The sequence below is a fragment of the Oncorhynchus clarkii genome, chromosome 8 (genome assembly GCF_045791955.1).
Source record: "Oncorhynchus clarkii lewisi isolate Uvic-CL-2024 chromosome 8, UVic_Ocla_1.0, whole genome shotgun sequence".
NCBI lineage: Eukaryota > Metazoa > Chordata > Actinopteri > Salmoniformes > Salmonidae > Oncorhynchus > Oncorhynchus clarkii.
Window position 1 is genome coordinate 7857544 of NC_092154.1, and position 144179 is coordinate 8001722.

Here is a 144179-nt window from a genome sequence, read left to right on the forward strand (position 1 = left end):
TACAAAATATTGTGCAGTAATGTAATGCTTCACTGAATCAGTCTGAAACTTTACACACATACTGCTGCTATCTGGTTGCCAGAATTACACCTAAACTCCTATCTGATTGTATGACCTTTCTCTTGCATTTCAAAGATGAAATAACATTTTGTTTTCGAAAACATGTTTGTATTATCTTTAACCAGATCTAATGTGTTATATTCTCCTAATTTCGACATTTTTCACAAACTTCAAAGTGTTTCCTTTCAAATGATATCAAGAAAATGCATATCCTTGTTTCATTTCCTGAGCTACAGGCAGTTAGATTTGGGTATGTCATTTTAGGCGGAAATTGAAGAGTTTTAACCAACAATGCAGTTCAAGACATAAAGTTCAGAAAATATTTACTAAATAAAGAATTTAAAAAAAATAAAAAGTAACACAATAAAATAACAATAACAAGGCTCTTTACAGGGTGTACCGGTACAGAGTCAGTGTGGAGGCTCTTTACAGGGTGTATCGGTACTGAGTCAGTGTGCAGGGGTACAGGTTAGTCGAGGCCATTTACACATGTAGGTAGGGGAAAAGTGACTATAGATAGATAATAGACAGCCAGTAGCAGAGCAGTATAAAAAACAAAGGGAATAGTCAGGGTTTCAGTCTATGTGACAGATGGTCATTGTTTCATCATCAGGTGTCCGACAGTGGAGGCTGCTGATTGGAGGACGGCTCATAATGATGTCTGGAATTGAGTCAATTGGAATGTTATCAATGGGGATGTTAAAAACACGTGATTGATGCCATTCCATTGATTCCGTTTCAGACATTACTATGAGCCGTCCTCCAATCAGCAGCCTCCACTGGTATCAGATACACACTGGTCGTTGTTGATTAGGTGAAAGACTCCTTCTACTGTAATATCAGCCATTATTTTCCATTTAATATGTACAATTCTCTCAAAATACAGAAACGTCCTTCTTTCCTCAATCTTGGTTCTCATGTGACCCCCACTGAGAGGTCAATAACACACTTCCTGGTGTTCTAGTTCAACCTTCCTGTCTTGAAAAATGACAGCTAAGCATGTTTATATCTGAATATAGAATGATACATTTCAATTCTGGGATGTGATTGGCTGGGAGATCCCAGATTGGGCGTGTCCTTGTCTGGGAATCAGGTGGGGGTGATGTTCTCACACTGGGGGATAAAGGGGTGTGTGTGTGTGTGTGTGTGTGTGTGTGTGTGTGTGTGTGTGTGTGTGTGTGAGAGAGAGAGAGAGAGAGAGAGAGAGAGAGAGATAAACTTGGGACACACGTTAGCTAAGTGGCACAGTAGCAAGTAAGGACATGATGCCACCACGACCGAAACAACCGACATCCTAGAGATTACACACACACACACCCCCCCCTCCTCCTCCTCCTCCTCCTCCTCATAAAGGCATGTTATGACATGTTGTGACTGACTGATTGAGTGAACATTACTCAATACAACATCATATTCCTCTGATTGATTCATGTCTTACCATCTCCGTCTCTGCATTGTTGTCATCTGTGATTAGTGAGGTGACGAAATCCACACAGCCTTCTTACCTTTACATCTGAGTCATTCAGCAGACGCTCTTTATCCCAGAGCTTAACACAGACTTACAGAATAATGAGATCTCGATTGTCTCTCACTAGACGATCAGCAGGCAGGCAAATTCAAATACAACACAGAACATCCGAATAGACGAGCTGCCTTCTCACTCTCGTGCGGGTAACTCTTGACAGAAGAACAGATGATTTGCGGTTTTCGTTTAGCTAGTGAAGTGTAGTGAGGTGTGTACTGGAGGCAGAGAAGTCAGGAAACTGATTTACAACGGTGTCGTTTAATATCCATAAACCACCGTCAACAGAACAATACAATAAATGGGTCAAACAAAACTTGGTAAATACCAGCAAACCGTGCATAAGCACAACAATAAACAATTACCGACAAGGACATGAGAGGGTTAAATACACAACATGTAATTGATGGGATTGGAGCCAGGTGTGATGGAAGACCATTGGAAAATGAAAAGTGGATCAGGGAAGGCTAGAAGGTCGGTGACTTCGACCTCCGAACGCCGCCCGAACAAGGAGTGGAACCGACTTCGGCGGAAGTTGTGACAGTACCCCCCCTGACCTCGGGGACAACCCGGGGGGCGAGGTGAAGAGCGATCCGGACGAAGACGGTGGAACTCATGCAGCATTGAAGGGTCCAACACGTCCTCGATCGGAACCCAGCACCTCTCCTCCGGACCGTACCCCTCCCACTCCACGAGATACTGAAGGCCCCTCGCCCGACGCCTCGAATCCAGTATAGAGCGAACGAGGTACACCAGGGCCCCCCCTATGTCTAGAGGGGGCTGAGGGACCTCCCGCACCTCAGACTCCTGGAGCGGACCAACCACCACCGGCCTGAGGAGAGACACATGGAACGAGGGGTTAATACGGTAATCGGGGGGAAGCTGTAACCTGTAACACACCTCGTTCAGTCTCCTCAGGAATTTAAATGGCCCCACAAACCGCGGGCCCAGCCTCCGGCAGGGCAGGCGGAGGGGCAGGTTCCGGGTCAAGAGCAGAGAGAGACAGCACCAGAGAGAGAGACAGGAGTGGTGACAGAGACAGGAGCAGAGAGAGACAGGAGTGGTGACAGAGACAGGAGCAGAGAGAGACAGGAGTGGTAACAGAGACAGGAGCAGAGAGAGACAGGAGCAGAGAGAGAGACAGCAGCAGAGAGAGAGGCAGGAATGGTGAGAGATGCTGAAGGCCCAATAGACTGTGACGGCAGTCACTTGACCTTGTCAATGAACCAGGGACTTCCATAACAGTCTCAATTAACCAGGGACTTCCATGACAGTCTCAATAAACCAGGGACTTCCATAACAGTGTCAATGAACCAGGGACTTCCATAACAGTCTCAATGAACCAGGGACTTCCATAACAGTCTCAATGAACCAGGGACTTCCATAACAGTCTCAATGAACCAGGGACTTCCATAACAGTGTCAATGAACCAGGGACTTCCATAACAGTCTCAATGAACCAGGGACTTCCATAACAGTCTCAATGAACCAGGGACTTCCATAACAGTCTCAATGAACCAGGGACTTCCATAACAGTCTCAATGAACCAGGGACTTCCATAACAGTCTCAATGAACCAGGGACTTCCATAACAGTCTCAATGAACCAGGGACTTCCATAACAGTCTCAATGAACCAGGGACACCCACCTGGTGTCCCTGGTCTAAATCAGTCCCTGATTAGAGGGGAATCACCCACCTGGTGTCCCTGGTCTAAACCAGTCCCTGATTAGAGGGGAATCACCCACCTGGTGTCCCTGGTCTAAATCAGTCCCTGATTAGAGAGGAATCACCCACCTGGTGTCCCAGGTCTAAATCAGTCCCTGATTAGAGGGGAACGATGATAAAATGTAGTGGAACTGGCTTCGTGGTTCAGAGTTGAGTTTGAAGGCTCGATATAATGCACTACATTTACCCAGAGCCTTTTAGGGAACACGATGTAATGTGGGATGTAGGCAAAAGACAGACACAATGTAATTTGGGGTGTAGGCAAAAGACAGACAGAATGTAATTTGGGGTGTAGGCAAAAGACAGACACAATGTAATTTGGGGTGTAGGCAAAAGACAGACACAATGTAATTTGGGGTGTAGGCAAAAGACAGACAGAATGTAATTTGGGGTGTAGGCAAAAGACAGACAGGATGTCGACACTGATAACATCCTATGATGTAACAGAATGCAGTGATCTGACCAGGCACTTTACATGAGACAGTAGTTGTTCACCAGAGCGACTTGGAAGGTTTGCTTGGCTCTCAATCACTCCTCCACACATGTCGTACCTGCACAGGTAGCTTGTCCTAATAATGTAAACAATGCCTGGGGAAGAGAGAGTTCCTCAGGAGGTCTGTATAACACACAAACACACTTCTATACTTCAGCTATGCTAGCATTAGCATTAACCTCTCACCATAGATACTAATGGAGAATGAGGCTATCTCTATGGCCCGTTGTTGCTGTACACTGCTCTCTCTCCAGCTCACCAGACTGGCTGAGCAGGTTGAGTAATGTCATCCATTCACAGCCGGCAGAACAGAGATTTGCCGAAGTACCCCTGCCCGTCTGACAGGATTAGCTCACAGAGACAAGAGGGAGGGAGGGAGGGAGTGAGGGAGGGAGAGCAGGTTATTTGAGTAAGGTTGCATTTCAACGTAATTTACATTACAATTCAGGCAGTTCCACTGACAATAGACAAATGGTTCCTAGCTGTACATGGTTTAAACGGTTGTAGTGAGCACATAGACCTCCCCTCCTCTGCTGTACATGGTTTAAAACGGTTGTAGTGAGCACATAGACCTCCCCTCCTCTGCTGTACATGGTTTAAAACGGTTGTAGTGAGCACATAGACCTCCCCTCCTCTGCTGTACATGGTTTAAAACGGTTGTAGTGAGCACATAGACCTCCCCTCCTCTGCTGTACATGGTTTAAAACGGTTGTAGTGAGCACATAGACCTCCCCTCCTCTGCTGTACATGGTTTAAAATGGTTGTAGTGAGCACATAGACCTCCCCTCCTCTGCTGTACATGGTTTAAAATGGTTGTAGTGAGCACATAGACCTCCCCTCCTCTGCTGTACATGGTTTAAAACAGTTGTAGTGAGCACCTCCCCTCCCTTACTGTAGCCCACCACAATAACATCCTGTCATACACGTCTTAATGAATGGTAGACTTTAGACATCAGACATTGTGGGAAGAGCAGACTGAGTCTGGGAGGTTTAAACAGAGAGCCCTGGGTAACTATGTCGACATCCGTATTGACTAACACTGAGACATGGATGAAAAGGAGGCCCAACAGGCTTTCTTGTCCTTCCCAGTGAAGGGAACCTATCTCTGGGTAAACATAGGCCAAATCCCTCTATCAACTCATGAATCACCCAGGACTGAAACAACCCTGGTTTAAAACCCAATACAGTGGTGTTAATACAATGGCTATTGCACTGCTCAAGTAAACTAAGCTATAGGTGTTGGGGGGGGGGGGGGGGGGGGGTTGCTGTGGCTCATAAATAAACAGAAGGCCTAAACATACTCTCTGAATGTTTTTTTGTAGATCTACTAAGACTCATCTGTCAGTCTCTGGCAGAGCATTGCCAGTGTGACACACAAGGGTTTGAACACAGGTCTCTCAATTAAATTCAATTAAATTCAATTTAATTTAATTCAATTCAATTTAAAGGGCTTTATTGGCATGGGGAAACATGTGTTAACATTGCCAAAGCAAGTGAGGTAGATAATATACAAAAGTGAAATAAACAATAAAAAATTAAAATCTCTCTCTGTGTACCACAAGACCTGCTGAGCTAAACGCCTCGTATTGTAGCTGCAGAGCTGCATTGTCTGTATGTAAACGTCCCGTCTGGGAACAACGGTGTCATCACAGTCACACGTTAATATTTTTTATTTCAAACATCACGTCTCCTCTACAGTTTCTGTAGGCAATGTTGATACACCAGACTACAGTGGAGGTTCAGTGATCTGGTATGAACACGCTCTGGTTCTGGCGTTCGTCATCGATGGGTCGTGTCGTGAATGTGTCATAGCACACAATTATTACCACACCACCCTCTGTGGAACCTGGGATTCTATCATTCAGAGGTAGAGAGAGAAAGAGAGAGAGAGAGAGAGAGAGAGAGAGAGAGAGAGAGAGATAGAGAGAGAGAGACAGAGAGAGAGAGAGAGAGAGAGAGAGAGAGAGAGAGAGAGAGAAAGAGAAAGAGAAAGATAGAGAGAGAAGAGAGAGAAGAGAGAGTGGATGAGAGAGAGAGAGAGAGAGAGAGAGAGAGAGAGAGAGAGAGAGAGAGAGAGAGAGAGACAGAGGTGAGTGTTGGACAGATGGGGTGCAGGCAGACAGTCACTGAGTCTGAGGTGCTAGAGGACCTCCTGAAACTTGACCCCAAAAAAACAACTTTCTTCTTTAAGGTTGCTGCCCCTATAATCACCAAGCCTATCTCTGACCTTTTTAACCTGTCTCTACTCTCTGGGGAGGTTTCCATTGCTTGGAAGGCAGCCACGGTTTGTCCTTGTTTTAAAGGGGAGATCAAGCTGATCCTAACTGTTATAGGCCTATTTCTATTTTGCCCTGTTTATCAAAAGTGTTGGAAAAACTTGTCAATAATCAACTGACTGGCTTTCTTAATGTGTATAGTATTCTCTCTGGTTTCCGCTCAGGTTATGGATGTGTCACTGCAACCTTAAAGGTCCTCAATGACGTCACCATTGCCCTTGATTCTAAGCCATGTTGTGCTGCTATTTTTATTGACATGGCCAAAGCTTTTGATAAGGTAGACCTTTCCATTCTTGTGGGCCGGTTAAGGAGTATTGGTGTCTCTGAGGGGTCTTTGGCCTGGTTAGCTAACTACCTCTCTCAAAGAGTGCAGTGTATAAAGTCAGAACATCTGCTGTCTCAGCCACTGCCTGTCACCAAGGGAGTACCCCAAGGCTCGATCCTAGGCCCCACGCTCTTCTAAATTTACATCAACAACATAGCTGAGGCAGTAGGAAGCTCTCTCATCAATTTATATGCAGATGATACAGTCTTATACTTATACCACTGCCCGGATTTTGTGTTAAATGTTCAACCACAAAGCTTTCTTAATGTCCAACAAGCTTTCTCTGCCCTTAACCTTGTTCTGAACACCTCCAAAACAAAGGTTATGTGGTTTGGTAAGAAGAATGCCCCTCCTCCCACAGGTGTGATTATTACCTCTGAGGGTTTAGAGCTTGAGGTAGTCACCTCATACAAGTACTTGGGAGTATGGCTAGACAGTGCACTGTCCTTCTCTCAGCACATATCAAAGCTGCAGGCAAATTTTAATATAGACTTGGTTTCCTCTATCGTAATCGCTCCTCTTTCACCCCAGCTGTCAAACTAACCCTGACTCAGATGACCATCCTATCCATGCTAGATTACGGAGACATAATTTATAGATCGGCAGGTAAGGGTGCTCTCGATCGGCTAGATGTTCTTTACCATTCGGCCATCAGATTTGCCACCAATGCTCCTTATAGGACACATCACTGCACTCTATACTCCTCTGTAAACTGGTCATCTCTGTATACCCGTCGAAAGACCCACTGGTTGATGCTTATTTATAACACCCTCTTAGGCCTCACTCCCCCCTATCTGAGATATCTACTGCAGTCCTCATCCTCCACATACAACACTTGTTCTGCCAGTCACATTCTGTTAAAGGTCCCCAAAGCACACACATCCCTGGGTCGCTCCTCTTTTTAGTTTGCTGCAGCTAGCGACTGGAACGAGCTGCAACAAACACTCAAACTGGACAGTTTTATCTCAATTTCTTAATTCAAAGACTCAATCATGGACACTTTTACTGACAGTTGTGGCTGCTTTGTGTGATGTATTGTTGTCTCTACCTTCTTGCCCTTTGTGCTGTTGTCTGTGTCCAATAATGTTTGTACCATGTTGTGTTGCTACCATGTTGTGTTGTCATGTTGTGTTGTCATGTTGTGTTGCTACCATGCTGTGTTGTCATGTTGTGTTGCTACCATGCTGTGTTGTCATGTTGTGTTGCTACCATGCTGTGTTGTCATGTGTTGCTGTCTTGCTGTGTTGTTGTCTTTAGGTCTCTCTTTATGTAGTGTTGTGGTATCTCTCTTTATGTAGTGTTGTGTTGTCTCTCTTTATGTAGTGTTGTGGTGTCTCTCTTTATGTAGTGTTGTGTTGTCTCTCTTTATGTAGTGTTGTGTTGTCTCTCTTTATGTAGTGTTGTGGTGTCTCTCTTTATGTAGTGTTGTGGTGTCTCTCTTTATGTAGTGTTGTGGTGTCTCTCTTAATGTAGTGTTGTGTTGTCTCTCTTTATGTAGTGTTGGGTTGTCTCTCTTTATGTAGTGTTGTGGTGTCTCTCTTTATGTAGTGTTGTGTTGTCTCCCTTGTCGTGATGTGTGTTTTGTCCTAGATTTATATGTTATTTAAAAAATAAAATAAATTAATCCCAGCCCCCGTCCGTCCCCGCAGGAGATCTTTTGCCTTTTTGGTAGGTCGTCATTGTAAATAAGAATGTGTTCTTAACTGACTTGTTAAATAAATTATACAGAAAAAAAAGAAGAAAATAAAGAGAGAAAAAGACAGATAAGAAGAGAGTCAGAGGGAGAGAGACTTGTTTATATCACACTCTAACTAAACAAAACATTATGTCACAGGTTTCTGTGTGACTGTGACCTTATTCCTGCTCCTTGTAAAGTGACAGCAGAGCGGATACAAGAGCTCCCACCCTGTTCATACCCTGTTAGCGCTGTTCATACCCTGTTCATACCCTGTCACCGCTGCTCATACCCTGTTCATACCCTGTTAGCGCTGTTCATACCCTGTTCATACCCTCCACTGTTCATACCCTGTCACCACTGTTCATACCCTGTTCATACCCTGTTAGCGCTGTTCATACCCTGTCACCACTGTTCATACCCTGTTCATACCCTGTTAGCGCTGTTCATACCCTGTTCATACCCTCCACCGTTCATACCCTCCACTGTTAATACCCTGTCACCACTGCGTTGCAACTCTGTCTAACTCAAAGCCTGCAAATGTCACAGAAAGGGGATGCCCATAGATTGTGACATGGGTGTGTAGTGGGGGGGACTCCCCATCCCAGTGGGGTACTAAGCCTACCGAGTCCCACTCCACTCCAACCCTGGGGCATTCACAGTTCCAGCCCACCACATACAGTTGAAGTCGGAAGTTTACATACACCTCAGCCAAATGGATTTAAACTCTGTTTTTCACAATTCCTGACATTTATTCCCAGTAAAAATTCCCTGTTTTAGGTCAATTAGGATCACCACTTCATTTTAAGAATGTGAAATGTCAGAATAATAGTAGAGAGAGTGACTTTATTTCAGCTTGTATTTCTTTCATCACATTCCCAGTGGGTCAGAAGTTTACATACACTCAATTAGTATTTGGTAGCATTGCCTTTAAATTGTTTAACTTGGGTCAAATGTTTCAGGTAGCCTTCCACAAGCTTTCCACAAAAGTTCGGGTGAATTTTGGCCCATTCCTCTTGAAAGAGCTGGTGTAACTGAGTCAGGTTTGTAGGCCTCCTTGCTCCTTTTCAGTTCTACCCACACATTATCGATAGGATTGAGGTCAGGGCTTTGTGATGGCCACTCCAATACCTTGACTTTGCTGTCCTTAAGCCATTTTGCCACAACTTTGGAAGTATGCTTAGGGTCATTGTCCATTTGGAAGACCCATTTGCGACCAAGAATTTGGCTTCCTGACTGATGTCTTGAGATGTTGCTTCAATATATCCACATAATTTTCCTGCCTCATGATGCCATCTATTTTGTGAAGTGCACCAGTCCCTCCTGCAGCAAAGCACCCCCACCCACAACATGCTTGCAAGCCTCCCCCTTTTCCCTCCAAACAAAACGATGGTCATTATGACCAAACAGTTCTATTTTTGTTTCATCAGACCAGGGGACATTTCTCCAAAAAAGTATGATCTTTGTCCACATGTGCAGTTTCAAACTGTAGTCTGCCTTTTTATGGCGGTTTTAGAGCAGTGGCTTCTTCCTTGCTGAGTGTCCTTTCAGGTTATGTCGATATCGGACTCGTTTTACTGTGGATATAGATACTTTTGTACCTGTTTCCTCCACCATCTTCACAAGGTCCTTTGCTGTTGTTCTGGGATTGATTTGCACTTTTTACACCAAAGTACGTTCATCTCTAGGAGACAGAACGCGTCTCCTTCCTGAGCAGTATGACGGCTGCGTGGTCCCATGGTGTTTATATTCTTGCGTACTATTGTTTGTATAGATGAATGTGGTACCTTCAGGTTTTTGGAAATTGCTCCCAATGATGAACCAGACTTGTGGAGGTCTACAATTATTTTCTGAGGTCTTGGCTGATTTATTTTGAATTTCCCATGATGTCAAACAAAGAGGCAGTGAGTTTGAAGGTAGGCCTTGAAATACATCCACAGGTTCACCTCCAATTGACTCAAATGATGTCAATTAGCCTATCATAAGCTTCTAAAGCCATGACATAATTGTCTGGACTTTTCCAAGCTGTTTAAAGGCACAGTCAACTTAGTGTATGTAAACTTCTGACCCAATGGAATTGTGATATAGTGCATTATAAGTGAAATAATCTGTCTGTAAACAATTGTTGGAAAAAATTACCTGTGTCATGCACAAACTAGATGCACAAACTTGCCAAAACTATAGTTTGTTAACAAGAACTTTGTGGAGTGGGTTGAAAAACAAGTTTTAATGACTCTAACCTAAGTGGACGTAAACTTTCGACTTCAACTGTACCCACTTATCAGCCTGCCAAGTCAGAGCGGTAATGAAGGGACACAGATAGTAACTCCTATGGAAGAATGCCAAAACCCTTCAGGCATTTCTTATCTGACAGCTGTGGATTCACAAACTGTCGATTTGATACAGTTATACACCTTGAGAGGAGAAGGAGGATTGGACGTGACACCACAGATGCTCTTCAGATGCTCTACGGTGAAAGTTGAGATGTCACTATCACTCTGAACAGCTCCTAAACAAGCCTTTCATAATGTGTATTATTGGGTCACAGCGTGGATACCTTCATGTGACATCATTGCGTCATTTGAACCTAGTTTTTCAAGGCTGTCAGAGCCGAGCAGAAAGCTGTTCGTTGACGAGTCGCTGTGTGTGAGTTGACGAGTCGCTGTGTGTGAGTTGACGAGTTGCTGTGTGTGAGTTGACGAGTCGCTGTGTGTGAGTGTGTGAGTTGACGAGTCGCTGCGTGTAAGTGTGTGAGTTGACGAGTCGCTGCGTGTAAATGTGTGAGTTGACGAGTCGCTGCGTGTAAGTGTGTGAGTTGACGAGTCGCTGCGTGTAAGTGTGTGAGTTGACGAGTCGCTGCGTGTAAGTGTGTGAGTTGACGAGTCGCTGCGTGTAAGTGTGTGAGTTGACGAGTCGCTGCGTGTAAGTGTGTGAGTTGACGAGTCGCTGCGTGTAAGTGTGTGAGTTGACGAGTCGCTGCGTGTAAGTGTGTGAGTTGACGAGTCGCTGCGTGTAAGTGTGTGAGTTGACGAGTCGCTGCGTGTAAGTGTGTGAGTTGACGAGTCGCTGTGTGTAAGTGTGTGAGTTGACGAGTCGCTGTGTGTGAGTGTGTGAGTTGACGAAGCAGCTTGTCGAGCTTAGACGATGCTGTGTGGTGGTGTGTTAAGCTGCTGAGAGGAGGTTGGGTGGTGTGTTACGCTGCTGAGAGGAGGTTGGGTGGTGGTGTGTTACGCTGCTGAGAGGAGGTTGGATGGTGGTGTGTTACGCTGCTGAGAGGAGGTTGGGTGGTGGTGTGTTACGCTGCTGAGAGGAGGTTGGGTGGTGGTGTGTTACGCTGCTGAGAGGAGGTTGGGTGGTGGTGTGTTACGCTGCTGAGAGGAGGTTGGGTGGTGGTGTGTTACGCTGCTGAGAGGAGGTTGGGTGGTGGTGTGTTACGCTGCTGAGAGGAGGTTGGGTGGTGTGTTACGCTGCTGAGAGGAGGTTGGGTGGTGTGTTACCCTGCTGAGAGGAGGGGAGAGGAGAGGTGGGGAGAGGAGAGGTGGGGAGAGGAGAGGTGGGGAGCAGTCAGGAACCAGAGGCCAGGGCCAGAGGGGAAAACCTGGGAGTGACCAACCAACACCTCAGGCCCTCTGGACAGACACTGTAAACTACAGACACCTTCTGGTTGTAAATCAGGACCAGCCCCTCTACCAGTTAGGGCTGGTAGAGGGACTGGGAGGGCTGGGAGAGGGACTGGGAGGGCTGGGAGAGTGACTGGGAGGGCTGAGAGAGGGACTGGGAGGGCTGAGAGAAGGACTGGGAGGGCTGAGAGAGGGACTGGGAGGGCTGGGAGAGGGACTGGGAGGGCTGGGAGAGGGACTGGGAGGGCTGAGAGGGGGACTGGGAGGGCTGAGAGGGGGACTGGGAGGGCTGAGAGAGGGACTGGGCCTTTCCCCATCAGGGGGTTAGGGCTGGGAGAGGGACTGGGCCTTTCCCAAGCAGGGGGTTAGGGCTGGGAGAGGGGCTGGGAGGGCTGAGAGAGGGACTGGGAGGGCTGAGAGAGGGACTGGGAGGGCTGGGAGAGGGACTGGGAGGGCTGGGAGAGGGACTGGGAGGGCTGGGAGAGGGACTTGGAGGGCTGAGAGAGGGACTGGGAGGGCTGAGAGAGGGACTGGGAGGGCTGAGGAACTGGGCCTTTCCCAAGCAGGGGGTTAGGGCTGAGAGAGGGGCTGAGAGGGCAGAGGAGAGGGACTGGGCCTTTCCCAAGCGAGGGGTTGGCAGAGGGGCTAGGAGGGCAGATGAGAGGGGCTGGGCCTTTCCCAAGCAGGGGGTCAGGGCTGGGAGGGCAGAGGAGAGGGGCTGGGGGGCCTGGTAGAGGGAGTGGGTCTTTCCCAAGCAGGGGGTAGATCAGACCTGAACTGATATAAACTCACACGCTTCTGCTTGTTTTGACGCCCCTAGAGCAGGGCTGGAGCACAAGGGTGAAAGGGAGGGAAAGGGTTCACAGGCCTGGAGCAGTGGGGGATCACAGGGGAAGGAAGAGGGAAGTAGAGGGGGTCAGGGTTCACAGGCCTGGAGCAGTCGGGGATCACAGGGGAAGGAACAGGGAAGTAGAGGGGGTCAGGGTTCACAGGCCTGGAGCAGTCGGGGAACAGAGGGGAAGGAACAGGGAAGTAGAGGGGGTCAGGGTTCACAGGCCTGGAGCAGTCAGGGAACACAGGGGAAGGAAAAGGGAAGTAGAGGGGGTCAGGGTTCACAGGCCTGGAGCAGTCGGGGAACACAGGGGAAGGAAAAGGGAAGTAGAGGGGGTCAGGATTCACAGGCCTGGAGCAGTCGGGGAACACAGGGGAAGGAAAAGGGAAGTAGAGGGGGTCAGGATTCACAGGCCTGGAGCAGTCGGGGAACACAGGGGAAGGAAAAGGGAAGTAGAGGGGGTCAGGGTTCACAGGCCTGGAGCAGTCGGGGAACACAGGGGAAGGAAAAGGGAAGTAGAGGGGGTCAGGGTTCACAGGCCTGGAGCAGTCGGGGAACACAGGGGAAGGAAAAGGGAAGTAGAGGGGGTCAGGGTTCACAGGCCTGAAACAGTCGGGGAACACAGGGGAAGGAAAAGGGAAGTAGAGGGGGTCAGGGTTCACAGGCCTGGAGCAGTCAGGGAACACAGGGGAAGGAAAAGGGAAGTAGAGGGGGTCAGGGTTCACAGGCCTGGAGCAGTCGGGGAACACAAGGGAAGGAAAAGGGAAGTAGAGGGGGTCAGGGTTCACAGGCCTGGAGCAGTCGGGGAACACAGGGGAAGGAAAAGGGAAGTAGAGGGGGTCAGGGTTCACAGGCCTGGAGCAGTCGGGGAACACAGGGGAAGGAAAAGGGAAGTAGAGGGGGTCAGGGTTCACAGGCCTGGAGCAGTCGGGGAACACAGGGGAAGGAAAAGGGAAGTAGAGGGGGTCAGGGTTCACAGGCCTGTGGGGCTTCAGATGGTCTCCGAGATGGAGGGGAAAATAGAGAATGGTGGAGCTGCCTAGGGAAGGGAAAGCCCTGTTGAGAAAGTGAATGAGGTTTGTGAACTTTGAACTACAGGCTAATTGGTGTTCTGGTATCAGGTCTATTCCTGCTCTGATGAGCTACAGGGGGGTTTTATGGTTCATTTCAGTTCTGTTTGGAGAAATTCCCTTAAAAACTACAGGTATATTGCCAAACAATATTATCCGGAGAAGCAGAAATAGAGCTCTGATTAAAAAAAAACACTTCAATGAGGAGATGGACCTGATTAACCACCTCAGAGGCTTTAATGAAGAGACAGACCTGATTAACCACCTCAGAGGCTTTAATGAAGAGACAGACCTGATTAACCACCTCAGAGGCTTTTATGAAAGCAAACAGAACAGATAGGAGAGAGCGAGCGAGAAAGGAGAGACCATTTTAAAGAGTGGTCAGCCTGAGATACGGAGGAGAGGTGTGAGGAAGAAAAGCATTCTCAGTCACACAACTGACACTGAAAACATTAAATGGCACAGAGCTGTTCTACAGTCTGCTGTCTCTCTACAGTCTGCTGCCTCTCTACAGCCTGCTGCCTCTCTACAGCCTGCTGCCTCTCTACATACAGCCTGCTGCCTCTCTACAGTCTGATGCCTCTCTACAGCCTGCTGCCTCTCTATAGCCTGCTGCCTATCTGCTGCCTCTCTACAGCCTGCTGCCTATCTGCTGCCTCTCTACAGCCTGCTGTCTCTCTGCTGCTTCTCTACAGCCTGCTGCCTCTCTACAGCCTCTCTGCTGCCTCTCTACAGTCTGCTGCCTCTCTGCTGCCTCTAGTGGTTAGAGACAGGTACCCTAGTGGTTAGAGCAGGTAGCCTAGTGGTTAGAGACAGGTAGCCTAGTGGTTAGAGCAGGTAGCCTAGTGGTTAGAGACAGGTACCCTAGTGGTTAGAGACAGGTAGCCTAGTGGTTAGAGCAGGTAGCCTAGTGGTTAGAGACAGGTACCCTAGTGGTAAGAGACAGGTAGCCTAGTGGTTAGAGCAGGTAGCCAAGTGGTTAGAGGCAGGTAGCCTAGTGGTTAGAGACAGGTACCCTAGTGGTTAGAGACAGGTAGCCTAGTGGTTAGAGACAGGTAGCCTAGTGGTTAGAGACAGGTAGCCTAGTGGTTAGAGCAGGTAGCCTAGTGGTTAGAGACAGGTACCCTAGTGGTTAGAGACAGGTACCCTAGTGGTTAGAGCAGGTAGCCTAGTGGTTAGAGCAGGTAGCCGATTGGTTAGAGCAGGTAGCCTAGTGGTTAGAGCAGGTAGCCTAGTGGTTAGAGCAGGTAGCCTAGTGGTTAGAGCAGGTAGCCTAGTGGTTAGTGGAGGAAGCGTAGTGGTTAGAGCAGGTAGCCTAGTGGTTAGAGCAGGTAGCCTAGTGGTTAGAGCAGGTAGCCTAGTGGTTAGAGACAGGTAGCCTAGTAGTTAGAGCAAGTAGCCTAGTGGTTAGAGCAGGTAGCCTAGTGGTTAGAGCAGGTAGCCTAGTGGTTAGAGCAGGTAGCCTAGTGGTTAGAGCAGGTAGCGTAGTGGTTAGAGCAGGTAGCCTAGTGGTTAGAGCAGGTAGCCTAGTGGTTAGAGACAGGTAGCCTAGTGGTTAGAGCAGGTAGCCTAGTGGTTAGAGCAGGTAGCCTAGTGGTTAGAGCAGGTAGCGTAGTGGTTAGAGCAGGTAGCCTAGTGGTTAGAGACAGGTAGACTAGTGGTTAGAGCATGTAGCGTAGTGGTTAGAGCAGGTAGCCTAGTGGTTAGAGCAGGTAGCCTAGTGGTTAGAGCAGGTAGCTTAGTGGTTAGAGCAGGTAGCCTAGTGGTTAGAGGCAGGTAGCCTAGTGGTTAGAGCAGGTAGCCCAGTGGTTGGAGCAGGTAGCCTAGTAGTTAGAGCATTGGGCCAGTAACCAAAAGGTTGCTGGATCGAATCCCTGAGCTGACAAGGTAAAAATCTGTCGTTCTGCTCCTGAGCAAGGCAGTTAACCCACTGTTCCCCGGGCGCTGAAGACGTGGATGTCGACGATGGCAGCCCCCCCCCCCCCCCAGTCTGCTTGTCTACAGTCAGTATCAGTCTGCTGCTTGTCTACAGTCAGTATCAGTCTGCTTGTCTACAGTCAGTATCAGTCTGCTGCTTGTCTACAGTCAGTATCAGTCTGCTTGTCTACAGTCAGTATCAGACAGTCTGCTGCTTGTCAGTCAGTATCAGTCTGCTGCTTGTCTACAGTCAGTATCAGTCTGCTGCTTGTCTACAGTCAGTATCAGTCTGCTGCTTGTCTACAGTCAGTATCAGACAGTCTGCTGCTTGTCTACAGTCAGTATCAGACAGTCTGCTGCTTGTCTACAGTCAGTATCAGACAGTCTGCTGCTTGTCTACAGTCAGTATCAGTCTGCTGCTTGTCTACAGTCAGTATCAGTCTGCTGCTTGTCTACAGTCAGTATCAGACATTCTGCTGCTTGTAAATATAAAGTAGGCCCACATCTAAAGTAGTACCACTATATAGGGAATAGGGCCCTGGTCTATAGTAGTGCCACTATATAGGGAATAGGGCTCTGGTCTATAGTAGTGCACTATATAGGGAATAGGGCTCTGGTCTATAGTAGTGCACTATATAGGGAATAGGGTGCTATTTGGGACACTGTTATGATAGGTGCATTTGTGTTGCTTTGTCCCAATATATTCAGTTATAAATAGATGGGAAGTAGGCAGCCATCCATGAGAACAATTTTATCTTGGCCTAGATTAAATTACAAAAATTAGATTTAATTACAAAGGCTAGATTAATTTAGAAAGGACATATTCAATTACAAAGGCTAGATTAAATTGCGTGACAATAGGTAGGTAAAGAAATAAAACAACAGTAAAAAGACAGACTATATACAGTAGTGAGGCTATAAAAGTAGCGAGGCTACATACAGTAGTGAGGCTATAAAAGTAGCGAGGCTACATACCTGTTAGTCAGGCTGATTGAGGTAGTATGTACATGTACATGTGGTTAAAGTGACTATGCATATATGATGAACAGAGAGTAGCAGTAGCGTAAAGAGGGGTTGGTTGGTGGGAGGCGGTACACAATGCAAATAGCCCAGTTAGCCAATGTGTGGGAGCACTGGTTGGTCGGCCCAATTGAGGTAATATGTACATGAATGTATAGTTAAAGTGACTACGCATACATGATAAACAGAGAGTAGCAGCAGCGTTAAAGAGGGGTTGGGGGGGGCAGACAATGCAAATAGTCTGGGTAGCCATTTGATTAGATGTTCAGGAGTCTTATGGCTTGGGGGTAAAAACTGTTGAGAAGACTCCTAGACTTGGCACTCCGGTACCGCTTGCCATGCGGTAGTAGAGAGAACAGTCTATGACTGGGGTGGCTGGGGTCTTTGACAATTTTTAGGGCCTTCCTCTGACACCGCCTGGTGTAAAGTTCCTGGATGGCAGGCAGCTTAGCCCCAGTGATGTACTGAGCCATACACACTACCATCTGAAGTGCCTTGTGGTCAGAGGCCGAGCAATTGCCGTACCAGGCAGTGATGCGACCGGTCAGGATGCTCTCGATGTTGCAGCTGTAGAACCTTTTAAGGATCTGAGGACCCATGACAAATCTTTTTAGTTTCCTGAGGGGGAATAGGCTTTGTCGTGCCCTCTTCACAACTGTCATGGTGTGTTTGGACCATTCTAGTTTGTTGTTGGTGTGGACACCGAGGAACTTGAAGCTCTCAACCTGCTCCACTACAGCCCCGTCGATGAGAATGGTGGCGTGCTCGGTCCTCCTTTTCCTGTAGTCCACAATCATCTCCTTTGTCTTGGTTACGTTGAGGGATAGGTTGTTATTCTGGCACCACCCGGCCAGGTCTCTGACCTCCTCCCTATAGGCCGTCTCGTCGTTGCCGGTGATCAGGCCTACCACTGTTGTGTCGTCTGCAAACTAAATGATGGTGTTGGAGTCATTGCCTAAAATTGCTAGATTCAATTAGAAAATCTAGATTCAATTAGAAAATCTAGATTCAATTACAAAGGCTAGATTCAATGACAAAATCTAGATTAAATGACAAAGGCTATATTCAATTACTAAATCTAGATTAAATTAGTATGAAAACAGGCATGCGTATAGTAGACACAAACACACCTCAACAAATTCTATCAACGATCTAGGTAATCATTCACTCGGTTAATTGAGCGTTCCAACCTCTCTGACCCTCTTTAAATCCTTATCAGTTTCTGTGGTGTTAAACACCAACAGTAGGTTAACATATCTACAGCTAACAGCCATAGAGATGCTAATGGTGCTGCTGTGTCATGTCAATGAAGTAGGTAGGGTTTTGGCTATAGAGCAGAGACAGAGGGCATACGTCTTATGAAACCTTTTAGTGCGTCCCAAATGGGACCCTATTCCCTACGTGGTGACATTTGGGACGCGCCCCAGTGAATACCCTGTGGGAGATAAGCGAAGTACTGCACTATGCAAACTAACACACTTACACATATTGTGTAATGAATTTTTTTTTAAGTGCTGCACTGACTGACCCACTAGTGTCCATCTGGATCAGCTGGGTTCAGATCTTATCCTTTTGTGTTGTCCTTTTCTAAACCATCTGCATACTGTGGCTGTAGGCCCAGGTTCCCACTATGTGGCCATCTGGATCAGCTGGGTTCAGATCTTATCCTTTTGTGTTGTCCTTTTCTAAACCATCTGCATACTGTGGCTGTAGGCCCAGGTTCCCACTATGTGGCCATCTGGATCAGCTGGGTTCAGATCTTATCCTTTTGTGTTGTCCTTTTCTAAACCATCTGCATACTGTGGCTGTAGGCCCAGGTTCCCACTATGTGGCCATCTGGTTCAGCTGGGTTCAGATCTTATCCTTTTGTGTTGTCCTTTTCTAAACCATCTGCATACTGTGGCTGTAGGCCCAGGTTCCCACTATGTGGCCATCTGGATCAGCTGGGTTCAGATCTTATCCTTTTGTGTTGTCCTTTTCTAAACCATCTGCATACTGTGGCTGTAGGCCCAGGTTCCCACTATGTGGCCATCTGGATCAGCTGGGTTCAGATCTTATCCTTTTGTGTTGTCCTTTTCTAAACCATCTGCATACTGTGGCTGTAGGCCCAGGTTCCCACTATGTGGCCATCTGGATCAGCTGGGTTCAGATCTTATCCTTTTGTGTTGTCCTTTTCTAAACCATCTGCATACTGTGGCTGTAGGCCCAGGTTCCCACTATGTGGCCATCTGGATCAGCTGGGTTCAGATCTTATCCTTTTGTGTTGTCCTTTTCTAAACCATCTGCATACTGTGGCTGTAGGCCCAGGTTCCCACTATGTGGCCATCTGGATCAGCTGGGTTCAGATCTTATCCTTTTGTGTTGTCCTTTTCTAAACCATCTGCATACTGTGGCTGTAGGCCCAGGTTCCCACTATGTGGCCATCTGGATCAGCTGGGTTCAGATCTTATCCTTTTGTGTTCTCCTTTTCTAAACCATCTGCATACTGTGGCTGTAGGCCCAGGTTCCCACTATGTGGCCATCTGGATCAGCTGGGTTCAGATCTTATCCTTTTGTGTTGTCCTTTTCTAAACCATCTGCATACTGTGGCTGTAGGCCTAGGTTCCCACTATGTGGCCATCTGGATCAGCTGGGTTCAGATCTTATCCTTTTGTGTTGTCCTTTTCTAAACCATCTGCATACTGTGGCTGTAGGCCCAGGTTCCCACTATGTGGCCATCTGGATCAGCTGGGTTCAGATCTTATCCTTTTGTGTTGTCCTTTTCTAAACCATCTGCATACTGTGGCTGTAGGCCCAGGTTCCCACTATGTGGCCATCTGGATCAGCTGGGTTCAGATCTTATCCTTTTGTGTTGTCCTTTTCTAAACCATCTGCATACTGTGGCTGTAGGCCCAGGTTCCCACTATGTGGCCATCTGGATCAGCTGGGTTCAGATCTTATCCTTTTGTGTTGTCCTTTTCTAAACCATCTGCATACTGTGGCTGTAGGCCCAGGTTCCCACTATGTGGCCATCTGGATCAGCTGGGTTCAGATCTTATCCTTTTGTGTTGTCCTTTTCTAAACCATCTGCATACTGTGGCTGTAGGCCCAGGTTCCCACTATGTGGCCATCTGGATCAGCTGGGTTCAGATCTTATCCTTTTGTGTTGTCCTTTTCTAAACCATCTGCATACTGTGGCTGTAGGCCCAGGTTCCCACTATGTGGCCATCTGGATCAGCTGGGTTCAGATCTTATCCTTTTGTGTTGTCCTTTTCTAAACCATCTGCATACTGTGGCTGTAGGCCCAGGTTCCCACTATGTGGCCATCTGGATCAGCTGGGTTCAGATCTTATCCTTTTGTGTTGTCCTTTTCTAAACCATCTGCATACTGTGGCTGTAGGCCCAGGTTCCCACTATGTGGCCATCTGGATCAGCTGGGTTCAGATCTTATCCTTTTGTGTTGTCCTTTTCTAAACCATCTGCATACTGTGGCTGTAGGCCCAGGTTCCCACTATGTGGCCATCTGGATCAGCTGGGTTCAGATCTTATCCTTTTGTGTTGTCCTTTTCTAAACCATCTGCATACTGTGGCTGTAGGCCCAGGTTCCCACTATGTGGCCATCTGGATCAGCTGGGTTCAGATCTTATCCTTTTGTGTTGTCCTTTTCTAAACCATCTGCATACTGTGGCTGTAGGCCCAGGTTCCCACTATGTGGCCATCTGGATCAGCTGGGTTCAGATCTTATCCTTTTGTGTTGTCCTTTTCTAAACCATCTGCATACTGTGGCTGTAGGCCCAGGTTCCCACTATGTGGCCATCTGGATCAGCTGGGTTCAGATCTTATCCTTTTGTGTTGTCCTTTTCTAAACCATCTGCATACTGTGGCTGTAGGCCCAGGTTCCCACTATGTGGCCATCTGGATCAGCTGGGTTCAGATCTTATCCTTTTGTGTTGTCCTTTTCTAAACCATCTGCATACTGTGGCTGTAGGCCCAGGTTCCCACTATGTGGCCATCTGGATCAGCTGGGTTCAGATCTTATCCTTTTGTGTTGTCCTTTTCTAAACCATCTGCATACTGTGGCTGTAGGCCCAGGTTCCCACTATGTGGCCATCTGGATCAGCTGGGTTCAGATCTTATCCTTTTGTGTTGTCCTTTTCTAAACCATCTGCATACTGTGGCTGTAGGCCCAGGTTCCCACTATGTGGCCATCTGGATCAGCTGGGTTCAGATCTTATCCTTTTGTGTTGTCCTTTTCTAAACCATCTGCATACTGTGGCTGTAGGCCCAGGTTCCCACTATGTGGCCATCTGGATCAGCTGGGTTCAGATCTTATCCTTTTGTGTTGTCCTTTTCTAAACCATCTGCATACTGTGGCTGTAGGCCCAGGTTCCCACTATGTGGCCATCTGGATCAGCTGGGTTCAGATCTTATCCTTTTGTGTTGTCCTTTTCTAAACCATCTGCATACTGTGGCTGTAGGCCCAGGTTCCCACTATGTGGCCATCTGGATCAGCTGGGTTCAGATCTTATCCTTTTGTGTTGTCCTTTTCTAAACCATCTGCATACTGTGGCTGTAGGCCCAGGTTCCCACTATGTGGCCATCTGGATCAGCTGGGTTCAGATCTTATCCTTTTGTGTTGTCCTTTTCTAAACCATCTGCATACTGTGGCTGTAGGCCCAGGTTCCCACTATGTGGCCATCTGGATCAGCTGGGTTCAGATCTTATCCTTTTGTGTTGTCCTTTTCTAAACCATCTGCATACTGTGGCTGTAGGCCCAGGTTCCCACTAGTGTCCATCTGGATCAGCTGGGTTCAGATCTTATCCTTTTGTGTTGTCCTTTTCTAAACCATCTGCATACTGTGGCTGTAGGCCCAGGTTCCCACTATGTGGCCATCTGGATCAGCTGGGTTCAGATCTTATCCTTTTGTGTTGTCCTTTTCTAAACCATCTGCATACTGTGGCTGTAGGCCCAGGTTCCCACTATGTGGCCATCTGGATCAGCTGGGTTCAGATCTTATCCTTTTGTGTTGTCCTTTTCTAAACCATCTGCATACTGTGGCTGTAGGCCCAGGTTCCCACTATATGGCCATCTGGATCAGCTGGGTTCAGATCTTATCCTTTTGTGTTGTCCTTTTCTAAACCATCTGCATACTGTGGCTGTAGGCCCAGGTTCCCACTATGTGGCCATCTGGATCAGCTGGGTTCAGATCTTATCCTTTTGTGTTGTCCTTTTCTAAACCATCTGCATACTGTGGCTGTAGGCCCAGGTTCCCACTATGTGGCCATCTGGATCAGCTGGGTTCAGATCTTATCCTTTTGTGTTGTCCTTTTCTAAACCATCTGCATACTGTGGCTGTAGGCCCAGGTTCCCACTATGTGGCCATCTGGATCAGCTGGGTTCAGATCTTATCCTTTTGTGTTGTCCTTTTCTAAACCATCTGCATACTGTGGCTGTAGGCCCAGGTTCCCACTATGTGGCCATCTGGATCAGCTGGGTTCAGATCTTATCCTTTTGTGTTGTCCTTTTCTAAACCATCTGCATACTGTGGCTGTAGGCCCAGGTTCCCACTATGTGGCCATCTGGATCAGCTGGGTTCAGATCTTATCCTTTTGTGTTGTCCTTTTCTAAACCATCTGCATACTGTGGCTGTAGGCCCAGGTTCCCACTATGTGGCCATCTGGATCAGCTGGGTTCAGATCTTATCCTTTTGTGTTGTCCTTTTCTAAACCATCTGCATACTGTGGCTGTAGGCCCAGGTTCCCACTATGTGGCCATCTGGATCAGCTGGGTTCAGATCTTATCCTTTTGTGTTGTCCTTTTCTAAACCATCTGCATACTGTGGCTGTAGGCCCAGGTTCCCACTATGTGGCCATCTGGATCAGCTGGGTTCAGATCTTATCCTTTTGTGTTCTCCTTTTCTAAACCATCTGCATACTGTGGCTGTAGGCCCAGGTTCCCACTATGTGGCCATCTGGATCAGCTGGGTTCAGATCTTATCCTTTTGTGTTGTCCTTTTCTAAACCATCTGCATACTGTGGCTGTAGGCCCAGGTTCCCACTATGTGGCCATCTGGATCAGCTGGGTTCAGATCTTATCCTTTTGTGTTGTCCTTTTCTAAACCATCTGCATACTGTGGCTGTAGGCCCAGGTTCCCACTAGTTTCCATCTGCATACTGTGGCTGTAGGCCCAGGTTCCCACTAGTTTCCATCTGCATACTGTGGCTGTAGGCCCAGGTTCCCACTAGTTTCCATCTGCATACTGTGGCTGTAGGCCCAGGTTCCCACTAGTTTCCATCTGCATACTGTGGCTGTAGGCCCAGGTTCCCACTATGTGGCCAAGAAAAAAATAGAATGCAATTCAAAAAGAGCCTTTCAGTCCTAATTTAAAGATTAGTGTTAGGCATAACGTAAGTGTTAGGCATAAGGTAAGTGTTAGGCATAACGTAAGTGTTAGGCATAAGGTAAGTGTTAGGCATAAGGTAAGCAATTTGATTCAGGTTAGGGTTAAATTTAAAATCTGATTTTAAGAATTAAAGTGTAGAACTTTGCATCTTGGTCAAATAATAATAATTTTTATATTTTATCTTTATTTAACTAGGCAAGTCAGTTAAGAACAAATTCTTATTTTCCTACAGTCATCGGCCTGTGTGTGAGGTGGAAGTGGTTCTGTTTGAGTCAAAGGTGGTAGGTCCTGTCCTCTAATGGCGATGGAAAGAATAGCAGCTAGTGATGGTAACAATTTATTACACGATAATAAACACCATTAACTCTTCAAATAGAATATATACAATATATATATATTTTTTTAAAGCATAAATTAAAAACTATTTCTAAATAGATTGTTTCAATAATAAATCCTTACAATTATTAAGTAAGGACATGGTTACAGGAAACACTTTGTTCAGATAGATTGATAATTAAAATAAAATAAATGGAGACAGGTATCTAAGGCATCTGAGTAAATAATAACATTAGGTAGCTCTTAAGTAAGGACCTACATTCATAAACTATTCTCTAACGAGACTCGTATTTTAGTTGGATGACCGACCTAAAAGGTTTCTTCTATTACTGAAAACCTGGCGTGTGTTTTAAAAGTATCTCAAAATATTCCGTCAGGTGTATCGTCATCATGTTTCTGTCCATTGAGAATTGATAACAGAACCGTAATAAATATTATAAACATGTTGCATGACTTGGTATGCAGTGATGTCAGTGACAGGGCTTTACCCAGGTGGTTTACCAAATTACCAGGATGACGTCATCACCATCAGCGGAATGACATGCACTTCCTTTAATGTCATCACCATCAGCACTTTGCTAGAATCTCCTGGCTGCTCTTTATACACTTTGACAAGGCAGCTCAGTCTTGTCTTTGACTCTCTGAAAGACGTTGTTGACTGCCCTGCCCTTGGAAATCATCAACCTTTAAGATAAGTTATAGCAGGATCCACCTAGCTTCTCCTGAACGAGACGCAAATCCATGACTTTAGTGATGATCAAATCAACTGTAGACACGTAGATTGGCAGCAAAACAAATAGCTCAGTATTGTCTTTGATTTTCCTCACCATGTGAATAGCTTCATGAATTACTATGTCTTTGATTTTCCTCACCATGTGAATAGCTTCATTAATTACTATGTCTTTGATTTTCCTCGCCATGTGAATAGCTTCATTAATTACTCTGTCTTTGATTTTCCTCACCATGTGAATAGCTTCATGAATTACTATGTATTTGATTTTCCTCACCATGTGAATAGCTTCATTAATTTACTATGTCTTTGATTTTCCTCACCATGTGAATAGCTTCATTAATTACTATGTCTTTGATTTTCCTCACCATGTGAATAGCTTCATTATTTACTATGTCTTTGATTTTCCTCACCATGTGAATAGCTTCATTAATTACTATGTCTTTGATTTTCCTCACCATGTGAATAGCTTCATTAATTACTATGTCTTTGATTTTCCTCACCATGTGAATAGCTTCATGAATTACTATGTCTTTGATTTTCCTCACCATGTGAATAGCTTCATTAATTTACTATGTCTTTGATTTTCCTCACCATGTGAATAGCTTCATTAATTTACTATGTCTTTGATCTTCCTCACCATGTGAATAGCTTCATTAATTACTATGTCTTTAAACTTCCTCACCATGTGAATAGCTTCATTAATTACTATGTCTTTGATTTTCCTCACCATGTGAATAGCTTCATGAATTACTATGTCTTTGATTTTCCTCACCATGTGAATAGCTTCATGAATTACTATGTCTTTGATTTTCCTCACCATGTGAATAGCTTCATGAATTACTGTCTTTGATTTTCCTCACCATGTGAATAGCTTCATTAATTTACTATGTCTTTGATCTTCCTCACCATGTGAATAGCTTCATTAATTACTATGTCTTTGATTTTCCTCACCCTGTGAACAGTGTTAGGGTTGCGTCAATCGAATCTGGTATCAGGATAAGTATGACACGGAGTCACCCATTGTATGCTATGTATTTTTTATTAGCTAAGCAATAAGTGGTAAATGCAATTTCAGTATATACGGGCTCTCTGTCACACCTCGCAGGGCAAACAGAGAACTGACTTGTTCCTGACAAAGATATTATAATATACTCTTGACAGAATTAGTTCCTGCTTCCGAGCCGGCCTGTCAGAGTAGAGACTGGGCGTGGTTTAAACTCACTCAGCCTATCGTTGATTGTTGGCGCCCGAGCTGGTCCCAGCCTCCTTGGCGCTTCAGCGGTCAGTCGTTGTTGTTGTGTAGAATATCTATGCGCTCACACACTCAATACAGTTATCACACACCTGGCTCCTGTTATCTAACAAAAGACTGTTTGTTCTCCCAACACTACGTTCTGAATGTGCCCCCCCACAACTCATTGAACAGTTCCTGTCTTCATGTTATTCTGTATTTTTCCATCACGAGAAAAGCCTTAACAATGTCTCAAGTCAGCTATGTTGCATAACACATATACCCACACAAGCCAACAGCAAATCATATTCCATCACATATGATATGGTAAGGGCTACTACAGTATATAACACAGAACTTCACAATAGCTTCATTTTAATTTACTATGTCTTTGATCTTGCCCATCTCTATGAAGTCTGTAGGACTCCGTGCAGGAGGCGTGGCTAGAAGACACCTGGTCACCCAGGGAACCAACGATGAGTCTCACATGGTCCACCTTCACAAAGTGGATGTGAACCATCATACCGACCAGGAAGATGATTATGACACTGGAGAGAACGACTGTGTTCTGGAATGAAGTAGAGAAATTGATGGTGAACTAATTGAACTGTACAAGGTCACACCAGTAAGAGACATTTAGGCATATTTAACATATAGCATGTATCATATAATTTCTACGCATACGTCCGAGTCACCTAGTTTAGTGGTCACCAACTGTGGCTCTGGAGAGCTACTGGTGTTGTGGGCTTTTGTTCTATCCCAGCACTGACACACCCGATTCAACTACACAACATCGGATGCAGTTGGTTGAAACAGATTGTTAGTGTCGGGCAAGAACAAAAGCCTGCACTCCCAGGAGATCTCCAAGAGCAGAGGTATCGAGGAGGAGTCCCAAATGGCCCTATTCCATTTACGGTGTAGTACTTTTTGGTCCAAAGTAGTACACTGTACAGGGAATATGGTGGCATTTGGGACTGACACCGCCCTAGTGTCCTTACCTCAGTAAATCAGAATATGTGTAGGCAGATAGACAGACAGCGCAAGTGTACGCCATCATTCTGCCTATGGAGACTTTAGCGGAGCTGACTGTGAACTCCCTGCTAAAAAACCCGAGTGACTTTGACACTCCAGAGAGATCAATTACGGCTGGAGCGATATCTGGACATTTCCAAACTACTGTAGGCTAGCTGTAACGTCTTCAGATAGCAGTGAGATAACATTACTAGCTAGCTAACAATATGGAGACAGAAAAATATATATATATTTTAAAACGAACATATTGTATGGATCCGGAATGGCATGCACTTCCTTTAACTAAGTATTGATTATTGGACAAAATCGATTTGAAAACCTCTTTGACTTACCTAGCCAGCTAACAAACTACAAACATTGAGTTGCATAGTGAGTTGAGTTGCATAGTGGGGAATGTAGTCATGTTAATGATACATTAAAGCGATTCAAAGCAACAACTCTACTGGTATTACTACATTTCCCAGAATGCTATGCGCGGTGTAACTTTTAACCTCTGGATCAAAACAAGCCGATCAGCTGATGAAACTGGGAACAACATCGAATGAAATCTAGCTGTCGGGCAGCGAAATTATCTTAACAAATGTATACATAATAACGGTGTCATTGTGCTGAATTAAGTTGCACTGGATGCCATGTTTTCTATTAAAATATTATAGCGTTTTTCCTCTGTAGAAGCAACGGTTTAGGTTACGGGAACAGCCGTCGTCCATTTTTTTGTTTTTCGACGAAGGATTTTGTTGATGGTTTTAGTGGTTGAGAAATTTGGTCGTTTGAGTTGATGTGGAGTAACTGAAAAATACGCGAGTGTCATCTTTTGTTATAAAGCGGATTTGTTGATGTTTTTACACTGTCACCGTTGCCTATTTCTGCTGTCAAATTGGCTTAGCCAACAACAACAACAACTAACCGTACAGTAGGCTAATTAGCAGTAGCAAGATAATTACAATGTTATTGCTGATTGACAGCTAACGATTACTTGCATGTGGGGCTTGTAGGATAGCTGCATGTCTGGACATGTATGTAGGAAGTCGTTGTTGTGATTGTTTTGCTGACAGACAGGCACTTTGGTGACATATGGCTTTGTCAAAGTGACCTCTCACAGTTCATATTAAATGTCCATCTGCTAAGTGTTTTGGTGAGTATAGAAGAGACACCTCTACCAGAAAAAACAACCACATAATACGCTAGAGAATAATACATTTAAATCTTTAACACTGTAGCATATAGTCATAAACATATTTCCAAGCAGTTTGGTTTCGCAGTGCAGTTGTAGACTCATTGGGTACAGGTTATCGACAGAAAGGTGCACTTGTTAGCAGTAGCATACTGAAGCGATCATTATGAGTGGTCAAGGTCCGTCGGTAGATAAAGGGATGAACACCATCCTGGTGTGTCAGGAGAGCTACGCCTGCGGTGGCTCAGACGAGGCCGCCTTTGAATGCGACGAGTGCGGCAGCCTGCAGTGCGTCCGCTGCGAGCTAGAGCTCCATCGTCAGGAACGCATGAGGAACCATGACCGTGTCCGCATCGCACCGGGACACGTTCCATTTTGTGACTCTTGTAAGGGCGACAGCAGCGGGTGTGGGGTGAACGGAGGCAGGCTGAGGGCGGTGGTGCGCTGCCAGGGCTGTAAAATCAACCTGTGTCTGGATTGCCAGAAGCGGACCCATAGCGGGGTAAACAAGAGGAAGCACCCCGTGACCCCCTACCCTCCTCCCGGTCAAGTCCAGGATAGTAACCTGGAGGCTGGGGATGGAGGGGAGATGGAGGCCCTCAAGGCAAAACTAGAGAAGGTTTGCAGCTTCTTACTGGTGGATGCGAAGGAGGAGATGCAGGTGAGTGATATCCTTATGACCTGGGGTACATCTCAAATGGCTTCCAATTCCCTAAATAGGGCACTACTTTTGACCAGAACCCACTATAGATTAGTGTTCCATTTGGAATGTAGACATATTATGATCCAGGTATTGAAACAACACCCATAGAAACCACATATCCGTAGCCACGAACCCCTAGGGACGTTTTAGATCTGAAAGCCAGTCTGTATGAGCCAGTCTACAATGGACAGGCTTCCTGTACGGAAGGCCACGGAGAAATCGACCCGGACTGCAGGCAGTCTAAGCAAATACAGGTTAACAATACCTAGACTGCATCCCAAATAGCACCATATTGCCTATAAAGTGCAGTACTTTTTGATCAGAGACCTATGATAGATAGTGCACTACTTTTGACAATATGTCTACGGGTCAAAAGTAGGTCACTAAATGAGAAATACGCTGTGCTCTATTACCTCGGTTGATGATTAAACTAGCTCACCTCAGGCTCTGTTGTCTTTCCCCTGTAGTTGAAGGATGAGGAAGACTTTGTGAGCCGGCTGGACTGTAGACCTGAGGAACTCCTCAAGGTCGTGTCTATCTTCGGGAACACAGGGGAGGGGAAGTCCCACACACTGAACCATACCTTCTTCCTGGGGCGGGAGGTGTTCCAGACGTCCCCCACTCAGGAGTCATGCACCGTGGGGGTCTGGGCTGCCATGGACCCCATCCACAGAGTGGTGGTGATCGACACAGAGGGACTGCTGGGGGCAGGTGAGGAGGAGAGAGGGGCAATGACACGAATGTTGCTAAATGTCAGCAGCTGTGACATTTTTATTTACGCAATTGACACCGATTTAATCTGTTATCATATCAAATAAAGATAACGGTGGGAGCAATAACAAGTCAGGAGGCATCTACTAACACGTCCTCTTCCTCTCTATTGGCCACCCAGGATCCAATCAGGGCCAGCGCACCCGGCTGCTCCTCAAAGTCCTAGCCGTCTCCGACCTCATCATCTACCGTACCCACGCCGACCGTCTCCACGACGACCTGTTCAAGTTCCTAGGCGACGCGTCGGACGCCTATCTGAAGCACTTCACCAGGGAGCTGAAGGCCACTACGGCCCGGTGTGGTCTGGACGTCCCTCTGTCCACTCTGGGACCAGCTGTTATTATCTTCCATGAGACCGTCCACACCAAGCTACTGGGCTCAGGTACAGGGTTGGCATTGCCAGGCTTATCAAGCTGTTAAGGTACTATTGGATGAAAACCTAACACGTGGATCTTGTGGAAACAGTTCAGTATAACCTATTAGAATGTTCACCCACTTACATGGGACCATCCACACCCAAACTAACTGAGATCAGGTAGGTGGTTCTGGTTGGCATTTATAGCCTGTCTGCCAGGCTGTTTGTGCTATCGTGCCAACTCAAATCAAATCAAATCAAATTTTATTTGTCACATACACATGGTTAGCAGATGTTAATGCGAGTGTAGCGAAATGCTTGTGCTTCTAGTTCCGACAATGCAGTAATAACAAGTAATCTAACTAACAAAACTACTGTCTTGTACACAGTGTAAGGGGATAAAGAATATGTACATAAGGATATATGAATGAGTGATGGTACAGAGCAGCATAGGCAAGATACAGTAGATGGTATCGAGTACAGTATGTACAAATGAGATGAGTATGTAAACAAAGTGGCATAGTTTAAAGTGGCTAGTGATACATGTATTACATAAGGATACAGTCGATGATATAGAGTACAGTATATACGTATGCATATGAGATGAATAATGTAGGGTAAGTAACATTATATAAGGTAGCATTGTTTAAAGTGGCTAGTGATATATTTACATCATTTCCCATCAATTCCCATTATTAAAGTGGCTGGAGTTGAGTCAGTGTCAGTGTGTTGGCAGCAGCCACTCAGTGTTAGTGGTGGCTGTTTAACAGTCTGATGGCCTTGAGATAGAAGCTGTTTTTCAGTCTCTCGGTCCCAGCTTTGATGCACCTGTACTGACCTCGCCTTCTGGATGATAGCGGGGTGAACAGGCAGTGGCTCGGGTGGTTGATGTCCTTGATGATCTTTATGGCCTTCCTGTGACATCGGGTGGTGTAGGTGTCCTGGAGGGCAGGTAGTTTGCCCCCGGTGATGCGTTGTGCAGACCTCACTACCCTCTGGAGAGCCTTACGGTTGAGGGCGGTGCAGTTGCCATACCAGGCGGTGATACAGCCCGCCAGGATGCTCTCGATTGTGCATCTGTAGAAGTTTGTGAGTGCTTTTGGTGACAAGCCGAATTTCTTCAGCCTCCTGAGGTTGAAGAGGCGCTGCTGCGCCTTCTTCACGATGCTGTCTGTGTGAGTGGACCAATTCAGTTTGTCTGTGATGTGTATGCCGAGGAACTTAAAACTTGCTACCCTCTCCACTACTGTTCCATCGATGTGGATAGGGGGGTGTTCCCTCTGCTGTTTCCTGAAGTCCACAATCATCTCCTTAGTTTTGTTGACGTTGAGTGTGAGGTTATTTTCCTGACACCACACTCCGAGGGCCCTCACCTCCTCCCTGTAGGCTGTCTCGTCGTTGTTGGTAATCAAGCCTACCACTGTTGTGTCGTCCGCAAACTTGATGATTGAGTTGGAGGCGTGCGTGGCCACGCAGTCGTGGGTGAACAGGGAGTACAGGAGAGGGCTCAGAACGCACCCTTGTGGGGCCCCAGTGTTGAGGATCAGCGGGGAGGAGATGTTGTTGCTTACCCTCACCACCTGGGGGCGGCCCGTCAGGAAGTCCAGTACCCAGTTGCACAGGGCGGGGTCGAGACCCAGGGTCTCGAGCTTGATGACGAGCTTGGAGGGTACTATGGTGTTGAATGCCGAGCTGTAGTCGATGAACAGCATTCTCACATAGGTATTCCTCTTGTCCAGATGGGTTAGGGCAGTGTGCAGTGTGGTTGAGATTGCATCGTCTGTGGACCTATTTGGGCAGTAAGCAAATTGGAGTGGGTCTAGGGTGTCAGGTAGGGTGGAGGTGATATGGTCCTTGACTAGTCTCTCAAAGCACTTCATGATGACGGATGTGAGTGCTACGGGGCGGTAGTCGTTTAGCTCAGTTACCTTAGCTTTCTTGGGAACCGGAACAATGGTGGCCCTCTTGAAGCATGTGGGAACAGCAGACTGGTATAGGGATTGATTGAATATGTCCGTAAACACACCGGCCAGCTGGTCTGCGCATGCTCTGAGGGCGCGGCTGGGGATGCCGTCTGGGCCTGCAGCCTTGCGAGGGTTAACACGTTTAAATGTCTTACTCACCTCGGCTGCAGTGAAGGAGAGACCGCATGTTTTCGTTGCAGGCCGTGTCAGTGGCACTGTATTGTCCTCAAAGCGGGCAAAAAAGTTATTTAGTCTGCCTGGGAGCAAGACATCCTGGTCCGTGACTGGGCTGGATTTCTTCCTGTAGTCCGTGATTGACTGTAGACCCTGCCACATGCCTCTTGTGTCTGAGCCGTTGAATTGAGATTCTACTTTGTCTCTGTACTGGCGCTTAGCTTGTTTGATAGCCTTGCGGAGGGAATAGCTGCACTGTTTGTATTCGGTCATGTTACCAGACACCTTGCCCTGATTAAAAGCAGTGGTTCGCGCTTTCAGTTTCACACGAATGCTGCCATCAATCCACGGTTTCTGGTTAGGGAATGTTTTAATCGTTGCTATGGGAACGACATCTTCAACGCACGTTCTAATGAACTCGCACACCGAATCAGCGTATTCGTCAATGTTGTTATCTGACGCAATACGAAACATCTCCCAGTCCACGTGATGGAAGCAGTCTTGGAGTGTGGAGTCAGCTTGGTCGGACCAGCGTTGGACAGACCTCAGCGTGGGAGCCTCTTGTTTTAGTTTCTGTCTGTAGGCAGGGATCAACAAAATGGAGTCGTGGTCAGCTTTTCCGAAAGGGGGGCGGGGCAGGGCCTTATATGCGTCGCGGAAGTTAGAGTAACAATGATCCAAGGTCTTTCCTCCCCTGGTTGCGCAATCAATATGCTGATAAAATTTGGGGAGTCTTGTTTTCAGATTAGCCTTGTTAAAATCCCCAGCTACAATGAATGCAGCCTCCGGATAAATCGTTTCCAGTTTGCAGAGAGTTAAATAAAGTTCGTTCAGAGCCATCGATGTGTCTGCTTGGGGGGGGGGATATATACGGCTGTGATTATAATCGAAGAGAATTCTCTTGGTAGATAATGCGGTCTACATTTGATTGTGAGGAATTCTAAATCAGGTGAACAGAAGGATTTGAGTTCCTGTATGTTTCTTTCATCACACCATGTCACGTTGGCCATGAGGCATACGCCCCCGCCCCTCTTCTTACCAGAAAGATGTTTGTTTCTGTCAGCGCGATGAGTGGAGAAACCCGTTGGCTGCACCGCTTCGGATAGAGTCTCTCCAGTGAGCCATGTTTCAGTGAAGCAAAGGACGTTACAGTCTCTGATGTCCCTCTGGAATGCTACCCTTGCTCGGATTTCATCAACCTTGTTGTCAAGAGACTGGACATTGGCAAGAAGAATGCTAGGGAGTGGTGCGCGCTGTGCCCGTCTCCGGAGTCTGACCAGAAGACCGCCTCGTTTCCCTCTCTTTCGGAGACGTTTTTTTGGGTCGCTGCATAGGATCCACTCCGTTGTCCTGTTTGTAAGGCAGAACACAGGGTCCGTGTCGCGAAAAACATATTCTTGGTCGTACTGATGGTGAGTTGACGCTGATCTTATATTCAGTAGTTCTTCTCGACTGTATGTAATGAAACCTAAGATGACCTGGGGTACTAATGTAAGAAATAACACGTAAAAAAACAAAAAACTGCATAGTTTCCTAGGAACGCGAAGCGAGGCGGCCATCTCTGTCGGCGCCGGAAGTCAGACAACTCATTGTCAATCATTTTCATGCCAATGATTGTAATGGAGTTGTCCAGAGCACAAACAGATCTGGGACCAGGCTATAGAAGGAGACAACAGATCTGGGACCAGGCTATAGAAGGAGACAACAGATATGGGACCAGGCTATAGAAGGAGACAACAGATCTGGTACCAGGCTATAGAAGGAGACAACAGATCTGAGACCAGGCTATAGAAGGAGACAACAGATCTGGGACCAGGCTATAGAAGGAGACAACAGATCTGGGACCAGGCTATAGAAGGAGACAACAGATCTGGGACCAGGCTACAGAAGGAGACAACAGATCTGGGACCAGGCTATAGAAGGAGACAACAGTTCTGGGACCAGGCTATAGAAGGAGACAACAGATCTGGGACCAGGCTATAGAAGGAGACAACATATCTGGGACCAGGCTATAGAAGGAGACAACAGATCTGGGACCAGGCTATAGAAGGAGACAACAGATCTGGGACCAGGCTATAGAAGGAGACAACAGATCTGGGACCAGGCTATAGAAGGAGACAACAGATCTGGGACCAGGCTATAGAAGGAGACAACAGATCTGGGACCAGGCTATAGAAGGAGACAACAGATCTGGGACCAGGCTATAGAAGGAGACAACAGATCTGGGACCAGGCTATAGAAGGAGACAACAGATCTGGGACCAGGCTATAGAAGGAGACAACAGTTCTGGGACCAGGCTATAGAAGGAGACAACAGATCTGGGACCAGGCTATAGACGGAGACAACAGATCTGGGACCAGGCTATAGAAGGAGACAACTGATCTGGGACCAGGCTATAGATGGAGACAACAGATCTGGGACCAGGCTATATCAGTTATTGGGTAAAGTTAGAATGGACGAGCCATCTGTAGAGAGATAAAATGCTGGGATCAGGTGTAGGTATCCCTGCATTTGGTTAGTTTTTACAATTGATTAAAAATGTTTTTATTGATTTGAATGCGTTACGTGGCTTTAAAGATATCCGGTCCTCTGGAACTGGCTTTTTATACTGAATAAAAATATCAACGTACAATTTTCTAAGATTTTACTGAGTTACAGTTCATATAAGGAATTCAGTCAATGGAAATAACTTGATTAGGCCTTAATCTATGGATTTCACATGAGTAGGAATACAGATATGCATATGTTGGTCACAGATACCTTAAAGAAAAGGTAGGGGTGTGGATCAGAAGACCAGTCAGTATCTGGTGTGACCACCATTTTGCCTCATGCATAGCGACACATCTCCTGCGCATTGAGTTGATCAGGCTGTTGATTGTGGCCTGTGGAATGTTGTCCCACTCCTCTTCAATGGCTGTGCGAAGTTGCTGGATATTGGCGGCAGCGTAGAGAGTTAGGAGTTTGTTGTTCCATCGGTCAGAACCTAAACATTAGGTGAGGCTGTCCTTCAGCCCCTACGGTCCTGGCCTGGTGAGACTGTTTTCAGCCCCTACGGTCCTGGCCTGGTGAGACTGTCTTCAGCCCCTACGGTCCTGGCCTGGTGAGACTGTCTTCAGCCCCTACGGTCCTGGCCTGGTGAGACTGTCTTCAGCCCCTACGGCTCTGGCCTGGTGAGACTGTCTTCAGCCCCTACGGTCCTGGCCTGGTGAGACTGTCTTCAGCCCCTACGGCCCTGGCCTGGTGAGACTGTCTTCAGCCCCTACGGTCCTGGCCTGGTGAGACTGTCTTCAGCCCCTACGGTCCTGGCCTGGTGAGACTGTCTTCAGCCCCTACGGTCCTGGCTTGGTGAGGCTGTCTTCAGCCCCTACGGTCCTGGCCTGGTGAGACTGTCTTCAGCCCCTACGGTCCTGGCCTGGTGAGACTGTCTTCAGCCCCTACGGTCCTGGCCTGGTGAGACTGTCTTCAGCCCCTACGGTCCTGGCCTGGTGAGACTGTCTTCAGCCCCTACGGTCCTGGCCTGCTGAGACAGCCTTCAGCCCTACGGTCCTGGCTTGGTGAGACTGTCTTCAGCCCCTACGGTCCTGGCTTGGTGAGGCTGTCTTCAGCCCCTATGGTCCTGACCTGGTGAGACTGTCTTCAGCCCCTACGGTCCTGGCCTGGTGAGACTGTCTTCAGCCCCTACGGTCCTGGCCTGGTGAGACTGTCTTCAGCCCCTACGGCCCTGGCCTGGTGAGACTGTCTTCAGCCCCTACGGTCCTGGCCTGGTGAGACTGTCTTCAGCCCCTACGGTCCTGGCCTGGTGAGACTGTCTTCAGCCCCTACGGTCCTGGCCTGGTGAGACTGTCTTCAGCCCCTACGGTCCTGGCCTGGTGAGACTGTCTTCAGCCCCTACGGTCCTGGCCTGGTGAGACAGCCTTCAGCCCTATGGTCCTGGCTTGGTGAGGCTGTCTTCAGCCCCTACGGTCCTGGCTTGGTGAGGCTGTCTTCAGCCCCTACGGTCCTGGCCTGGTGAGACTGTCTTCAGCCCCTACGGTCCTGGCCTGGTGAGACTGTCTTCAGCCCCTACGGTCCTGGCCTGGTGAGACTGTCTTCAGCCCCTACGGTCCTGGCCTGGTGAGACTGTCTTCAGCCCCTACGGTCCTGGCCTGGTGAGACTGTCTTCAGCCCCTACGGTCCTGGCCTGGTGAGACAGCCTTCAGCCCTACGGTCCTGGCTTGGTGAGACTGTCTTCAGCCCCTACGGTCCTGGCTTGGTGAGGCTGTCTTCAGCCCCTACGGTCCTGGCTTGGTGAGACTGTCTTCAGCCCCTACGGTCCTGGCCTGGTGAGACTGTCTTCAGCCCCTACGGTCCTGGCTTGGTGAGACTGTCTTCAGCCCCTACGGTCCTGGCCTGGTGAGACTGTCTTCAGCCCCTACGGTCTTGGCCTGGTGAGACTGTTTTCAACCGCTACGGTCCTGGCCTGGTGAGACAGCCTTCAGCCCCTCCGGTCCTGGCCTGGTGAGGCTGTCTTCAGTCCCAATGGTCCTGGCCTGGTGAGACTGTCTTCAGCCCCTACGGTCCTGGCCTGGTGAGACAGCCTTCAGCCCCTACGGTCTTGGCCTGGTGAGACTGTTTTCAGCCCCTACGGTCCTGGCCTGGTGAGACTGTCTTCAGCCCCTACCGTCCTGGCCTGTTGAGACTGTTTTCAGCCCCTACGGTCCTGGCCTGGTGAGACTGTTTTCAGCCCCTACGGTCCTGGCCTGGTGAGACTGTCTTCAGCCCCTACGGTCTTGGCCTGGTGAGACAGCCTTCAGCCCCTACCGTCCTGGCCTGGTGAGACTGTTTTCAGCCCCTACGGTCCTGGCCTGGTGAGACTGTTTTCAGCCTCCCGGAGGATCTGAGGCCCTCAGAAACTGTAAAGATTTTTAAAGAAAGATCTTAAGACACCTTTTTAGCCTTTTACTGAGTATAGATAATATAGAATGAGTTTAAAAAAAAAACTATCTATACTATTATCTATTTTATTGTTGTTTTACTATTTTCATCTTTCATTTAGAAAAGGTTTTGTTTTATCTTTCTCATCTTGTATTATTTTAATAGTTAAGCACCTTGAAATGCATTCCCTGTAAGAAACGTGCTTTATAAATGATTTAGGAGGACAGGGTTTGATTTGATTTAGGAGGACAGGGTTAGGGGCTGAGACAGAGATATAGGCCGTAGTAGGGTTGTCCTCAATTCACTTTTCATTTTAGAAAGTGGAAATAACATGTCATTCTGGTAGTCACCTATAGCTAATGTCTTTCCCTCTTCTCTCTCTCTCTCCTCCACCGCTCTCTCCCTCCTCTATATTTCTCTTTCTACCCCTTCTCTCTCTCTCTCTCTCCCCCTCTCTCCCTCTCCTCCTATATATATCTCTCTCTCCTCCACCGCTCTCTCCCTCCTCCATATTTCTCTTTCTCCCCCTTCTCTCTCTCTCTCCCCCTCTCCTCCTATATATATATCTCTCTCCACCCTTCTCTCCCTCCTCTCTCTCTCTCCCTCTCTCTCCCTCCTCTATATCTCTCTCTCTCTCCTCCTATATATATATCTCTCCCTCCCCTCTCTCTCTCCCCCTCTCTCCCTCTCCTCCTATATATATCTCTCTCCCCCTCTCTCCCTCTCCTCCTATATATATATATCTCTCTCCCTCCCCTCTCTCTCTCCCCCTCTCTCCCTCTCCTCCTATATATATCTCTCTCCCTCCTCTGTATCTCTCCGTCTCTCTCCAGACAACCCATCAGAGTCTGCAGAGCGTCTGCTTCAGGAGCGTTTCAGAAAGCTGGGTCTTTTCCCCGAGGCCTTCAGCTCCATCCAGTACCGCGGGACTCGAACCTACAACCCCCCGACAGACTTCAGCGGTCTCCTGCGTAGTCTGGAGCAACAGTTAGATAACAACACTACCCGCTCACCACGTTCTGCAAACGTCATATACAGAGCCCTGCAGGTAGGTGTGTGTGTGTGCAGGTCGCAGGTTAATGTTTATTGTCACGAATCTTGCCCTGTAGGCAGCACTGAGCGATTTTCCACTAGATGGGCCAGCTGCAAAGTCAAAATTGACTATATTGTCTTCATTTAGGGTTAGGCATTAGGGCAACGTTCCCCAAAATCTGATTTTAAACCTAACCTTAGTGGGGGGGGACCAAAACGTGCCCCTCTTGGGGTCCCGAATTTGGGAAATGCTGCATTAGGGTTGTCAGTGTGGTTAAGGTTAGGTTTAAAATCAGATTTTAATTTTTTTACATTCGAGTCTAGCTAGTGACCACTTTGCAGAGCTGCTTCCACACCAACATTCATGACAATAAATGCCAAACTGTGTGAAGTTGTGTGTGTGTGTGTGTGTGTGTGTGTGTGTGTGTGTGTGTGTGTGTGTGTGTGTGTGTGTGTGTGTGTGTGTGTGTGTGTGTTTTGTAAATAATTAATGACCAGCTGTTTTAAACCAACACCTGTGACAAAGCGCTCTCTCTCCCTTCTAGGCCCTGAGTGAGCGTTTCAGTGGGGATATCCCAGAAGAGCACCTGGCCAGTAACTCTTTCTTCCCTGATGAATACTTCACCTGCTCCAGTATCTGTCTCAGCTGTGGGTGAGTCTCTCTGTCTGTGTTCAGTTATCTCTCTCTGTCTCAGTGTTCAGTTATCTCTCTCTGTCTGTGTTCAGTTATCTCTCTCTGTCTCAGTGTTCAGTTATCTCTCTCTGTCTGTGTTCAGTTATCTCTCTCTGTCTGTGTTCAGTTATCTCTCTCTGTCTCAGTGTTCAGTTATCTCTCTCTGTCTCAGTGTTCAGTTATCCCTCAGCCTTAGGAAGTTATCTGTCTCTGTCTCAGTGTTCAGTTATCCCTCAGCCTTAGGAAGTTATCTGTCTCTGTCTCAGTGTTCAGTTATCTCTCAGCTGTAGGAAGTTATCTCTCTCTGTCTCAGTGTTCAGTTATCTCTCAGCTGTAGGAAGTTATCTCTCTCTGTCTGTGTTCAGTTATCCCTCAGCTTTAGGAAGTTATCTCTCTCTGTCTCAGTGTTCAGTTATCTCTCAGCTGTAGGAAGTTATCTGTCTCTGTCTCAGTGTTCAGTTATCTCTCAGCTGTAGGAAGTTATCTCTCTCTGTCTCAGTGTTCAGTTATCTCTCAGCTGTAGGAAGGTGTCTCTCTCTCTCTTTCTCAGTGTTCAGTTATCTCTCTGTCTCTGTCCCAGTGTTCAGTTATCTCTCTGTCTCTGTCTCAGTGTTCAGTTATCTCTCAGCTGTAGGAAGTTATCTCTCTCTGTCTCTGTGTTCAGATATCTCTCAGCTGTAGGAAGGTCTCTCTTTCTCTTTCTCAGTGTTCAGTTATCTCTCTGTCTCAGTGTTCAGTTATGTCTCTGTCTCGGTGTTCAGGAATGCTTTCTATTACTGTACGGTGTTCAGCTGGTATGTTGTTATTACATGATTAATGGATATAACATCGGAGCTGCTACATACCATTACTAATGACCTGATAATTATTCTGGAAAATACCACCAGGAATATATTACCTCCAACAGGACAATAAAACCAACTAACATCATCTTTGTCCTGTCAGGTCTGACTGTAATGAACAGTACAGCAATAAACCTCTTCCTGACAGGTCTGACTGTAATGAGCAGTACAGTAATAAACCTCTTCCTGTCAGGTCTGAATGTAATGAACAGTACAGTAATAAACCTCTTCCTGTCAGGTCTGACTGTAATGAACAGTACAGTAATAAACCTATTCCTGTAATGAACAGTACAGTAATAAACCTCTTCCTGTCAGGTCTGACTGTATGAACAGTACAGTAATAAACCTCTTCCTGTAATGAACAGTACAGTAATAAACCTCTTCCTGTCAGGTCTGACTATAATGAACAGTACAGTAATAAACCTCTTCCTGTCAGGTCTGACTGTAATGAACAGTACAGTAATAAACCTCTTCCTGTCAGGTCTGACTGTAATGAACAGTACAGTAATAAACCTCTTCCTGTCAGGTCTGACTGTAATGAACAGTACAGTAATAAACCTCTTCCTGTCAGGTCTGGCTGTGTGAACAGTATGAACCATCTGAAAGAGGAAGTGGATCACGAGGCTAAACACCGCTGCCGCTACACTGCTCAATACGACAACCGCATCTACACCTGTAAAGTAGGAACACAGACAGACAGTCTCAATCACACACACTCACTCACTCACTCACTCACTCACTCACTCACACACACACACATACACACGCGGCTTTGTCTGAGCATGTGCTCTCTGCTCCTCAGGCGTGCTATGAGGGAGGGAAGGAGGTGATTGTGATTCCCAAGACGACAGCCTCCTCTGACTCTCCCTGGTTTGGTCTGGCCACGTACGCCTGGTCTGGGTGAGTCCTGAACACGTAGAACTCCTCATTATAATATCCTGTTCAGATGTCATAGTGAGTCTAATGTGAGTGAGTCTAACCTCTAACCTCTAATGGAAAGTCCTTTTATTTTTCTGACTTTCAATGTTTCAGCTGATCACATCTGATCTCTGATAGTATAACTGAGAGAGTGTGTTAGCTGAACTGAAGTTGTGTTGTTGTGGTTTACAGGTATGTGATAGAGTGTCCAAACTGTGGAGTGATCTACAGAAGTAGGCAGTACTGGTACGGGAACCAGGACCCAGTGGACACAGTGGTCAGGACTGAAATACAACACATCTGGCCTGGGGTAAGAACAACAGAGGGCTCCCCTACTTATGCCTGGGCCCGTATTCATGCAGCGTCTCAGAGTAAGAGTGTTGTTCTATGGGCAGGTCCATGTCATTTTAATCATTGGATCTAACAGGCAAAACTGATCCTTCATCATCTCTCCTACTCTGAGAGGGGAGGGGCATCTCTCCTACTCTGAGAGGCATCTCTCCTACTCTGAGAGGCATCTCTCCTAGTCTGAGAGGCATCTCTCCTAGTCTGAGAGGCATCTCTCCTAGTCTGAGAGGCATCTCTCCTAGTCTGAGAGGCATCTCTCCTACTCTGAGAGGCATCTCTCCTACTCTGAGAGGCATCTCTCCTACTCTGAGAGGCATCTATCCTACACTGAGAGGCATCTCTCCTACTCTGAGAGGCATCTCTCCTACTCTGAGAGGCATCTCTCCTAGTCTGAGAGGCATCTCTCCTAGTCTGAGAGGCATCTCTCCTAGTCTGAGAGGCATCTCTCCTAGTCTGAGAGGCATCTCTCCTACTCTGAGAGGCATCTCTCCTACTCTGAGAGGGGAGAGGCATCTCTCCTACTCTGAGAGGCATCTCTCCTACTCTGAGAGGCATCTCTCCTAGTCTGAGAGGCATCTCTCCTACTCTGAGAGGCATCTCTCCTACTCGGAGAGGCATCTCTCCTACTCTGAGAGGCATCTCTCCTACTCTGAGAGGCATCTCTCCTACTCTGAGAGGCATCTCTCCTAGTCTGAGAGGCATCTCTCCTACTCTGAGAGGCGATGGGCATCTCTCCTAGTCTGAGAGGCATCTCTCCTAGTCTGAGAGGCATCTCTCCTACTCTGAGAGGCGATGGGCATCTCTCCTAGTCTGAGAGGCATCTCTCCTACTCTGAGAGGCGATGGGCATCTCTCCTACTCTGAGAGGGGAGGGGCGTCTCTCATACTCTGAGAGGCATCTCTCCTACTCTGAGAGGCATCTCTCCTACTCTGAGAGGCATCTCTCCTACTCTGAGAGGCATCTCTCCTACTCTGAGAGGCATCTCTCCTAGTCTGAGAGGCATCTCTCCTAGTCTGAGAGGCATCTCTCCTAGTCTGAGAGGCATCTCTCCTAGTCTGAGAGGCATCTCTCCTAGTCTGAGAGGCATCTCTCCTACTCTGAGAGGCGATGGGCATCTCTCCTAGTCTGAGAGGCATCTCTCCTACTCTGAGAGGCGATGGGCATCTCTCCTACTCTGAGAGGGGAGGGGCGTCTCTCATACTCTGAGAGGCATCTCTCCTACTCTGAGAGGCATCTCTCCTACTCTGAGAGGCATCTCTCCTACTCTGAGAGGCATCTCTCCTAGTCTGAGAGGCATCTCTCCTACTCTGAGAGGCGATGGGCATCTCTCCTAGTCTGAGAGGCGATGGGCATCTCTCCTAGTCTGAGAGGCATCTCTCCTAGTCTGAGAGGCATCTCTCCTAGTCTGAGAGGCATCTCTCCTACTCTGAGAGGCATCTCTCCTACTCTGAGAGGGGAGGGGCATCTCCTACTCTGAGAGGCATCTCTCCTAGTCTGAGAGGGGAGGGGCATCTCTCCTACTCTGAGAGGCGATGGGCATCCCTCCTACTCTGAGAGGCGATGGGCATCTCTCCTAGTCTGAGAGGCATCTCTCCTACTCTGAGAGGCATCTCTCCTAGTCTGAGAGGCATCTCTCCTAGTCTGAGAGGCATCTCTCCTAGTCTGAGAGGCATCTCTCCTACTCTGAGAGGCATCTCTCCTACTCTGAGAGGGGAGGGGCATCTCTCCTACTCTGAGAGGCATCTCTCCTAGTCTGAGAGGGGAGGGGCATCTCTCCTACTCTGAGAGGCGATGGGCATCCCTCCTACTCTGAGAGGCGATGGGCATCCCTCCTACTCTGAGAGGCGAGGGGCATGTCTCCTACTCTGAGAGGCGATGGGCATCTCTCCTACTCTGAGAGGCGATGGCCATCTCTCCTACTCTGAGAGGCGAGGGGCTCTTGTTCTCACTTAATTCTAGCCCTGTTGTAGAAGCTCTACACAGTTATTTTCTTTAGGCGAAGTCCCACACATTCCAGAGAAGTCTGGTTGTTTCAGTTTGGCTGAAGTTAAGCAGTTGTTTTAGTAAATGGATTAGAATGTACCACAATAAGGAATACATACTGACTGACCTCCTCGTCACTCCTGCTACTAGTCTTGCTCTCTCAATCTCACTGGTGGTTTTAGGTCAGTTGCTGTAAAGAGTCTCTCTGGGTTGGTGTGTTTGTATAAGAAAGCCTTGTGACGATAATATTCTGGATCCCATTATTTGATTTTGACACCTGTCTGGTGATTATCAGGGTCTCAGGGCCTGTTGGTAATATGACACCTGTCTGGTGATTTACAGGGTCTCAGGGCCTGTTGGTAATATAACACCTGTCTGGTGATTATCAGGGTCTCAGGGCCTGTTGGTAATATGACACCTGTCTGGTGATTATCAGGGTCTCAGGGCCTGTTGGTAATATGACACCTGTCTGGTGATTTACAGGGTCTCAGGGCCTGTTGGTAATATGACACCTGTCTGGTGATTTACAGGGTATCAGGGCCTGTTGGTAATATAACACCTGTCTGGTGATTATCAGGGTCTCAGGGCCTGTTGGTGTATGACACCTGTCTGGTGATTTACAGGGTCTCAGGGCCTGTTGGTAATATAACACCTGTCTGGTGATTATCAGGGTCTCAGGGCCTGTTGGTAATATGACACCTGTCTGGTGATTATCAGGGTCTCAGGGCCTGTTGGTGTATGACACCTGTTTAGGTTCTGGTCCACTTGTATGAGGGCTAGACGGGGTAGAGTTTAGGTTCTGGTCCACTTGTATGAGGGCTAGACGGGGTAGAGTTTAGGTTCTGGTCCACTTGTATGAGGGCGAGACGGGGTAGAGTTTAGGTTCTGGTCCACTTGTATGAGGGAGAGACGGGGTAGAGTTTAGGTTCTGGTCCACTTGTATGAGGGAGAGACAGGGTGGAGTTTAGGTTCTGGTCCACTTGTATGAGGGAGAGACAGGGTGGAGTTTAGGTTCTGGTCCACTTGTATGAGGGCTAGACGGGGTAGAGTTTAGGTTCTGGTCCACTTGTATGAGGGCTAGACGGGGTAGAGTTTAGGTTCTGGTCCACTTGTATGAGGGCTAGACGGGGTAGAGTTTAGGTTCTGGTCCACTTGTATGAGGGCGAGACGGGGTAGAGTTTAGGTTCTGGTCCACTTGTATGAGGGAGAGACGGGGTAGAGTTTAGGTTCTGGTCCACTTGTATGAGGGCTAGACGGGGTAGAGTTTAGGTTCTGGTCCACTTGTATGAGGGAGAGACAGGGTAGAGTTTAGGTTCTGGTCCACTTGTATGAGGGCTAGACGGGGTAGAGTTTAGGTTCTGGTCCACTTGTATGAGGGCTAGACGGGGTAGAGTTTAGGTTCTGGTCCACTTGTATGAGGGCTAGACGGGGTAGAGTTTAGGTTCTGTTCCACTTGTATGAGGGCTAGACGGGGTAGAGTTTAGGTTCTGTTCCACTTGTATGAGGGCTAGACGGGGTAGAGTTTAGGTTCTGGTCCACTTGTATGAGGGCTAGACGGGGTGGAGTTTAGGTTCTGGTCCACTTGTATGAGGGCTAGACGGGGTAGAGTTTAGGTTCTGGTCCACTTGTATGAGGGCTAGACGGGGTAGAGTTTAGGTTCTGTTCCACTTGTATGAGGGCTAGACGGGGTAGAGTTTAGGTTCTGTTCCACTTGTATGAGGGCTAGACGGGGTAGAGTTTAGGTTCTGGTCCACTTGTATGAGGGCTAGACGGGGTGGAGTTTAGGTTCTGGTCCACTTGTATGAGGGCTAGACGGGGTAGAGTTTAGGTTCTGGTCCACTTGTATGAGGGCTAGACGGGGTAGAGTTTAGGTTCTGGTCCACTTGTATGAGGGCGAGAGGACATGATCATAAAGGCATTGATTTGTTTCTTTCTCCATATTTGTAATGTCATAGTGGACTGCACTGTTTCCTAGTGTAGAGCAATATGTAAACCTACCAGGAGAGTCACCCTTCACCCTGCCATTAACAATGTCTCTCACCTCCATCCCCCCTCGCTCTCTCTTTCCCTCTTCTTCTCTCCCTTTCCTCCCTCTCTCTCTCCTCCCTCTTCTCTCTCCCCCTCCTCTTTCCTCCCTCTTCTCTCTCCCCCTTCTCTCTCCTCGCTCTTCTCTCTCCCCCCTCTCTCTCCTCCCTCTTCTCTCTCTCTCCTCCCTCTTCCTCTCCTCTCTCTTCTCTCATCCTCCCTTCCCCTCCTCTCTCTTCTCTCATCCTCCCTTCCCCTCCTCCCTCTCCCCTTCTCTCCCTCGCTCTTCTCTCTCCCCCTTCTCTTTCCTCCCTCTTCTTCTCTCCCTTTCCTCCCTCTCTCTCTCTCCCCCTTCTCTCTCCTCTCTCTTCTCTCATCCTCCCTTACCTTCCCCTCCTCCCTCTCCCCTTCTCTCCCTCGCTCTTGCCCTCTTCTCTCCCTCCCCCTTCTCTCTCCTCGCTCTTTTCTCTCCCCCTTCTCTCTCCTCCCCTTCTCTCTCCTCCCTCTTCTCTCTCCTCTCTCTTCTCTCTCCTCCCTCTTCTCTCTCCCCCCTCCCTCTTCTCTCCCTCTCTCCTTCTCCCCTCTCTCTCTCCTCCCTCTTCTCTCTCCTCCCTCTTTTCTCCCTCTCTCCTTCTCCCCTCTCTCTCTCCTCCCTCTTCTCTCTCCTCTCTCTTTTCTCCCTCTCTCCTTCTCCCCTCTCTCTCTCCTCTCCAGTCAGATGGTTTTCTGAAGGACAACAACAATGCAGCTCAGCGACTGTTGGACGGTGTGAACTACATCTCCCAGAGTGTGTCAGAGCTCAGTGTGAAACCTGCCAAAGCTGTCACTTCCTGGCTGACCGACCAGATTGCCCCAGCCTACTGGAAACCCAACTTCCTCATCCTGGTACGTGGTCCTCACAGCCATCTGGACACACAGGTTTAGACACAGCGTGGATCCAATCATGGGATCCCATTCCCTAGCCAGTGATTCCCTAAATTGAGGTATTATGCCTCAGCTGTGCAGTGAACATGTTTGGACATATTCATGTTGTCATGGATTATTGTTTGACTGTGTAAAGACTGTCCATTTCTCTTATGACTGTGTATAGACTGTCCATTTATCTTATGACTGTGTATAGACTGTCCATTTCTCCTATGTGTGCTTATGTTTTCAGCCTGTGATATAATCTCTCTCCTGTGCTCTCTGTGCTCTCTGTGCTCTCTGTGCTCTCTGTGTTCTCTGTGTCTCTGTGTTTTCTGTGTCTCTGTGTTCTTTGTGTTTTCTGTGTTTTCTGTGTTCTTTGTGTTCTCTGTGTCTCTGTGTCTCTGTGTTCTCTGTGTCTCTGTGTTCTCTGTGCTCTCTGTGTTCTCTGTGTCTGTGTTCTCTGTGTCTCTGTGTCTCTGTGTTCTCTGTGTCTGTGTTGTCTGTGTTCTCTGTGTTCTCTGTGTCTCTGTGTCTCTGTGTTCTCTGTGTCTGTGTTCTCTGTGTCTGTGTTCTCTGTGGTCTCTGTGTTCTCTGTGTCTCTGTGTTCTCTGTGTCTCTGTGTCTCTGTGTTCTCTGTAACAGAAATGTTCTAAGTGCAGTGAGGTGTTCCAGGACAACGATACTAAGCACCACTGCCGTGCCTGTGGAGAGGGCTTCTGTGACGGCTGCTCCACCAAGAACCGTCCTGTTCCTGAGAGGGGCTGGGGGCTCGTCCCCGTACGGGTCTGTGATGCCTGCTTCCTGAACCGGAGCGTCTCAGAAGGTAAGGACGTCGTTGTATATCAAAAATGATGTCTACAGTTATCCTATGATGTCCCAATAGGTCTTTAAAGAATACTCTTAGATAAACCTGGATGTCACATGAACATCAAAATTAGGTGGTAAATCATGTAATCAAATCATATGTTATTTGTCACAGTGAAACGCTTACTGACAGACCATTAACCAACAAGGCAGTTTTAAGAAAAAACAAGTGTTAAGTATTTACTAAATAAATTGGAAGTAAACAATAAATAATAAAATAACAGTAACGAGGCTATATACAGGGGGTACCGGCAGAGTCAATGTGCGGGGGCACAGGTTAGTCGAGGTAACATGTTGGTATTACAGACTCGGTCAGGGACAGGTTGAAAATGTCAGTGAAGACACCTACCAGTTGGTCAGCTCATGCTCTGAGTACACGTCCTGGTAATCCGTCTGGCCCCGCGTCCTTGTGAATGTTGACCTGTTTAAAGGTTTTACATCGGCTACGGAGAGCGTGATCACACAGTCCTCCGGAAACAGCTGGTGCTCTCATGCATGCTTCAGTGTTGCTTGCCTCAATGTTTTCCCCCTTTTTACTTTTTGTTTTTCCTACTCTTATTTTCTGGTTGCCATATCTCATGAATAATATTTGTTTCTCGTTCCTTCCTTCTGTGTGTGTGTTGCAGAGCTGCTGGATGCCGCGTTGGAGGAGGAGGAAGGAGGGACACTCAGTAGGAGAGTTGGAGAGGCTGTTCAGAATACACTGGGAGCTGTGGTCACTGCTACATACATCCCTCTGGGTGAGTACTATAGCCCTCTGGATGAGTACTATAGCCCTCTGGATGAGTACTGTAGCCCTCTGGGTGAGTACTGTGGCCCTCTGGGTGAGTACTATAGCCCTCTGGATGAGTACTGTAGCCCTCTGGGTGAGTACTGTGGCCCTCTGGGTGAGTACTGTAGCCCTCTGGGTGAGTACTATGGGTGAGTACTATAGCCCTCTGGGTGAGTACTGTAGTCTAGATTACTCCGTGGTCACTGCTACATACATCCCTCTGGGTGAGTACTGTAGCCCTCTGGGTGAGTACTGTAGACCTCTGGGTGAGTACTATAGCCCTCTGGGTGAGTACTGTAGTCTAGATTACTCTGTGTTCACCAATACATACATCCCTCTGGGTGAGTACTATAGCCCTCTGGGTGAGTACTATAGTCTAGATTACTCTGTGGTCACTGCTACATACATCCCTCTGGGTGAGTACTGTAGCCCTCTGGGTGAGTACTATAGCCCTCTGGGTGAGTACTGTAGTCTAGATTACTCTGTGGTCACTGCTACATACATCCCTCTGGTGAGTACTGTAGCCCTCTGGGTGAGTACTGTAGCCCTCTGGGTGAGTACAATAGCCCTCTGGGTGAGTACTGTAGCCCTCTGGGTGAGTACTATAGCCCTCTGGGTGAGTACTATAGCCCTCTGGGTGAGTACTATAGCCCTCTGGGTGAGTACTGTAGCCCTCTGGGTGAGTACTGTAGCCCTCTGGGTGAGTACTGTAGCCCTCTGGGTGAGTACTATAGTCTAGATTACTCTGTGGTCACCAATACATACATCCCTCTGGGTGAGTACTATAGCCCTCTGGGTGAGTACTGTAGCCCTCTGGGTGAGTACTATAGCCCTCTGGGTGAGTACTATAGCCCTCTGGGTGAGTACTGTAGCCCTCTGGGTGAGTACTGTAGCCCTCTGGGTGAGTACTGTAGCCCTCTGGGTGAGTACTGTAGCCCTCTGGGTGAGTACTGTAGCCCTCTGGGTGAGTACTGTAGCCCTCTGGGTGAGTACTGTAGCCTTCTGGGTGAGTACTATAGCCCTCTGGGTGAGTACTGTAGCCCTCTGGGTGAGTACTATAGCCCTCTGGGTGAGTACTATAGCCCTCTGGGTGAGTACTGTAGCCCTCTGGGTGAGTACTGTAGCCCTCTGGGTGAGTACTGTAGCCCTCTGGGTGAGTACTGTAGCCCTCTGGGTGAGTACTGTAGCCCTCTGGGTGAGTACTGTAGCCCTCTGGGTGAGTACTATAGCCCTCTGGGTGAGTACTGTAGCCCTCTGGGTGAGTACTGTAGCCCTCTGGGTGAGTACTATAGCCCTCTGGGTGAGTACTGTAGCCCTCTGGGTGAGTACTGTAGCCCTCTGGGTGAGTACTGTAGCCCTCTGGGTGAGTACTGTAGCCTTCTGGGTGAGTACTGTAGCCCTCTGGGTGAGTACTGTAGCCCTCTGGGTGAGTACTGTAGCCCTCTGGGTGAGTACTGTAGCCCTCTGGGTGAGTACTGTAGCCCTCTGGGTGAGTACTGTAGCCCTCTGGGTGAGTACTGTAGCCCTCTGGGTGAGTACTGTAGCCCTCTGGGTGAGTACTGTAGCCCATACATTTGTTTTTCCCTCCCATCCTTCTACACACAATACCAAATAATGAGAAAGTGAAAATTATATATTTTTAAAAATAAATAAATAAATATCACATTTACATAAGTATTCAGACCCTTTACTCAGTACTTTGTTGAAGCACCTTTGGCAGCGATTACAGCCCAGAGTCTTCCTGGGTATGACGCTACAAGCTTGGCACACCTGTATTTGGGGAGTTTCTCCCATTCTTCTCTGCAGATCCTCTCAAGCTCTGTCAGGTTGGATGGGGAGTGTTGCTGCACAGCTATTTTCAGGTCTCTCCAGAGATATTCGATCGGGTTCAAGCCCGGGCTCTGACAGGACCACTCAAGGACATTCAGACTTGTTTCGAAGGCACTCCAGCATTACCTTGGCTGTGTGCTTAAAGTCGCTCTGGAGCAGGTTTTCATCAAGGATCTCTTTGTACTTGCTACTTTCATCTTTCCCTTGGTCCTGACTAGTCTCTCAGTCCCTGCCGCTGAAAAACATGATGATGCCACCACCATGCTTCACCGTAGGGATGGTGCCAGGTTTCCTCCAGACGTGACGTTTGGAATTCAGTTCAATCTTGGTTTCATCAGACTAGAGAATCTTGTTTCTCAAGAGAGACTAGAGAATCTTGTTTCTCAAGAGAGACTAGAGAATCTTGTTTCTCAAGAGAGACTAGAGAATCTTGTTTCACTGAGAGACTTTAGGTGCCTTTTGGCAAACTCCAAGAGGACAGTCATGTGCCTTTTACTGAGGAGTGGCTTCCGTCTGCCTACTGTACCATAAAGGCTGATTGGTGGGATCTGCAGAGAAGGTTCTCCCATCTCCACAGAGGAACTCTGGGGCGCTGTCAGAGTGACCATCGGGTTCTTGGTCACCTCCCTGACCAAGGCCCTTCTCCCCCGATTTCTCGGTTTGGCCGGACGGCCAGCAATAGGAACAGTCTGGTGGTTCCAAACTTCTTCCATTTAAGAATGATGGAGGCCTTGGGGACCTTCAATGCTGCAGAAATGTTTTGGTACCCTTCCCCAGATCTGTGCCTCGACACAATCCTGTCTTGGAGCTCTACGAACAATTCCATCCACCTTATGGCTTTGTTTTTGCTCTGACATGCACTGTCAACTGTGGGACCTTATATAGACAGGTGTGTGCCTTTCCAAATCATGTCCAATCAATTTAATTTACCACAGGTGGACTCCAATCAAGTTGCAGAAACATCTCAAAGATGATCAATGGAAACAAGATGCACCTGAGCTCAATTTAGAGTGTCATAGCAAAGGGTCTGAATACTTATGTAAATAAGGTATTTGCAAAAAATTTCTTCTAAAAACCTGTTTTTGCTTTGTCATTATAAGGTATTGTGATGTCATTATGGGGTATTGTGATGTCATTATGGGGTATTGTGATGTCATTATGAGGTATTGTGTGTAGATTGATGAGGGTAAAATTGTATTTTATCCATTTTAGAATAAGGCTGTAATGTAACAAAATGTGGAAAAGGTGTTCTGAATACTGGTCACGTGACTCACTGCGTAGCAGGCCGTGGTCACGCGACTCCCTGCGTAGCAGGCCGTGGTCACGCGACTCCCTGCGCAGCAGGCCGTGGTCACGCGACTCCCTGCGCAGCAGGCCGTGGTCACGCGACTCCCTGCGCAGCAGGCCGTGGTCACGCGGCTCCCTGCGCAGCAGGCCGTGGTCACGCGGCTCCCTGCGCAGCAGGCCGTGGTCACGCGGCTCCCTGCGCAGCAGGCCGTGGTCACGCGGCTCCCTGCGCAGCAGGCCGTGGTCACGCGGCTCCCTGCGCAGCAGGCCGTGGTCACGCGGCTCCCTGCGCAGCAGGCCGTGGTCACGCGGCTCCCTGCGCAGCAGGCCGTGGTCACGCGGCTCCCTGCGCAGCAGGCCGTGGTCACGCGGCTCCCTGCGCAGCAGGCCGTGGTCACGCGGCTCCCTGCGCAGCAGGCCGTGGTCACGCGGCTCCCTGCGCAGCAGGCCGTGGTCACGCGGCTCCCTGCGCAGCAGGCCGTGGTCACGCGGCTCTCTGTGTAGCAGGAGCAGGTTTGGTGTACGTAATTAACTGTAAGGTCAATGAGAGAAGAAGGTTGAAAAGATTTAAAGGTGCAATATGCAGAAACCACTCCGCCTTTTCCTGGGTGCTAAAATTCTAAATGGTTTGCCTGAGTTCAGTGTATGTGACAAAACAAACAGTCGTTGTACCATCTAAAAAATATATTTTCATTAAACCAAAAATATATTTTCATTAAACCAAAAAAATATATTTTCAGCTGTTTTGAAGCTGGATTACAAAAGTAACAGACGCCAAAATAAAAAACACCTGAATTTGAGACCGGGAAGCATAGAAATAGAGCAGATATGCAGCTTGCTTTCAATGGGAATTTCCGGATCTATAACTCGTGCTTCTATGTGAATTTGGTCAGGTCGCCCCAAAAAAATGACATATATTGTAGCTTTTAATAGAGGCTTAAGAGGGAAAACTGTGATGGGTCACTTTGACATAGCCATGTCTTCCAAAACTAAAGTGTGTGTGTGTGTGTGTGTGTGTGTGTGTGTGTCTGGGTATAACTGTGTGTCCTCTCCTCTCCCACTAGGTCTGATGAAGGATGCAGCTCGTCCAGCCTACTGGGTTCCAGACCAAGATATCCGATGCTGCTGTGAGTGTCAGAGAGACTTCTCCGCTCCGCGTCTCTCCATCCACCACTGCAGGGCCTGCGGCCAGGGCGTGTGTGACGACTGCTCCCCTGAACGCAGAGCGGTGCCCTCTAGGGGTTGGGACCACCCAGTGCGTGTCTGTAACACCTGTCACCAGAAACCTGGGGACCTCTAGTAGGAGATAGGGAACATATTGACACCCTATTCAAAAGTAGGGCACTATATATGGACTGGGACGCAACCAGAGAGACAGTTAAGGGTTGTGTTCATTAGGCTCGAAATGGAAGAAAATACTCCACAACAGGGAGGGACTATCTGTACTTGTCCAATAAGAAAGCTGATTTTTGTTTTCCCCTGCTTCTAAACTTTTTTTTGCTACTATGGTGTGCCCTAATGAACACGACCCAGGTTCCACCTAACGCTGTGGAACTCCCCCGTCTCTCTGTGGCTCGGGCCAGGGAGTTCTTCTTATTCATTGTGATGTCATCCGTCCTAAAGCCTTGGGCGTCACTTTATCCGAGAGGGAGAGAGTTACGCGTTCCTTGGCTTTAAAGAAGTTCATTCCACGTTTTAAGATGATTAGCCGAAATAACTACCAATCTGTATAATAATCTCGGACGCTGGGTGGTTGTATATGTGCTTTTAAAACGGCGCAGACAGACAATAATAGAATAGCATTAATTCCATATACACTACCAGTCAAAAGTTTGGACACACCTACTCATTCAAGGGTTTTTCTTTATTTTCTACATTGTAGAATAATAGTGAAGACATCAAAACTATTAAATAACACCTATAGAATCATGTAGTAACCAAAAAAAGGTGTTCAACAAATCAAGCATTCCAGGTGAAGCTGGTTGAGAGAATGCCAAGAGGGTGCAAAGCTGTCAAGGCAAAGGGTGGCTACTTTGAAGAATCTCAAATACATTTTGATTTGTTTAACACTTTTTTGACTGTAATAATATGAGAAGTTTACTATAGTGGGGGAAAAGTGATTTGTTTTATATAACATGGCCTCTTTTTGTTTTTAAACGATGTTATCTCAAGCCCCATTTCTACCTGGTGCTAACATGGGTCCTGAATTTGCCCACATTTCCAAAAATGTGTCTGTTATCCATCCACTGTGTCTGTTATCCATCCACTGTGTCTGTTATCCATCCACTGTGTCTGTTATCTATCCACTGTGTCTGTTATCCATCCAATGTGTCTGTTATCCATCCACTGTGTCTGTTATCCATCCAATGTGTCTGTTATCCATCCAATGTGTCTGTTATCCATCCACTGTGTCTGTTATCCATCCACTGTGTCTGTTATCCATCCACTGTGTCTGTTATCCATCCACTGTGTCTGTTATCCATCCAATGTGTCTGTTATCCATCCAATGTGTCTGTTATCCATCTACTGTGTCTGTTATCCATCCAATGTGTCTGTTATCCATCCACTGTGTCTGTTATCCATCCAATGTGTCTGTTATCCATCCAATGTGTCTGTTATCCATCTACTGTGTCTGTTATCCATCCACTGTGTCTGTTATCCATCCAATGTGTCTGCGTTGTGACCAGATTTCCTCGTCCCCTTCCTTTATCAAAAATTATTTCACAGCTATTCTTTTTACAATATATAAATATTTTTTGAGATATATTGATGTAATCAGTCAATTGTGCCACCCGTCGATGATTTAAATGGTGTCTCTGTCCAGATCTGTCTACACTTGTAAGATATCCAGACAATGTGTGACTACCTCCAGAGGTGAGCAGGAGGATCGGATCACAGTCTTTTACTCTTCTACACCCGTCTAAAAATGTGGTCACAATCAGAATGTAGACAAGATCAGGACAAAGGACACCAGGTATAAACGGGGCTACTGAGTGACAGACTGACTGTAGAATAGATTGCTGAGTTAGAACCATGGAACCATAGAATGTGAACCATTCTAATTCTACGATAGGAGTTGCCTTCAAATAGTGAATGGCTCACAGTGTGTAGAATAGCTAGTATGAAAGGATATCAACACTCTTTGGGGCTGGACCCTGAAACATTCAGTTCATAGTATATAAACCATTACACCACCTGGGACCGTGGTAGCTAGCTGTGCTTAATAATATTAGCTGAAATTTTCTAGCCTGGTCTCAGATCTGTTTGTGCTGTTTTGACTCTTATGTGGACAATAGGAGTTGGCAAAACACCCATTTTAGGTCCCAGGCTAAAAAGTATGGGGTAGGTGCAGAGTAACTGACTGGAATCACTGGAACAGGCCTCATATCATATAGAACACTACTGAAGATCAGTACCATTTGTCTGTTTTAATGTACCATGTGTGCTTACGTAATAAACTTGACAACCTCAGGGTGTGGTTCTAGAACAAGCGGAACCTCAAAGTGTGTGTGTCATCATTTAAAAAAAAAAAAGAAGCAGACTGGTTATGTGGAGGTCTGTTGACAATGCTATGTTTTTTTTAATAATTCCAAGCCATCCATTCAATCACCATGGATAAAATACATTGTATTGAAATCTGTTTCGGATGAATAATTACCGTTATTATTATTATAAAGACAAAAAAAACAACTTCAATAATAGCAGTTGATGAATTGCAGTTTCTGTGGACATAATTCAGGGTTCACTGGTAGACAAATATAGTAGAGAGTCCTGGATCCATGTTCCAGCAGTCCATCTGCAGCGCTACGGTCAGACCCAACTCTCCACTTCGCAGCTCTACGGTCAGACCCAACTCTCCACTTCGCAGCGCTACGGTCAGACCCAACTCTCGACATCGCAGCTCTACGGTCAGACCCAACTCTCCACTTCGCAGCTCTACGGTCAGACCCAACTCTCCACTTCGCAGCGCTACGGTCAGACCCAACTCTCGACATCGCAGCTCTACGGTCAGACCCAACTCTCCACTTCGCAGCTCTACGGTCAGACCCAACTCTCCACTTCGCAGCTCTACGGTCAGACCCAACTCTCCACTTCGCAGCTCTACGGTCAGACCCAACTCTCCACTTCGCAGCTCTACGGTCAGACCCAACTCTCCACTTCGCAGCTCTACGGTCAGACCCAACTCTCCACTTGAAGTCTTGAAGCTCCAGGCTGATAACTTTAGGCAGTAAGAGTCTCCTTCATTCCAGTTACTTTGCAAAGAAAGGTTCAGTCAAGCCCTCCCCTAAGCAGGCTGCCTCAGTCAAACCCTCCCCTAAGCAGGCTGCCTCAGTCAAGCCCTCCCCTAGCAGGCTGCCTCAGTCAAGCCCTCCCCTAGCAGGCTGCCTCAGTCAAGCCCTCCCCTAAGCAGGCTGCCTCAGTCAAGCCCTCCCCTAGCAGGCTGCCTCAGTCAAGCCCTCCCCTAGTAGGCTGCCTCAGTCAAGCCCTCCCCTAGTAGGCTGCCTCAGTCAAGCCCTCCCCTAGCAGGCTGCCTCAGTCAAGCCCTCCCCTAGTAGGCTGCCTCAGTCAAGCCCTCCCCTAGCAGGCTGCCTCAGACAAGCCCTCCCCTAGTAGGCTGCCTCAGTCACTACCCCTCCTCCCTCCTGGTAGTCACTGTTATAAGGGAAGTAGTACAGATCGTGCCTGACAGCCATGAGGAGACCAGGCAGGCCTCTGTTGCCTCCTAGCTGAGAAGAGAAGACCACGCTGGGGATCATGTCCTTTCCAGCAGGGTGGGGAGATGGGATAGTCCTCAGGAGCTTGCCGTCTCCCAGAGACCACAGACGGGTGTAGCAGTCCTGACCCACTGGAGAAGACAAATGAACAGGGCAAGATACTTGTCATTCTTTTCTCATTTCATTTGACATGTACATTTCAGTAATTTAGCAGGCACTTTTCTTAAATGTTTATTTGGATCCTCGTTAGCTTTTGCAGAAGCATCAGCTACTCTTCCTGGGGTCCACAAATATAAATATATAAAACAAGACAAGTAGCAAAACACTGATGGACAGTCGCACACATTTAAAATACAACAAAATGAGGTGTGTCCGCTGCTGTTCCATGAGATGTTGTTTAATCTGTTTTTTTAAAGGTCATTTTGCTGTTTGCTTGAGTAATTGGAGATGGGAGTTCCATGCGATCATGGCTCTTTACAATACTGTTCTATTTGGTATTCTATGGGGTTCTATTTGGTATTCTATGGGGTTCTATTTGGCATTCTATGGGGTTCTATTTGGTCATTCTATGGGGTTCCATTTGGTATTCTATGGGGTTCTATTTGGTATTCTATGGGGTTCTCTTTGGTATTCTATGGGGTTCTATTTGTGCCGTGAATTATTTTTGGACTTGGAGACCCCTGGTGGTATGTCTTGTTGGGTATGTATGGGTGGTCTGAGCTGACACCCATACAGGCTATCTGGAATTTATCATCACAGTAATATTTCTCATAAAAACTCTTGAGAGAAGCAGTTAGTTAAATCAAATGTATTTATATAGTCCTTCTTACATCAGCTGATATCACAAAGTGCTGTACAGAAACCCAGCCTAAAACCCCAAACAGCAAGCAATGCAGGTGTTGAAGCACCTTTCATCAACCCTCAACCAGGAAAGACTGGATTGCATGTTGTTGATGCCGGGAAAATGATGGTGTTGCAGTCGTGGGTGAACATGAGGGGACTGAGCACGCACCCATGAGGAGCTCCAGTGTTGAGGATCAGCGTGGCAGATGTGTTGCTACCTACCCTCACCACCTGGGGGCGGCCTGTCAGGAAGTCCAGGATCCAGTTGCAGAGGGAGGTGTTTAGTCCCAGGATCCTTAGCTTAGTGATGAGCTTTGAGAGTACTATGGTGTTGAATGCTGAGCTGTAGTCAATGAACAGCATTCTCACATAGGTGTTCCTTTTGTCCAGTTGGGAAAGGGCAGTGTGCAATAGAGATTGCATCATCTGTGGATCTGTTAAGGCGGTATGCAAATTGGGTTGCCTTTGTGGTCTTGGGCACAGGGACAATGGTGGTCTGCTTGAAGCATGTTGGTATTACAGACTCAAATCAGGGACATGTTGAAAATTTCAGTGAAGACACCTGCCAGTTGGTCAGCACATGCCCGGAGCACACGTCCTGGTAATCCGTCTGGCCCCACACCCTTGTGAATGTTGACCTGTTTAAAGGTCGGCTACGGAGAGCGTGATCACACAGTCGTCCGGAACAGCTGATGCTCTCATACATACCTCAGTGTTGCTTGCCTCGAAGCAAGCATAGAAGTGATTTAGCTCGTCTGGTAGGCTCGTGTCACTGGGCAGCCTTGCGGCTGTGCTTCCCTTTGTAGTCTAATAGTTTGCAAGACCTGCCAATTCCGACGCGCGTCGGAGCCGGTGTAGTATGATTCAATCTTAGCCCTGTGTTGACGCTTTGCCTGTTTGATGGTTCGTCACAGGGCATAGCGGGATTTCTTGTAAGCTTCCGGGTTAGAGTCCCGCACCTTGAAAGCGGCAGCTCTTCCCTTAAACTCAGTGCAAATGTTGCCTGTAATCCATGGCTTCTGGTTGGGGTATGTAGTCACTGTAGGGACGACGTCCTCAATGCACTTATTGATGAAGCCAGTGACTGATGTGGTGTACTCAATGCTATTGGAGGAATCCCGGAACATATTTCAGTCTGTGATAGCAAAACAGTCCTGTAGTTTAGCATCTGCTTCAACTGACCATTTTTTTATAGAACGAGTCACTGGTGCTTCCTGCTTTCATTTTTGCTTCTAAGCAGGAATCAGGAGGATAGAATTGTGGTCGGATTTACCAAATGGAGGGCGAGGGAGAGCTTTGTACGTGTCTCTGTGTGTGGAGAACAGGTGATCTAGAATTTTTTTCCCTCTGGTTGCACATTTAACATGTTGATAGAGATTTGGTAGAACTGATTTAAGTTTCCCTGCATTAAAGTCTCCGGCCACTAGGAGCGCCGCCTCTGGGTGAGTGGTTTCCTGTTTGCTTATTTCCTTATACAGCTGACTGAGTGCGGTCTTAGTGCCAGCATCTGTCTGTGGTGGTAAATAAACAGCCACGAATAGTATAGCTGAGAACTCTCTAGGCAAGTAGTGTGGCCTGCAATTTATCACAATATACTCTACTTCAGTTGAGCAAAATCTAGAGACTTCCTTAGATTTCGTGCACCAGCTGTTGTTGACAAATATGCACAGACCGCCCCCCCTCGTCTTACTGGAGTGTGCTGTTCTGTCCTGCCGGTGCAGCGTGTATCCCGCTAGCTAAATATCCATATCATCATTCAGCCACAATTCCGTGAAACATAGGATATTACAGTTTTTTTATGTCCCGTTGGTAGGATATTTGTGATCTTACCTCGTCTAGTTTGTCCAATGATTGCACGTTGGCGAGTAATACTGAGCTAACTGGCTATGGGCGCTGACATGTAAAGTGTGGAATCATCTGCATACATAGTCATTGTACCTTTGTGTAAGACCAGTGGCAAATCATTTGCAAAAAAATAGAGAAGAGTAACGGCCCAAGGCAACTGCCCTGAGGGACACCGCACTGTACATATCTGATGTTAGAGAAGCTTCCATTGGATAGATGACTCTCCAACCGGGTGATGTTAAGCCACAGCAAGGGAGTTTCTTCAATGACAATTTATGAGCAATAACATCAAAGGCGGCACTGAAATCTAACTCGTTTTATTATCCGTTTCCTTTAACCAATCATCTGTCGTCCGAGGCAGTGCAGTACAAGTTGGGTGCCTTTGTCTTCAAGTATCCAGAGAGACTTCAAGTTAGTGCAATCCCTGTAACCTACCAGCCGTCAGCAGTAAAGTCCTGTAACCTACCAGCAGTCAGGCCCAGTAAACTACCAGCCATCTGCAGTAAGGCCCTGTAACCTACCAGCCATCTGCAGTAAGGCCCTGTAACCTACCAGCCATCAGCAGTAAGGCCCTGTAACCTACCAGCCGTCAGGTCCTGTAACCTACCAGCAGTAAGGCCCTGTAACCTACCAGCCATCAGCAGTAAGGCCCTGTAACCTACCAGCCATCAGCAGTAAGGCCCTGTAACCTACCAGCCATCAGCAGTAAGGCCTGTAACCTACCAGCCATCAGCAGTCCCTCAGCTTCGTTGACGTGGAGGGGTAAGTAGGCGTGTTGGTTATGATGACCCTCGTACTTCCGCACTGGTTTTGTTACTCGTACATCCCACAGCTTGATCTGCAGTGACACATATCAACACACAGGTAAAACAGAGTTGGGGAAGGCGAACTTTACCGTGTGTGTGTGTGTGTGTGTGTGTGTGTGTGTGTGTGTGTGTGTGTGTGTGTGTGGCCTGTCCCAGTGTATCGGTCTGTCCCCCACCTCTCCAATCATGTCCGCGGCCAGTAGGTAGTTCTCATCCTGTAGTATTCGTACGGAGGTGATAGCAGAGTCCTGGGAGAACCTGCAGGCCTTCCAGCTGTGGTCCCGTCTGCCTTTCTGACGCAGGTCGATACTGAAGATCTCTCCTGACCTACAGCCATTAAACAGGACCGGAGCCTGGATGGAGGGAGAGGGGAATTAGGGAGGGGAATGAGAGAGGGAGAGGGGAAAGAGTGAGGGAGAGGGGAAAGAGGGAGGAGAGGGGAATGAGAGAGGGAGAGGGGAAAGAGTGAGGGAGAGGGGAAAGAGAGAGGGAGAGGGGAAAGAGTGAGGGAGAGGGGAAAGAGTGAGGGAGAGGGGAAAGAGGGAGGGAGAGGGGAATGAGAGAGGGAGAGGGGAAAGAGGGAGGGAGAGGGGAAAGAGGGAGGGAGAGGGGAAAGAGAGAGGGAGAGGGGAATGAGAGAGGGAATGAGGGAGGGAATGAGGGGAATGAGGGAGGGAGAGGGGAATGAGGGAGGGAGAGGGGAATGAGGGTGAGAGGGGAATGAGGGTGAGAGGGGAATGAGAGAGGGGAATGAGAGAGGGAGGGGGAATGAGAGAGGGAGGGGGGGTGAGAGAGGGAGGGGGGGTGAGAGGGGAATGAGAGAGGGAGGGGGAATGAGAGAGGGAGGGGGAATGAGGGAGAGAGGGGAATGAGGGAGAGAGGGGAATGAGGGAGGGGAATGAGGGAGAGAGGGGAATGAGGGAGAGAGGGGAATGAGGGAGAGAGGGGAATGAGGGAGAGAGAGGGGAATGGGAATGAGAGAGAGAGGAGAATGAGGGAGGGTGAGAGAGAGGGGAATGGGGGAGGGTGAGAGAGAGGGGAATGAAGGAGAGAGGGGAATGAGGGAGAGAGGGGAATGAGGGAGAGGGAGGGGAATGAGGGAGAGAGGGGAATGAGGGAGAGAGGGGAATGAGGGAGAGAGGGGAATGAGGGAGAGAGGGGAATGAGGGAGGGAGAGAGAGAGGGGAATGGGAATGAGGGAGAGAGGAGGATGAGGGAGGGTGAGAGAGAGGGGAATGGGGAGAGAGAGGGGAATGGGGAGGGAGAGGGGAATGAAGGAGACGGGAATGAGACCGGGAGGGGTTTAAGGGAGGAGAATTAGGGAGGGCGAGGGGAATGAGGGAGGGGAATAAGGGAGGAGCATGAGGGAGGGGATGGGAATGAGGAAGGGGGAGGGGTATAAGGGAGGGGAATGGGCTGTTAAAAACTCTGAAGGTCAATAATAAAGAAGTTTGAGAAGCGCCCCTCCATCTGTTCATCACACACACACACACACACTTCAGAAATATCAGCTTCTCACCAGTGTTGGTTACACTTTTTGTGACAATGAGTCTAAGTGAATGCCTTGGCACCACTAACTCACCCTGAGGGCAAACTGCTGTGCCAGCACATCACTGCCGATGCCATAGGTCTGTCTCCTGCCCGTCACTGCGTCCGTCACTATCACCCTGCGAGACAGACCTGGCAACAGACGAACACAAAGACCACGGGAGACAGCCGGGGAAACGGCCACGGGAGACAGACGGGGAGACGGCCACGGGAGACAGACGGGGAGACGGCCACGGGAGACAGACGGGGAGACGGCCACGGGAGACAGACGGGGAGACGGCCACGGGAGACAGACGGGGAGACGGCCACGGGAGACAGACGGGGAGACGGCCACGGGAGACAGACGGGGAGACGGCCACGGGAGACAGACGGGGAGACGGCCACGGGAGACAGACGGGGAGACGGCCACGGGAGACAGACGGGGAGACGGCCACGGGAGACAGACGGGGAGACGGCCACGGGAGACAGACGGGGAGACGGCCACGGGAGACAGACGGGGAGACGGCCACGGGAGACAGACGGGGAGACGGCCACGGGAGACAGACGGGGAGACGGCCACGGGAGACAGACGGGGAGACGGCCACGGGAGACAGACGGGGAGACGGCCACGGGAGACAGACGGGGAGACGGCCACGGGAGACAGACGGGGAGACGGCCACGGGAGACAGACGGGGAGACGGCCACGGGAGACAGACGGGGAAACAGCAGACAGACGGGGAAACGGTCACAGGAGACAGACGGGGAGACAGACGGGGAAACGACCACGGGAGACAGACGGGGAGACGGCCACGGGAGACAGACGGGGAGACGGCCACGGGAGACAGACGGGGAGACGGCCACGGGAGACAGACGGGGAGACGGCCACGGGAGACAGACGGGGAGACGGCCACGGGAGACAGACGGGGAGACGGCCACGGGAGACAGACGGGGAGACGGCCACGGGAGACAGACGGGGAGACGGCCACGGGAGACAGACGGGGAAACGGTCACTAAAATTGTGCTTTTCAAAATGGCCACCAGGCCAGTGTTAAGAGAAAAGACAGGCTGGCTACCAGAATCTAACCTGCAACCAGTGTGTGTGTGTGTGTGTGTGTATGTATATACACTGCTCAAAAAAATAAAGGGAACACTTAAACAACACAATGTAACTCCAAGTAAATCACACTTCTGTGAAATCAAACTGTCCACTTAGGAAGCAACACTGATTGACAATACATGTCACATGCTGTTGTGCAAAGGGAATAGACAACAGGTGGAAATTATAGGCAATTAGCAAGACACCCCCAATAAAGGAGTGGTTCTGTAGGTGATGACCACAGACCACTTCTCAGTTCCTATGCTTCCTGGCTGATGTTTTGGTCACTTTTGAATGCTGCCGGTGCTTTCACTCTAGTGGTAGCATGAGACGGAGTCTATAACCCACACAAGTGGCTCAGGTAGTGCAGCTCATCCAGGATGGCACATCAATGTGAGCTGTGGCAAGAAGGTTTGCTGTGTCTGTCAGCGTGGTGTCCAGAGCATGGAGGCGCTACCAGGAGACAGGCCAGTACATCAGGAAATGTGGAGGAGGCCGTAGGAGGGCAACAACCCAGCAGCAGGACCGCTACCTCCGCCTTTGTGCAAGGAGGAGCAGGAGGAGCACTGCCAGAGCCCTGCAAAATGACCTCCAGCAGGCCACAAATGTGCATGTGTCTGCTCAAACGGTCAGAAACAGACTCCATGAGGGTGGTATGAGGGCCCGACGTCCACAGGTGGGGGTTGTGCTTACAGCCTAACACCGTGCAGGACGTTTGGCATTTGCCAGAGAACACCAAGATTGGCAAATTTGCCACTGGCGCCCTGTGCTCTTCACAGATGAAAGCAGGTTCACACTGAGCACGTGACAGACGTGACAGTCTGGAGACGCCGTGAAGAACGTTCTGCTGCCTGCAACATCCTCCAGCATGACCGGTTTGGCGGTGGGTCAGTCATGGTGTGGGGTGGCATTTTTTGGGGGGGCCGCACAGCCCTCCTTGTGCTCGCCAGAGGTAGCCTGACTGCCATTAGGTACCGATATGAGATCCTCAGACCCCTTGTGAGACCATATGCTGGTGTGGTTGGCCCTGGGTTCCTCCTAATGCAAGACAATGCTAGACCTCATGTGGCTGGAGTGTGTCAGCAGTTCCTGCAAGTGGAAGGCATTGATGCTATGGACTGGCCCGCCCGTTCCCCAGACCTGAATCCAATTGAGCACATCTGGGACATCATGTCTCACTCCATTCACCAACGCCACGTTGTACCACAGACTGTCCAGGAGTTGGCGGATGCTTTAGTCCAGGTCTGGGAGAAGATCCCTCAGGAGACCATCCGCCACCTCATCAGGAGCATGCCCAGGCGTTGTAGGGAGGTCATACAGGCATGTGGAGGCCACACAATACTGAGCCTCATTTTGACTTGTTTTAAGGACATTACATCAAAGTTGGATCAGTCTGTAGTGTGGTTTTCCACTTTAATTTTGAGTGTGATTCCAAATCCAGACCTCCATGGGTTGATCAATTTGATTTCCATTGATCATTTTTGTGATTTTGTTGTCAGCACATTCAACTATGTAAAGAAAAAAGTATTTAATAAGAATATTTCATTCATTCAGATCTAGGATGTGTTATTTTAGTGTTCCCTTTATTTTTTTGAGCAGTGTATATATATAATCTGTTATTATTAATGAACAGGCAAGGTTCAGTGAGAGGTTTCATGTCGGGAACATTGTATAAAATGCTGTTGCTTGCTCCTGTATCACCAACATTGTAGTGTAAAATGCTAATCAATTGGTAAAGATGATGGGAGGGTTAGGGTTTCCAACTCACCCGTGCTAAATGTTTTGTCAGCCTGAGGGTTGAGACACCAGGCACAGGACCAGGCTGTAGAGATCTTAAAACTACACAGCATCCCCGGCTGGTCTGGAGGAGGACAAGAGAGGAGGAGGAGGACGAGAGAGGAGGAGGAGGAGGACGAGAGAGGAGGACGACGAGAGAGGAGGAGGAGAGAGGACGAGAGTGGAGAAGGACGAGAGAGGAGGAGAGAGGAGGAGGACAAGAGAGGAGGAGGAGAGAGGACGAGAGAGGACGAGAGAGGAGGACGAGCGAGGAGGAGAGAGGACGAGAGAGGAGGAGGAGAGAGGAGGAGAGAGGAGGAGGAGGAGGAGAGAGGAGGAGGAGAGAGGAGGAGAGAGGACGAAAGAAGAGGACAAGAGAGGAGGAGGACGAGAGAGGAGGAGGAGGAGAGAGGAGGAGGACGAGAGAGGAGGACGAGAGAGGAGGAGGACGAGAGAGGAGGACGAGAGAGGAGGAGGACGAGAGAGGAGGACGAGAGAGGAGGAGGAGAGAGGAGGACAAGAGAGGAGGACGAGAGAGGAGGAGGAGGAGAAAGGTGGACGAGAGGAGGAGAAAGGTGGACAAGAGAGGAGGAGGAGAGAGGAGGAGGAGAAAGGTGGACGAGAGAGGAGGAGGAGGACGAGAGAGGAGGACGAGAGAGGAGGACGAGAGAGGAGGACGAGAGAGGACAAGAGAGGAGGACGAGAGAGGAGGAGGAGGAGAAAGGTGGACGAGAGAGGAGGAGGAGGAGGAGAGGAGGAGAAAGGTGGACAAGAGAGGAGGAGGAGAGAGGAGGAGGAGAAAGGTGGACGAGAGAGGAGGAGGAGGAGAGAGGAGGAGGAGAGAGGAGAGAAATAACGAATGCGCTCAGCATGAAATATATGAAGATTACAGTATTACATTACAGTAAAAGGTTCTGAAAATAATAATAGTATGTCCTGAAAATAATAATAGTAGGTCCTGAAAATAATAATAGTACGTCCTGAAAATAATAATAGTATGTTCTGATAATAATAATAGTATGTTCTGATAATAATAATAGTATGTTCTGAAAATAATAATAGTATGTTCTGAAAATAATAATAGTATGTCCTGAAAATAATAATAGTATGTCCTGAAAATAATAGTATGTTCTGAAAATAATAGTATGTTCTGAAAATAATAATAGTATGTCCTGAAAATAATAGTATGTTCTGAAAATAATAATAGTATGTTCTGATAATAATAATAGTATGTTCTGAAAATAATAATAGTATGTTCTGAAAATAATAATAGTATGTTCTGAAAATAATAATAGTATGTCCTGAAAATAATAATAGTATGTCCTGAAAGAAGCACATGGAAACGTCACCTGGGTTGGAGTTGCTGAAGAGCGAGGCTGGTAGTAAACTGACACAGCCAGGAGTCTCTGCCATGCCCACCAGACACAGGCTGAACACTGGAGTCAAGGAAACACCAACCCAACAACTCTCTTAAGTACAGCTACTGACAACGCTCTGAATATGAACATGCTGAGGGGACCTTTGACCCCCGTCGAGACAAACTAGAGTGACTAGGCAGGGTCATGAACTCTTAACGTAGCAGGCCTAAAATAAACACCAGAGTGGAGTTCCCACATTCGGCTTTCAGCTGAGAAGGAAGGTTGATTTAGCCGTATCCTGGTAACACCGGAAGCATCCGGGTTGTTGGCAACTCCGCTAAGGAAGCAGGGTCATTAACCACTTTGAGTAGCATCACAGTCTGCTGTGTAAGACGGATACAGGACGTGTGAGTCAGAGTGGGTGACGGATGCCCAGCAGATAGAGTTCACCTGAAACACAGACAACATGTTTATAACACAGGTACTGAACAGGTGGAACAGACAACACAGGTACTGAACAGGTGGAACAGACAACACAGGTACTGAACAGGTGTAACAGACAACACAGGTACTGAACAGGCAGAACAGACAACACAGGTACTGAACAGGTGGAACATACGACACAGGTACTGAACAGGTGGAACAGACAACACAGGTACTGAACAGGTGTAACAGACAACACAGGTACTGAACAGGCAGAACAGACAACACAGGTACTGAACAGGTGTAACAGACAACACAGGTACTGAACAGGTGAAACAGACGACACAGGTACTGAATAGGTGGAACAGACGACATATATATATATATATATACATATATATATATAAAAAACACAGGTACAGAACAGGTAGAAAACAGGGACAACATAGTTTAGCGTATAGGTGTTCAAGTTGCCTGGGTAGATATTCCTACCATCCAGCATGCTTTTAATGCCCAACTCCAAAACTAGCCTTCATTCCCAGTCTCTCCCCCCCAGCTCCTAACCCTCCCCTCCATGTCACCTTTCTGTTGGTAGAGGTTATCCTCAGCCCTCTCTCTCCTTCTCACCTTTCTATTTGTAAAGTAGAGGTTGTCACACATCTTGACGGACAGGGAGCCCCTGCTGCAGCCTCTGAAGTTCATGATGCCGTACTTGCAGCCTCCGTGAGACACGTCGTTAACCGTGAACACTCGCTCACATGCAGAGTCACCCTGAGAGAGAAGAGAGAGAGGGGAGGAGGGAGAGAGAGAGGGGTGGGGGGGTGGGGAGGAAGAAAGGGGAGGAAGAAGTGAGGGGAAGAGAGAGAGGGGAGGAGTGAGAGAGAGAGAAGAGGGGGGGGACGAAAGGGGAGGAAGAAGTGAGGGGAAGAGAGAGAGGGGATGAGGGAGAGAGAGAGAAGAGGGAGGAGGGAGAGAGAGAAGAGGGGGGGGCGAAAGGGGAGGAGGAAGTGAGGGGAAGAGAGAGAGGGGATGAGGGAGAGAGAGAGAAGAGGGAGGAGGGAGAGAGAGAGAAGAGGGGGGAGAGGGAGAGAGAGAGAAGAGGGGGGAGGGGGAGAGAGAGAAGAGGGGGGAGGACAAAAGGGGAGGAGAGAGGAAGGGGAGTAAGAGAGAAAAGAAGAGGGCAATCAGGAGGAAGTTTACACCAGTCAACCATTGCCAACGTTCTTCTTAAAAGTCAAAAGAAAGCGTGTGTGTGTGTGTGTAACTCACCACTATGAGTCTAAAGTGGTCTGTGTTGGGACTGCTGCTTTCAGAGCTCTGGACCTCCAGTCTGTGACGTCTCATCCCACTCACCTTCACCTCATGGATCAGCCTGGGCACACACAATCATAAGGGACACAATAACGTATGTACGTATGTGTGTACTTTTGATACCGTACCTACTGTAAGAGTTCCCAGGTAGCAGACCCAGGTGTCTTTTCTGCAGCAACAGAGCTGAGTTCAGGCCTGCTCTTGGTGCTTTCTGGAGGGAGAAACAAAACACACAAGAAAAGCCCTTCAGAGCTGCTGCTGTCGTTTTCAATTAGGGAAGGAGAGACGTCATCTATCGGCTATAAGATACAAAACATTTTTTTTTTTTAATTCGATAGGGTACCAAATGCCCCTGATCCACCATCAAAAGTTCCCCGTCTGTGGTAGTACCTTCCTGGGCCTCTCGTCCTCAGTGATCATCCTGGCCCTGTGTTTCTCCTGCTCTCTCTCCTGCAGCAGCCCTCTGGTCAGAGGGTTACAGTTGTTGTGGCCCGGCAGCAGCCGGAAGTAACGGTTCTTCTCAGCGTCAAAGTAGAACCCCGGCAGCTCTGGAGATGGAAGGACAAGGTACACGTGGACGATAAAGACACGGAGTCTGTATTGTCCTTGTACGTGCAGTGACACACTTTGGACCGCACTGATTTATAAGTAGTCATTCTACAGCCAGGTAGAAAGGTGTGTCTGAGTGTAACTGACCTGGGGCAGCGGAGGAGGAGGAGGAGGAGGCTGCACTATTAGAAATAGACCTATTCTCTGGGGTCCTGTCTCTGTAGGAGGGGCCTGCTTCACTGCTGCCATACCTGGGGACCAGAGAGGAGAGGCAAGTCAGTTAACAACAAATTATTATTTACAATGACGGCCTACCCCGGCCTAACCCTAACGGCGCTGAGACAATTGTGCGCCGCCCTATGGGACTCCCAATCACGGCCGGTTGTGAAACAGCTCTGGAATCGAACCAGGGTCTGTAGTGATGCCTCTAGCACTGAGATGCAGTGCCTTAGACCGCTGCACCACTCTGGAGCCCAATGCCATCATTGCACCGGTAAAACAACACACGGGCAGGATTATAACAGAGTTTAGAAATACGTGTAATTCCGATCATATAACATACACTGGATTAAGATTAATGGCCCAAGAACGCCCCGGGCATTTGATAGATCAAGTAAACGAGCTGTAAATAAGGTAGTTTACACATAATTAGGGCCAACCAACCTGTGGTCGTGAGAGACATGGTCACCATCCTACCTTTGTTCCTGTGTCCTGTCCCTTTGCCAGTCAGAGCGGTAACCGAGTCGCCTACGGTCCCTGCCCCTGTCACGCCAATTCCCTTTCTTCATCCCTGCTATTGCTATGGACACAAATACCGGACAGTAAACATCAACACGAAGTCTGTCACTCGCTTCTGTGTTGTGTACTTGGTAGCTAGCTAGCTAGCAAGTTAGCTAATTCGGCTAGCCATTTCGCTTGCTAACAAAAGCCCTTTAAATACAGACACGTGGTACGTAGACAATTTGAATGATGAATCATTACTATATTTAAAATGAAATGGGGTTATTCGTGTAGTAATTAGAGGATACGATGTTGATCAAATATATTATTGAACATCGGAGCTTTGACACAAAGTTCATTTTACCTGCTACAACGTTGCACCCACGTGACCAAGTTAACACCCGCCCCTAACCCTCATTGGCTTATCGCTCACAATAGTGGCCCTCTTTGCGGATTCACTATTGGCTGCTTGTGCTATCAATCACTATCGTTTCCTCTAACGAAATGTAACTTTAATCATCATTCTCATGAATGAAACATTTGTAACATTGTATCAGAGATGACTGTCGTCTGTAGTGATAAAGAAGTTGTGATTGGTTTAGGTTATGGATAGAGCATTGCTTTGTAATGAATTTCTTGTGAAAACAAACCTTCATGTTTGATTAATGCTTCTATAATATCAATCAAACCAAAATCTGCCCTATGTTATTGTATTTTACTGCACTACTGCATATGACTATATCATTGTTCTAATACCATTATATTTGTTTTGCTAAATGCCACTGAAGGACGAAGAGTATCGTATATGTTGAGAAAATAAAAGATGGTCGGATTGCGACAGGCACAAAGGAACACAGTAGGACAACTGACCATGTTTTTATTTTCCCTGCTAGGAAATGCAGCCACTCCTTGAAATATCTCTTTCATACGCCGGGCGATATATACCCACACTATGCAATGGATTTATACTGACTAGTGACCGGTGATGATTTGTATGTGTGCAACATCACAGATTAATATAAAGTTGTTCTCTGGCTACTGTATCAAGCATCGTCGTCTTTATGAAACGCTTTTGACAGTTTTCTCATAAACCACGCCTGATTTCTGGATACTATTATTGTATTGGTTAAGGAGCGGGGCGCCTAGCACCTTATTGGTTGTCTTCTTCATGGGGTCCCAAACAGCTCTGAGATTTAGAGTATTGGGTTACAGTTTCGCAGCAAAATGGCGACTGTCATTCAGAATCCTCTCAAATCGTAAGTAATCTTTAAAATGCTATATTTTTTTCCCCGAAAAAACAAACGCATTTGCTTGGATGCAATGGTTGCATGCAATGAAGGAGGAAAGCACAACACATTGAATGGAATAACGGAATAGCGGATTTTATATGATGTTTGTAAACATATCACAACGTGTATTGAAACAATTAGAAGTTGGGACAAAATGTTGTCGTTTTGTTTGTATTTATTAGTCTCTACACGAATGGATTCGACGCATAAAGCATGTAGTCACGTGCACGCTTTTAAGAAAATATATTTCCATGCGCGTGAAACACTGTTCTGCACTCCGATTTACACTGCGCGGACAAGTCAATTGTGTATGGACTTCTTTTACAAAAGTTGTTAAGATACATTAATAGTCTAAGAACATTAGGATAAGTGTTTGTTAATCTTTCACAGATATAGGCTGCTTCCATTGTTCAGGTCCGTTTTATTACTTGGAATTCACGTAAACTAACCAGCGCTTCTTTTGTGCGCTCTCTCATCAATAGCCAACATTAGGATAATGTATATTCAGTATTTATAATGTGGGATTATTTCCTCAGTAAAAAAAAACGCACGGAGTACCCTGTGATGATGGGCTATCATTTGAGTAGCCTATGCATGGGATTGCTTTTTAATGTCTGCGACATATTTCGGGAGCGAAAGGTCCGATCAGGCTGAGCGCACAGGAGCCGTGTCCGTGAAGGGAAAACGGTTTACCATCAAGAATCGCTTTACTGGGATCGGCTCATAGAACTAGTGGTCTAATCTAATGTGATAACTAACAAGTCTATGCGTCTCAATAGTGTCAACACTGTTTTTGAGCATTGAACACAGCTCCAGGAGCTGTATGTTTTTTTGTCTGTCTGCCATTGAACTGCAGCAACAAGTCAATGTACCTGCTGACTTCTGTAGTCACTGATTCTGTCCTGTAGTCACTGCTGCTATCCTGCTCTCCTGTAGTTACTGCTGCTGTTCTGTAGTCACTGCTGCTCTCCTGTAGTCACTGCTGCTCTCCTGTAGTCACTGCTGCTGTCCTGTAGTCACTGCTGCTGTCCTGTAGTCACTGCTGCTGTCCTGAAGTCACTGCTGCTGTCCTGAAGTCACTGCTGCTGTCCTGTAGTCACTGCTGCTGCCCTGTAGTCACTGCTGCTGTCCTGTAGTCACTGCTGCTGTCCTGTAGTCACTGCTGCTCTCCTGTAGTCACTGCTGCTCTCCTGTAGTTACTGCTGCTGTCTTGTAGTCACTGCTGCTGTCCTGTAGTTACTGCTGCTGTCCTGTAGTCACTGCTGCTGTCCTGTAGTCACTGCTGCTCTCCTGTAGTCACTGCTGCTGTCCTGTAGTTACTGCTGCTGTCCTGTAGTCACTGCTGCTGTCCTGTAGTCACTGCTGCTGTCCTGTAGTCACTGCTGCTGTCCTGTAGTCACTGCTGCTGTCCTGTAGTTACTGCTGCTGTCCTGTAGTCACTGATGCTCTCCTGAAGTCACTGCTGCCTGGATGTTGGTGATAACAACCTTGTTTCTGTGTAAAAGCCTTGCAGCATATTCTCCCATCGGTCTGTGAGAAGTGATGTGATTCTATTCACAGACCGGCTGTATGTCTCCGTTCCACATGGAACCATGTTCCCTATGTGTGTAAGTGCACACATTTTAACCAGGGAGCTGTTCAGAAATAGTGCACTACATAGGGAATAGTGTACCATTTTGGGACACAATGCAGACACTCTGCCTGCTAGACACGCTAGACTATCAGGACATATTTACCCACATTTGCTGTGGAATGTAGCGAAGGGGTCTGGCACTTAGTTATAACACAGCCTATTGTTGGAGTGGTAGTCAGAAGAACAGGCTTGCATTCCTGGTCTACACTAAATAAGCTCCATTGTCTGGTCTAACAGATGGTCCTTCACTGACAGCCCGAGCAAAGCAACCAAACAGACAGTGCGGTCAACATGTTTGTGTCCGGATGGTGTGTGGGCTGAAATATGAATGTGGTTACACACGAGATGCCGTCTTGCCAATTGACTATGAAAAACGATGTCTGTAGATACGGTTGTTTTCACTATAGATACGGTTGTTTTCACTATAGATACGGTTGTTTTCACTATAGATACGGTTGTTTTCACTATAGATACTGTTGTTTTCACTATAGATACTGTTGTTTTCACTATAGATACGGTTGTTTTCACTATAGATACGGTTGTTTTCACTATATATACTGTTCTTAGTCACTTGGCTACGTTCCTGGTTGAACCAATGGAAAGTCAAATGAACAATAGTGAATTTAGCACTTTGTTTTATAGCCAGGATAAATTCTACCTGGGCCAGACTATATTCTGTCTGTTTTATATAGCCAGGCTAAATTCTACCTGCCCCAAACGATATTATATTATTATCTACCATTTCAGAAGACTCCTCCATAGGAAATTCAGTTAAAGCATGAAAGAAAGGACCTTTTGTTTGCAATGCATTGTATCACAGGGATGGAGAGAGAGTCTAGTTTTACATAGATATGAATCACATATTCAAATATATCCTCTTTGTGCCAGTCCTTGTCAAGAGAAAATGGGATACAAGGACAGTCATGTCTTCTGCATTTAATCCATTTAACCCAGAGAGGTGCAGGGGACTGCTTGTCGCTCTCCCTCGCCATCTTGGGTTTAATGTGGTTCCTATCTGACCAGTGTGTTTCAATGAGAGGTGTTGGGTTTGCACTTAGCTCGTAACAACATCCCTGTTCTGTTGATAAGAGGTTTGGTACAGTGGGAAGTTCATTGTCCATGGCTTGTCTCCAGCTCTCTGCATAAAACCAAACCATTTTTAAATAACATAACATAGAGCATAGTGAACCCCCCCTTTAAGAAAACTGGATGCATATATATATATAATTAAAATTCATACTTAGGAGGTGGACGAGGGAGAGAGGGAGAGAGGGAGAGAGAGAGAGAGAACATAACATTGTGAGGTCCCTCACTATGGTGATAATACCGTATGGTCCCTGGCAACTCCCAGCCCTACTGGATACTTTAATATATTATGGTATTAGCATTTTTTAGACAGTGATTCAATTTGAAGTTAGTTATTACTATAGTATTATCAGTGAATACGACTATTCTCTGACAAAGTTGAGTTCAGTTATTACCATTTTAATTACAGGACGCCTCCGTATTGAGCCTGTCTGGGAAACACAAATGACAGAAAGTCTCAAGAGGGTGTACCTGTTAAATCACATGGTTAACAACAGGAAGTACCTGCTGGTGCTTCTGTCTCACGTCTACTAACATTTAGTCAGCATTTAGGCATCATCATGACCCATCGTCTGGCATCTCAGAATAAACCACATCATTCTTCTGAATTATGGATGTTCTAGATATTATTCATCTTTATTTATTCATTTCATTTGTTTTATTTGACCTTTTAGGAAGTCTTTTTTTTGGGGGGGGGGATTCAAATATATGTCTGTGAAAGAGAGCTGGCAACATGTCAGCAGAGGGAAACATAGGACCCCCCCCCCCCCTCCTCTCCCCACAATGCAACACAATAAAATAAGATCATACAGAAACAATAGTCAGAGACAATATGCTACACTGGCCTGTTTCTGCGGGGTCGCGGCCCGTGCACTCACTCACTCACTGTAAATGTGTGTCTGTGTGATTTCAACTGTGAGGTTGGAGGCACTTACCCATCGAGGGATATAGAGCTGGCCAGGCTCTGTGTTCATAGATTGTGGGGGCGGGCTGTGCAGTGGGGAAATGTATAGGAGAAGAAGGTGTGTGTGTATGGGTGGGGGGGGGGGGATGTCTGTAGGAGTGGGGACTGTGTGTGAGTGTGACCCTTTCCCTGCCTATTTGTGTGTCTGTCTTGTATTTGTGTGTGTGGCCCTGCCCCTCTCTGCCTGTTTGCGTGTCTGTATAGTATTGTGTGTGTGTGTGTGTCTGGCTTACAGGAACACACTCCCCTCCCCCGTTTAGCGTCAGAGGACGAGGGAGCTAGAGTGATTGATGGGTGAATTACATGTGTGCTTTCAGACCGACTCTAAACACTGGGGCAACTCTCTGGCTCCCTGGCCTTTTGTGATTCCCGCTCGGTTTTGGGGGAATGGCCGAGCTGGCGGGAATGTTTTCCAGGCCCGGGAACATTCGGCACCCGTTCCCCTTGTGTAGTGCACTTCTTTTGTCCAGGGGGCCCATAGGCCTCTGGTCTAAAGTAGTGCACTAAATAGGGAATAGTGTGCCATTTGGGACACATTGTTCCATAGGGAGACTCCATGGAGGGATCATAAATCCTTTTTCCTGTTCAACACATGGATCTGACACGTTTCTGTATGTAGACTGAGGGGGTAGAGGGTGTGTGTACGAGGGGGAGAGGGTGTGTGTATGAGTGGGTGTGTGACATTGTTTTCATACATCTCAATCTCACTATCCTACTCTCTCTCCCAGTGTCCCTCTCCATCTCTCTATCGCTCTCCCTCTCCATCTCTCCCAGTCTCCCTCTCCATCTCTCTATCGCTCTCCCTCTCCATCTCTCCCAGTGTCCCTCTCCATCTCTCTCCCTCTCCACCTCTCCCAGTGTCCCTCTCCATCTCTCTATCGCTCTCCGTCTCCATCTCTCCCAGTGTCCCTCTCCATCTCTATCGCTCTCCCTCTCCATCTCTCCCAGTGTCCCTCTCCATCTCTCTATCGCTCTCCCTCTCCATCTCTCCCAGTGTCCCTCTCCATCTCTCTATCGCTCTCCCTCTCCATCTCTCCCAGTGTCCCTCTCCATCTCTCTATCGCTCTCCCTCTCCATCTCTCCCAGTGTCCCTCTCCATCTCTCTATCTCTCCCAGTGTCCCTCTCCATCTCTCTATCGCTCTCCCTCTCCATCTCTCCCAGTGTCCCTCTCCATCTCTCTATCGCTCTCCCTCTCCATCTCTCCCAGTGTCCCTCTCCATCTCTCTATCGCTCTCCCTGTCCACCTCTCCCAGTGTCCCTCTCCATCTCTCTATCGCTCTCCCTCTCCATCTCTCCCAGTGTCCCTCTCCCCTTTCCATCTCTCCCTCCATCTCTCCCTCTCTATCGCTCTCCCTCTGTCCCTCTCCCCTCTCCATCTCTCTATCGCTCTCCCTCTCTATCGCTCTCCCTCTCTATCGCTCTCCCTCTGTCCCTCTCCCCTCTCCATCTCTCTATCGCTCTCCCTCTCCCTCTGTCCCTCTCCCCTCTCCATCGCTCTATCACTCTCCCTCTCCATCTCTCTATCCCTCTCCCTCTCCATCTCTCCCTTTGTCCCTCTCCCCTCTCCATCGCTCTATCACTCTCCCCTCTCCCTTGAAAAAGAGATTTCAAATTTCAATGAGCCCTTCCTGGTTAAATAAAGATTAAACTAACAAACATCTCTATCGTTCTCCCTCACTCCATCTCTCCCCTTTCCATCGCTCTATCACTCTCTCTGTCTTCTCCTCCTGTCTGTCTTGGTCTTCCTCCCCCTTCTCCTACAAAAACCTCTCAGCTCCCCTAGCCTCCCGCAGCCACCTAGCCTCCCCTAGCCTCCCCTAGCCACCTAGCCTCCCCAAGCCACCCCAAGCCTCTCCAAGCCCCCTAGCCTCCCCTAGCCTCCCCAAGCCCCCTAGCCTCCTAGCCCCCCGTAGCTCCCTAGCCCCCCATAGCCACCTAGCCTCCCATAGCCACCTAGCCTCCCGTAGCCATCTAGCCCCCCCCCCTAGCCACCTAGCCCCCCCTAGCCACCTAGCCTCCCCTAGCCACCTAGCCTCCCCTAGCCACCTAGCCCCCCCTAGCCACCTAGCCCCCCCCCTAGCCACCTAGCCCCCCGTAGCCACCTAGCCCCCTAGCCCCCCCTAGCCACCTAGCCTCCCGTAGCCACCTAGCCTCCCGTAGCCACCTAGCCTCCCGTTGCCACCTAGACCCCTCGTAGCCACCTAGACCACCTAGCCACCTAGACCACCACCTCTCCCTCTCCATCTCTCTATCCCTCTCCCTCTCCATCTCTCCCTCTGTCCCTCTCCCCTCTCCATCGCTCTATCACTCTCCCTCTCCCCTCTCCCTTGAAAAAGAGATTTCAAATTTCAATGAGCCCTTCCTGGTTAAATAAAGATTAAACTAACAAACATCTCTATCGGTCTACCTCGCTCCATCTCTCCCCTTTCCATCGCTCTATCACTCTCTCTGTCTTCTCCTCCTGTCTGTCTTGGTCTTCCTCCCCCTTCTCCTACAAAAACCTCTCAGCTCCACCTAGCCTCACCTAGCCTCCCCTAGCCTCCCCTAGCCACCTAGCCTCCCCAAGCCCCCTAGCCACCCCAAGCCTCTCCAAGCCCCCTAGCCTCCCCAAGCCCCCTAGCCTCCCCTAGCCCCCCGTAGCCACCTAGCCTCCCATAGCCACCTAGCCTCCCGTAGCCACCTAGCCTCCCGTAGCCACCTAGCCTCCCGTAGCCATCTAGCCCCCCCCCTAGCCACCTAGCCCCCCCTAGCCACCTAGCCTCCCGTAGCCACCTAGCCTCCCCTAGCCACCTAGCCCCCCCTAGCCACCTAGCCCCCCCCCCTAGCCACCTAGCCCCCCGTAGCCACCTAGCCCCCCCTAGCCACCTAGCCTCCCGTAGCCATCTAGCCCCCCCCCCTAGCCACCTAGCCTCCCGTAGCCACCTAGCCCCCCCTAGCCACCTATCCCCCCCCCCTAGCCACCTAGCCCCCCGTAGCCACCTAGCCCCCCCTAGCCACCTAGCCTCCCGTAGCCACCTAGCCTCCCCTAGCCACCTAGCCTCCCGTAGCCACCTAGCCTCCCCTAGCCACCTAGCCCCCCCTAGCCACCTATCCCCCCCCCCCCCCCCTAGCCACCTAGCCCCCCGTAGCCACCTAGCCCCCCTAACCCCCCCTAGCCACCTAGCCTCCCGTAGCCACCTAGCCTCCCGTTGCCACCTAGACCCCTCGTAGCCACCTAGACCCCCCCCCCCCCAGCCACCTAGCCTCCCCTAGCCCTGTCCCCTGCTCCGTTTGGAGCCGGTTGTTGACATCATAACCTTAGCACTAATCTGATTGAACTTCTCTCTGTAAAGGCTGGAGGAGGTTGAGGAGGATTGGAGGAGGGTGAACAGGGTTGGAGGAGGATAAGGAGGGTTGGAGGAGGATGAGGAGGGCTGGACGAGGAGGAGGAGGGCTGGATGAGATGAGGAGGGCTGGAGGAGGATGAGGAGGGCTAGATGAGGATGAGGGGGGCTGGAGGAGGATGAGGAGGGCTGAGAGGGCTTTGTACAGCAGGGTTTAACCTCTTCTGATACAGGAAGCACCTCTTATGTGTAGGAGACACACACATGCACAGTCATCATACACACGCGCACACATACACTCAGTCTGAAGGTAACTGTAGAACCGCAGCTAATTCTAGTCTGAAGTGGAACCGTTTTCCAAGTTGGTGTTTACCACTAAGACCTAAATTAGATTTGCTGTGGGAGGGGGGGCTGGATATATACACTACATGACCAAAAGTATGTGGACACTTGCTCGTCAAACACCTCATTCAAAAATGATAGGCATTAATATGGAGTTGGTCCCCCCTTTGCTGCTATATCAGCCTGCACTCTTCTGGGAAGGTTTTCCACTAGATGCTGGAACATTGCGGAGGGGACTTGCTTCCATTTCCAGCCACGAGCATTAGTGAGGTCGGGTACTGATGTTGGGAGATTAGGCCTGGCTCGCAGTCAACGTTCCAATTCATCCCAAAGGTGTTCGGTGGGGTTGAGGTCAGGGCTCTGCAGACCAGTCAAGTTCTTCCACAACGATCTCGACAAACCGTTTCTGTATGGACCTCGCAGGTAGCCTAGTTGTTAGAGCAGGTAGCCTAGTGGTTAGAGCAGGTAGCCTAGTGGTTAGAGCAGGTAGCCTAGTGGTTAGAGCAGGTAGCCTAGTGGTTAGAGCAGGTAGCCTAGTGGTTAGAGCAGGTAGCCTAGTGGTTAGAGTAGGTAGCCTAGTGGTTAGAGCAGGTAGCCTAGTGGTTAGAGCAGGTAGCCTAGTGGTTAGAGCGTTGGGCCAGTAACCAAAAGGTTTCTGGATCGAATCCCAGAGCTGACAAGGTAAAAATCTGTCGTTCTGCCCCTGAACAAGGCAGTTAATCCACTGTTCCTCGGTAGGCCGTCATTGTAAATAAGAATTTATTTTTTAACTGACATGCCTAGTTAAATAAAGGTTAAACAAATAAAATGGTCATGCTGAAACAGGAAAGGGCCTTCAGCAAACTGTTGCCTCAAAGTTGGAAGCCCAGAATCATCTAGAATATTCATTGTATGCTGTAGCGTTAAGATTTTCCTTCACTGGAACTAAAGGTCCTAGCCCCAAACTGGAAAAGCAGCCCCAGACCATTATTCATCCTCCACCAAACTTTACAGTTGGCACTATGCATTGGGGGAGGTAGCGTTCTCCTGCCAAACCAAGATCCGTCCGTTGGACTGCCAGATGGTGAAGTGTGATTCATCACTCCAGAGACCACGTTTCCACTGCTCCAGAGTCCAATGGCGGTGAGCTTTCATTTAAATGATGTGGAAACAACATTGATTCAGCCAGTGGGAGAGAGGGGGAGAGAAGGGGAGAAAGAGGAGGGGAAACGCTTTGGCCTTTATTTCATAGACAACCTGTCCCCAACAGAGGGATTCAATAGGACTGGGCTCTATAGGTTAAGTCTATAAATGAATATTCATGGTATATTCATATTAACCTCTCATTGGAAGTGTGATACTGTTACCACTGCTTTACGCAAATGGAATGTAATTAGAACTTTTAACCATCCAATGAAAAGCTTCAGGTCATGATTATTCATAGATACCTGTGAGTGGCTGGGGGGCTCTAGAGCTTGAATAGAAGAGAGAGGAGAGAGAGGTGCATTACAATATGAGGGAGGAGGGACTCTGTTGGTCTCTAGGGAGAGAGAGTGGTGAATGTATTGAGACAGATGAGGGAAATGGAGAGAGAAAGAGAGAGAGACAGAGAAACACACAGAGAGACAGAGACTCCTCCCTCTTGATGAGTGGCTTCTTGCTGCTGTGTAGTGCCACTGTAAACAGCATGTGAGAGTGGGTAGCAGCTAAACTAAGCCTGTCTGGTTTGAACACTACTGTTGATATGAAAACATTCCACTGGCCTCTCCAATTGTCCCTGAGTGTGTGTCCGTGTGTCTGTCTGTCTGTCTGTGTGACAATGCAATACTAACAAAGCCATTTGTACTGCCCAACGTCCAATCTGTTGTCGAGGATGTCAGAAGTATCATCCTGGCATGTTATAGAACTCAATTCAATTTAAAGGGCTTTATTGGCATGGGGAAACATATGTCAACATTGCCAAAGCAAACGGAATAGATAATTCTCTGTCTCACTCTCTCCAGTGGGGGGGGGGGGGACATATGTTTACATTGTAAAGAACGTGAAGTAGATAATAAACGAAAGTGAAATTAACAGTAAACAACACACACAGAGAGGCAGATAAACTGGTTATGTCAACTTTTTAACTTTGACTAAGCTTAGTGTTTTGTGACTGAAGTGGTAACAGGGCTTGAACCAGCAACCCAACATTTACATAGTAAATGCACTCTCTCCAGTGGGGGGGGGCATATGTTTACATTGTCAAAGCAAACGGAATAGACAATTCTCTGTCTCTCTCTCTCTCAATTACATTTAAGGGCTTTATTAGCATGGGGAAACATATGTTAACATTGCCAAAGCAAACGGAATAGACAATTCTCTGTCTCTCTCTCTCTCAATTACATTTAAGGGCTTTATTAGCATGGGGAAACATATGTTAACATTGCCAAAGCAAACGGAATAGATAATTCTCTGTCTCACTCTCTCCAGTGGGGGGGGGGGGGGACATATGTTTACATTGTCAAAGCAAGTGAAATAGATAATAAACAAAAGTGAAATAATAAAAAATGAACATTACACTCACAAAAGTTACAGAAGAATAAAGAATATTATGTGCAAATTGTTCACGTACAAAAGAGAAAATTAAAAAAATATATACATAAATATTGTGTTTGTTCTTCACTGGTTGCCCTTTTCTTGTGTCAACAGGTCACAAATCATGCTGCTGTGATGGCACACTGTGGTATTTCACCCAGTAGATTGGATTTGTTTAAAACATCTTTGTGGATCTGTGTAATCTGAGGGAAAAATATGTGTCTCGAATATGGTCATACATTGGGCAGGAGGTTAGGAAGTGCAGCTCAGTTTCCTCACTTTGTAGGCAGTGTGCACATAGATAGACCTGGCACTCAAGAGAAGACCGGCTAAGGTGGTCATTCTCAATAGCAAGGCTATGCTCACTGAGTCTGTACATAGTCAAAGCTTTCCTTAATTGTGGGTCAGTCACAGTGGTCAGGTATTCTGCCACTGTGTCCTCTCTGTTTAGGGCCAAATAGCATTCTAGTTTGCTCTGTTTTTTTTGTTAATTCTTTCCAATGTGTCAACTAATTATCTTATTGTTTTCTCATGATTTGGTTGGGTCTGATTGTGTTGCTGTCCTCGGGCTCCCTCCTGCTGGTATTATAGTTGAAGTGTTTGAAGTGAAGTGTCTCAACAGGAACAGGAAGTGACTTCTCTCTCTCTCTCTGAGAAGAAAGGGTAACATGGAAAACTTACATTAAGCAACAGATCAACCATTCAAACCCTAATGGACACAGATGGGCACATGGCTTAGAGCAAAATGTTCTGATGTTCGAGATCTGTGTCTGCGTGTGTGTGTGTGTGTGTGTGTATGTGTGTGTGTGTGTGTATGTGTGTGTGTGTGTGTGTGTGTGTGCGTGTGTGTGTGTGTCTGCGTGTGTGTGTCTGCGTGTGTGTGTGTGTCTGCGTGTGTGTGTGTTTGGATTATAGGACACTTTTCATCCCACATCTTTAAAGGCATACTGTGACACACACACACACACACACTGTGTGCTCCTCTGTAGCTGGGCCTAGCTGTACATCCTTATGTAATGGTGTAGAGAGACCTGAGGGAAGGAACACGCACTCTCCTTGGTAGGAGTGGGACAGAAATATCCAGAGAATTTGGCAGGGCAGAGAGACAGAGGGAGAGAAAGATGTGATGGGGAAAGGGAGGAGCTTGGTATAGAAGGGGAGGAGCTTGGTATAGAAGGGGAGGAGCTTGGTGTAGAAGGGAAGGCTTTTGGTATAGAATGGGAGGAGCTTGGTATAGAAGGGGAGGAGCTTGGTATAGAAGGGGAGGAGCTTGGTATAGAAGGGGAGGAGCTTGGTATAGAAGGGGAGGAGCTTGGTATAGAAGGGGAGGAGCTTGGTATAGAAGGGGAGGAGGTAGGTATTTTTATTTAACCTTTAAATTAATTTAAATCATTTTTTAATTAACCTAATTTTAACAGGGAAGGCATATTGAGACCTATTTAGGAATCAGTCAAGTAAAATCAATTAATTAGGCCCTAATCTATGGATTTCACATTACTGGGAATGCCGATATGCATCTGTTGGTCACAGATACCTATAAAGAAAAAAGGTAGGAGGGGCCTCCCGAGTAGCACCGCGGTCTAAGGCACTGCATCGCAGTGATAAGGCGCCAGCCACTACAGCCTCGGGTTTGATCACAGGCTGTGTCACAGGCAACCGTGACCGGGAGACCCCATGTGGGCAGCGCACAATTGGCCCAGCGTCGTCCGGGTTAGGGGAGGGTTCGACCGGAGTTGCAGCGATGAGACAATATCGAAAAGGGCCCCAGTATTGTTATTTTACTGCTGCTCTTTCATTATTTGTTACTTTTATTTATTTTTCTTTTTTTTTGTATTTTTCTTAAAACTGCATTGTTGGTTAAAGGCTTGTCAGTAAGCATGTCACCTGTTGTGTTTCGGCTGCACGTGACACAAAAAAATGGGATTTGATGTATGTAACCGTCTGTAGATATACTGTTGGCCATTCGAAAGGTAAACATTTATTGGGACAAATAGTTTCTAACCTGATCAGGTAAAACAATCTGGGCCCTGTATTTAATTACAGGTGTTTTAATAAGAGGTCGACCGATAAATCGGAATGGCCGATTAGTTAGGGTCGATTTCAAGTTTTCAAACAATCGGAAATCTGTATATTTGGACACCGATTTGACCTATATATATATATATATTTTTTTTTTACACCTTTATTTAATCTTTATTTAACTAGGCAAGTCAGTTAAGAACACCTTATTTTCAATGATGGCCTAGGAACGGTGGGTTAACTGCCTGTTCAGGGGCAGAACGACAGATTTTTACCTTGTCAGCTCGGGGGATTCAATCTTGCAACCTTACAGTTAACTAGTCCAACGCTCTAACCACCTGCCTCACGAGGAGACTGCCTGTTACACAAATGCAGTAAGAAGCCAAGGTAAGTTGCTAGCTAGCATTAAACTTATCTTATAAAAAACAATCAATCATAATCACTAGTTAACTACACATGGTTGATGATATTACTAGTTTATCTAGCGTGTCCTGCGTTGCATATAATCGATGTGGTGGCATTCGCGAAAAGGACTGTCGTTGCTCCAATGTGTACCTAACCATAAACACCAATTCCTTTCTTAAAATCAATACACAGAAGTATATATTTTTAAACCTGCATATTTAGCTAAAATAAATCCAGGTAAGCAGGCAATATTAACCAGGTGAAATTGTGTCACTTCTCTTGCGTTCATTGCATGCAGAGTCAGTGTATATGCAACAGTTTGGGCCGCCTGGGTCGTTGCGAACTAATTCGCCAGGATTTTACGGAATTATGACATAACATTGAAGGTTGTGCAATGTAACAAGAATATTTAGACTTAGGGATGCCACCCGTTAGATAAAATACCGAACGATTCCGTATTTCACTAAAATAATAAACGTTTTGTTTCGAAATTATAGTTTCCGGATTCGACCATATTAATGACCAAATAGTATTTCTGTGTGTTATTATGTTATAATTAAGTCTGATTTGATAGAGCAGACTGACTGAGCGATGGTAGGCAGCAGCAGGCTCATAAGCATTCATTCAAACAGCAATTTTGTGCGTTTTGCCAGCTGCTCTTCACAATGCTTCAAGCATTGCGCTGTTTATGACTTCAAGCCTATCAACTCCCGAGATTAGGCTGGTGTAACCGATGTGAAATGGCTAGCTAGTTAGCGGGGTGTGTGCTAATAGCGTTTCAAACGTCACTCGCTCTGAGACTTGGAGTAGTACCCTTGCTCTGCATGGGTAACGCTGCTTCGAGGGTGGCTGTTGTCGATGTGTTCCTGGTTTGAGCCCAGGGAGGAGCGAGGAGAGGGACGGAAGCTATACTGTTACACTGGCAATACTAAAGTGCCTATAAGAACATCCAATAGTCAAAGGTTAATGAAATATAAATCGTATAGAGAGAAATAGTCCTATAATATTGAAGATTCATGTTAAAATGAACCACCAGCTTTCATATGTTCTCATGTTCTGAGCAAGGAACTTAAACGTTAGCTTTCTTACATGGCACATATTGCACTTTTACTTTCTCCTCCAACACTTTTGTTTTTGCATTATTTAAGCCAAATTAAGCATGTTTCATTATTTATTTGAGGCTAAATTGATTTTATTGATGTATTATGTTAAGTTAAAATAAGTGTTCATTCAGTATTTTTGTAATGGTCATTTATTACAAATACATTTTTTTTTTTTTTTTTTTTAAATCGGCCATATTCGGTCGACCTCTAGTTTTAATACCAACACGTACTCTGGCATGATACCTTTTACACTTCTGTCAGTCTTACTAATCATACTGCTGCTGTTTCTAGGGTGGAAGTAATGTATTTTATACGAGTGACAGCAGCCCATTGCTAAGTAACAACGTGACATTAATTGCATTATAATGACACCAGATGTGTTCTAGAATCTTGAGGACAACGATGGCTGTCTCTCCGCTAACGGGATTCTAAATCTAATACCGTTCCTCCTCCCATTACTTCCTGAACGGGGATGACAACACAAAGCAGCTATGACACCAGATGTGTTCTAGAATCTTGAGGACAACGATGGCTGTCTCTCCGCTAACGGGATTCTAAATCTAATACCGTTCCTCCTCCCATTACTTCCTGAACGGGGATGACAACACAAAGCAGCTATGACACCAGATGTGTTCTAGAATCTTGAGGACAACGATGGCTGTCTCTCCGCTAACGGGATTCTAAATCTAATACCGTTCCTCCTCCCATTACTTCCTGAACGGGGATGACAACACAAAGCAGCTATGACACCAGATGTGTTCTAGAATCTTGAGGACAACGATGGCTGTCTCTCCGCTAACGGGATTCTAAATCTAATACCGTTCCTCCTCCCATTACTTCCTGAACGGGGATGACAACACAAAGCAGCTATGACACCAGATGTGTTCTAGAATCTTGAGGACAACGATGGCTGTCTCTCCGCTAACGGGATTCTAAATCTAATACCGTTCCTCCTCCCATTACTTCATGAACGGGGATGACAACACAAGGCAGCTGTTTTCCCAGCGAAAACAATATCTGTAAACTTGTTATTGTGTACATTAAACTCTTTTCAATTAGATACACAGCAGTCAATCCACATTCTAATACACTTCAGTCTGTTCGTAACGTCTCTGTGTATTTGGTATTTTATAGGTGGTTTTATCTGCTTGTCTTATCTGGGATAATAAAGATTGATTAATTTATTGATAGGTGGCTTTGTCAGTCAGAAAACGTGATTCCCCTCCTTTTCTCTCGATAATAGCATAAGAAAAAAAAGCTTGTTTAAACCACCGGTCATAGATTGATCTGCTCAGAAACCGTTGTGATCTGTATTCACTGCAGGCACACGGTCTACATACACATTTTGTGATTACTGGTCAATGTTGCAGCCCTCTCCCAACCCTCTCAGCTCCATGGCAGATATGTAGAATTGCAGGAAATTAGCTTTAAAATTGCAAACTCCCTCTCTCCTTCCCTCTCTCCTTCCCCCTTTCCTTCTCCCTCTCTCCTTCCCTCTCTCCTTTCCTCTCTCCTTTCCTCTCTCCTTTCCTCTCTCCTTCCCCCTCTCCTTCCCCCTCTCCTTCCCTCGCCTTCCCTCGCCTTCCCTCACTCCTTCACCCTCTCCTTCACCCTCTCCTTCACCCTCTCCTTCACCCTCTCCTTCACCCTCTCCTTCCCTCTCTCCTTCCCTCTCTCCTTCCCCCTTTCCTTCTCCCTCTCTCCTTCCCTCTCTCCTTCCCCCTCTCCTTCCCCCTCTCCTTTCCTCTCTCCTTCTCCCTCTCCTTCTCCCTCTCCTTCTCCCTCTCCTTCCCTCACTCCTTCACCCTCTCCTTCCCTCTCTCCTTCCCTCTCTCCTCTATCAGAACACTGCTCTTCTTTATACCCTGGTTGAAACTACAGCTTGTCCTCTTTGTCCAGTCTGGCATTCCTCACATAGCGATCTGTGTATCTTCTGGAGGGAGGGAGAGATGGAGGGAGGGAGAGATGGAGGGAGGAGGGAGGGAGAGAGGGGGGGGGGGGAGAGAGGGAGGGAGAGAGGGAGGGGGGGAGAGAGGGAGGGGGGGAGAGAGGGAGGGAGAGAGGGAGGGGGGGAGAGAGGGAGGGAGAGAGGGAGAGGGGAGGGACCGGGGGGGGGGGGGGGAGAGGGGAGGGAGAGAGGGACCAAGGGGGTGAGGGAGCGGGAGGGACCGAGGGAGGGAGGGAGGGAGGGACCGAGGGGGAGGGAGAACATCAGATCTAATGTCGACTGAGATCTACCCTGGGAGAGACACTCTAGACCCTCTCAACGGCTCACCTTCCCCCTTAGCCCTGGTTGTGGTAAAGGGTGGTGTTGGTAAATTTGTTGGTGTGCCATTGGCACAAACAGAGCAAGGTTTGAAATCATAAACAGTGCTTTCCAAGTTGTGGCTGAACTCTGACCTTAAGTGTGAGTATGTGGCACACAAGCAGAGAGAGAGAGAGAGAGAGAGAGAGAGGGAGATTAGAATGCTATTTGGCCCTAAACAGAAAGTACACAGTGGCAGAATACCTGACCACTGTGACTGACCCAAAATGAAGGAAAGCTTTGACTATGTACACACTCAGGGAGCATAGCCTTGCTATTGAGAGGGGCCGCTATAGGCAGACCAGACCTGGCTCTCTTTTGTACATGAACTATTTGCACATAATATGACATTTGAAATGTCTTTATTATTTTGGAACTTTTATTGTTCATTTTTTATTTCACTTTTGTTTATTATCTATTTCACTTGCTTTGGCAATGTTAACACATGTTTCCCCATGCTAATAAAGCCCCTTGAATTGAGAGGGAGAGAGAGATGAGCACCACCCTTTACCGTGAGAATGTTTGTCTGTTGACACGTTTTGAGAGATGTAAATGAATGTTTTGAGACCCTGGATGCTAATAAAGCCCTTAAATTCAAATTTAATTGAATTGAGAGCGAGACAGAGAATTGTCTATTCCGTTTGCTTTGGCAATGTAAACATATGTGTTCCCTATGCTAATAAAGCCCTTAAATGTAATTGAGAGAGAGAGTGAGACAGAGAATTGTCTATTCCGTTTTCTTTGACAATGTAAACATATGTCCCCCCCCACTGGAGAGAGTGCCTTTACTATGTAAATGTTGGTTTGCTGGTTCAAGCCCTGTTACCACTTCAGTCGCAAAACACTAAGCTTAGTCAAAGTTAAAAAGTTGACATAACCAGTTTATCTGCCTCTCGTTGCCTTGCCTCTCTGTGTGCCTGATACGCTAGGTTGTGTTATAAACTGGGTGGTTCGAGCCCTGAATGCTGATTGGCTGAGAGCCGTGGTATATCAGACCGTATACCACGGGTATGATAAAATATACATGTTTAATGCTCTAATATACATTTTTACTGCTCCGGTAACCAGTTTATATGAGCAATAAGGCACCTCTGGGGATTGTGGCTGTATACACACCTTCTCGTGCCTTATTGCTTAATTATAAGCTAGTATATTAATCTGCCACTTGTTGCTTGTCTATGTGCCTGATATTGTCTATGTGCCTCTATGTGCTAGGTTGTAACATAACCCCTACGCTAATCAGCCTCTTGTGTTTTTAAAGGCTAGGTGACCAGTTCTACCGGGAGGCCATAGAACACTGTCGCAGCTACAACGCACGTCTGTGTGCCGAGCGGTCGGTCCGCATGCCCTTCCTGGACAACCAAACTGGCGTGGCCCAGAACAACTGCTACATCTGGATGGAACAGCGCCACCGCGAGCCAGGTGGGTGTACTGCAGGGCAGTGTAGCAAAATGACACGCACAGCCGCAGACACACAAAGTCAGAATAAATAGATATAATGAAAGCCGGCAGGCCACAAAGTATAGGGTGTGGTCCCAGGGCCCAGTATGCTAGATTAAGGGAGAGGCTATTGGCACAGTATGCTAGATTAACCCTGCTGTTGTGTTCGTTTCATGTTAATTAATACTGTGTCCCCGGTCCAAATTGCCCGCCCCATATATAGCTGATTATAAATCCGAAAGTAATACATATATTATCACCTAATGTTGTCTTAGATCTTTTTAGCAACTTCATTTCTTGTGAACATTACATGTTTTGAACTTCTATTTGCTATTTATGGCCTGTAGGCCTCATTGACCTGAGCTCATACAACTCGTTTTGGAGTTTAAAAAAAAATCTGAATGTTTGGATCATTTTGACTTTAACAAATACTTAAATGAAACATATTGTGCTATTTACCACAGACTACTTTCTCCTCTAATGCATCTTCACTGTCAGTTTCCTGGTCTCTCTCCTCCTCACCAGTGTCATGATCAAAGAGATGATCAAGAGCCTCACATACAGCATATAGTTTTGTCATTGTGCTGCCACAGAATGAATTGTGAGCAAGACCTCAGAAAAGCTTTATATATCAGAGCTGCTAGAAAAGTTCTATATATTATAGAAACAATGTTGCGATTGTTTGTGAGAATTCCAACAGGTGTGGTTCCGTGGGGGAAAGATTCTATTGGGGAAAGGTTCCCATGGAAGCCAAGAATGGGAGTGAGGTGTGTGTGTGTGTGTGTGTGTGCGCGCTCAAACACACATGCATGTGGGGGTCTGGGAGAGAAAGTGTGTCCATTTGATGAATGTGCATGTGCCTGAATTAATTTTATAACCTAATTGTAGTCTCACCCATTCATTTCTAATGACCGGTCATTTTTGACACCACAAGTGTACAAAAGTTAAATAAAAACACCCAAAATGTAATGAAAATCAGCTAAATGTATTTTGTGTGTTCAGATGCCCTGTGTGGACCAAGTCATGGAACCCGATGACAATCAGATTAAATGAACTACATTTTTCAGAGAGAAATGTTCAATTCGACCAGAACACCACAGGAGGGTTAAGGGAGAGGCTATTGGCCCAGCATGCTAGATGAAGGGAGAGGCTATTGGCCCAGCATGCTAGATAAAGGGAGAGGCTATTGGCCCAGCATGCTAGATGAAGGGAGAGGCTATTGGCCCAGCATGCTAGATAAAGGGAGAGGCTATTGGCCCAGCATGCTAGATAAAGGGAGAGGCTATTGGCCCAGCATGCTAGATGAAGGGAGAGGCTATTGGCCCAGCATGCTAGATAAAGGGAGAGGCTATTGGCCCAGCATGCTAGATGAAGGGAGAGGCTATTGGCTCAGCATGCTAGATGAAGGGAGAGGCTATTGGCCCAGCATGCTAGATAAAGGGAGAGGCTATTGGTGTCCAGCTCTTAGTAAACACCATATTGTTCCCTCTGGCTCAATGGACGACTGGACATCTGCAGACTGTAAAGAGATGCCTGCAAGGCCTTCTGGGTCTCAGGTCAAATCAGGAAACAGGAAGTCAATGGACAGGGAGATATCTGGAAGTTATTTCAGTGAGGTGTATGTTACACTGTGTGTATATTTGTTAAATGTTTTTTTGTGTTCTGACGTGTGTGTGTGTGTGTGTGTGTGTGTGTGTGTGTGTGTGTGTGTGTGTTAGGTGTGGCTGCTGGACAGATGTATACGTACCCTGCACGGTGCTGGAGGAAGAAGAGGCGGCTCCACCCCCCTATGGACCCTCAGCTACGCCTTTGTGAACTACGACTGGGTGAGAAAATAACACCTCGCTCTCTCTCCCTCCGTCTCGCTCCCTTTCCGTCTCTATCTGTCCCTCCTTCGCTCCGTGTCTCTCTCTCCCTCCCTTGCTCCCTCTCCGTCTCTCTCTCCCCCTCCCTTGCTCCCTCTCCGTCTCTCTCTCTCCCTCCCTTGCTCCCTCTCTGTCTCTCTCTCCCTCCCCGTCTCTCTCTCCCTCCCTCGCTCCCTCTCCCCCTCCGCATCTCTCTCTTTCACCAACACTGGTTACACACAAATCTCGGCACTTCGTCAGACACCACACAATCACGTACACAAACACACACACATTCCTGGTTCCCCCTCGTCAGTCTGTAGCTACAGAGTGGCCTTAGCCTCAGCGCTAACGTTAGCTATCTGACCATCTGGCTCTGGTTAGCCTCTCTCTCCAGGTTCTCTCTCTCTGCCTGAATCAATGCCTCCTCTTTCTTTCCTCTAGGACACACACACACACACACACACACACACACACACACACACACACACACACACACACACACACACTCCTCCACCTCTCTTACATTCTCACTCCGCATGGACAAATGATTAGAGGGGCCCACTATAGGTTGTTCCTGTGCCTCAGCTAAGGAGAGGGCCCTAACCTTAACACAAGACCACTGAGATCGTTTATAAAGGCTAGTCTGGTAGAGGAACACCAGGGGAACCGGATAAGAGATAGTTATGAAGACTAGTAGGGGAACCGGATAAGAGATAGTTATGAAGACTAGTAGGGGAACCGGATAAGAGATAGTTATGAAGACTAGTAGGGGAACCGGATAAGAGATAGTTATGAAGACTAGTAGGGGAACCGGATAAGAGATAGTTATGAAGACTAGTAGAGGAACCGGATAAGAGATAGTTATGAAGGCTAGTAGGGGAACCGGATAAGAGATAGTTATGTGACCCCAGACTACCAGACCATGTGACCCCAGACTACCAGACCATGACAGACAGACAGACCAAGACAGACAGATAGGCAGACAGGCAAACAGACAGACAGACTACAGTCCAAATCTGTATGTGTACAATGCTATGGAAACACTACCTCCTCCCTCCCCAATGCTATGGAAACACTACCTCCACCCTCCCCAATGCTATGGAAACACTACCTCCACCCTCCCCACTGGTAGGTATGGAAACACTACCTCCACCCTCCCCAATGCTATGGAAACACTACCTTCACCCTCCCCAATGGTATGGAAACACTACCTCCACCCTCCCCAATGGTAGGTATGGAAACACTACCTCCACCCTCCCCAATGGTATGGAAACACTACCTCCACCCTCCCCAATGCTATGGAAACACTACCTCCACCCTCCCCAATGGTAGGTATGGAAACACTACCTCCACCCTCCCCAATGGTAGGTATGGAAACACTACCTCCACCCTCCCCAATGCTATGGAAACACTACCTCCACCCTCCCCAATGCTATGGAAACACTACCTCCACCCTCCCCAATGCTATGGAAACACTACCTCCACCCTCCCCAATGCTATGGAAACACTACCTCCACCCTCCCCAATGGTATGGAAACACTACCTCCACCCTCCCCAATGCTATGGAAACACTACCTCCACCCTCCCCAATGCTATGGAAACACTACCTCCACCCTCCCCAATGCTATGGAAACACTACCTCCACCCTCCCCAATGCTATGGAAACACTACCTCCACCCTCCCCAATGCTATGGAAACACTACCTCCACCCTCCCCAATGCTATGGAAACACTACCTCCACCCTCCCCAATGCTATGGAAACACTACCTCCACCCTCCCCAATGGTATGGAAACACTACCTCCACCCTCCCCAATGCTATGGAAACACTACCTCCACCCTCCCCAATGCTATGGAAACACTACCTCCACCCTCCCCAATGGTATTTGAAACACTACCTCCACCCTCCCCAATGGTAGGTATGGAAACACTACCTCCACCCTCCCCAATGCTATGGAAACACTACCTCCACCCTCCCCAATGCTATGGAAACACTATCTCCACCCTCCCCAATGGTAGGTATGGAAACACTACCTCCACCCTCCCCAATGCTATGGAAAGACTACCTCCACCCTCCCCACTGGTAGGTATGGAAACACTACCTCCACCCTCCCCAATGCTATGGAAACACTACCTTCACCCTCCCCAATGGTATGGAAACACTACCTCCACCCTCCCCAATGGTAGGTATGGAAACACTACCTCCACCCTCCCCAATGGTATGGAAACACTACCTCCACCCTCCGCAATGGTAGGTATGGAAACACTACCTCCACCCTCCCCAATGGTAGGTATGGAAACACTGCCTCCACCCTCCCCAATGCTATGGAAACACTGCCTCCACCCTCCCCAATGCTATGGAAACACTACCTCCACCCTCCCCAATGCTATGGAAACACTGCCTCCACCCTCCCCAATGGTAGGTATGGAAACACTGCCTCCACCCTCCCTTTTGTTTACCTCATGTAGACAGACAGACAAAGTAACTGTGGTTGAGTGACTGCAGGCCATACTACTAAGTGTGTGTCCCAAATGGCACCCTATTCCCTACATGGCACCCTATTCCCTGCATGGCGCCCTATTCCCTGCATGGCGCCCTATTCCCTGCATGGCACCCTATTCCCTACATGGCACCCTATTCCCTAAATGGCACCCTATTCCCTACATGGCACCCTATTCCCTACAGAGCCTTATGGGTCCTGGTCAAAAGTAGTGCACTAAAAAGGGAATAGGGTGCTATTTGGCACCCACTAGTTGAATTAATGATGTTTCCATGTGGAATTGGAGTCTGTGCCCAGTGGGAGCATTACAGTACACTGTACGCTGGCAACAGTACGCTGGCAGCAGTAACCTGGCAACAGTATCCTGACATCAGTTCGCTGGCAACAGTACCCTGACAACAGTACGCTGACAGCAGTACTCTGGCAGCAGTACCCTGGCAACAGTACCCTGACAACAGTTCGCTGGCAACAGTACCCTGGCAGCAGTATTCTGACAACAGTTTGCTGGCAACAGTACCCTGACAACAGTACGCTGGCAACAGTACTCTGGCAGCAGTACCCTGGCAACAGTACCCTGGCAACAGTTCGCTGGCAACAGAACCCTGACAACAGTAAGCTGACAACAGTACCCTGGCAACAGTACGCTGGCAGCAGTACCCTGGCAACAGTATCCTGACAACAGTACGCTGGCAGCAGTACCCTGACAACAGTACCCTGACAACAGTTCCCTGACAACACTAAGCTGACAACAGTACCCTGACAACAGTACCATGACAACAGTACCCTGACAACAGTAAGCTGACAACACTAAGCTGACAACAGTACCCTGACAACAGTAAGCTGACAACAGTACCATGACAACAATACCCTGACAACAGTAAGCTGACAACAGTACGCTGACAACAGTTTGCTGACAACAGTACGCTGGCAACAGTACGCTGGCAGCAGTACCCTGTCAACAGTATCCTGACAACAGTACGCTGGCAGCAGTACCCTGACAACAGTACCCTGACAACACTAAGCTGACAACAGTACCCTGACAACAGTACCCTGACAACAGTACTCTGACAACAGTACCATGACAGCAGTACCCTGACAACAGTAAGCTGACAACACTAAGCTGACAACAGTAAGCTGACAACAGTAAGCTGACAACAGTAAGCTGACAACAATACCCTGACAACAGTAAGCTGACAACAGTACCCTGACAACAGTACCCTGACAACAGTACCCTGACAACAGTACCCTGACAACAGTACCCTGACAACAGTACTCTGACAACAGTACCCTGACAACAGTACCCTGACAACAGTACCCTGACAACAGTACCCTGACAACAGTAAGCTGACAACAGTACGCTGGCAGCAGTACCCTGTCAATAGTATCCTGACAACAGTACGCTGGCAGCAGTACCCTGACAACAGTTCCCTGACAACACTAAGCTGACAACAGTACCCTGACAACAGTACCCTGACAACAGTAAGCTGACAACAGTACCATGACAACAGTACCCTGACAACAGTAAGCTGACAACAGTACGCTGACAACAGTTTGCTGGCAACAGTACCCTGACAACAGTACGCTGGCAACAGTACGCTGGCAGCAGTACCCTGGCAACAGTATCCTGACAACAGTACGCTGGCAGCAGTACCCTGACAACAGTTCCCTGACAACACTAAGCTGACAACAGTACCCTGACAACAGTACCCTGACAACAGTAAGCTGACAACAGTACCATGACAACAGTACCCTGACAACAGTAAGCTGACAACAGTACGCTGACAACAGTTTGCTGGCAACAGTACCCTGACAACAGTACGCTGGCAACAGTACGCTGGCAGCAGTACCCTGGCAACAGTATCCTGACAACAGTACGCTGGCAGCAGTACCCTGACAACAGTACCCTGACAACACTAAGCTGACAACAGTAAGTTGACAACAGTAAGCTGACAACAGTAAGCTGACAACAATAAGCTGACAACAGTACCCTGACAACAGTACCCTGACAACAGTACCCTGACAACAGTACCCTGACAACAGTACTCTGACAACAGTAAGCTAACAACACTAAGCTGACAACAGTACCCTGACAACAGTAAGCTGACAACAGTACCATGACAACAATACCCTGACAACAGTACGCTGACAACAGTTTGCTGGCAACAGTACCCTGACAACAGTACGCTGGCAACAGTACGCTGGCAGCAGTACCCTGTCAACAGTATCCTGACAACAGTACGCTGGCAGCAGTACCCTGACGACAGTACCCTGACAACACTAAGCTGACAACAGTACCCTGACAACAGTAAGCTGACAACAGTACTCTGACAACAGTACCATGACAGCAGTACCCTGACAACAGTAAGCTGACAACAGTAAGCTGACAACACTAAGCTGACAACAGTAAGCTGACAACAGTAAGCTGACAACAATACCCTGACAACAGTAAGCTGACAACAGTACTCTGACAACAGTACCCTGACAACGGTACCCTGACAACAGTAAGCTGACAACAGTACCCTGACAACAGTACCCTGACAACAGTAACCTGACAACAGTAAGCTGACAACAGTACCCTGACAACAGTACCCTGACAACAGTAAGCTGACAACAGTACCCTGACAACAGTACTCTGACAACAGTACCCTGACAACAGTAAGCTGACAACAGTAAGCTGACAACAGTACTCTGACAACAGTACCCTGACAACAGTAAGCTGACAACAGTACTCTGACAACAGTACCATGACAACAGTAAGCTGACAACACTAGGCTGACAACAATACCCTGACAACAGTACTCTGACAACAGTACCCTGACAACAGTAAGCTGACAACAGTACTCTGACAACAGTACCCTGACAACAGTACCCTGACAACAGTAAGCTGACAACAGTACCCTGACAACAGTACTCTGACAACAGTACCCTGACAACAGTAAGCTGACAACAGTACTCTGACAACAGTACTCTGACTGAACTACTGATACGAATCATAATAACAAGAGACAGGAATGTAACAGTACCTCTCCTGGGCTTTAGGATTCGCACCGTGTTTATTCAGTGGTTCCTGTCTGGGGGGGAGAAGAGGGCAGGGGAGAGGAGAGGAGAGGAGATGAGAACAGAGAAGAAAAGAGGAGAAGAGAGGGGAGGAGAAGAGAGGGGAGGAGGGCAGGGGATAACAGAGGAGAGGAGAACAGAGGAGAGGAGAGGAGGAGGGGAGGGGAGAACAGAGGAGAGGAGAGGAGAAGAGAGGGGAGGAGAGGAGAACAGAGGAGAACAGAGGAGAGGAGAGGAGAGGAGAACAGAGGAGGAGGGGAGAACAGAGGAGAGGAGAGGAGAGGAGAACAGAGGAGGAGGGGAGAACAGAGGAGAGGAGAGGAGGAGGGGAGAACAGAGGAGAAGAGAGGGGAGGAGAGGAAAAGAGAGGGGAGGAGAGGAGAACAGAGGAGAGGGGAGGAGAGGGGAGGAGAGGAAAAGAGGGGAGGATAGGAGAACAGAGGAGAGGGGAGGAGAACAGAAGAGAGGAGAACAGAGAACAGAGGAGAGGAGAGGAGAGGAGAGGGCAGGGGAGAAGAGAGGAGAAGAGAAGAGAAGAGAAGAGAAGAGAAGAGAGGAGAGGAGAGGAGAGGAGAGGAGAGGAGAGGAGAGGAGAGGAGAGGAGAGGAGAGGAGAGGAGAGGAGAGGAGAGGAGAGGAGCTTTAGACCATCCAGTTCCTTTCTGCCCCGGTCCTATTGGGTTGAGTGACAGTACAGAGCCATAAAGGTGCTGAAGGAGGGATACACAGCATGAGTAATCTGTAGCTAGCTACCTCATTGCTTTCTGCTCTGCTACCCTCCTCCCCCTCTCTCAGGGGACAACAGCAGAGGGAGGGGGAGAAGGGGAAAGGAGGGAGGAAGGGAGGGGAGAGCTAGGGGAAGGCGGAGGCAGAGCGGGAGGATGTGTCTCGTCAAAGTCAACCTAGCTACAGCAGACACAAAGAGAGGGGGAGGAGGGAAGAAATGGAGTGAGGGAGAGAGAGGGAAGATTAACCTTGCTTCTGCTATTAATAACAGATGCATCCTCCCTTCATCCCTCTATCTTCTTTATTATAAACTATACAACAGGAAGGAAGCAGAGATTATCCTCTCACTCCTCAGTATATCTCCACGGAAATGAAAGAGAAAGAGGGGGGAAAGAGAGAGAGAGGGAGAGATAAATAGAGAGTGAGGTACTGCATGCAAATAGACAAGTGAATAGAGATGGAAATAATATATTTATTTGACTGTAGGAAGAGGAGGGGCAGGACTTTAGAAGAAGAGGGGGAGGAGCAGGTTCGAAGAAGACTAGGAGGAGGTTAGAAGAGGAGGAGGGAGGTTAGAAGAGAAGGGGGAGGAGGTTAGAAGAAGAGGAGGAGGAAGAGGGAGGTTAGAAGAGGAGGAGGTTAGAAGAAGAGGAGGAGGTGGTTAGAAGAAGAGGAGGAGGAGGGAGGTTAGAAGAAGAGGAGGAGGAGGTTAGAAGAGGAGGAGGTTAGAAGAAGAGGAGGAGGAGGGAGGTTAGAAGAAGAGGAGCAGGTTAGAAGAGGAGGAGGTTAGAAGAGGAGGAGGTTAGAAGAAGAGGGAGGATAGAAGAGGAGGAGGTTAGAAGAAGAGAAGGGAGGTTAGAAGAAGAGGGGGAGGAGGTCTGAGACCTTGATCTCTGGTGGCGGTGATACAAAAATAAACAGAGTAAAGAAAACAGCCAGACCTCTTCTCTTCTTCTCCTCTCCCCTCATCCCTCCTTTATCCCCTGAACCTCTTCTCCTCTCCCCTCATCTCTCCTTTATCCCCTGAACCTCTTCTCCTCTCCCCTCATCTCTCCTTTATCTCCTGAACCTCTTCTCCTCCTCTCCCCGCATCCCTCCTTTATCCCCTGAACCTCTTCTCTTCTCCTCCTCTCCCCTCATCCCTCCTTTATCCCCTGAACCTCTTCTCTTCTCCTCCTCATCCCTCCTTTATCCTCTGAACCTCTTCTCTTCTTCTCCTCTCCCCTCATCCCCCCTTTATCCCCTGAACCTCTTCTCCTCTCATCCCTCCTTTATCCCCTGAACCTGGCGTATTTCATGTTGTATTGTTTCTGACTCTGACACAACCCCCCCTTGGTTTAGGCCAATAAGAAACAGCATTGGGAAGGAGACTGGCCATTGGTGCTCTATGATCTCTCTCTCACACACACACACACACACACACACACACACACACACACACACACACACACACACACACACACACACACACACACACACACACACACAGAGGTATCAGTGCAGGGCTGGCTAACCGCTAACATAACCAAAACACAAGGCATTGTTTATATCACTGGTGTGAACTGGTCGTCTGGAAGATGTGTGCTTGGTTTATACGATAGTCAATCTCCCCCCCCCCCCAGAGGCAGAGCTGGCCCCGAAGAAGGAGCCCTCCCCAGGAGAGGCCACAGCTCTGGAGACCCTGCTCAGAGGGGAGGGGCTACTGGAGAAGAAGAAAGACATCATCAAGGAGGACGAGACCCTTCTGGAGATACAGGTACGGCAAGAGAGAAGGGACACACACACAAAGGGGCAACAGTAGATGGGCCTTATTGGCACATATCATGCAACCAAATACAATAATTTTAAATTTCTTTACATACAAGATCACACTTTTAAACTGTCACGATGGAAACGCAGAGAATTCTTGATTTGTAAATTGTGTCAAATATCTACTTTCTTTCCTCTGTCACTCCTCCTCCTCTCATCTCCTCCCCTTTTTACCTCCCTCCTGTGTTTACTCGTCTGTAGAGGGTCTTGGAAGCAGACGAGAATGGGGACGGTTTCCATGACGACGAGGACTTTGAAGTGGACACTCCGAAGAGGAAGCAGAGGAAAGGAAGGGTGAGGAAGCCCCCCGAGAAGGGTCCTCTACGACATCAAAAGGAACATCAAATTCAACATACCAATTTAGGACCTGGAAAAAAATACTTGAATCACATATAGAACTCATTGCCCTTTATGGTTGTGAGGGGTCTGTGTACAATGTAACACCAAATAATGCATGCAGAGCAGAATTAGGCCGATACACGCTAATTATCAACATCCAGGCGAGACGTTAAATTCTACAACCACCTAAAAGGAAGCGATTCCCAAACCTTCCAGAACAAAGCCATCACCTACAGAGAGATGAACCTGGAGAAGAGTCCCCTAAGCAAGCTGGGCCTGGGGCTCTGTTCACAAACACGAACACACCCCACAGAGCACCAGGACAGCAACACAATTAGATCCAACCAAATCATGAGAAAACTAAAAGATAATTACTTGACACTGGAAAGAATCAACAAAAAAACAGAGCAAACTAGAATGCTATTTGGCCCTAAACAGAGAGTACACAGCGGCAGAATACCTGACCACTGTGACTGACCCAAAATTAAGGAAAGCTTTGACTATGTACAGACTCAGTGAGCATAGCCTTGCTATTGAGAAAGGCAGCCGTAGGCAGACATGGCTCTCAAGAGAAGACAGGCCATGTGCATACTGCCCACAAAATGAGGTGGAAACTGAGCTGCACTTCCTAACCTCCTGCCAAATATATGACCATATTAGAGAGACATATTTCCCTCAGATTACACAGACCCACAAAGAGTTCGAAAACAAAACAAATTTTGATAAACTCCCGTATCTACTGGGTGAAATACCACAGTGTGCCGTCACAGCAGCAAGATTTATGACCTGTTGCCATGAGAAAAGGGCAACCAGTGAAGAACAAACACCGTTGTAAATACAACCCATATTTATTTGAAATGTCTTTTATTCTTTTTGGAACTTTCGTGAGTGTAATATTTTCTGTTAATATTATATTGTTCATTATCTATTTGACTTGCTTTGGCAAAGAGAGAGAGAGCGAAAGAGGTCTAGTGTGGTGTGACATCATGTATTTTTCTTCACAGGGCAGAGGGTCCAGTCGCAGGAGGACAGAAGCTGCTACCAACGATGATGTGGATAAACCTTACGTCTGTGATAGTAAGACAAAATACAACAACAACAACAGACATCTCCTGTAAGATTGTGAATGATGTCTTTTCGGGTAACAGGGTTAGATTGATGACAGGCTGAGACCAGAGTAGCTGGTTCCTGATCTGAATATTACTGTGAATGACGTCTTTTCGGGTAACAGGGTTAGATTGATGACAGGCCGAGACCAGAGTAGCTGGTTCCTGATCTGAATATTACTGTGAATGACGTCTTTTCGGGTAACAGGGTTAGATTGATGACAGGCCGTAGTGCTGAAGATCTGCTTAATGGCGCGGTCGCAAACGACGTCGGCTCAATCGGAAAGCTTTACAACACAGATATTCTGCGCCACGGATTGACTCTTTAACACTTCTGAATCCCACTTCTAACAGGAAATTACCTGTTATTGAGTCTCACTGTTCTCTATTATCTTACTGTTATCAAGGTCTGTCTGTATCTGGACATGGTTAGCTGCCTAAGATACACTACATGAGCAAAAGTATGTGGACACCTGCTCGTCTAACATCACATTCCATGAATGACAGGCATTAATATGGAGTCTTTCCTGCTACAACAGCCCCTAGTCTTCTGGAGGCTTTCCACTAGATATTGGAACATTGCTGTAGGGACTTGCTTCCATTCAGCCACAAGAGCATTAGTGAGGTCAGTCACCGATGTTGGCCTGGCTCGATTAGGCAGCGATCCACTTGATCCCAAAGGTGACTGATGGGGTTGAGGACAGGGCTCTGTGCAGGCCAGTCAAGTTCGTCCACACCGATCTCAACAAACCATTTTGGTATGGACTTCGCTTTGTGCACGGTTGCATCGTCTTGCTGAAACAAGGAAAGGGTCTTCCCCAAACTGTTTCCACAAAGTTGGAAGCACAGAATCTTCTAGAATTTCATGGTGTGCTGTAGTGTTAAGATTTCCGTTGGACTGCCTGATCTTGAAGCGTGATTCATCACTCCAGAGAACGTGTTTCCACTACTCCGATGGCGACGAGCTTTACACCACTCCAGCCGACACGTGGCATTTTGCGGGTGGTGATCTGAGGCTTGTGTGCACCTGCTTTGCAATGGAAACCCATTTCATGAAGCTCCCGACGAACAGTTCTTGTGCTGACGTTGCTTCCAGAGGCAGTTTGGGACTCGGTAGTGAGTGTTGCAACTGAGGACAGACAATTTTTACACGCTATGCGCTTCAGCACTTGGCGGTCCCGTTCTGTGAGCTTGTGTGGCCTACCACTTTGCGGCTGAGCCGTTGTTGCTCCTAGACATTTCCACTTCACAGTGACAGCACTTACAGTTGACCGGGGCAGCTCTAGCAAGGCAGAAATTTGACCAACTGACATGTTTGGAAAGGTGCCATCCTGCCACGTTGAAAGTCGCTGAGCTCTTCAGGATGGGCCAATGTTTGTCTATAGCGATTGCGTGGCTGTGTGCTCGGTTTTATACACCTGTCAGCAACGGGTGTGGCTGAAATCCACTAATTTGAAGTGGTGTCCACATACTTTTAAATATATAGTGTAGCTTCAGATCAATAACCTTATTTGACTTTCCTTGGGGTGAGAGAAGCCTCTGTTCCCTCTCTAGCATGTCGGACGTTAGCATAGCATGCTACTTCTACCTCAATGAAAACATGGGAGGACCTGGTACTCATATCATGAGATATTATAGCCTCTTTGAATGAAACGCTTATTTTTGTTATTTTTCTTTCTTTCTTTGTTCTTTTTCTTTTCATGTGCTCTGTTCCTTCCTTTCCAGACAGAAACAAACAAAAGCACGAGTCAAAAACTGTCGACTCAGGTATCTGGATATGCGCGTGTCCTCTTTTCTCCGTGTGGCTTCTCTCTTAACGACAAGATCAGGGACTACTGGGGTTTGTTTGATTTGAGCTAGCATGGGGCCACGTTCAGACGGGTACAAAGTTTACACCACATCCTGGCGTATAAACAGATATGCTTATATTTAAAATGTAGAATACAGAAGGATGTAAGATACAATATGTGTCTGTTGCACCCTCCTGAATGGGGCCCTGGTTGTCTTTCTGTTTCTGCTTTGGCTAACAATAGCCAAGGCTAAAGTAGAAATGCATCTGGCTACCAGCTAAACCAATCTAATCGCTATTATGCTAACTAATTGCATAAGCATATGATTATTGAATTCTTAGACCAAAGCAAGCTTGCATGGCGCTAACATAACTTTACGGTATCTGCTGGTTTGTTATCAAGTTGCTGGGGAAGAATGATCTTTGAGCATCAGCTGAGCTAACGCATGTTTCTGTAGTGTTGTAACGATGCTGTCACAGACAACCTAACCCGCTGTCACTGGGGTTTCTGGGTAATACAGACAACCTAACCTGCTGTCACTATGGTTTCTGGGTATCACAGACAACCTAACCCGCTGTCACTATGTTTTCTGGGTATCACAGACAACCTAACCTGCTGTCACTATGGTTTCTGGGTATCACAGACAACCTAACCTGCTGTCACTATGGTTTCTGGGTATTACAGACAACCTAACCTGCTGTCACTATGGTTTCTGGGTATTACAGACAACCTAACCCGCTGTCACTATGGTTTCTGGGTATTACAGACAACCTAACCCGCTGTCACTATGGTTTCTGGGTATCACAGACAACCTAACCCGCTGTCACTATGGTTTCTGGGTATCACAGACAACCTAACCCGCTGTCACTGTGATGTTACCAGACAACCTAACCTGTGTTAGAAAACAACATTCTCAACAGTGTTCACAGAGTTGTCACCATTTCCCCATATATTTTTTTTTACAGTGTCTTTCTCAAGTGTTACAGTGCTGTGTCTTTCTAGGGAGTCCTTTCATAAAGACGTTGTTAGTTTTAGGGATCCTCGGCTACTCTCCTAGTAGGAATGTTCTGGTAAATGAGTTCCCTTGTATTGTTGTTAGTTAGATATATAGAAGGGTCAATCCTCTTCAGATAAAGCCTTCCCCAATAAGACATTGAGGACCTTGTGAACGGTTGGTCCTTTTGTCTTGAATGCTGGGTCGTCTTCAGTAGTGCACACAAGTAGCAAAACGCTTTTTTGAAACGGTAAATTAAAATTAGATTTCAGTTATGACCATAGAGTTTCCCTCCGTTTCAAAACAATTTCCTCATGTTCTGTGGTTCTAATGGATTCTAATGCTTCTGTGTTCTACAGTCTGTGGCAAACGCTACAAGAACCGCCCAGGCCTGAGTTACCACTACGCCCACACACACCTGGCTGAGGAGGAAGGGGAGGAGGAGAGGGAGGAAGAGATGCCACCGACCCCGCCACCACACCGACCAGACCCAGACCCAGACAACCACAAACGTAAGAGACCAGGGTTTAAACTAAATGCTTAGTAGTAGTACAGGGTTATAACTTGATGATGGAATGACACCCTATTATCTCTGACATACCACTGTTGAATGGAGTGTATTATCTCTGACATACCACTGTTGAATGGAGTGTATTATCTCTGACATACCACTGTGGAATGGAGTGTATTATCTCTGACATACCACTGTTGAATGGAGTGTACTATCTCTGACATACCACTGTTGAATGGAGTGTACTATCTCTGACATACCACTGTAGAATGGAGTGTATTATCTCTGACATACCACTGTTGAATGGAGTGTATTATCTCTGACATACCACTGTTGAATGGAGTGTATTATCTCTGACATACCACTGTTGAATGGAGTGTACTATCTCTGACATACCACTGTTGAATGGAGTGTACTATCTCTGACATACCACTGTTGAATGGAGTGTATTATCTCTGACATACCACTGTTGAATGGAGTGTATTATCTCTGACATACCACTGTTGAATGGAGTGTACTATCTCTGACATACCACTGTTGAATGGAGTGTACTATCTCTGACATACCACTGTTGAATGGAGTGTATTATATCTGACATACCACTGTTGAATGGAGTGTATTATCTCTGACATACCACTGTTGAATGGAGTTTATTATCTCTGACATACCACTGTTGAATGGAGTGTATTATCTCTGACATACCACTGTTGAATGGAGTGTATTATCCCTGACATACCACTGTTGAATGGAGTGTATTATATCTGACATACCACTGTTGAATGGAGTTTATTATCTCTGACATACCACTGTTGAATGGAGTTTATTATCTCTGACATACCACTGTTGAATGGAGTGTATTATCCCTGACATACCACTGTTGAATGGAGTGTATTATCCCTGACATACCACTGTTGAATGGAGTGTATTATCTCTGACATACCACTGTTGAATGGAGTTTATTATCTCTGACATACCACTGTTGAATGGAGTGTATTATCCCTGACATACCACTGTTGAATGGAGTGTACTATCTCTGACATACCACTGTTGAATGGAGTGTATTATCTCTGACATACCACTGTTGAATGGAGTGTATTATCTCTGACATACCACTGTTGAATGGAGTGTATTATCTCTGACATACCACTGTTGAATGGAGTGTATTATCTCTGACATACCACTGTTGAATGGAGTGTATTATCTCTGACATACCACTGTTGAATGGAGTGTATTATCTCTGACATACCACTGTTGAATGGAGTGTATTATCTCTGACATACCACTGTTGAATGGAGTGTACTATCTCTGACATACCACTGTTGAATGGAGTGTATTATCTCTGACATACCACTGTTGAATGGAGTGTATTATCTCTGACATGCCACTGTTGAATGGAGTGTATTATCTCTGACATGCCACTGTTGAATGGAGTGTATTATCTCTGACATACCACTGTTGAATGGAGTGTATTATCTCTGACATACCACTGTTGAATGGAGTGTATTATCTCTGACATACCACTGTTGAATGGAGTGTACTATCTCTGACATACCACTGTTGAATGGAGTGTATTATCTCTGACATACCACTGTTGAATGGAGTGTATTATCTCTGACATACCACTGTTGAATGGAGTGTACTATCTCTGACATACCACTGTTGAATGGAGTGTACTATCTCTGACATACCACTGTTGAATGGAGTGTATTATCTCTGACATACCACTGTTGAATGGAGTGTATTATCTCTGACATACCACTGTTGAATGGAGTGTACTATCTCTGACATACCACTGTTGAATGGAGTGTATTATCTCTGACATACCACTGTTGAATGGAGTGTACTAGATAAGGAATGTATTTTTATTTAACCTTTTATTTAACTAGGCAAGTCAGTTAAGAACAAATTCTTAGTTACAATGACGGCATCCCAAAAGGCCTCCTGCAGGGACAGCGGGGGGGCTGGGATTAAACATTTAAAAATAGATGAAATAATAATGTAGGACAAAACCCACATCACGACAAGAGAGACAACACTACATAAAGTGAGACCTAAGACATCAACACAACATGGTAGCAACACAACATGGTAGCAGCACAACATGACAACGACATGCTAGCAACACAACACGGTAGCAACACAACACGGTAGCAGCACAACATGACAATGACATGGTAGCAACACAACATGGTAGCAGCACAACATGACAACGACATGCTAGCAACACCACGGTAGCAACACAACATGGTAGCAGCACAACATGACAACGACATGCTAGCAACACAACACGGTAGCAACACAACATGACAACGACATGGTAGCAACACAACATGGTAGCAGCACAACATGACAACGACATGCTAGCAACACACCACGGTAGCAACACAACATGGTAGCAGCACAACATGACAACGACATGCTAGCAAAACAACATGGTAGCAGAAGAACATGACAACGACATGGTAGCAACACAACATGGTAGCAGCACAACGTCATGCTAGCAACACACCATGGTAGCAGTAGAACATGACAACGACATGGTAGCAACACAACATGACAACAACATGGTAGCAGCACAACATGGTACAAATATTACTGTGCTCAGACAACAGCACAAAGGGCAAGAAGGCAGAGACAACAATACATCAGCAATAGGATATCATATGGAATGCTGCCTGGAATACCCATCTGTCTGTCCCCACTACATCTCAGAAAGCCCTATACAGATAGACACATGTCTAGTTACTCCTCATACTGCGTACAGTGGCCTTCACAAAGTATGCATACCCCTTTGGCTTATTCCACAAAGCTGTCATCAAGGCATAGGGGGGCTACTTTTTGAAGAATATCAAATATCATTTGATTTGTTTTACACTTTTTTGGTTACTACATGTGTTATTTCATAGTTATGTCTTCACTATTATTCTACAATGTAGAAAATAGTACAAATTAAGAAAAACCTTTGAATGAGTAGGTGTGTCAAACCTTTTGACTAATAATGCGTATATATATATTACACACACTATATATGTTCCTAATGCTTTGTACACTCACTGTGTGTATATCTATATCCATATCTATGTATATATCCTCCTATACAGCTCAGAGGGCGGCAGACTGTTCCATCGTTCCTAACGAGGAGAAAGATACTGCATAGTAATCTATATTTTGTGTTTCTATACAGCTCAGAGGGCGGCAGACTGTTCCATCGTCCCTAACGAGGAGATAGATGCTGTATAGTAATCTATATTTTGTGTTTCTATACAGCTCAGAGGGCGGCAGATGGCTCCATCATCCCTAACGACTACTGTGACTTCTGTCTGGGAGACTCTGACTCTAACAGGAAGACTGGCCAGGCTGAGGAGCTGGTGTCCTGCTCTGACTGCGGTCGCTCCGGTGAGTAGACTGCTCTACAGACTGCTGTACAGACTGCACTACAGACTGCTCTACAGACTGCTGTACAGACTCTCTTCTAATATTACACAGTGTAATATAGCCAAGGATGACTTCAGTCTAGTAATGTTAGAGATAGTCATGTTTAACCTATATTAAATTATTATATTATATTATAATGATATTATTATTATAACAGGCAGTTATCCCACTGTTCCAAGGCCGTCATTGAAAATAAGAATTTGTTCTTAACTGACTTGCCTGGTTAAATAAAGGTTGAAAAATGTTTTTAAAAGCGAGTCAACCTTCTTTGAGGACGTCGAGCTGGAGGACATTTTTGTTTTCCGACGACGAAGACAATCGGTGCTGAGACAGAATTATTTTGGAGGACATTTTTGTTTTCCGACGACGAAGACAATCGGTGCTGAGACAGAATTATTTTGGAGGACATTTCTGTTTTCCGACGACGAAGACAATCGGTGCTGAGACAGAATTATTTTGGAGGACATTTCTGTTTTCCGACGACGAAGACAATCGGTGCTGAGACAGAATTATTTTGGAGGACATTTTTGTTTTCCGACGACGAAGACAATCGGTGCTGAGAGAATTATTTTGGAGGACATTTCTGTTTTCCGACGACGAAGACAATCGGTGCTGAGACAGAATTATTTTGGAGGACATTTTTGTTTTCCGACGACGAAGACAATCGGTGCTGAGACAGAATTATTTTGGAGGACATTTTTGTTTTCCGACGACGAAGACAATCGGTGCTGAGACATAATTATTTTGGAGGACATTTCTGTTTTCCGACGACGAAGACAATCGGTGCTGAGACAGAATTATTTTGGAGGACATTTCTGTTTTCCGACGACGAAGACAATCGGTGCTGAGACAGAATTATTTTGGAGGACATTTCTGTTTTCCGACGACGAAGACAATCGGTGCTGAGACAGAATTATTTTGGAGGACATTTCTGTTTTTCCGACGACGAAGACAATCGGTGCTGAGACAGAATTATTTTTCTTCAAAAGCAAAATAATTTGCAGAAAAAACTGCAGCTTCTTTTTATGTTTTCTGGACTTTTTGTAGATACTTTGAATAAGTCAGGGAATGTTATTTTCCTACAAAACAAACTCTTGAGAGCAAAGGATGCACATCAAGGCATCTGTTGCTGCTTGAGAGAGCTTTTTCTTGTTCTTCCTCTGAAGGAGAAAAGCCAGTGCTGTTCTGTATAACATGGATTTAATCATTTAGAAAAGCCTAAATAGTTCAAGAATTGACCGGAATTAAACCCAAATATAAACTGGTCCTATACCTCTTGAGCATGCTGCTGTTACCTCTGGACTGTAAGGGTGTGGAGGAGGGGTGTACTTGGACCCTGAGTCACTCCATTGGTCAGAGAGGACAGTTAGCCGAGAGGTAAGAGCCAATCGGCATCTTCTTGTCCCTCTCTCTCTCTCTGTAGAGACCATTGAAACCCGGCTGGTGTAGGAACACATGGAAAGAAGATGATTGGATAAATGTGGCAGTCATTGTTCCACCACCATAGGATGGAAGATATTACCTATCCAAATACCAAGACAATCACACATTCACTCTGGCTCTTGGGTCCAAGATGGGGTCGAAAATGTTTCTAGCAACTTACCTTTAATTGATCAATGACACAGTCATTTCCCATTCGATTCAATCCCCTTACTTTAATGCATCATCCTGTTATATTCCTTCTTCTCTTTCCATACAGGCTACAATTATCTCCATGACATAGCCAGGACAGAGACTGACTGTCAGGACGTAGCCAGGACAGAGACTGACTGTCAGGACGTAGCCAGGACAGAGACTGACTGTCATGACGTAGCCACGACAGAGACTGACTGTCATGACGTAGCCACGACAGAGACTGACTGTCAGGACGTAGCCAGGACAGAGACTGACTGTCAGGACGTAGCCAGGACAGAGACTGACTGTCATGACGTAGCCACGACAGAGACTGACTGTCATGACGTAGCCACGACAGAGACTGACTGTCAGGACGTAGCCAGGACAGAGACTGACTGTCATGACGTAGCCACGACAGAGACTGACTGTCATGACGTAGCCACGACAGAGACTGACTGTCAGGACGTAGCCACGACAGAGACTGACTGTCATGACGTAGCCACGACAGAGACTGACTGTCATGACGTAGCCACGACAGAGACTGACTGTCAGGACGTAGCCAGGACAGAGACTGACTGTCATGACGTAGCCAGGACAGAGACTGACTGTCAGGACGTAGCCACGACAGAGACTGACTGTCATCATGTAGCCACGACAGAGACTGACTGTCATCATGTAGCCACGACAGAGACTGACTGTCATCATGTAGCCACGACAGAGACTGACTGTCATGACGTAGCCAGGACAGAGACTGACTGTCAGGACGTAGCCACGACAGAGACTGACTGTCAGGACGTAGCCACGACAGAGACTGACTGTCATGACGTAGCCAGGACAGAGACTGACTGTCAGGACGTAGCCACGACAGAGACTGACTGTCAGGACGTAGCCACGACAGAGACTGACTGTCAGGACGTAGCCACGACAGAGACTGACTGTCAGGACGTAGCCAGGACAGAGACTGACTGTCAGGACGTAGCCACGACAGAGACTGACTGTCAGGACGTAGCCAGGACAGAGACTGACTGTCATGACGTAGCCACGACAGAGACTGACTGTCAGGACGTAGCCACGACAGAGACTGACTGTCAGGACGTAGCCAGGACAGAGACTGACTGTCATCATGTAGCCACGACAGAGACTGACTGTCAGGACGTAGCCACGACAGAGACTGACTATCAGGACGTAGCCAGGACAGAGACTGACTGTCATCATGTAGCCACGACAGAGACTGACTGTCAGGACGTAGCCACGACAGAGACTGACTGTCAGGACGTAGCCAGGACAGAGACTGACTATCAGGACGTAGCCACGACAGAGACTGACTGTCAGGACGTAGCCACGACAGAGACTGACTGTCAGGACGTAGCCACGACAGAGACTGACTGTCAGGACGTAGCCACGACAGAGACTGACTGTCATCATGTAGCCACGACAGAGACTGACTGTCATCATGTAGCCACGACAGAGACTGACTGTCATCATGTAGCCACGACAGAGACTGACTGTCATCATGTAGCCCATAATTCTGCAAAAATATCCTTCATGTACAATGCAAAACCCAAATAATGCAGGGCAGAATTAGGCCGATGCCCGCTAATTATCAACATCCAGAAAAGAGCCGTTCAATTCTACAACCACCTAAAAGGAAGATATTCCCAAACCTTACATAACAAAGCCATCACCTACAGAGAGATGAACCTGGAGAAGAGTCCCCTGAGCCAGCTGGTCCTGGGGCTCTGTTCACAGACCCCACAGAGCCTCAGGACAGCAACACAATTAGACCCAACCAAATCATGAGAAAACAAAAAGAGAATTATTTGAAACACTAGATAGAATCAACCCAAAAAAACAGAGCAAACTAGAATGTTATTTGGCCCTAAACAGAGAGGACACAGTGGCAGAATACCTGTCCACTGTGACTGACCCAAACTTAAGGAAAGCTTTGACTATGTACTATGTACAGTGAGAATAGCCTTGCTATTGAGAAAGGCCACCTTAGCCGGTCTTCTCTTGAGTGCCAGGTCTGCCTATGTGCTCACTGCCCACAAAATGAGGTGGAAACTGACCATATTAGAGATACATATTTCCCTCAGATTACACAGATCCACAAAGAATTCGAAAACAAATCAAACATTAATAAACACCTGTGTCTGTTAGGCGAAATACCGCGATGTGCCGTCACAGCAGTAAGATGTGTGACCCGTTAAAACAGGCCAACCAGTGAAGAACAAACAACATTGTAAATAAAACCAATATGTATCTGTTTACTTCACTTACTACAACTGTTTACACATTGTTAAAAACACTGTTCATACCAGATTTAGTTTCTTTGACTTACTTTGGCAGTGTAAACACATTTCCCAATAAAGCCCCCTTATGAATGAGAGAGAGAGAGAGAGAGAGAGAGAGAGAGAGAGAGAGAGAGAGAGAGAGAGAGAGAGAGAGAGAGAGAGAGAGAGAGAGAGAGAGAGAGAGAGAGAGAGAGAGAGAGAGAGAGAGAGAGAGAGAGAGAGAGAGAGAGAGAGAGAGAGAGAGAGAGAGAGAGAGTTGGTTGCGTGCCCGGTCCAATGATTGTCTCTGCCAGGACTGTTTGGTTTCAGAGAGATGAGTGCTTATGGCTCATTGATATCCCATTGACACTGATGAGAACTCACTTGTGGTTTTATGAATGGGTAACGTGTGTTATTCTGACAGCTCCGTTATAGTAAAGTAGGCCGGTCACAAGCCCGCTATACTTAAGTCAGAAAACATGTTTTGTTCGTTTGTTGGCAATGTGATTTTAGCCACAACTTGTCATAGACATATGAATGACAGATACCCATGTCTGCTGTGTTCATTTCGACATACAGCAGAACTCATTGACCATTATTGCAGTTTATTAAACAAATCAGAGCTGATTGCGTTTTTCTGCATTGAGTTGTAATGTAAATGAGTCTCTTTCTCCCTCTTTCCCTCCCTCCCTCTTTCCCTCCCTCCCTCTTTCCCTCCCTCCTTCCCTCCCCAGGCCACCCAACCTGTCTGCAGTTCACAGACAACATGATGATGGCGGTGAAGACTTACCAGTGGCAGTGTATCGAGTGCAAGTCCTGCAGCCTCTGCGGCACCTCAGAGAACGACGTAAGTGAGATGGATAACCGTTCCCAGACCTGTTATTCAAAAAGTGCCTACTCTGAGCCCAGAGGATTCCTTAAAACTCTAGTCAGCTCCCGTAACTACCTAGCCTTTAGTTCAGCGGGCTACCGTTGTTCTCGAGAGGTCAGTTCACAGTGGAAGGGATTCAGCATTGTGTCAGTTGTATTATGTCTGCGATGTGGTGTTGTGTCAGTTACCGCCCTGTGTCAGTTACCACCTGTGTCAGTTACCACACCGTGTCAGTTACCACCTGTGTCAGTTACCACACCGTGTCAGTTACCATCCTGTGTCAGTTACCACAGTGTGTCAGTTACCACAGTGTGTCAGTTACCACACCGTGTCAGTTACCACCTGTGTCAGTTACCACACCGTGTCAGTTACCACCTGTGTCAGTTACCACACCGTGTCAGTTACCATCCTGTGTCAGTTACCACACAGTCAGTTACCACATTGTGTCAGTTACCACACTGTGTCAGTTACCACACCGTGTCAGTTACCATCCTGTGTCAGTTACCACATCGTGTCAGTTACCAGATTGTGTCAGTTACCACACCGTGTCAGTTACCACCTGTGTCAGTTACCACACCGTGTCAGTTACCATCCTGTGTCAGTTACCACACAGTCAGTTACCACATTGTGTCAGTTACCACACCGTGTCAGTTACCACCTGTGTCAGTTACCACATTGTGTCAGTTACCACATTGTGTCAGTTACCACCCTGTGTCAGTTACCACATTGTGTCAGTTACCATCCTGTGTCAGTTACCACACAGTGTCAGTTACCACACAGTGTCAGTTACCACATTGTGTCAGTTACCACCCTGTGTCAGTTACCACCCTGTGTCAGTTACCATCCTGTGTCAGTTACCACACTGTCAGTTACCACACTGTGTCAGTTACCACATTGTGTCAGTTACCACATTGTGTCAGTTACCATCCTGTGTCAGTTACCACACAGTGTCAGTTACCACATTGTGTCAGTTACCACACAGTCAGTTATCATCCTGTGTCAGTTACCATCCTGTGTCAGTTACCACACAGTCAGTTATCATCCTGTGTCAGTTACCACATTGTGTCAGTTACCATCCTGTGTCAGTTACCACACAGTGTCAGTTACCACACAGTGTCAGTTACCACACAGTGTCAGTTACCACATTGTGTCAGTTACCATCCTGTGTCAGTTACCACACAGTCAGTTATCATCCTGTGTCAGTTACCATCCTGTGTCAGTTACCATACAGTCAGTTATCATCCTGTGTCAGTTACCACATTGTGTCAGTTACCATCCTGTGTCAGTTACCACACAGTCAGTTATCATCCTGTGTCAGTTACCATCCTGTGTCAGTTACCACATTTTGTCAGTTACCACAGTGTGTCAGTTACCACCCTGTGTCAGTTACCACATTGTGTCAGTTACCACACACTGTCAGTTACCATCCTGTGTCAGTTACCACATTTTGTCAGTTACCACAATGTGTCAGTTACCACCCTGTGTCAGTTACCACATTGTGTCAGTTACCACATTGTGTCAGTTACCATCCTGTGTCAGTTACCACACAGTGTCAGTTACCACATTGTGTCAGTTACCATCCTGTGTCAGTTACCACACAGTGTCAGTTACCACACAGTGTCAGTTACCACACAGTGTCAGTTACCACATTGTGTCAGTTACCATCCTGTGTCAGTTACCACACAGTCAGTTATCATCCTGTGTCAGTTACCATCCTGTGTCAGTTACCATACAGTCAGTTATCATCCTGTGTCAGTTACCACATTGTGTCAGTTACCATCCTGTGTTAGTTACCACACAGTCAGTTATCATCCTGTGTCAGTTACCATCCTGTGTCAGTTACCACATTTTGTCAGTTACCACAGTGTGTCAGTTACCACCCTGTGTCAGTTACCACATTGTGTCAGTTACCACACACTGTCAGTTACCATCCTGTGTCAGTTACCACATTTTGTCAGTTACCACAATGTGTCAGTTACCACCCTGTGTCAGTTACCACATTGTGTCAGTTACCACATTGTGTCAGTTACCATCCTGTGTCAGTTACCACACAGTGTCAGTTACCACACAGTGTCAGTTACCACATTGTGTCAGTTACCACATTGTGTCAGTTACCACCCTGTGTCAGTTACCACCCTGTGTCAGTTACCACATTGTGTCAGTTACCACACTGTGTCAGTTACCACATTGTGTCAGTTACCACATTGTGTTAACATTGTGTGTTTGTCTCTGTAGGACCAGCTGTTGTTCTGTGACGACTGTGACAGAGGATACCACATGTACTGTCTGAAGCCCCCCATGACCAAACCTCCTGAAGGTAAGACCACTGGACAGTGCAGTATACATTATAAAGACAAACGTCAAGACATTAAACAGAGGCACAGTACTTACAACTACCAGCACATGAACACAGCGTTGCATTTCTAGTCCACAACAAGAAGATCAAGTGTTTTGACTCACCCCCCCCCCTCTCTCTCCTCTCTACATCTCTCTCTCTCCTCTCTACATCTCTCTCCCCCTCCTCTCTACATCTCTCTCTCCCTCCTCTCTACATCTCTCTCCCCCTCCTCTCTACATCTCTCTCTCCCTCCTCTCTACATCTCTCTCTCCCCCTCCTCTCTACATCTCTCTCCCCCTCCTCTCTACATCTCTCTCTCCCCCTCCTCTCTACATCGCTCTCTCCCTCCTCTCTACATCTCTCTCTCCCCCTCCTCTCTACATCTCTCTCCCCCTCCTCTCTACATCTCTCTCCCCCTCCTCTCTACATCTCTCTCTCCCTCCTCTCTACATCTCTCTCTCCCTCCTCTCTACATCTCTCTCTCTCCCTCCTCTCTACATCTCTCTCTCTCCCTCCTCTCTACATCTCTCTCTCCCTCCTCTCTACATCTCTCTCTCCCCCTCCTCTCTACATCTCTCTCTCCCCCTCCTCTCTACATCTCTCTCTCCCCCTCCTCTCTACATCTCTCTCTCCCCCTCCTCTCTACATCTCTCTCTCCCTCCTCTCTACATCTCTCTCTCCCTCCTCTCTACATCTCTCTCCCCTCCTCCTCTCTACATCTCTCCCCTCCTCCTCTCTACATCTCTCTCCCCTCCTCCTCTCTACATCTCTCTCTCCCTCCCCCTCCTCTCTAAATCGCTCTCTCTCCCCTCTCTACATCTCTCTCCCTCCCCCTCCTCTCTAAATCGCTCTCTCCCTCCCCCTCCTCTCTACATCGCTCTCTCTCCCTCCCCCTCCTCTCTACATCGCTCTCTCTCCCTCCCCCTCCTCTCTACATCGCTCTCTCTCCCTCCCCCTCCTCTCTACATCGCTCTCTCTCCCCTCTCTACATCTCTCTCCCTCCCCCTCCTCTCTAAATCGCTCTCTCTCCCCTCTCTACATCGCTCTCTCTCCCCTCTCTACATCTCTCTCCCTCCCCCTCCTCTCTAAATCGCTCTCTCTCCCCTCTCTACATCGCTCTCTCCCTCCCCCTCCTCTCTACATCGCTCTCTCTCCCCTCTCTACATCTCTCTCCCTCCCCCTCCTCTCTAAATCGCTCTCTCTCCCCTCTCTACATCGCTCTCTCTCCCCTCTCTAAATCGCTCTCTCTCCCCTCTCTACATCACTCTCTCTCCCCTCTCTACATCTCTCTCCCTTCCCCTCCTCTCTAAATCGCTCTCTCTCCCCTCTCTACATCGCTCTCTCTCCCCTCTCTAAATCGCTCTCTCTCCCCTCTCTACATCACTCTCTCTCCCCTCTCTACATCTCTCTCCCTTCCCCTCCTCTCTAAATCGCTCTCTCTCCCCTCTCTACATCGCTCTCTCTCCCTCCCCCTCCTCTCTACATCGCTCTCTCTCCCTCCCCCTCCTCTCTACATCGCTCTCTCTCCCTCCCCCTCCTCTCTACATCGCTCTCTCTCTCTCCCCCTCCTCTCTCCCCCTCCTCTCTCTCTCCCCCCCTCTCTACATATCTCTCTCTCTCTCTACATCTCCACCCTCCTCTCTCTCTCTCTCTCTCTCTCTCTCTCTCTAGGGAGCTGGAGCTGTCACCTGTGTTTGGATCTGTTGAAGGACAAGGCCTCAGCCTATGAAGAGCCATAGCATCACACACACCATAATGGATTTACAGGCTCAGGGCGTAACGTTCAGTCTCACCTCGTTTACTTTCTCAGTTTCTTGTGTGAGGAGAAAGTGCTACCCTCTACCTCTGAAATGGAAACACAACCCTACAGATGCAACACTTCTACAACATGCAATCCTTATCTGCCAATCAGTTCTCTACCTCACAACTTCCCAACCAATCACAGACAGAACCCAACAGGCAAACAGGAAATACATTCCACCAGTGATTTACCAGGTATCATGTGAGGTCATAATTAAGCGACATAGGTCAGGACCACTTTGAACCAAAATGTCATTCTGTGCTATAAAAAAAAATAATTAAAAAAAAAACTCCACAAAGAATAGTAATTTGTTTAAATAGTAATCTTGTTCCACAGTGTTTGACACTGCTGTTGTACCATGTCGTCTCATCTGACTGTTAGCTAACTAGAGATGTTTGTCTTAGCTGAGATCAAAAAACACTTATGTGCCTGACAAGGAGAGTCTGTGTCTGTTTGACAAACATTTGATTTCGTTTCCGGTCCTTGTTTAGATTTCACAGTGACGTTCTTTCATATTTTGCACCAAGACATATTAAATATTTGAAATATACTCACAGGACTTGTCAAACATCATTTTATCAAGGTGTAACGCAATCCCTCTTAGGGGGTCGTTGCAGCCACTATTTTATATTTCAGTTAGTTTTTTTGTTTTTATCCCAGTTTGTGGTTACTAGGATACTAAGTACCCAATGACAACGATCTAAACAGTTATTCATTTAAAACTGGTCGAAATGTCTGGTTGTTGTGACTGTTGCTTTGTTTGATAGAGAAAGCAATGCAACACAGTGGCAGCCGTGCTCCACTTCAGAGTCCCCTATTTAAATCATGTTACCATACAAGATGACTTCAGAGTCCGCTATCTAAATCACGTTACCATACAAGATGACTTCAGAGTCCCCTATCTAAATCACGTTCCCATACAAGATGACTTCAGAGTCCCCTATCTACATACAAGATGACTTCAGAGTCCCCTATCTAAATCACGTTACCATACAAGATGACTTCAGAGTCCGCTATCTAAATCACGTTACCATACAAGATGACTTCAGAGTCCCCTATCTAAATCACGTTCCCATACAAGATGACTTCAGAGTCCGCTATCTAAATCACGTTACCATACAAGATGACTTCAGAGTCCGCTATCTAAATCACGTTCCCATACAAGATAACTTCAGAGTCCGCTATCTAAATCACGTTCCCATACAAGATGACTTCAGAGTCCCCTATCTAAATCACGTTACCATACAAGATTACTTCAGAGTCCGCTATCTAAATCACGTTCCCATACAAGATGACTTCAGAGTCCGCTATCTAAATCACGTTCCCATACAAGATGACTTCAGAGTCCGCTATCTAAATCACGTTCCCATACAAGATGACTTCAGAGTCCGCTATCTAAATCACGTTCCCATACAAGATGACTTCAGAGTCCCCTATCTAAATCACGTTCCCATACAAGAGGACTTCAGAGTCCCCTATCTAAATCACGTTCCCATACAAGAGGACTTCAGAGTCCCCTATCTAAATCACCTTACCATACAAGATGACAGAGATACAAGAGGTTTTAGCATGTCGTTTAAATAACTTTGTTGTTGTTGGGAAGATTGATGTAGGACATTGGGACAATTATAGGACTGCATCCATAGACCAGAGAGAGACATATTCACATAGAGACACAATCCATTCACACTGGGTCACAAACATACACAAGACACATACCTCGTAGCTCTACCACCACGTTTCAGTCGGTGAATGGTACAAGGCTATCGTTCGACTGGCGCGTAGGATACCTCGCATTGTCCGCGTTATCATGCGCCCGTTGTTTTTTTTGTACATTTGTATCTTATGTTTTAGTAAATGTCAACTTGTTTTATAGGCTTCCCCTTCCACTTTGTATATCATTCAAAACTTTTACAGTAAAACTTTCCAAAATATTCTTATATACCGATTCACGTTCTTCCTCGTGAACATGGTGGCGATAGATTGCACTGAACAAGGTCATTGGAGATTACATTATAGGACTATTGGATAGATTTTAAAGAACACGGAAACACAATCCTGAAACAGTGGTAGAAGACCTGAAATTGTTTTTAGCGATGTTGTTTTCAAAAAATTTAAAATAAAATAAAAAAAAGTATTTAATGCTAAAAATGAATGACGACGTCATGACTGGAAATGTCTTTACAGCTATTTTCTTATTTTGTTTTTGCGCTTTTGTGTTTGATATTGTTTCTCTCCTCAGACAATCATGAAGTAGACTAGATACTGCATATCGCTCGAGTACCCAAAGGGTACCCTATTCCCTATATAGTGCACTACTTTTGGGCCCTTGTTAACAATAGTGCACTAATATAAGGAATAAGATGCCATTTTGAGATGCATCCATGATGTTGATTAACATCTGAATGGTTTCCTTGGTTTCACCCCCCCCCCCCCCCCCCATGTGGGCTGTTTTAACAACTTCCTGTTTATATCACCATGCCAACTTCACACTCTTGAGAAATATGTGTGTCAATATAATTTTGTTTTATATTGGAGACCATCAATTATATATGGATACTATTTTGTGTCGGTTTTGGGTACATTGTTAAACGTTTGTATGTATGTTTTAGTTTTTTTTGTTGAAATAAAGATGTAGTCCTTGGTTATACTCTTGACTAATTAATTTGTTTGAGCTGGTTAGTGATATTGCTCTGACATCTGTTTGACATTTTCTTTAGTTAAATGTGTTCTGGGATAACAGCATCCCGCTGAAAATGACTAGAATGTAAACATCTGTAAAAAACCTCTCATCTTAGTGCAAGTCGAGGTCAAAACTCGGCATCTACTGGCTTCATTTTGTAGGCCTATGGTTTTCACCTTCACATGGTACATGAGTGTTAGTACTTTCGTCTCTCTCTGCACATTTATACACCTGTTCCTTCTCTGTGATCATTACAGACAAGGAACAGTTTGTTGTGTCATAGTTAAACCATCCAAGGCTTTTTAACTTTTAACCTTGATATATATTAGTAAGAGCTTGGGGGTCATTCAGGGACTTTTTTAGCCTTCACTCACAATTACATCCTTGTTTTTCAGGCCTGACGTCTGACCTCTCTATAATGGTCCCGTGTGACCCCTGCTTTCCCTGACTAGTAGTCTTCCTGAGCATGTTGAGAACCTTAGGGCCAGTCTGTTTGTGATATCAGGTCTTCCTGAGCATGTTGAGAACCTTAGTGCCAGTCTGTTTGTGGTATCAGGTCTTCCTGAGCATGTTGAGAACCTTAGGGCCAGTCTGTTTGTGGTATCAGGTCTTCCTGAGCATGTTGAGAACCTTAGGGCCAGTCTGTTTGTGGTATCAGGTCTTCCTGAGCATGTTGAGAACCTTAGGGCCAGTCTGTTTGTGGTATCTGGTCTTCCTGAGCACTTTAAATAAAAAATGGGTGTCACAAGATTTCTAAACCTGTACTTTGTATCACAAGCTCATCAGAGTTGATCAAAGTAAACCTCTGTATTTGTGTCATTGCGGAATCTCCTTTTCATTATCATGATCAATATCTTTTACAATCACTGTGAAAGATGCCTGGACATATATATCCAGCCATGAATGCTGATTGGCTGACAGCCGTGGTATATCAGACCGTATACCAAGGTATGTCAAAACATTCATTTTAATGCTCTAATTACGTTGGTAACCAGTTTACAATGACAATAAGGCACATCGGGGTTTTGTGGTATATCGACAATATACCACGGCTAATGGCTGTATCCAGGCACTCCACGATGCGTTGTTGGTAAAGCATTCCAGGTGAACCTGGTTGAGAGAATGCCAAGTGTGTGCAAAGCTGTCATCAAGGCAAAGGGTGGCTACTTTGAAGAATCTCAAATACAAAATATATTTAAATTTGTTTAACACTTTTTTGGTTACTACATGATTCCATTCAATAGGTGTTATATCATAGTTTTGATGTATCACTATTATTCTACAATGTAGAATAACCCTCAAATGAGTAGGTGTGTCCAAACGTTTGACTGGTACTGTACTTTCTACTTTCAATAATTTATTTTTCAACTGATACCTGGTTGACGAGTCCTGTGACACATGTCTGGGGTCCTAGGAGCAAGACAGAGTTTTGTCGGCCAAACCGTTCAGACGCAACAGATGTTTCCGTGCTCATTTTTGTCTGTGTCCTGGTCTGCCACTTTCAGATGTTATGGATTGAGACGCAGCCCAATACAAATATGGTGGATTGAGACACAGCCCAAAACAAATATGGTGGATTGAGATGCATCCCAATACAAATGTGGTGGATTGAGATGCAGCCCAATACAAATGTGGTGGATCCCAATTCAAATGCGGTGGATTGAGACGCAGCCCAAACCAAATATGGTGGATTGAGACGCAGCCCAAAACAAATATGGTGGATTGAGATGCAGCCCAAAACAAAAAGAAAACAAACAACATTTTGGAATGGGGATCTTTATTTTATTTTGTTAATTAGGGGTGTGTCATTCAAACTCTTTTTTATTTTTTTTAAGTAACTAAAATCAAATCAAGGCTGAAAAACTCAATAGAAAGAGCAGAACAGACCGTTATGTTCCCCTTTCCATATACTGGTCTACTGGTCTACTTCAGAGTGACGAATGGAAGATAAGGTGCTTATTCTAAATCCATTATAAACATCATTTAACCATTTTTATGTTTATATAATAAAGGTTTTATACAGTAGTAACATGAGCTGAGATAAAGTAGAAGTCTGACGTTCCGTTTGGTTATAGAATCTATTAAAGGAACCAGAGAGCCAGAGAGAGAGCCGAAGTGAGCCAGAGAGAGAGAGAGCCAGAGAGAGAGAGCCAGAGAGAGAGAGCCAGAGAGGGAGAGAGCCAGAGAGGGAGAGAGCCAGAGAGGGAGAGATACAGAGAGAGAGACAGAGAGGGAGAGAGACAGAGAGGGAGAGAGCCAGAGAGGGAGAGACAGAGAGGGAGAGACAGAGAGAGAGAGCCAGAGAGAGAGAGAGCCAGAGAGAGAGGGAGAGCCAGAGACAGAGAGAGAGAGAGAGCCAGAGAGAGAGAGAGAGCCAGAGACAGAGAGAGAGAGAGCCAGAGAGAGAGAGAGACAGGGAGGGAGAGGTAGAGAGAGAGAGAGAGAGAGGGAGAGAGCCAGAGAGGGAGAGAGCCAGAGAGGGAGAGACAGAGAGGGAGAGACAGAGAGGGAGAGACAGAGAGGGAGAGACAGAGAGGGAGAGACAGAGAGAGAGAGCCAGAGAGAGAGAGAGAGAGAAAGCCAGAGAGGGAGAGAGACAGAGATGGAGAGACAGAGAGAGAGAGCCAGAGAGAGAGAGCCAGAAAGAGAGCCAGAGCCAGAGAGATAGCCAGAGAGAGAGAGAGAGAGACAGGGAGGGAGGGAGAGAGAGAGCCAGAGGGAGAGAGAGAGAGAGAGCCAGAGGGAGAGAGAGAGAGAGACAGGGAGGGAGAGAGAGAGAGAGCCAGAGAGAGCCAGAGAGAAAGAGAGAGCGGGCAGAGTTATATGTTGATAAACTACACAGTGACTGCGTCCCAAATCGCACCTTATTGTCTTCATAGTGCACTACTTTAGACTAATGCCCAGGCTAGGATGTTGCCAGTCTCCACTACTTTATACTAAGGCCCAGGCTATGATGTTGCCAGTCTCCACTACTTTAGACTAATGCCCAGGCTAGGATGTTGCCAGTCTCCACTACTTTAGACTAAGGCCCAGGCTAGGATGTTGCCAGTCTCCACTACTTTAGACTAAGGCCCAGGCTAGGATGTTGCCAGTCTCCACTACTTTAGACTAAGGCCCAGGCTAGGATGTTGCCAGTCTCCACTACTTTAGACTAAGGCCCAGGCTAGGATGTTGCCAGTCTCCACTATTTTAGACTAAGGCCCAGGCTAGGATGTTGCCAGTCTCCACTACTTTAGACTAAGTTCCAGGATAGGATGTTGCCAGTCTCCACTACTTTAGACTAAGGCCCAGGCTAGGATGTTGCCAGTCTCCACTACTTTAGACTAAGGCCCAGGCTATGATGTTGCCAGTCTCCACTACTTTAGACTAAGGCCCAGGCTAGGATGTTGCCAGTCTCCACTACTTTAGACTAAGGCCCAGGATAAGATGTTGCCAGTCTCCACTACTTTAGACTAAGGCCCAGGCTAGGATGTTGCCAGTCTCCACTACTTTAGACTAAGGCCCAGGCTAGAATGTTGCCAGTCTCCACTACTTTAGACTAAGGCCCAGGCTAGGATGTTGCCAGTCTCCACTACTTTAGACTAAGGCCCAGGCTAGGATGTTGCCAGTCTCCACTACTTTATACTAAGGCCCAGGCTAGGATGTTGCCAGTCTCCACTACTTTAGACTAAGGCCCAGGCTAGGATGTTTCCAGTCCCCACTACTTTAGACTAAGGCCCAGGCTAGGATGTTGCCAGTCTCCACTACTTTAGACTAAGTTCCAGGATAGGATGTTGCCAGTCTCCACTACTTTAGACTAAGGCCCAGGCTAGGATGTTGCCAGTCTCCACTACTTTAGACTAAGGCCCAGGCTATGATGTTGCCAGTCTCCACTACTTTAGACTAAGGCCCAGGCTAGGATGTTGCCAGTCTCCACTACTTTAGACTAAGGCCCAGGCTAGGATGTTGCCAGTCTCCACTACTTTAGACTAAGGCCCAGGCTAGGATGTTGCCAGTCTCCACTACTTTAGACTAAGGCCCAGGCTAGGATGTTGCCAGTCTCCACTACTTTAGACTAAGGCCCAGGCTAGGATGTTGCCAGTCTCCACTACTTTAGACTAAGGCCCAGGCTAGGATGTTGCCAGTCCCCACTACTTTAGACTAAGGCCCAGGCTAGGATGTTGCCAGTCTCCACTACTTTAGACTAAGTTCCAGGATAGGATGTTGCCAGTCTCCACTACTTTAGACTAAGGCCCAGGCTAGGATGTTGCCAGTCTCCACTACTTTAGACTAAGGCCCAGGCTATGATGTTGCCAGTCTCCACTACTTTAGACTAAGGCCCAGGCTAGGATGTTGCCAGTCTCCACTACTTTAGACTAAGGCCCAGGATAAGATGTTGCCAGTCTCCACTACTTTAGACTAAGGCCCAGGCTAGGATGTTGCCAGTCTCCACTACTTTAGACTAAGGCCCAGGCTAGGATGTTGCCAGTCTCCACTACTTTAGACTAAGGCCCAGGCTAGGATGTTGCCAGTCTCCACTGCTTTAGACCAAGGCCCAGGCTAGGATGTTGCCAGTCTCCACTACTTTAGACTAAGGCCCAGGCTAGGATGTTGCCAGTCCCCACTACTTTAGACCAAGGCCCAGGCTAGGATGTTGCCAGTCTCCACTACTTTAGACCAAGGCCCAGGCTAGGATGTTGCCAGTCTCCACTGCTTTAGACTAAGGCCCAGGCTAGGATGTTGCCAGTCTCCAAAGTGTACACTTTCTTGTATGAATTACACAAATCACATGGGCTCTAGTCAGAAATAGTGCACTATATAAGACGACATGGTGCCACTTGAGACGCAGCCACTCGCCCAGTGTCAGATCTAAGTGACTTATTGCATGATGTCTGTCCTCCGCTGGAGCTCAGGAAACTGATCTGGAGTCAGTTATGTGGGCGACGTTGTGTCCAGGCCCCAGTAAGGCCTCTAAGCCTCAACACCACTCTCACCCACAGTGGATCAGCTCCAGTGGGCATGGCTGTCTTACTCTAGCCCCAGGCCTGGTTCAGGACATCAGGCCCGTCAGCCGCTTGCCCGTCAGTGACTTGCCCTGAAGAGAGGAGGGAATTAATATGATGGTTGCCTTGTTGGTTTAAGGTGACAAGTTTTGAAACAAAGTAGTGGTCGGATTAATCTATTATGTATAGGTGAGACAGACAGAGTGACAGAACAGAACAGACAGAGAGAGTGACAGAACAGAACAGAACAGGAAGTAGAGCCACTGACCACGCTGCGTGTGAACTTCTCCAGAGAGGTGCGTCTTCCCTGCTGCTGCTCCGTCTCAGGCTTGGGCACAAAGCATCATGGGAAGAGAAGAGGAGGGAAGAGAGGAGAGGAGGCAGAAAATAGTTTAAAATAAAGCAGAGGACAGAAGTCAGCGATGTCACCGATTCAGACCATACAGTAGTTTACTGACTGCAGAACCTGGAAATCTCCGACAGAGGGCAGCACTTTACTATGTTAGATGCTGAGGACTGGTGTCTAACTGCAGTCTGCCCCAGGCGAACAGAGACACACAGAGAAACAGACACACCTTCTTCCTGGCCATCAGAAGGTTCTGGTAAGCGTTGGAGCGGAGGTACCGTGTGTAGCTGTCACTCTTCATCAGCTTATAGATGTGGTCCTGAAACAGGAGAGAGAGAAGGGGGAGACAAACAGGGAGAGAGAGAAGGGGGAGAGAAACAGGGAGAGACAAATGGAGAGAGAGAAGGGGGAGACAAACAGGAAGAGAGAGAAGGGGGAGACAAACAGGAAGAGAGAGAAGGGGGAGAGAAATACAGGGAGAGAGAGAAGGGGGGAGAGATATGTAGGGAGAGAGAAGGGGGAGACAAAGGGGAGAGAGAGAAGGGGGAGACAAACAGGGAGAGAGAGAAGGGGGAGACAAACAGGGAGAGAGAGAAGGGGGAGACAAACAGGGAGAGAGAGAAGGGGGAGACAAACAGGGAGAGAGAGAAGGGGGAGAGAAACAGGGAGAGAGAGAAGGGGGAGAGACAAACAGGGAGAGAGAGAAGGGGGAGAGACAAACAGGGAGAGAGAGAAGGGGGAGAGAGAAGGGGGAGAGAGAAGGGGGAGAGACAAACAGGGAGAGAGAAAGAGGGGTTACAGCAGCACCTAGAACATCTGACCTGGACTCTGACAGTTAGACAGAGACAGACGAGGGAGAACAGAAAGATAAAAGGACAAGTTGTCACACCTGGACTCTGACAGTTAGACAGAGACAGACGAGGGAGAACAGAAAGATAAAAGGACAAGTTGTCACACCTGGGCTCTGACAGCCTAAAGAAAATGAACGTAACGATATTCCAAAAGAAGTCCGGATCTCAGGATCACAATAATTATATTGACACAAACTACACGTATCTAGGGACTAAATATCAGCAACACAGGTATATTTCACATGGCTGGGAATGAGCTGAAGCAAGAAGAGCATTCTATGCCATTAAAAGGGAAAATTTAAATCGAACTTCCATTTAGAATCTGGCTCAAAATGTTAAAATCAATTAGAGAACCAATTGCTCTACATGGCAGCAACTTATGGTGTCCACTCTCTAATAATGAATTGACCAAATGGGACAAACATCTAGTTGAAATACCGCTTGCAGTGTTTTACCAGACTGTACAAGAAAACCCTAAAACAACTAACGCAGAGCAGAATTGGGCCAAAACCCCCTCTCTATTCAAATACTTAAAAACCAGTAAAATTGTACAACCATCTAAAAACCAGTGACCCCCAAAAACACTTAATCACACAGCCCTACAATATCCAGAGATGAAACATGAGAAGAGTTATTATCATTCAGTACAACGAATTAGAAACTATAAAGGATGAAGACATTATTATTTATTGGGTGAAAATGTGCGTCCTCCTGCCACAAGCTGTGAAACAGACGGTGAAAAGTGCAATGTAAGGACAAAAAATATTTCCCCTCACTTTGTTTTGGCTTTCATACTATGTCATGTTGCTTCTGAGTCATGTTGACACTGGTACAACTAATACTCTCTCTATAGACACAACTTTGGCAGTAGAACGGCCTTACTGAAGAGCTTAGTGACTTTCAACATATACAGTATGAGAGAATGAGAGAGAGACAGAGAGACAGAGAGAAACAGAGAGAGACAGAGAGAGACAGACGGAGAGAGACAGACAGAGAGAGAGAGAGAGAGAGAGAGACAGAGAGACAGAGGGAGAGAGAGAGAGACAGACGGAGAGAGACAGACAGAGAGAGAGAGAGAGAGAGAGAGAGACAGAGAGAAAGACAGAGAGACAGAGAAAGACAGAGACAGAGACAGAGAAAGACAGAGACAGAGAAATTTGTGTTTTAGCTGTATTTCAGCTTTCAGGGTGTTGGCCTGTCTGTCTGTAACATAACCTACCTGTCTGTCTGTAACATAACCTACCTGTCTGTCTGTAACATAACCTACCTGTCTGTCTGTAATATAACGTACCTGTCTGTCTGTAACATAACCTACCTGTCTGTCTGTAACATAACCTACCTGTCTGTCTGTAACATAACCTACCTGTCTGTCTGTAACATAACCTACCTGTCTGTCTGTAATATAACGTACCTGAGCGTCTTCGTACCTGTCTGTCTGTAACATAACGTACCTGTCTGTCTGTAGTATAACGTACCTGTCTGTCTGTAACATAACGTACCTGTCTGTCTGTAACATAACCTACCTGAGCGTCTTCGTACCTGTCTGTCTGTAACATAACGTACCTGTCTGTCTGTAACATAACGTACCTGTCTGTCTGTAACATAACGTACCTGAGCGTCTTCGTAGCTGTATCGTCCCGGGTCTTTAAGGTTGGCGCTGGTGCGTTCGTAGCTGTGTGAGTCCAGGTTGATGGAGCTGGAAGCGCCTTCTGCCAGAAACTCTGTCCAGATCTCCTGAGCCCGTTCTGCCACGTTCTCCAGAGGCTGCCTCTTCAGATCTTGGACAGCCAACCAAAACCTATTGGATACAGTAAGTAAGCAATAACCCACGTGAGGTGTGCGATTATTCCCTGATAATGTTGTGTGTTATTAATGACTGGCACAACTGCCAGAATCAGATGACACCATTTCACTATACTGGCTATTGATGCCTTCCCTTCAAACAGCAGAGCCTGTGACTGTAACATAATACACAGTACACATATAAAAAATATGATAAATGATATATATAAATGATATATATATATATATATATATATATATATATATATATATATATATATATATATATAGTACCATTCAAAACTTTGGACACATACTTCATTCAAAGGTTTTTCTTTAGGAGAGATACATATACTGAATACTTGTTGGCTGCTTTTCCTTCACTCTGTAGTCCAACTCATCCCAAACCATCTCAATTGGGTTGAGGTCAGGTGATTGTGGAGGCCAGGTCATCTGATGCAGCACTCCATCACTCTCCTTCTTGGTCAAATAGCCCTTACACAGCCTGGAGGTGTGTTTTGGGTCATTGTCCTGTTGAAAAACAAATGATTGTCCCACTAAGCGCCAACCAGACGGGATGGAGTATCGCTGCAGAATGCTATGGTAGCCATGTTGGTTAAGTGTGCCTTGAATTCTAAATAAACCACAGACAGTGTCACAAGTAAAGCACCATAACACCATCACACCTCCTCCTCCTCCATGCTTCACGGTGGGAACCACACATGCGGAGATCATCCGTTCACCTACTCTGCATTTCACAAAGACACGGAGGCCTAAAGGGGACTGACAGCGGACAAAATTCTCAAATTTAGACTCATCAGACCAAAAGGAGAGATTTCTACCGGTCTAATGTCCGTTGCTCGTGTTTCTTGGCACAAGCAAGTCTCTTCTTCTTGTTGTCCTTTAGTAGTGGTTTCTTTGCACCAATTCAATCATGAAGGCCTGATTCACACAGTCCCCTCTGAACAGTTGATGTTGAGATGTGTCTGTTACTTGAACTCTGTGAAGCATTTATTTGAGCTGCAATTTCTGAGGCTGATAACTCTAATGAATTTATCCTCTGCAGCAGAGGTAACTCTGGGTCTTCCTTTCCTGTGGCGGTCCTCATGAGAGCCAGTTTCAGCACTTGATGGTTTTTGAGACTGCACTTGAAGAAACTTTAAAAGTTGTTGAAATGTTCCGTATTGACTGACCTTCATGTCTTCAAGTAACAATGGACTGTCATTTCTCTATGCTTATTTGAGCTGTTCTTGCCATAATATGGACATGGTCTTTTACTAAATAGGACCATCTTCTGTATACCACCCCTACCTTGTCACAACACAACTGATTGGTTCAAACGCATTAAGGAAAGAAATTCCACAAATTAATTTTTAACAAGGCACAACTGCTAATTGAAATACATTCCAGGTGAATACCTCATGAAGCTGGTTGAGAGAATGCCAAGAGTGTGCAAAGCTATCATCAAGGCAAAGGGTGGCAACTATGAAGAATCTCAAATATAAAATATAACACTTGATTGGTTACCACATAATTTTGATGTCTTCACTATTATTCTACAATGAAGAAAATAGTCAAAATAAAATTAAGAAAAACCCTTGAATGAGTAGATGTGTCCAAACTTTTGACTGGTAGTGTAAATCCTATAACACTGAGGTAACCTACACAGGGGTAAAACTGAGACACGTCCTGACATTGGAATGTGCAGTAAGCCTATAACTGCTTCACCCACCATTGACTGCACAAACAGTGAACACAGCAGAGTGGAGAGGAGTGCCAGATAATTGTAATTGCCTCTCATATTACAATCTATCCGTATTGATGCGTGGTCTGGCCCTGCAATATACAGACTGAGCCAGAGAGACAGACAGACAGGAGGCCACTGCAAGAGAGAGAGCAGTGTGGGGGAAAGCGAGAGAGACAGACAGAGAGAGAGAGAGAGAGAGAGAGAGAGAGAGACAGAGACAGAGAGAGAGACAGAGAGAGACAGAGAGACAGACAGAGAGAGACAGAGAGAGAGACAGAGCTATGGTGAGTTAGTGGAGGTGTGGAGGTGTGTTTGGCAGCTGAGGGCTGGACAGAGAGAAGGTGTGTGTGTGTGTGTGTGTGTGTGTGTGTGTGTGTGTGTGTGTGTGTGTGTGTGTGTGTGTGTGTGTGTGTGTGTGTGTGATCTACTATCAGTCTAGTCCACTCCGAGACTCTGTTATCCTCGTTAGTAGAGCCCCTTATCAGAACATGCCTTCAGAGGCAGGACACACACACACACACACACACACACACACACACACACACACACAAAATCCACTTTTCATCCCAGTTCACGGGTGGCAAAGCCTCTCACTAAAGGGGACTGACAGCGTTCCTGACCCCCCTGAAGAGAGGCCTAAAGGGGACTGACAGCGTTCCTGACCCCCCTGAAGAGAGGCCTAAAGGGAACTGACAGCGTTCCTGACCCCCCTGAAGAGAGGCCTAAAGGGGACTGACAGCATTCCTGACCCCCCTGAAGAGAGGCCTAAAGGGGACTGACAGCGTTCCTGACCCCCCTGAAGAGTGGCCTAAAGGGGACTGACAGTGTAAGAGAGGCCTAAATGGGACCAGTAGATAGCCATGGTAGGTGCTGAAGGGTCAGTGCTAGCCTAGCTGGTTCAGTGCAATCAGAGTAGAGGTGACTTCCAAACAGATGGGAAGGTCTTGTTGATTTGGAATTCATTTTAATGTAATCTCTTATTTATCCAGGCGAGTAAATTAAGAACCGATTCTTATTGACAATTGTCTGAAGGAGAGGTAAAGGATGAAGAGAAGGTGAAGCTAGGGGGCACTATTTTTATGTTTGGAAAAACAACGTTCCCAAAGTAAACGGCCTATTTCTCAGGACCAGATGCTAGAATATGCATACAATTGACAGATTAGGATAGAAAACACTCTAAAGTTTCCAAAACTGTCAAGATTTTGTCTGTGAGTTAAACAGAACTGATATTGCAGACTAAAACCTGAGGAAAATCCAATCAGGAAGTGCCCCTGTTTTTGAAATCTCTCTGTTCTTATGCATCCCTATTGTGCATTTAAAGGGTTATCAACCAGATTCCTTTTTCTGTGGCTTCCCTAAGGTGTCAACAATCTTTAGACATAGTTTCAGGCTTTTATTTTTGAAAAATGAGCGTGAAGGATCACATTGCGTAAGTGGACAGGTGGGGGCTCTCAGAGTGAGTTGGTGCGCAATGGAGTAAGACGGCCATTGTTCCTCCCGCTGTTATGGAAAAAGCTACACACTCGGTTTACATATTTACGAATATATATTTTAAAAACTACCTGAGGAATGATTATAAAAAACGTTTGACATGTTTCTGTGGACATTATGGAGACTATTTGGAATTTCCGTCTGCGTTGTCGTGACCGCTCTTTCCTGTGGATTTCTGAACATAACGCGACAAACGGAGGTATTTTGGATATAAAAATAATCTTTATGGAACAAAAGGAACATTTGCTGTGTAACTGGGAGTCTCGTGAGTGAAAACATCAGAAGATCATCAAAGGTAAACGGTTAATTTGATTGCTTTTCTGATTTTCGTGACCAAGCTTCCTGATGCTAAGTGTACATAATGCTATGCTAGGCTATCGATAAACTTACACAAACGCTTGGATTACTTTCGCTGTAAAGCATAATTTCTAAATCTGAGATGACAGGGTGATTAACAAAAGGCTAAGCTGTGTTTTCCTATATTGCACTTGTGATTTCATGAATATGAATATTTTCTAGTAATATTATTTGACTGTTGCGCTATGCTACTCAGCGTTGCTGATGACAATTATCCCGGATCCGGGAGGGGTGGTTCAAAGAGGTTAGAAGAGTATGAGGGGAAAGATTGTAGGTAGGGGATAATTGGAGGAGGTAAGAGGAAATTGGGAAAGAGAGGAATGGAGGGATGGGATGGAGCTAAGAGATCGGGTGATGGGAGAGGATGAGGGGAGAGGAGGAAACATGGAGGGATGGGATGAAGGGATCTGGTGAGAAGAAATAAGGAAAGGATGAGATAAAAGGATGAGTGAATAAAAGCAGGAAAAGAGAGGAAGTGTGTGTGTCTCACTGTAGATTATCTGAGCTGAACCCGGGGAGAGAGTAAAAGGAGGACGGATCAGTGGAATGGATGAGAGAAAATTAAGAAAACAAGGGAAGAAAGGAGGAGAGGAAGTGTGTGACTCACTGTAGGTTCTCTGAGCTGAACTCTGATTCCAGGAACTTGAGGAACTGATCGCGACCTGCCGGATCCTTCAGAGCTTCTTCTAGAGAAAAACCCCACTTCCTCACTCTCTGTTGACTGGGCTCCTTACTAAGGGGTAGAGGAGGAGAGAGGAGGACAGGCGATAACGAGGAGGAGAGGAGGAAGAAACAGTTTGAATTCATGAAAGGAGCAAGATAAATAGATAGGCAGAAAAAAATGTATAAATGTGATCTCAAACACCACATGTTGGACAAGTGGTGATAGAAATGTAGAAACATTGGCAGTATAATACTGTAAAGGCAGTGTTCACATGACACCTTATCATTTAAATCACTGCAGGACATTTCCCTCTAAACCCGAAATGTAATTAATCCATTTATAAACATTATGAAGCTACATTAGTCTCAATGATTACATGTCTGGGTTGATTAATCTCTAAATAAGTCAAAGAGAGACCAGAAGAGTTACACAGGGACTACACACCGTGCTCAGCAACAACCTCGTCCACCATGAAATATCTTTCATATCTGGGTCTGATAGTGGTATAGGACATTAGGAGATGTCATTGCCCTTTGTTCAGACTTTAAGGACGATTATCCGAAGCCCCGTTTATACCTGGTTCTAACATGTGTCCCGATCTTGTCCACATTCTGATTGTGACCACATTTTTTTAGACGGGTGTAGAAGAGTAAAATACTCATTGTGATCCGATCCTCCTGCTCACCTCTGGAGGTAGTCAGACGCTCATTGTCTGGATATCTTACAAGTGTAGACAGATCTGGACAGAGAAACCATTTAAATCTTCATTAAAAATAAACTTTTAAATCATTGACGGGTGGCGCAATTGACTGATTACATCAATATGTGTCTTTACAATAAATATGTACGTAATATTTTGAAATAACAGCTGTGAAACTATTTCCAAAAAGGAAAGGACCAAGAAATATGGGCACAATGCAGATACGTTTTAATACCACGTGTGTAGACACATTTCTGGAAATCTGATCACAATGCAGATATGTTTTAATACCACGTGTGTAGACACATTTCTGGAAATATGGGCACAACGCAGATATGTTTTAATACCACGTGTGTAGACACATTTCTGGAAATATGGGCACAATGCAGATATGTTTTAATACCACGTGTGTAGACACATTTCTGGAAATATGGGCACAATGCAGACATGTTTTAATACCACGTGTGTAGACACATTTCTGGAAATATGGGCACAATCAGAGTGTCTCACTGTAGACTCGTCAGGACAAAAGGACACATGTTGGCACCAGGTATAAACGGGGCCTAGGGATTTGCATCTGGATATCAATCAAGTGTAAACAGATCTGGAAGGTCAAATCATGTAAATCATCATTCCCCTGGCCTCTAAAACCCATTGGCACATGGTGTAAATAATTATCTTCAAAATACATACAGTCATATTATTTTTCGGAAAGAATAATCTGTCAAATAATCTGCATGTAGGGAGACGCCAGGAAATCTGATCACGATGCAGACGTAATGAACGAATAACAGACAATATTTTACGACCATGTGTACAAACGGCTACAACGTGGGGCACAATCAGAATGTTTTTATTTATTTTTTATTTTACCTTTATTTAACTAGGCAAGTCAGTTAAGAACAAATTCTTATTTTCAATGACGGCCTAGGAACAGTGGGTTAACTGCCTGTTCAGGGGCAGAACGACAGATTTGTACCTTGTCAGCTCGGGGGTTTGAACTTGCAACCTTCCGGTTACTAGTCCAACGCTCTAACCACTAGGCTACCCTGCCGCCTGCCGCCTAGTGGCTATCCTGGGGCGTGGACGAGATCAGGACAAAGGACACATGTTAGAACCGGGTATAAACGGGGCTTTAAGACATAGGGGACCCCTGAGATAGTGGCTCTCTCTCTGATTATTGGTACTTTGATTTCATCCTTTAATAATGAAACAAGACGACAATAAGTTGTCATTGTCCATCATGTTCCTCTCTCTGTCACTGAAGGTGATTTTGCAGCTGAAGTGGCTCGGTGGATTAGTTAGTTGAAAAAGTCATGAATGGGGTGTTTGTGGGAGAGACACAGACCAGAGACAAATATGTATCATACAGGGAAGTAACAGATATACCAGTCCACCGATTGGGGAACATATGGTTGTGGTTCTTACCTGGCCTCTAGGTCCCAGAAGGAGAGGTCGTCACTGGTCCAGGGGTTGGAGGGTTCTGGTGACACCACAAACGGGTCATACTCCTGGTACTGCTCAGTGTAGGTCATCAGACTGAAAGCAACACAACAGACAAAACACAAGAGGATGGACGGAACGGAAGAATGACACATGATCAGTCAGATATCAGTTCTACTGTAGGCCTACAGTCAGTTAGTAGTTCTACTGTAGGCCCTACAGTCAGATAGTAGTTCAACTGTAGGCCTACAGTCAGATAGTAGTTCTACTGTAGCCCTACAGTCAGTTAGTAGTTCAACTGTAGGCCCTACAGTCAGAAATCTATTGATGTTTAAAAAATAAATAAAAATGGACCTTTATTTATCTAGGCAAGTCAGTTAAGAACAAATTCTTAATTTCAATGACAGCCTAGGAACAGTGGGTTAACTGGTCTAGGAACAGTGGGTTAACTGGTCTAGGAACAGTGGAACAGTGGGTTAACTGGTCTAGGAACAGTGGGTTAACTGGTCTAGGAACAGTGGGTTAACTGGTCTAGGAACAGTGGAACAGTGGGTTAACTGGTCTAGGAACAGTGGGGGTTAACTGCCTTGTTCAGGGGCAGAACGACAGATTTTTACCTTGTCAGCTCGGGGATTCGATGTCGCAACCTTTCGGGTTACAAGTCAAACCACCCCTCAATGTAAGGCTATTATATTCATTTGGGGACAAGTCGAAATTTAAACAATTAGGTGGAAACTGATGAGTCAAAACTAGTTCCCGCCACAGTGCAGCCCAGTTTCAAACACCCTGCCTGTATCACCATGACAACAACGGCTGTGAACTCTTTAAAGGAATTCTTAGAGAAACACCCCACACCCTGGTAGATGGTCACATTTAGAAACCATAAACCACTTCAGTCCTGTCCTCCAGACTTTCCCCTAGACCTAGAAACCATAACCCACTTAACTACTGTCCTCCAGCCTTTCCCCTAGACCTAGAAACCATAAACCACTCAACTACTGTCCTCCAGCCTTTCCCCTAGACCTAGAAACCATAAACCACTCAACTACTGTCCTCCAGCCTTTCCCCTAGACCTAGAAACCATAAACCACTTAACTACTGTCCTCCAGGCTTTCCCCTAGACCTAGAAACCACTTAACTACTGTCCTCCAGCCTTTCCCCTAGACCTAGAAACCACTTAACTACTGTCCTCCAGCCTTTCCCCTAGACCTAGAAACCACTTAACTACTGTCCTCCAGCCTTTCCCCTAGACCTAGAAACCATAAACCACTCAACTACTGTCCTCCAGCCTTTCCCCTAGACCTAGAAACCATAAACCACTTAATTCCTGCCCTCCAGCCTTGCCCCTAGACCTAGAAACCATAAACCACTTCAGTCCTGCCCTCCAGCCTTGCCCCTAGACCTAGAAACCATAAACCACTTCAGTCCTGCCCCCCAGCCTTTCCCCTAGACCTAGAAGCCATAAACCACTTAATTCCTGCCCTCCAGTCTGTACCTTGCCTAATGCTGACTACATAGATTTTTTCCCTACCACACCAAACGCGATCACGACACGCAGATTGAAATATCAAAACAAACTCTGAACCAATTATATTAATTTGGGGACAAGTCGAAATGTAAACATTTATGGCAATTTAGCTAGCTAGCTTGCTGTTGCTAGCTAATTTGTCCTGGGTTATAAACCAGGTTGTTATTTTACCTGAAATGCACAAGGTCCTCTACTCCGACAATTAATCCACAGATAAAATGTTAAACCGAATTCGTTTCTCATCATCTCTCCTCCTTCCTTCAGGCTTCTTTTTCTTCTTTGGACTTCATATGGCTGTTGGCAACCAACTATACAGCATTACCACAACCTACCAACAGCATTACCACAACCTACCAACAGCATTACCACAACCTACCAACAGCATTACCACAACCTACCGGAGTGTGGATCTAAGTTCATCAACCAACTATACAGCATTACTACAACCTACCGGAGTGTGGATCTAAGTTCATCAACCAACTATACAGCATTACTACAACCTACCGGAGTGTGGATCTAAGTTCATCAACAAACTATACAGCATTACCACAACCTACCGGAGTGTGGACCTAAGTTCATCTTTCAATCACCCACGTGGGTATATGCTCTTAAAAACCAATGAGGAGATGGGAGGAGGCCGGATTTACAGCAAGTTGAGCATCACAAATAGAACCAATTTCTATTTTAGTGCCTGGCCACTCAGACGCTCGCGAGCAGTATGGGTGCAATGATTCCATACACGTGTAAGCAGAGCTCACAACTCTCATGCTTTGGCCGCGAGACAAACGCATTTTGACCCTCTTCTCACGCTCTCACGGCACACCTCTTCTATCTCACCCACTGAAAAATACTGCTTTCATTAGTCTAATTAGTCCGTTGTATAGTCAGTGCGTTAACGTTTAATGTGTCCTCCACAAAATCGTTTTGAAATGGGAGCATCTCCGTCTGCAATTTAACGTCGCCAGCGGCACCTCTATCATTGGCCTGTCTTGGCCACAGCACTGTGAACCGCGGCTCATTGAGGCGTTATGATTGGTCTAGTTATGAGAAGGATCAAGGGGATTGGATGAGAGAAAGACGTGTACGTGGAACAGACGAGGAGAGAGAACATTCGCCGCTGCACGGTAGCACTGTGGTACGGTAGCACTGTGTCATGGTAGTACTGTGTCATGGTAGTACTGTGTCATGGTAGTGCTGTGTCATGGTAGTGCTGTGTCATGGTAGTACTGTGTCATGGTAGTACTGTGTCATGGTAGTGCTGTGGTACGGTAGCACTGTGTCATGGTAGCACTGTGTCATGGTAGTACTGTGTCATGGTAGTGCTGTGTCATGGTAGTGCTGTGTCATGGTAGTGCTGTGTCATGGTAGTGCTGTGTTACGGTAGTGTTGTGTTATGGTAGTACTGTGTCATGGTAGTGCTGTGTTATGGTAGTACTGTGTCATGGTAGTGTTGTGTTATGGTAGTGCTGTGTCATGGTAGTGCTGTGTCATGGTAGTGTTGTGTCATGGTAGTACTGTGTTACGGTGGTACTGTGTTACGGTAGTACTGTGTTATGTACAATGTTGTCAACAAAATTAGGTGGCTGTAACTCCTGTCCCGATTGCAGAATGCAGCCTTTTGACAGCATGTACTAAAATGTATTTAAACCACACTTGCATTAGTCCCCTTGTTTGGTGATTGGCATTTAGCTGTGACAACGAAAAAGGCGGCAGACAGACAGACCTACAGTATGTTTTAGCAGGGAAGTTTGGTAGGGTGGATCTGATTTGGAACTATGAAATAATTTGGTCAAACAGATTGTGAACCCAAAAGTGTACATTTGATTCTAGAGGGGGGACAATAAATGTAAAATAATTTGGGTAGAGTGTAGGGCAGTGACGATTTCATTTACTGCCTTTAAAAAAAAACATAGCTGATATGGCTGACTTGCTAAAACAAAGTGTAGTTTCTACTGACAATTGAGATGTACAGTGGGGCACAAAAAAGTATTTAGTCAGCCAGCAATTGTGCAAGTTCTCCCACTTAAAAAAGATGAGAGAGGCCTGTAATTTTCATCATAGGTACACTTCAACTATGACAGACAAAATGAGAGAAAAAAAATCCAGAAAATCACATTGTAGGATTTATAATGAATTTATTTGCAAATGATGGTGGAGAATATCTAGCATTGGAATAGCCTTCATATCTCAGAACAAGAATAGACTGACGAGTTTCAGAAGAAAGTTCTTTGTTTCTGGCCATTTTGAGCCTGTAATCGAACCCACAAATGCTGATGCTCCAGATCCTCAACTAGTCTAAAGAAGGACAGTTTTATTGCTTCTTTAATCAGCTCAACAGTTTTCAGCTGTGCTAACATAATTGCAAAAGGGTTTTCTAATGATCAATTAGCCTTTTAAAATGATACACTTGGATTAGCGAACACAATGTGCCATTGGAACACGTCTATGTAGATATTCCATTAAAAATCAGCCGTTTCCAGCTGCAATAGTAATTTACAACATCAACAATATCTACACTGTATTTCTGATCAATTTTATGTTATTTTAATGGATAACAAATGTGCTTTTCTTTCAAAAACAAGGACATTTCTAAGTGACCCCAAACTTTTGAACGGTCGTGTAAATATGAATATTTATTTTTTTATTTAGCTAATTTTTATTGTTAAACACAACATATTCTATGAGCATTTCAAAGTTCCAGAGTGAGACTTCTACTAGTTTAAAAGTGATGGCCCATTTTATAGAGAGATATTGACATTGTAGGCAATGTAAACAATTACAGATGACATTTTACATCCTGCAAATCACCAGCATAGGGTAACCATTTTGAATCCATTCACTCTGATGGTAATGTTTACAAATTAGATCATAACTCTAAAAGTTGCAGACATCCCCACTCTGTGGAACGTTGATATGCCCATAGACTATATTATGTTTGACAAATCATAATATATATAATAATATATATAATAAATAAATTAACATAAGAAAATTGTTATTATGATCAAAATGCTAGTCATATTACAGAGCAAGCTTTATATGACACCAATTTATGCTAATTTTTTAATTTATAAATTTATAATTTTATAATTTTTAAAATGTATAATTTTTTGTAGGTTCTACAGATGAAACATTACGGAGTCTTAACAGAGGCCTGGAAAACGCCAAAATGACACAAATATGCCAACTTTGATCAATTATTTCTCAATTATTTCTCAATTAGGCTTTTAGATATAAATGTATGTCAACAATCCCTTCTCTAAAGGAACATTTTATGGATTACATTTCGTTAAAATCCCCCAAAATCTTAGTATTTTTTTTGTCTTCCATGGCTATGCTCTTATTGCGGGGGGGGGGGGGGGGGGGGGGGGGGGGGGGTATTCTTCTATTCAGAGCTCTGGAATTCCACACAGGTTGATAAAATATACACGTGTTGATTTATCAAGGTCAAAGTGCTTTATGACAGGAACTGTTTTATAGGTGAGATGGTGGAGCTTTGCTCATACCTACCTCTCAGCGACTTTAGAAACCTTTATACAGTGTCGGTCCAACTGGCTGTTCAGAAACACAATCTGAGGAGGAGAAGCAATAGTCCTCATTATTCATCGATTATGATTAAAACTGGTTTCTAATTGCTACAGTGCATTCGTAAAGTATTCAGACCACTTGACTTTTTTTTCTTCATATTTCGTTACGTTACAGCCTTATTCTAAAATGGGTTGAATACATTTTTTCCCCTGAGCAATCTACACACAATACCCCGTAATGACATCACAATACCCCGTAATGACATCACAATACCCCGTAATGACATCACAATACCCTGTAATGACATCACAATACCCCGTAATGACAAAGGATAAAAATAAAAAAATGTTTTGCAAATGTATAAAGAAATCTAAAAACTGAAATACCTTATTTACATAAGTATTCAGACCGTTTGCTATGAGACTCTAAATTGAGCTCAGGTGCATCCCGTTTCCATTGATCATCCTTGAGATGTTTCTACATCTTTATTGGAGTCCACCTGTGGTAAATTAAATTGATTGGACATGATTTGGAAAGGCACACACCTGTCTATATAAGGTCTCTCAGTTGACAGTGCATGTCTGAGTAAAAACCAAGCCATGAGGTTGAAGGAATTGTCGCAGAGCTACGAGACAGGATTGTGTCGAGGCACATATCTGGGGAAGTGTACCAAAACATTTCTGCATTTCTGGTCCCCAAGAACATAGTGACCCCCATCAATTTTAAATGGAAGAAGTTTGGAACCGCAAAGACTTCCTAGAGCTGGCCGCCTGGAAAAACTAAGCAATCAGGGAGAAGAGTCTTGGTCAGAGAGGTGACCAAGAACCCGATGGTCACTCTGAAAGAGCTCCAGAGTTCCTCTGTGGAGATGGGAGAACCTTCCAGAAGGACAACCATCTCTGCAGCACTCCACCAATCAGGACTTTATGATAAAGTGGCCAGAAGGATGCCACTCCTCAGTAAAAGGTACATGACAACCCACTTGGAGTTTTCCAAATTGCACCTAAAGTCTCTCAGACCATGAGAAACAAGATTCTCTGGTCTGATGAAACCAAGATTGAACTCTTTGGCCTGAATGCCAAGCGTAACGTCTGGAGGAAACCTGGCACCATCCCTACAGTGAAGCATGGTGGTGGCAACATCATGCTGTGGGGATGTTTTTCAGCGGCAGGGACTGGGAGACTAGTCAGGATCGAGGGAGAGATGAACGGAGCAAAGTACAAAAAGATCCTTGGTGAAAACCTGCTCCAGAGTGCTCAGGACCTCAGACTGGGGCGAAGGTTCACCTTCCAACAGGACAATGACCCTAAACACACAGCCAAGGCAATGCAGGAGTGGCTTCAGAAAAAGTCTCTGAATGTCCTTGAGTGGCCCAGCCAGAGCCCAGATTTGAACCTGATCAAACATCTCTGGAGAGACCCAGAACATCCAATAGAACATCAACATCTAAACTAACATCCAACATAATAATAAAATACCCAATAGAACCTCCAAAAGAACATCCAATAGAACATCCAATAGAACCTCCAATAGAACATCTAATAGAACACATAGCATAACATCGAATAGAACATCGAATAGAACATCCAATAGAACATCCAATAGAACATCCAATAGAACATCCAACATCTAATAGAACATCTATTAGAACATCCAATAGAACATCCAACATCCAATAGAACATCCAATAGAACATCCGATGGAACATCCAACATCTAATAGAACATATATTAGAACATCCAACATCCAATACAACATCTAATAGAACATCAACATCCAATAGAACATCCAACATCTAATAGAACATCCAATAGAACATCCAATAGAACGTCCAATAGAACATCCAATAGAACATCCGACATCCAATAGACCATCCAATAGACCATCCAACATAACATCCAATAGAACATCTAATAGTACATCCAATAGAACATCTAATAGAACATCCAATAGAACATCCAACATCGAATAGAACATCCAATAGAACATCCAACATAACATCCAATAGAACATCCAATAGAACATCCAATAGAACATCTAATAGAACATCCAACATCTAATAGAACATCCAACATCCAATAGAACACACAGAAGTACCTCTTTCTCCACGTCCTCTTTAGTGCCTTTCCTGGCTAGTTGTGAGGGTATGTGTACCGGGCTCTGTGACTGACCCTCCTCTATCAGTCCATACACTGACTGGACAGGGGGAGGAAGATAGAAATGAAGGAGAAGACAGGAGAGAGAGAAAAGTACCATGTTACTATCCCATTCCTCAAAAACTTTTCTAAACGTTTTTTTGTAAAGTCTGACTTTTTCTTGGGACCCACGCACAACACCAATCTATAGTTCTATCCACAGTCTAGTGAATCTAGTCCTTCCTATCCATACCTTCTTGACTCTCTGTGGGTTCTTCATACGTCTGCATTTCCTGATGTCCATCTCTGTAACGTTCACACAACCTGGCTGTAGATCATAGAGGACCAGCAGGCATAAGAAAACATTTTCAAATTTTCAAGATGTTCAAATGTTCATAAATGTTCATAAATGACCAGCAGGGTCAAATAATAATGGAGTGTTATTGGGCAAGTCCAGGAACAGAAATATTTCAAAACACACATACCACAGGCCTGTGGACATCCCAGAAAGCTCTTTCTTGACTGTCTAGAATCTTCCTCTCAATTCTATCCTTTTTCGTGTCGATCCTGGAGGAGAGAGAGAGAGAGACAGAGCGAGAGACAGAGCGAGAGACAGAGCGAGAGACAGAGCGAGAGAGCGGGAGCGAGAGGGAGAGAGAGAGAGAGAGAGAGAGAGAGGGAGGGAGGGAGGGAGGGAGGGAGGGAGGGAGGGAGAGAATGGGGAGATAAAAAGAGAGAAAGAGACCGGGAGAGAAGAAGAGAGTGTTAGACATAGCCTAAGGGTGTTTAATTTCTAATAGAAAAACCTCTCCACAAATACAATACACTTTGTAATGTATCAAAAAGAAAACACACACACACACACACACACACACACACACACACACACACACACTGTGGTCGTATTAAGAAGAACAGAAGAACCTGTCGAAGTCGCGGCCTGACTCCCTGCCTCAGAGCAGAGCAAATTCATTTCCATCGGTGCCACTTTCCCCTTATATAACTGGCATTTACACAGAGCTGTACACTGACGCTCACACACACCCGACGCTCGCTCAGCGCTCCACACTGCACCATGTCTCTGTACCAATTGGCACCCTATTCCCTATATAGTGCACTACTTTTTACCAGAAGTAATGCAGTGTAGGGTGTCATTTGAGACATGATTCCTGATTCTTGTTGTTCCTAATTAAGGTGTAAAACGGCATCTGATAGTCAGAACAGGTTTTCATGACCAATCAAATTAGGAGGGACGTCTGGCTCATAAAGAAGAGGCGGTTGAAACGAACGCACACACACACACACACACACACACACACACATACAGAAACACACACACACACACACACAGAAATACACACACACACACACAAACACTCACACACACACACAAACACTCGCACACACACACAGAAACACAAACATGCGAGCACACACACATACAGAAACACACACACACATACAGAAACACACACACAAACACTCGCACACACACACACACACAAAACTTTACTTACTTGACCTGAGCCTCGGCCTGCATGAAGACAAACTCCCACTTCCTAGTGAAGGCTCTCTGTAGTCTGGCTAGGTTCTCCTGATTCATGGAGAGATGGAGTGGGGGAGAGAGGTGGTGGGGGAGAGAGGTGGTGGGGGAGGGAGAGAGACAGTAGGGAAGGAGGGAGGGAGGGAGGGAGGGAGGGAGGGAGGGAGGGAGGGAGGGAGGGAGGGAGGGAGGGAGGGAGGGGGGAGCGGGGGGAGAAAGAGGGGTGGAAGGGGGGAGCGGGAGAGTGGGAGGGAGAGGATGGGGAGAGGGAGGGAGAGAGAGAGAGAGAGGAGGTAGGGGGAGAAGGAGAGAGGGAGGGAGAGAGACAGTAGGGAGGGAGGGAAGGAGGGAGGGAGGGAGGGGAGAGAGAGGGGTGGAAGGGGGGAGCGGGAGAGAGGGAGGGAGAGGATGGGGAGAGGGAGGGAGAGAGAGAGAGGAGGTAGGGGGAGAAGGAGAGAGGGAGGGAGAGAGAGGTGGTAGGGGGAGGGAGAGAGGGAGGGGGAGAAGGAGAGAGGGAGGGAGAGAGAGGTGGTAGGGGGAGGGATGAAGGGAGGGCGATGATGGGGGAGAGGGAGGGAGAGAGAGAGGAACATGAGCACCCCACCCACAGCCACCTAGCAGAGTGTCAAATTGCAAATCAACTGAACCTTGAAGTTTATGTTGGCTGGTTTCACTACCTGTATCAGCCAGGGCTTATTGAAATGGAGGAAAAACGTCATGTTTCCAGTTACAGTCAGACAGTCATATTGTTCGATACTATAATCTATAGATACTAAAGTATTGCACTGTATAGGATACAGCGTGTCATTTGGAAAGTACCCACCGCCTCATAATCAGCCAGCTCCAGACGCGTCTTGTTCTGCATGGTCCTCTTGCACAGATAGATAGCTGGGGAGGGGCAAGGGACAGAGAAAGAGGGGAGAGGGAGAGGGAGAGAGAGAGAGAGAGAGAGAGAGAGAGAGAGAGAGGGAGATATATATATATAGAGAGAGAGAGCAAAAGAGAGAGAGAGTGAGAGAGAAAGAGAGAGAGAGAGAGAGAGAGAGAGAGAGAGAGAGAGAGAAAGAGAGAGAGAGAGAGAGAGAAAGAGAGAGAGAGAGAGAGAGAGAGAGAAAGAAAGAGAGAGAGAGAGAAAGAGAGAGAGAGAGAGAGAAAGAAAGAGAGGGCGAGAGAGAGAGACCTAAGACTGACTGAGCCTTATCAGAGGTTCTGTAAATCCCTTCAATCCAGCCATCCCAATCTCTCTCTCTCCATCCATCCATCCATCACTATCTCTCTCCCTCTCCATCCATCCCTATCTCTCCCTCCTCATCCATCCATCACTATCTCCCTCTCCACCCATCCCTTCCCTCCTCACCAGTTACCTTCATCGCTCTTACCTTCTCTTTTCACTTTCCCTCTCCCATCCCTCCAACCCTCCCACATCTCCCATCCTCCAACACCCCCCCTCATCTCCCATTCTCCAACACCCCCCTTCATCTCCCATCCTCCAACACCCCCCCTCATCTCCCATCCTCCAACACCCCCCTCATCTCCCATCCTCCAACACCCCCTCATCAGCTCCCATCCCTAAACCCCCCCCCCCCCTCCCCTCCTCTCCCATCCCTCCCCTCCTCATCACCCACTCCTAGTCCCTGTTCAGATTTAGTTCCGACCTCCAGGAGCTGATGAGTCTCCTGGTTGTGACAGTTCCGAGAGCTGTCGTTACCCTGGAGCTGATGAGTCTCCTGGCTGTGACTGATCCGAGAGCTGTCATTATCTATAATGTTACCCTGGAGCTGATGAGTCTCCTGGTTGTGACTGTTCTGAGAGCTGTCATTACCCTGGAGCTGATGAGTCTCCTGGTTGTGACTGATCCGAGAGCTGTCGTTATCTATAATGTTACCCTGGAGCTGATGAGTCTCCTGGTTGTGACTGTTCTGAGAGCTGTCGTTATCTATAATGCTACCCTGGAGCTGATGAGTCTCCTGGTTGTGACTGTTCCGAGAGCTGTCGTTATCTATACTGTTACCCTGGAGCTGATGAGTCTCCTGGTTTTGACTGTTCCGAGAGCTGTCGTTATCTATAATGTTACCCTGGAGCTGATGAGTCTCCTGGTTGTGACTGTTCTGAGAGCTGTCGTTATCTATAATGCTACCCTGGAGCTGATGAGTCTCCTGGTTGTGACTGTTCCGAGAGCTGTCGTTATCTATAATGTTACCCTGGAGCTGATGAGTCTCCTGGTTGTGACTGTTCCGAGAGCTGTCGTTATCTATAATGTTACCCTGGAGCTGATGAGTCTCCTGGTTGTGACTGTTCTGAGAGCTGTCATTACCCTGGAGCTGATGAGTCTCCTGGTTGTGACTGATCCGAGAGCTGTCGTTATCTATAATGTTACCCTGGAGCTGATGAGTCTCCTGGTTGTGACTGTTCTGAGAGCTGTCGTTATCTATAATGCTACCCTGGAGCTGATGAGTCTCCTGGTTGTGACTGTTCCGAGAGCTGTCGTTATCTATAATGTTACCCTGGAGCTGATGAGTCTCCTGGTTGTGACTGTTCCGAGAGCTGTCGTTATCTATAATGTTACCCTGGAGCTGATGAGTCTCCTGGTTGTGACTGTTCCGAGAGCTGTCGTTATCTATAATGTTACCCTGGAGCTGATGAGTCTCCTGGTTTTGACTGTTCCGAGAGCTGTCGTTATCTATAATATTACCCTGGAGCTGATGAGTCTCCTGGTTGTGACTGTTCTGAGAGCTGTGATGGAGACACTGTCCTATAGGATGAAGTGTTAGGATTTCTAGCCCCTATAGTCAATGGTGTAAAGTACTTCACAGTACTTCACAGTACTACTTCAGCAGTTCTTTGGGGGTATTTGTACTTCACTATTTATATTTTTTGACAACTTACTTTTACTCCACTACATTTCTAAAGAAAATAATGTAAATGTTACTCCTTAAAAGTACTCATTACATTTTGAATGCTTAGCAAGACAGGACAATGGTCTAATTCACACACTTATCAAGAGAACATCCCTGGTCATCCCTACTGCCTCTGATCTGGTGGACTCACTAAACAGAGAACATCCCTGGTCATCTACTGCCTCTGATCTGGAGGACTCACTAAACAGAGAACATCCCTGGTCATCCCTACTGCCTCTGATCTGGTGGACTCATTAACAGAGAACATCCCTGGTCATCCCTACTGCCTCTGATCTGGAGGACTCATTAACAGAGAACATCCCTGGTCCTCCCCACTGCCTCTGATCTGGAGGACTCACTAAACACAAATGTTTCATTTGTAAATGATGTCTGACTGTTGAAGTGTGCCCCTGGCTATCCATAAATGTTTAAAAAAAACAAAATCAATTGTGCCTTCTGGGTCTCTTTACTACAAGGAATTTGAAATTATTTCTACTTATACTTTTGATACTTAAGTATATTTTTGCAACTTTCACTCGAGTCATTTTCTTTTACAGTATTTCTTCCCATCACTACCTATAGTGAATGATTTACCATAGACGTAGAATTTCCAACCGTCACAGAGCATTGCTTTGAAAGGGGAATCACTGTTCTAGTAATTCAATTTCTATGGACTTACCATAGTCTGTGTTCTCTGGCTCCCAGCAGTTAGAAGGCCAGAAATATGGAGCCTGGGAGTCATAGAGGGATGGAGAATGGAGAGAAGTTTAGATAGAGGAGTGAGGATGAAGGGAGGAATAGTTAGGAGAGGAAAAGAAAGAAGTTAGGACGAAGAGAGGTGTGCAGAGAAGTCCTTATTGGTAAGCATGAGGACAATATTAGTCAATAACTTAACAGTAAAAAAAAATATCTGTCAGTTTGTAAAGATATATAGTTGATTCAACAGAAAGACATATACAGTAGACTGCTTTCCAAGAGTCACACGAGTGTCATGCTGTGAAAACTCCAGACAGATAAAAAAAAAAGAGGCTGGCATGAAATTCATTTATTGCTATCGTGTAATCTGCACAGCGAGTGGAGTAGGCAGGAGTTGAAATGGCATTGTTTCGCATCCCAAATGGCACACTATTCCCTGTGTAGTGCACTACATTTGACAAGGGCCCACACACCTCTGGTCAAATGTAGTGCACTATACAGTATAGGGAATAGATTGCCATTTAGAACATACTCAGTGTTCTGTTTTTCCTCTGCGAAGGTCTCTGAGCTTCCTGGGAATAAACATTATGTGGATTATACGGCACCTGATCCTAGATCAAATCCAATCTAATTGTATTAGTCACATGCGCCGAATACAACAGGTGTAGGTTCACCTTACCGTGAAATGCTTACTGACAAGTCCTTAACCAAAAATGCAGTTTTAAGAAAACAGAGTTAAGAAAATATTTACTAACTAAATATAATAAATATGTATATATTTTTAAGTAACACAATGAAATAACAAGAATGAGGCTGTATACAGGGAGTACTGGTACTGAGTCAATGTGCGTGGGTACAGGTTAGTCAAGGTCATTTGTACATGTAGGTAGGGGTGAAGTGATTATGGGCTTGTAAGTAAGCATTTCACTGTAAGGTTGACACCTATTCTATTCGGCGCATGTGACTAATAAAGTTTGATTTGAATAGGAGAAAGTTCGGACCTCCATTTCCTGTAGTCCACAATCATCTCCTCTGTCTTGCTGACGTTGAGGGAGAGGTTGTTGTCCTGGCACCACACTGCCAGGTCTCTGACCTCCTCCCTACAGGCTGTCTCATTGTGGTCGGTGATCAGGTTTCACTATGTTTCACATCACTATGTCGTCAGCAAACTTAATGATGGTGTTGGAGTCGTGTTTGGCCACACAGTCGTAAGTGAACAGGGAGTACAGGAGGGGACTAAGCACGCACCCTTGAGGGGCCCCCGTGTTGAGGATCAGTGCGGCAGATGTGTTGTTACCTACCCTTACCACCTCGGTGCGGCCCGTCAGGAAGTTCAGGATCCAGGAGGTGTTTAGTCCCAGGATCCTTAGCTTAGTGATGAGTTTGAGGGCACTATGGTGTTGAACGCTGAGCTGTAGTCAATGAATAGCATTCTCACATAGGTGTTCCTTTTGTCCAGGTGGGAAAGGGCAGTGTGGAGTGCGATTGAGATTGCGTCATCTGTCGATCGGTTGGGCAAATTGTATGCAAATTGGAGTGGGTCTTGGGTTTCTGGGATAACGGTGTTGATGTGAGCCATGACCAGCCTTTCAAAGCACTTCATGGCTACCGACGTGAGTGCTAATCATTTAGGCAGGTTACCTTCCCTTCCTTGGGCACAGGGACTATGGTGGTCTGCTTGAAACATGCAGGTATTACAGACTCAGTCAGGGAGAGGTTGAAAATGTCAGTGGAGACACTTAACAGTTGGTCCACGCATGCTTTGAGTTCACGTCCTGGTAATCTATCTGGCCCCTCGGCTTTGTGAATGTTGACCTGTTTAAAGGTCTTGCTCACATCGGCTACGGTGAGCATGATCACACAGTCGTCCGGAACAGCTGGTGCTCTCATACATGATTCAGTGTTGCTTGCCTCGAAGCGAGCATAAAAGGCATTTAGCTCGTCTGGTAGGCTTGCGTTACTGGGCAGCTCGCGGATGGATTTTCCTTTGTATCCATAATAGTATGAAAGTCCTGCCACATCCGATGAGCGTCAGAGACGGTGTAGTAGGATTTAGTCTTAGTCCTGTATTGACACTTTGCCTTTGTTTGATGGTTCGTCTGAGGGCATAGCGGGATTTCTTATAAGCGTCCGGATTAGTGTCACCCTCCTTGAAAGTGACAGCTCTAGCCTTCAGCTCGGTGCGGATGTTGCCTGTAATCCATGGCTTCTGGTTGGGATATGTACGTACGGTCACTGTGGGGACGACGTCGTCGATGCACTTATTGATGAAGCCGGTGACTGAGATGATATACTCCTCAATGCCATTGGATGAATCCAGTCTGTCTAGCAAAACATTCCTGTAGCGTAGCATGCGCGTCATCTGACCACTTCCTTCTTGAGCTGGTACTTCCTGCTTTAGTTGTTGCTTGTAAGCAGGAATCAGGAGAATAGAATTATGGTCAGATTTTCCAAATGGAGGATGAGGGAGAGCTTTGTACGCGTCTCTGTGTGCGGAGTTAAGGTGGTCTAGAGCGTCGCTTCTGGATTAGCATTTTCTTATGGCCTTATCCAGTTGGTTGATGGCGGTCTTAGTGCCAGC

General features: G+C 46.7%; 4 protein-coding genes across 5 annotated transcripts in view; 2 read left to right on the top strand and 2 right to left on the bottom strand.

Moving 5' to 3' along the window:
* Positions 1-26749: 26749 nt before the first annotated feature.
* Positions 26750-53280, top strand: LOC139414900 (zinc finger, FYVE domain containing 1). The gene is made up of 12 exons (XM_071162506.1): positions 26750-28084; positions 28594-28837; positions 29019-29279; positions 37138-37352; positions 37882-37988; positions 39423-39531; positions 39654-39751; positions 39962-40079; positions 44840-45010; positions 45674-45854; positions 46522-46635; positions 50849-53280. The coding sequence occupies exons 1-12, from the start codon at positions 27590-27592 to the stop codon at positions 51082-51084; spliced, it is 2349 nt and encodes a 782-aa protein (XP_071018607.1). The 5' UTR covers positions 26750-27589; the 3' UTR covers positions 51085-53280.
* Positions 53281-53955: 675 nt separating this feature from the next.
* On the bottom strand, positions 53956-67146 carry LOC139414901 (WD repeat domain 21). The gene is made up of 14 exons (XM_071162507.1): positions 67118-67146; positions 66730-66832; positions 66181-66284; positions 65875-66032; positions 65613-65695; positions 65443-65545; positions 64801-64944; positions 64151-64200; positions 63742-63821; positions 62385-62477; positions 59576-59673; positions 58170-58346; positions 57911-58025; positions 53956-54630 (listed from the first exon to the last, which is right to left on the bottom strand). Exons 2-14 carry the CDS (start codon positions 66819-66821, stop codon positions 54392-54394), a joined length of 1536 nt encoding a protein of 511 aa, XP_071018608.1. The 5' UTR covers positions 66822-66832; positions 67118-67146; the 3' UTR covers positions 53956-54391.
* A 770-nt stretch (positions 67147-67916) lies between these two features.
* Positions 67917-114873, top strand: LOC139414902 (double PHD fingers 3). 2 transcript variants are annotated; one of them, XM_071162509.1, is made up of 12 exons: positions 67917-68009; positions 85038-85198; positions 86935-87042; positions 94967-95100; positions 95355-95447; positions 96497-96569; positions 98324-98365; positions 99742-99894; positions 103161-103289; positions 107950-108062; positions 110322-110403; positions 112096-114873. In XM_071162509.1, the coding sequence occupies exons 1-12, from the start codon at positions 67978-67980 to the stop codon at positions 112161-112163; spliced, it is 1188 nt and encodes a 395-aa protein (XP_071018610.1). In that variant the 5' UTR covers positions 67917-67977; the 3' UTR covers positions 112164-114873. The 2 variants fall into 2 exon arrangements, with proteins under 2 accessions (XP_071018610.1, XP_071018611.1); XM_071162510.1 differs by lacking the exon at positions 98324-98365.
* Positions 114874-119635: 4762 nt separating this feature from the next.
* Positions 119636-144179, bottom strand: part of LOC139415493 (regulator of G-protein signaling 6-like) — a 102894-nt gene continuing 78350 nt past the window's right edge. The window contains exons 5-17 of the mRNA XM_071163596.1: positions 141582-141633; positions 138829-138893; positions 137980-138056; positions 136948-137029; positions 136716-136790; positions 136425-136523; positions 134310-134371; positions 129257-129367; positions 127072-127197; positions 122699-122885; positions 120466-120555; positions 120159-120218; positions 119636-119982 (exon numbers count right to left, since the gene is read on the bottom strand). Of these exons, the coding sequence (XP_071019697.1) occupies positions 119938-119982; positions 120159-120218; positions 120466-120555; positions 122699-122885; positions 127072-127197; positions 129257-129367; positions 134310-134371; positions 136425-136523; positions 136716-136790; positions 136948-137029; positions 137980-138056; positions 138829-138893; positions 141582-141633 (1131 nt within the window). The 3' untranslated portion in view covers positions 119636-119937. The remainder of the gene's footprint in view (positions 119983-120158; positions 120219-120465; positions 120556-122698; positions 122886-127071; positions 127198-129256; positions 129368-134309; positions 134372-136424; positions 136524-136715; positions 136791-136947; positions 137030-137979; positions 138057-138828; positions 138894-141581; positions 141634-144179) is intronic.

Bases quoted from the DNA above. Each gene is read 5' to 3' on its own strand.
- LOC139414900 (XM_071162506.1), top strand. From the start codon at position 27,590: ATGAGTGGTCAAGGTCCGTCGGTAGATAAAGGGATGAACACCATCCTG. The intron at 29,280-37,137 runs GTACAGGGTTGG...GTCTCTCTCCAG, and splicing joins CACCAAGCTACTGGGCTCAG to ACAACCCATCAGAGTCTGCA. The intron at 37,989-39,422 runs GTGAGTCTCTCT...TCTTCCTGTCAG, and splicing joins AGTATCTGTCTCAGCTGTGG to GTCTGGCTGTGTGAACAGTA.
- LOC139414901 (XM_071162507.1), bottom strand. From the start codon at position 66,821: ATGAAGAAAGGGAATTGGCGTGACAGGGGCAGGGACCGTAGGCGACTC. The intron at 66,033-66,180 runs GTCAGTTACACT...TTCCATCTCCAG, and splicing joins CTCCTCCTCCGCTGCCCCAG to AGCTGCCGGGGTTCTACTTT. The intron at 58,026-58,169 runs GTGGGGGACAGA...GTGTCACTGCAG, and splicing joins CCGCGGACATGATTGGAGAG to ATCAAGCTGTGGGATGTACG.
- LOC139414902 (XM_071162509.1), top strand. From the start codon at position 67,978: ATGGCGACTGTCATTCAGAATCCTCTCAAATC. The intron at 95,101-95,354 runs GTACGGCAAGAG...ACTCGTCTGTAG, and splicing joins AGACCCTTCTGGAGATACAG to AGGGTCTTGGAAGCAGACGA. The intron at 98,366-99,741 runs GTATCTGGATAT...TGTGTTCTACAG, and splicing joins GTCAAAAACTGTCGACTCAG to TCTGTGGCAAACGCTACAAG.